Source organism: Fistularia commersonii, chromosome 9, assembly GCF_037954325.1.
Source record: "Fistularia commersonii isolate RoL2024-O1a breed Wild chromosome 9, RoL_Fcom_v1.0, whole genome shotgun sequence".
NCBI lineage: Eukaryota > Metazoa > Chordata > Actinopteri > Syngnathiformes > Fistulariidae > Fistularia > Fistularia commersonii.
Genome location: NC_141292.1, coordinates 2,459,138 through 2,593,292, shown reverse-complemented (window position 1 = coordinate 2,593,292; position 134,155 = coordinate 2,459,138). Strand labels below are relative to the sequence as shown.

The 134,155-nt window shown below is 41.2% G+C and overlaps 5 protein-coding genes across 8 annotated transcripts; 3 read left to right on the top strand and 2 right to left on the bottom strand.

The window, feature by feature from the left end:
- Nucleotides 1–16,913: 16,913 nt before the first annotated feature.
- On the top strand, nt 16,914–44,896 carry notch1a (notch receptor 1a). 2 transcript variants are annotated; one of them, XM_086151883.1, is made up of 34 exons: nt 16,914–17,080; nt 18,096–18,177; nt 25,768–26,030; nt 26,137–26,475; nt 28,287–28,409; nt 29,137–29,370; nt 29,450–29,605; nt 29,708–29,893; nt 30,545–30,658; nt 31,175–31,288; nt 31,977–32,210; nt 32,291–32,401; nt 33,644–33,836; nt 34,757–34,902; nt 34,995–35,108; nt 35,670–35,789; nt 35,875–36,027; nt 36,109–36,337; nt 36,421–36,622; nt 36,718–36,871; nt 36,960–37,144; nt 37,340–37,472; nt 37,575–37,832; nt 37,919–38,031; nt 38,120–38,691; nt 38,771–39,211; nt 39,426–39,571; nt 39,664–39,877; nt 39,963–40,047; nt 40,134–40,296; nt 41,452–41,750; nt 41,831–41,978; nt 42,070–42,167; nt 42,260–44,896. In XM_086151883.1, the coding sequence occupies exons 1-34, from the start codon at nt 17,023–17,025 to the stop codon at nt 43,511–43,513; spliced, it is 7,434 nt and encodes a 2,477-aa protein (XP_086008009.1). In that variant the 5' UTR covers nt 16,914–17,022; the 3' UTR covers nt 43,514–44,896. The 2 variants fall into 2 exon arrangements, with proteins under 2 accessions (XP_086008009.1, XP_086008010.1); XM_086151884.1 differs by lacking the exon at nt 34,995–35,108.
- A 2,925-nt stretch (nt 44,897–47,821) lies between these two features.
- On the top strand, nt 47,822–72,478 carry camsap1a (calmodulin regulated spectrin-associated protein 1a). 3 transcript variants are annotated; one of them, XM_086151892.1, is made up of 19 exons: nt 47,822–48,093; nt 48,494–48,666; nt 54,828–55,090; nt 56,754–56,915; nt 57,006–57,086; nt 58,985–59,044; nt 59,339–59,480; nt 60,338–60,477; nt 60,570–60,666; nt 60,787–60,913; nt 61,466–61,551; nt 61,690–61,774; nt 63,438–65,775; nt 65,852–65,988; nt 66,082–66,290; nt 67,875–67,962; nt 68,036–68,157; nt 70,496–70,614; nt 70,703–72,478. In XM_086151892.1, exons 2-19 carry the CDS (start codon nt 48,495–48,497, stop codon nt 70,991–70,993), a joined length of 4,719 nt encoding a protein of 1,572 aa, XP_086008018.1. In that variant the 5' UTR covers nt 47,822–48,093; nt 48,494; the 3' UTR covers nt 70,994–72,478. The 3 variants fall into 3 exon arrangements, with proteins under 3 accessions (XP_086008018.1, XP_086008019.1, XP_086008020.1); XM_086151893.1 differs by lacking the exon at nt 58,985–59,044 and adding an exon at nt 58,594–58,626; XM_086151894.1 differs by lacking the exon at nt 58,985–59,044.
- Nucleotides 72,479–73,534: 1,056 nt separating this feature from the next.
- On the bottom strand, nt 73,535–115,100 carry kcnt1a (potassium sodium-activated channel subfamily T member 1a). Its single transcript, XM_086151895.1, has 31 exons — nt 114,838–115,100; nt 112,539–112,703; nt 105,625–105,704; nt 103,621–103,768; nt 103,403–103,450; nt 102,589–102,637; nt 102,308–102,367; nt 101,956–102,030; nt 101,761–101,844; nt 101,446–101,540; nt 99,762–99,942; nt 99,511–99,675; nt 99,302–99,438; nt 94,296–94,359; nt 94,084–94,192; nt 90,870–90,978; nt 88,798–88,947; nt 86,463–86,692; nt 86,174–86,390; nt 84,218–84,323; nt 83,905–84,077; nt 80,925–80,996; nt 80,642–80,776; nt 79,791–79,902; nt 79,570–79,671; nt 78,163–78,246; nt 77,962–78,090; nt 75,470–75,764; nt 75,311–75,373; nt 74,762–74,846; nt 73,535–73,714 (listed from the first exon to the last, which is right to left on the bottom strand). Exons 1-31 carry the CDS (start codon nt 115,002–115,004, stop codon nt 73,597–73,599), a joined length of 3,807 nt encoding a protein of 1,268 aa, XP_086008021.1. The 5' UTR covers nt 115,005–115,100; the 3' UTR covers nt 73,535–73,596.
- A 2,034-nt stretch (nt 115,101–117,134) lies between these two features.
- Nucleotides 117,135–122,003, bottom strand: psmd5 (proteasome 26S subunit, non-ATPase 5). The gene is made up of 10 exons (XM_086153045.1): nt 121,804–122,003; nt 121,402–121,546; nt 120,501–120,614; nt 120,284–120,412; nt 119,485–119,594; nt 119,220–119,362; nt 118,930–119,121; nt 118,452–118,561; nt 118,207–118,347; nt 117,135–118,104 (listed from the first exon to the last, which is right to left on the bottom strand). The coding sequence occupies exons 1-10, from the start codon at nt 121,974–121,976 to the stop codon at nt 117,847–117,849; spliced, it is 1,515 nt and encodes a 504-aa protein (XP_086009171.1). The 5' UTR covers nt 121,977–122,003; the 3' UTR covers nt 117,135–117,846.
- A 1,521-nt stretch (nt 122,004–123,524) lies between these two features.
- b3galt9 (beta-1,3-galactosyltransferase 9) lies at nt 123,525–124,757 on the top strand. Its single transcript, XM_086152990.1, has 2 exons — nt 123,525–123,584; nt 123,663–124,757. Exons 1-2 carry the CDS (start codon nt 123,579–123,581, stop codon nt 124,755–124,757), a joined length of 1,101 nt encoding a protein of 366 aa, XP_086009116.1. The 5' UTR covers nt 123,525–123,578.
- The last annotated feature ends 9,398 nt before the right edge of the window (nt 124,758–134,155 follow it).

The following is a 134,155-nucleotide window of genomic DNA, read 5'->3' as shown; positions in this document are numbered from 1 at the left end:
GACCAAGTGGGGGCGTTGTTGACCAGGTCAGGAATCACATTGAGTCAACAACCGGAAGAAGATACCATAAGAATAAGAATAAGAATAAGAATAAGAATAAGAATAAGAATAAGAATAAGAATAAGAATAAGAATAAGAATAAGAATAAGAATAAGAATAAGAATAAGAATAAGAATAAGAACAACTTTATTTATCCCGAAGGAAATTGTTGACAAAAATAAATAATAGTAGAAAATTGTACAAACAGTAAAAAAAAAAAAAAAAAGGAGAATAAAAAATACAAATAAATTATTAAGTGTCTTAAGTGAAAGATAAGGAGTGCACAAGAGTATGAAAAAATATTGTACATGTAGCTGTTGCACAGTTATGAACATATATACAGATACATTATGACAATTTAAATTATAGAAATTTACAGTAAGTGAGTGAGATTTTTCTTTTTTTTTTTTTCTTTTTTTTTTTTTTGAAGTTTTAAGATTTTAAGACTCCCAGGGGCTGAAGGGAGAGGAATTAAAAAAGTCTGATAGCCTCAAGTAGGAAAGACCTCCTGTGGCGTTCAGTGGAGCTCCTCGGTGGTATCAGTCTACGACTGAAAGAGCTTTAAGAGAATTAAATGTGCTAAATCAGAATTTGTTTTGAAAGTTGAGTTAACCTTTGGACAAAAAAATGCATTTCGTCTTTTGGATTGAAGTGCTTTTGGACAGATGTGAGGGATGATGTTTGTGTGTGCTGACAGAAGTATTACGTGTTAATATAAGGTGACGGTGAGAAAGAAATGAAATGACAGACTAAGGGGCGCGGTAAATCATTAGATTACCCCAACGATTCTATATCACATTTAACCATCAATTCGGAGTAGATGTCATTATCGCAGTGCAAAATCGGGGTTGATGTTATTACCGCGCTGATTAAGGTGAGAGTCGTAGGAAGAGGCGATGGCAGTCGAAAGCAATGTTTTTACAGGAAGGAAGATGGATTGTTTTACAAGCCGCAAAAGGGGAGAGACTGATAGTCGGAGGTTGTAGGGGGAGCGCAGACGTCACATCTGTTCCTGCCGCTCCCCAGGGGGCCCGGGAGCATGGGAACCTTCGGCACATCCACCGGTTGCTCGCAGGCTTTCCCAGTTCATTAATCTATTTAAAAGGTAAATCGAGCGGAATACGGGTACGATTTTGTGTTCCTGGAGGCCCGGAAAGTCATCCGGTCCCGGGATATAATGAACCCATCACGGTTAATCATAGAATAATAATCTGTCGTCGGTATTTTGTGCACGCAGGGCGGTCTGTCTCCGCAAATACATCCAATAAAAGTATCCCCTGAATCCGGGGCTTCCTGTCTGTGGCTTGCGGCCGACAAGTGCTCCGTCCGCCGGAGAGGGTTTTGAATTTCTCTCACTGTCTTGCTGTAACCCCCCCCCCGTCCCCTTCCAGCCCCCCCGCAGTTGTGACCGCCGCACTTTAATAAGCCATTTTGCAGGGGTCAGTTCTCCTTTCTCCAAGGCGTCAGCTGGGTCGCCCCCGTTCACCCCTTCCTCAGCCAGGCTCCCCCCGTTGGCATGTGTTCAGCCCCGCGTTGTTTACTGGACGGAGCATTTAGAGGGGTTAGCGTTTCACCATGGCAGCTGTTGGCACCATGTGCCTCCCCCTCCGGCGGCTGGCCGACAGCACGCAGGCCTCTGCTTCACACACTCTCCAGCATCCCCCCGAGAATGTTTCACTCCCTCCGCTTGCCCGCTTCACATGGCCTTGATCGAAACCGCCGGTAGCCACGGCCGAGTATCGGATTTATCCTGAAGTCAGTGGTCTATCTTTAATGTATGAATCGCAATCTGGGCGAAATATAGCCGAGCTTTAAGATGAAAACACGTCTTGGAGATTTTATTCAATGCGGTGAAATAAACTCATGTCGGGTCTGTCGTTCGGCGGATTAAAGGATTCTGTAACCGTATTTCCCACGCCACCTCTTCTGGATTGGCCCGACAACTGTAAGCGACGTGGGGGGGCTCGGGGAAGAATCTCAACCCGAGTAAAGAGAAGTTTGAGATCGTGCGATGTTTCTGTTTTTAGCCTCCGCATTGTACCATTTGTCGTCAGGGTCGGTCAAATTAAAAATGTATATATAGGACAAAAAAAGTCTCTGCCGGATTCACACTGGAATGTGTGACACCCGGCGTCCTCGGAAGAAGAAAAAAGGACCCCTCTTTCCCGTTGGACAAACATGCAGATGCACCTATGCTACGAAATAATACGATTATTTATATTGTGCAGAATAGGCACTGTGGTGGAAAGGTTTATCCACTGAATTTTGCTGTCGCGTGCAGTGATTCGGCATCTCAAACGTGGATTGGCAAAGGAGATACTGATTCCCGCAGCTTGCCTTAAACTATCCTGAAGGGATATTAAGGATATCAGTGGATTTCAGAAGATCGGCCTGAAAAATGGACCACGATATTAGAAAACACACTCAAACGGTAACTTTTTAAATGACAAATTATCACCAATGATTTTAGCACCTCCTACATCGTTGTTTTTTTAGTTGTTTAGGATTAACAAACAACGATGAGATTACCACAGCTGTTGTAGTCGACCGTAATTGCAAATCCACTATGATTCTTGATGATACAATATCGCAAACAATTCAAATGAAAGATAGGTATCCTTTAGGTTAATAGAATGCAGAGAATCAGATATTTAAGATGCCACACAGAGCCAGGCAACAAATGCCATCCCTTTCAGATTCACTTTTCAGTATTCAGTTCCAATATGAAATTCAGTATCAGAAAAAAATGACACACTGTACTGTTGATAATGGAAAATGGGAAGAAAAAAAAAGGCACAAGGGAAGAAAACAAAAAGATACACAAATAAAAATTAAAATTAAAATAATAAATAAAATATATAAATAGATATATATATATTAAAAATAAGTATAAATATAAATATGAATATTAATACAAATATAAGAAAAACAAATGTGAAAATTCACCATAGAGTGAATTGAATGTGTGATTTTTTTTTTTAACCTGGCATTTGTCGCCACGAATCAAACACTTCATACCAATTTGCCAATAAATCACATTGTCTTGCGGAAGTGATCGTTTTCCCGTCGTGCATACTGGCAAAGATCAAAAAACCAAGAAAAAAAAAAAACATGTTTTAAAACACATGGATTTACTTGGAGAGATAAAATGAGCTTTCTCACTTTCATCAATGATTTAATGGCACTTTATGAGGTTTTATATGGAATAATTCTAGTAATAATAGTGAATGCGGGTGATCTTGTCCCACCCTGCTGCTGGGAGATCCTGGTGACTATCAGGAGAGCGCTTTAGGGAAGCAAGGTCAGGGTGACAGTTGTCAGGCCCCTATCCATACTATTTGGATGGAAAGTGATACCGCAGACAGCTGAGGCTGCTTCTGTCACTCTCGGGGTTAATTTGGAGCGTCTTAACATTCACTTTACTCGGTACGTATTTATAATGAACGTGGAACTGGCGGGTGAACGGAAATCTCATCATCCGTCTCCTTATACGAGTTGTTCTTGTGCCGGGCTCACGCCTAAAGTTTGAAGAATCAAGGCTGAAGGTTTTGAAAAGGCTCGTGGAAAACTATCAACTCTTGAGACTTGTTTTTAGAGTCTGAAGTCTTAGCATAGTCTTATGACATTGAAACCAAAGGATCTCGCGTCTTGGAACTTTGAAAAGACACTTGGAAAACTACAACTAGAGTCTTTCAGCATTTTTTTGCCAGCGTGCAATGATTTCGCCGATGCTATTTCAGTCCAATAATCACAATCAGATAAACTTTATTTTCTCCCTGAGGGGCACTTGGAGGGCACAAGGGGTAGCATAGCAACCTAGACCGAAATTTATAAGATGTAAAAATTATAAGAATAAAAACAAAATAAATAAAATTTAAAAAAAGCAAATAAATATAAATATATAAAATTAAAAAAAGCAAATAAAAATTGGATAAAAATAAAGTGATGTAACCCCAACATCAGTAAGGTGCCTGAAATAAAAGATAAGATAAGATAAGATAAGATAAGATAAGATAAGATAAGATAAGATAAGATAAGATAAGATAAGATAAGATAAGAACAACTTTTTTAATCCCGAAGGAAATTGTTGTGCCAGAGTTACAGAAAATATAACAGTAATAAATAATAAAAAGAAAAAGGCAGAATTAGAAATAAAAATAAACTATAAACTATAAAGTGTCTCAGTGAAACTATAAAGTGTCTTTTGTAAACAAGTGATAAAACTATAAGTGTCTTAGTAACAAGTGAGGTAAGGAGTGCACAATAGTATCACAAAAGGGAAAATTGTAGTGTAGCTGTTATGAAATGAAATATTGCACAGTTCTGAATATAAAATATACTACTATTATTATCATAGCTCCTCTTTCTGGACTTTCCTTCCCGTTCATCCATACCGCTGATTGTTTGTCCATCAGAGTTCCTGTTTGTTTCGTCAGAGCTCTTCATCGGTTATTGATTTGGTCTTTCCAGTGACGTAACGCTGAGATTCGCGATAATATCAAACATATTTGATGTTGTCGTAAGCCCTTAGACTCGGAAAAGCCTGAGCTACAACTATGCTAAGATTTAAGAAAACAAGATTGTGCATCGATGCTGCGACCGCTCAACATTGCACATGCACGTCCAAATATGCATTCAAAGTCACACACAACGAATTACAGTCCCCATGTAGACGCCACAGAGACGCTTGTTGTGGCGTTCCTGTAAACACGGTCATGTGCTGCCCTGAACTCTTCAAATTATGGTCGGCGTGCTGACAGCTGAAAGCTTCCTCACTGCATCACCTCTCTCACATAAACTCCTGAGTTGAACTGCATTTCAGGAGGATCCGTAAAAAAAATAAAGCCATTAACTGTACTTGTAAATACACGTGTAGATGCATATACTTTTGCAGACCTCTCACTTAATTTTTATTTATTTCTTTTTATCTTTACTATTCTTTTTTATTTTATTCTTATCAATTGCCGTTTTATTCTTTATTCTTATACAGAGTTCTATTTTGATGCTTCCCCGCTGCAGCAGGAGCTGCTTTTGACGTATTCTGATTCTGATTCTCATATTTTATCTTCAACAATTTATACTAATTTCCAAACACACCGATAACAGCTGTTTGGACTAAAGAGAAACAAATGGATTGGGATGGATGGAATAAGTAAAAATACCAGCACTGCAAAAATTTACATTTAAAGGGTCAATATGGGATGATAAAGGGAAAAGATTGAATGTAGATAACGTCACTAATGCTATATTTACCTTTGACTTCTTCACTTTTGAATAACATTACATTTTATGCCTCCTGGTCAAGAGATGTAAATATTTAAAGCGTTTTCTACACTCCCTCATCATCACCTTTGTTGTGAGAGACATTCATATGAATGATTCCCAGTTATTTACATTGCTAGCTCACTTATTTGACGTCGCTATTATTTATTTTTTATATCTTGTGTGTAAAAATCTACCACAATATATTTTTGACTAACAGCACTCGGATTAAAAGGCCAACACTGAAAATAGAATAAACTTAAAATCTAAAAACACTAAACTGCACAGATTTAGAATTAGGGACTTAAAGTACATTAAGTATTTATTCTTGCTGTTTTTTTTTTCATTCTGTTATCCAATTTTATCCTTGCTGTTGTTGTTACTTCTTCGTGTCCTCTATTTTTACTCTGCTTTATATTTATATCAATATTTTTATATGGTTATTGTTGCACTGCTGCGAGAACGAATCAATAAAATACTATCTTATCTTATCTTATCTTATCTTATCTTATCTTATCTTATCTTATCTTATCTTATCTTATCTTATCTTATCCCACAATTCAGATTTTAAGAAATGGGTTTTCAGGTTTGATTTTTTTTCTTCCACAAATTACCAACAGAATTTCCGAAGATGTAAGTTTATTTTCCCAGTATATTTCCTTTTTTTTAGTTCATAATTTCAGGCAATTCCCCTTCATTAATGCATGTATATACTGAGCATGAAATTATGTTCAAATGTATCATAAATTGTATCCAATAATATTCCAGAAATTATTTTACATTTTTACCAATTACAGACATAAACAAACAAAAAAAAAACTGAATTCATACAGACTCAGTATAATTTATTCAATTCTTACGTTAGTTATGTGTTTTTATACTCTGAAATGCTCTCATTTAATTTGGATTGGCAGATCATATATACAAATGTTAAAAAAAACAATAAAAAAATGAACTGTGTGTATGTATAAAAATAAAAATAAAAATAAAAATAAAAATAAAAATAAAAATAAAAATAAAAATAAAAATAAAAATAAGAATAAGAATAAAAATAAATATTTTTTTTTAAACATTATGCTGTATACTGTATAACTATTTTGCTGCCATATTAGTTGTTGTCTATGAAAGGGTAAAAGTACTTTACACGACAGGTATGAGACTTTATTGGACGGTTTCCTAATTTATTTATTAGATAAGACACGTTTTTACATACACCCGAGTATTTTTAAATGGTCACATGGAGGATATTTTTAGCCAGCGGCTCTCAAGAGGAAGGAATAAGCAAACTACCATCCATTAGCGTCCATTACAGCAACGAGTGCAGAAAGAGGGAGATCATTATTCACTGTGGGTTTTCTCCAAAGTGTGGGAACGGCACTAGAATCCAATTAGTTATGAAACGTTTTCGAGGCCGACACAACGTCCGGCCGCTTTGGACCGAAAGTCTCGGCGCCTCGCGAGAGAGAACATCGTAGTGGGGAGAATTTGTATCTTCTTTTCTATTAAACTCTTTTTCTCAGCTTCCTTCTTGTTTACATTCCACACCCCCAAAGCCCCTAACCAGCAGTCCGCCGCCTAATCTCATCAGTAAATTCCCCGGCTGAACAAATATCTCCACTCATCTCCAGTATTCCCGCTCATACATACACATCGTGCGAGTCTAAACCCCGGATTTGGACTTCCAGGTGCTTTTTTTTCCTTGCCGTACCTTGTCTTTTATTCCCTCGACAGGCTTAGCTTTTTCCACTCTGTCGCCGTGAAAAGCGGCACGTCGGCAGGAACTGAGAGTCGGGGTCACATACTTGCCTCACTCTCTCCGTTTGAAACGTCCGTCTCCCTTCTAGCTCCTAATTTATCTTAATTGAAGGACACAATAAGTTACATAGTGTTTGCACTGAGTGAGGGGTTCGGCGGTGCGGCGGCCGGAGGGGGAGGGCCGGGGATAACGGCCACCTTTGTTCCTGTGTGCAGAATTTGGCCGGCAGGAGAGACACACTGACACATCGCCCAGAAAGAGAGATCTTCGGGCAGGATGGGGGCTGCATATAAAAGGCCGCGAGGACAGGAAGACGCTCAGGGATGGCAGTCGGAGACGAAGCGGAGCACAGACTTCCAACTGTGCAACCCTGACCCACTCGTGCAGCTATTATCCGCCTGTAATAACCACCCGTCCGGCTTGCTGCGCCGCTCCACTCCTCAATTCTCAATTCTCCATCCACTCACACCGTTTATTTTATTTCTTTTATATCTTTTTAAAGTTGCAGATTCGACGTTTTTTTTTTTTTTTTCCGAGCTTAACATCCTTGCGTTAGATGGTGTTTTCGTTTCTCTCCAGTTGTCCTCGCCGTACTTTACACGCAGTTGTGAATTTGAGGCCATTTCCTGCACTTTTCTCACCCTGCCCTGTTAGCGGGGGAAGGAACCCCCGAAAATGGGCCACGTAGGTGTGTTTGCATGTGATAAAAAAGGTGTGCAAGGCTGTGTGTGTGTGTGTGTGTGAGGGAGCCCATTGTGGTGAACAGGTATGCATAGGCAGCTTGGAGCCAGGCTTTTCTTTGTTCCATTGTCATTCAGCACACAAGCAGACACCTAAACATGCTTTCTGGAGACGAGGTGACACTGGAGCTCCAAGTGTGCAAAAGTACGAAACGATCTTACGTCGATTCTTTCAAGACTTTGCCTCACAAAAGGGTTTCTAATTCTCAAACATTATTGAATAATTGGTTATATTTAATTTGAATCGAGATGATGCGATGCAACGATAGATATGGTTGCCAGTGGAAATGTGCTCACCAAAGGTGGGGTCGAGTCTTCTTTATACTTTTATCTTAATATTATTTATCATGTAAAACCAACCAAACCACAAATGCTCTTTAATAGATACATTTAGTTTGAAGTCTGATTGTTGCATTGCATGTTACCCATCTACCATTAATTACAGCATATTAAAAATGAGAAACAAAATGTATTAATTATATTAATAAAAATGTTATTATTATTATTATTGTTATCATTATTGTTGTTGCTGTAATTAATAATAATAACAATAATAAAAATAAATAATAATAATAATAATTTTGTTTGATTTTATATTTAGAATATTAATATTATATTAAATATATTAAAATATATTAATATATGTATTTATCTATAATACTGCTAACAATAATAATAATAATAATAATCATATTGCATATTATTGCATATTGTACATTATTATGAGTAGTAGTAGTAGTATTATTATTATCATAGCTCCTTTTTCTGGACGCTCCATACAGACGGAGCCCATGAATTCGTCCCATTCATCCATATCTTCAACCAAGACTGTCTCTACGACCAAAACTGCTCCGGTGATTTTGCAAGGAGAGCTCCCGGTTCGGATTTTATCCGGTTTCACATCGCCGAAACCATTCCGTATTTCGCTCATGCCGTCTCCTCGGGGGAAAACTCGTGCGCTGACCTGCCGGGGTTGTGACTTTCACACTGTTTTGTCATTACTAATGTCTGGACGTGACAGATGATTGTAAACTGGATATGAAGGTGATAATTGGGACACCTGAGGACCTCCGTTCTCTGGTGCAGAGTTATAAACCCCAAAAACAAACAAATAGTCATCCCTGGGGGAAGGGAGGGGGTCCATCTTCTTCTTGATGAAAGTGATTTGCTTGTGCAATCATTTATCTGCATACAACGGTGCAATGGTTTGTTTTCCTACAAACAGCACCCTATTCAGTCCAAGTCCCTCAGCAAATACAGGGTGATCAGATCGGCAGGGAGGAGGGTGTGAAGTACTTTTGGCAAACAAGGGATAAAAGGCACGGCAACTTTCTTTTCCCATGAATGCAAAAGTTTAAACGAATGTTTTTTTTTGTAAAATGCTCTATTCTAGTGTGATTTTTCTCTTTTGCATTTCATTTAGTTTTTTCCTGCCTGATTTTTCAAAATTATAATTCACATAATCAAACAAACGCCTTTTTTCCACCCCATGAATTTGGGGTGACTAAATACCGCTCAGTAAAAAAGAAAAGAAAAAAAAAAACATTGCCTATAGAGGGTGCAATAGAGCTCTCCACAAACACAAATCCTTTTTCCATATCTCAGAATTTCCCTGGAAACTTGCATGGAAAGAAGCTCCCGGATTTCGACGCCCAACCGGAGAACGCCAACTGAAGCGATTCCGTTGAATACTTCGATTCTTAACACCAATTTTTTTTTTTTTTTTGATTCTTGGACGTCTTTGAGAAACCGAACCCCGTGAATCCGAACGCCGGGACGCCAAACCCAGCGTGGGGATGCGACTGATTTGTTTTTCAACAAGACAGCAGACCGCCAAACCGGCCCGTCAGGTCAACGGGTAGCGGCGTCGCTTCGAAGAAACCGTCCGGCAGGCAGCGGACCGGCCGAGGACTGAACTCTTTTACAAGAATCTCACAATTCCCAACGGTTTTCTCTCTTCTTTTGTTATTTTCCACTTAAACCTAGCTAGGCGTTTGCTGCTTTCTTTTCCTGGTCTTGGCCCAGACAGGCATTACATCATTTTTACAAGAAATGATACACCGCTGATACACTATCAGACTCCCGGAGGCCCCCAAAAGCCCAACCAATCAAAAACGTGTATTCGTGGAAGTTAATCAAACTGCAAAATTTCCAGATGCCGGTGTTAAAAAGGACGCCGGTTGTGATTACAATATTTATTCATTAAGAAATACAGCGTCACCTCGTAGTGCAGCTCTATAATACGCCTTGCGTAAGAGGTTTTCGCGCCTGTTCGGTTGCTCGGACTTCAACGTCTGATTGTCGGATGACATCATCCGCCCTCGTCAAGGAGAGTGACTTTTTATGATAACCTCTGGCTTCGCTGTCTTCCTTCCCCCCCGAGGAAGGTCGCGGTTCGCGCTGCGCCGGCCGGTCACATGTTTAATCTCAAAGAAATTCAAGTGTTTTCTTGCACTTTTTGTTGACCTCACTGGGTTTTGCTTCTATATTAAGCTTTGATACAATTTGTTTTCCTAGCTTTGGGTCTTCCCCTCTCCAACCTTGTGAATCCATTACAGAGCCTTTTCTCATGGCCTTAAAATTTTCCCCCAAACAAATAAGTATCTCTGCTCGGGGAGAGCCTTGCAAGAAAAAAAAAAAAAAAGCACGAGCTCAGATTTCACGACAGATACGCCAAAACGTGCTTAGCCAGCGCTTGAAAATCAGCACTTTCTCACTCGAAGATCAAAACACACCTTGCTACGCTATGAAGATGCAAGAGAGCGCGTCGAGCGCAAAGACCTGAGGTAGGCCTTTCCATCCAACCGCTCAAATCTACATTTTCAGGAACTTCACTTCGCAACATTTGATAGAAACGTTAACAAACTGTCGTTTGATGCACAATCGTACAAAGGTGTCTAATACTTGTATCGCCGACCGTTTTTAACAGATGAGACAAACATGACCAAAGTAAAATAGAGTTTCTCAATCCCTCTCAATCCCAGCCCTCCCTCTCACGTCTGTGTGACAGCGTCCTAAGCGACTGGAAAAAATAACAAACAATGGCGCCTCAAGAGCAGCTGGACTTGTAGATACTTGAAGAGGTTTTCAATCAAAATATTACGTCCAATTACACACCATTCAGACACTTTACCAACATCCAGAGCTGGGAGTCCACCCTCCCTGCGGGTTTCAGTTTTACTTAATTTTTAAGAGTTACCTAAACAATAGAAATCAATTTTATATGAGGACATTGTGATTGAAATGCGCCCTTGAAAAATGAATATGTTCACAATGAGCACGTTTTAAGGGCTTGTTATTTATTGGACTTTTGATGCATTTACACCTGCAAACATGTTTCTCTATCCTACAGGATACACGGGGTGGAGAATGGCCTGTCTCTGAAACGACGCTAGCGCGCAAACTCAACTCAAAATTGAGACTTATTGTCATTTATTATATGTATAACATATGAGATGAGATGTACTTACATGATCCTGTGCTTTGGGAATTTTTTTGCAAGATATACAAGGACAAGACAGTGACAAACTGATGTGAAAAATGTGAAAATGTGCAATGTAAGGAATGTAAAATGTAAAAAATAATTTAAAAAATAAATTTTGGAGTGTAAAAGTTTGAAGTATAGTTTATAATATTTACTGCTCAAAAGGATTAAGGGAATACTGTCCACTTAGGAAGCAACACAGATTCATTTTGACTTGTTTTAAGGACATTACATCAATGTTGGTGTGTTTTTACACTTTCATTTTGCGTGTGACTCCACGGGTTCATACATTTGATTTCCATCAGTCATTATGGTGCGATTTTGTTGTCAGAATATTTAATTCATTCAGAATATTTAATTCATTCAGATCTAGGATGTTAGTTTGGTGTTCCCTTTATTTTTTGAGCATATAAAATTTTTTTTTTTTTTTTTAGTCTCCATATTTCCCCGATATACACAAATAAATCATAAGCAAATTGGCAATGTGAAGTAGTGTGGTAACTAATCAGAGTGACTTATTGTACAGGGTTATGGCATGAAGTAGGAAAGATATTTCCTGATATACACATTACTGTATGACGAATGACTATTTAAAAGGCTTTAACCTTTTGCACCAATAACATCCTATTTTGACCAAACCATTTATTATTTTAGTTTCATCGATGGATTGATTTCCAAGATGACCCCGAATCTTTTTTCGCCTCCAAGCTGAATTTACACTTCAAGTTAACCAAACCGATTGGACATATTTAACGAAAAACAGAGAAATCAGTTGGTTAAAACGAACCCGTTGGTTTAAGAGGCTGCTTAAAAACAACTCTGATTTTCCCAAGTCTAAACAACCTTAATAGAGCAGAACACACTCAAAGATGCGACAGCGTAGCGTTTACCAAAATGGAAATGCAAGCATGCAGTATTTCCCACAGTGGGTCGGACCTCTAATATCAAGGTGCATGTCAGCGCAGATCTGTAATCATGTCTCGACTACTTTCTGTCGCCCCTTTTTAAAGTTTTTTTTTCAGTTGTGCAATGAATGACTGAAATGATTGCTCATACATGCGTTGTGTGTGTGTGTGTGTGTGTGTGGTGGTGCAGTGTTTCCCACACTACGCTTACCTCGAGAGACCTCGCCTCTTTTGGCCCTGGTCCTGCTGGCAGCCACACCAACAGGCGCGTAGGCTTCATATTAAAATAATCTTTGCCCGGCGGTGATGAAACTCTGCAGCACGTTAAAAGAAGTTTCACCTACCCTGAGAGAAAGAAAAAAAAAACAATACAGATGGTGAAATACTGTACTTTAAGTTACAACCGAGTTACTACGGAATGTCAATCTTGGCGGGCCGTACTCTGGAACGACTACCCGAGAGGGTGAAAGCAAATATGGTCTGTTTTGATGAATTTGCAAAAAAAAAAAAAAAAAAAAAAAGAAAAAAAAAGAAATCCGTGCAGTCTGTTATGATGTGGGAATGAAACTGTAATTGAAACCGAAAAGGAATTGTATCTCAAAGGCCGTGAGTTTGTAGCCCATATCAAGTTCTAAATCAGATACACAAATATGAAATGTGTATATTGGAGACCACCGGGCCCGAGTCTTTGGTGGTACGGATTTCAAACTAAATACCCGACTCTGCCGCTCTTGACCTAAATGGCGGATAGTTTTGCCGCCTCAGATCTTTTAAAATTTCCTTCCTGGCAAAAAAAAAAAAAAAAAAAAAAAAAAAAAAGTTGCGACGGTTGAATTTCTGACGTCTGCATAAAGCAATCGACTGCACCATTATTCAGCGATAGAACTGTGTATTATTATTGTTATTTTAAAAACAAACAAACATAAATACAAATATAAAATTCTCTCATTTAATTTGAATTGGCAGAGCATATATACAAACATAAAAAAAAAACAATAAAAAAATGAACCATGTGCATGTATAAATATAAATGTAAATATAGATATAAATATAAATATAAATATAAATATAAATATAAATATAAATATAAATATAAATATAAACACACATGGTATGTATATATACAAAAGTAAAGGGAACACCAAAATAACACATCCTAGATCCGACTGAATTAAATATTCTTAATAAATTCTTCGTTCTTTACATAGTTGAATGTGCTGACAACTAAATCACACCAAAATTATCATTTGAAATCAAATGTATGAACCCATGGAGGTCTGGATTTGGAATTACTCTGAAAATTAAAATGTAAAAACAAACTACAGGTTGATCCAATGTTGATGGAATGTCCTTAAAACAAATGATTGACTTGGAGTTAGATTGTGTTGTTTAAGTGTTCCCTTTATTTTTTGGAGCAGTATATATATACATATATATACATACAACTAAACTTATTATAAGGGGAGGGGCTTAAAGTTGGACTTGTGACATCACAAGCTTTTGAATTCAATATTGAGTTGAAGCAAGTGTGTGAGGGACACTTCAAGCCTTTAAACACTTGATCATTTTCTAATCCTGTGGTTTGTTGGGGTTATATTGTTAAACTAAATGTTTGAAGTGAGTTCAGTTAAGATCCAGAGATAGGAGTGACCTGGGGCCACTTAGACTGGGCCGAAATAAAAGAAGCACTTCAAAATAGTCAGGATTTTCAGGGGAAAATAGAAGAGAATTGTCATTTTTTTGACATTGCATTTCAGAAACACGACGATCCCTGTGTTTTTACTCTTCCGGAGCCGCATTAAGATATTGGTTTTGTTTTATGTGTACTTTCGGCTTAGAGACGGGGAACGGGGATGGGGAAGTCCAATTTTCATCGATTTATCTCATTCTTGAGGGTTGTCGCTTTGACACCGACCCCTCACTTAAACCTCGCCTTGACGACCATCACTTTTTTATTCAAATCCTTGGAAACTAGCGGTGATGAGCAGTCAGGGGAGGCGGGAGAGGCCGTGCCTCACTTGCCAATCTTTAGAAAGAAAAAAAAATGTAAAATGAAAAAAAAGGATGAAAAGTATGACATTTCTCATTGAACTTCACCAGTTTTTTCTTCAAAATGGCTGGATTTTCACATTTACTGTTCAAATACTGAGAAGAGATGTGCGGTGAGGCAGGGGACTGTCGTGCCTCAACATAGATCGTGCGATGACAGCTGACTGCTGGCATGCTCTGCACTACCACTGTATTGCTGTCCTGCTGCATGTTGCTATTTAAATATGTAAACACTTTTGCTATATTTACTATACACTACATTTCAAATGTACAGTTGTTTTTCTTGTCAACAACGGTATATATATATATATATATATATATATATATATATATATATATATGTACGAGTAACGAAAATTTATGTCGCCCCCTGCTCTTGCTGAAGAAAAGACAAACCTTGTATTTTTACTATCATTTAATCTACATTCAAACACTAATATAGCAATATATAGTTTGGCTCATACATATAGGTTTTTGGTTGGTTTTAAACATGTAAAATAATGTTTTACATCCATGGTCCGTGCTCATTTTATACTTCTACTCACCATCAGTGATGTGCGGCCAGGGGAGGCACGAGAGGCCGTGCCTCACTTGCCAATCTTGGAAAGAAAAAAATATATATAAAATGAAAAAAAAAAGGAATTAAGTGGTCGCATTTATCAGGGATTTACACTATAAGGTCTTTTGCTTTCAACTTCACCAGTTTTGGATTATTTTATTCAAAATGATTTGGTGATAGTTTAGTTTACTTCTATCTACCATCAGTGATGTGCAACCAGGGAAGGCACGAGAGGCCGTGCCTCACTTGCCAATCTTGGAAAGAAAAAAAATGTAACATGAAAAAAAAAAATGTTGATGCACTATAGAGGTATTTTTAATTGAACGTCACCAGTATTTTATTCAAAATGGCTGGATTTTCACATTTACTGTTCAAATACCGAGAAGAGAAATACGGTGAGGCAGTGGACTTTTAAGCCTCAACATAGATCGCGCAATGACAGCTGACCGCCGGCACGCTCTGCACTAAGACTGTATTGCCGTCACTCTGTATGTCGCAGGGAAAATATTTAAACACTTTTGCTCTATGAACTACATTTCCAAAGCACGGTGTTTATATGTCAACGACTGTACGTCACTGTCACCAGTTTCATGTGCAGAACGATCATGAGGCACATCAGCCAGTGCCTCACCAGCCACGAACCTCATTGCACCTTAGGCACTGACGTCATCAGTCAGATTTACAAACATATGAACCCCTCGAAGTAGCTTATCCACTACTTTATTGACAGCAGTTAACGTGTTTTGTTTGAAATATCATATCAGCATTCTTTACATATACAAACTGTAGCGTATAAAAAAGCACATTAAAAAAAAGACGTTATTATGTCTTACCTTTACTTATAAATGAAGTCCATGCGGCCCTGAGCGGTTTTCCTTTAGCTTAGCATTGTGGATACTGATGTTGAGTCTTAGCTGTTCATTCGAAGACAAATCTATCCTGGACATCCCGAATGTTTTTAGCGCGATTTGGCTTTGAATGCGAGCGGCCGACCGCTCATGTCTGATTGTCAGAAGTTGAGAAAAGAATGCAGGAAAAGCAGAAAAGGCGCTCTCTTACTGGACAACCACACAGCCAACCTTTTCGAGTGTACTACTCTGTTTGGATAGACCGAGTCTTCCGTCTAGTAGTCAGAAGCAAATCCGTTAGCGCCGGCGTCGCCTTCTCTCACATATTATCTCCTGCTTCGACTGAAAGTCCAGTTTAGAAAATTCTTTCAGTTTCGCTATGTAATCCACCATTTTGGAAATAAAGCCAAGCAACAGGAAAAAATAACTGGATGGCTGCACTTGACTTGCTAACTGTTAACAGTGGCTTGCTATTGCAAATTCTATTATTCTTTAGCCGAGTAGTAAAAAGGATCCCTGGGATCACCGGCATCCCCTAGCATGAGGCACCGTCACTGCGTGCCTCACTTAGTGTGTCTTCGCTGCCGCTTTACGATCGCTTGGCACGGGAAACACGTTACAGTTGTTGACGAAAAAAAATATACACATCAGCTAAAGTATTGAAATTTAATTCATATATTAGTGCTTGGCAGCGCAGTTATTGCACAATCCATCCGCGTCAATCCGCGTCACCGCACAACTCTTCTTCATAGTTAAATGCTAAATGTGATTTTTTTCAACGATTTTGAAAAAAAACGAAAACTAAAAATGGTGAAGTTAGGTTGAAAATAACTTTACAGTACAAATCACTGAATAAACAGAACCCTTCAAATAATTTTTTCATTTTACTTTTTTTTTCTTTCCATGATGCCAGGTGAGGCACGGCCTCACCTGCCTCTACTGACTGCACCTCACTGGAAACCAGTGTCAATCTTCAACTGAAGGGAGCACAAAACCTGTTCCCAACGGAAAGCCGGTATTACACAGAGTCCTAAACCCTAATCCCAACCCCAACCCTCACCCCGAGAGAGTGTGTCCTCCTTCTATTCCGCCTATTGTTGACCAAGCGTGAGCGTGTGCGTGTGAGGGAGATAGAGAAAGGCTGCTTGCAGGAGGTGGAGGCTGGAGAAGGAGTGGGAGGAACTTGCAGAGCTGCGTGTAGATTTCATTGAGAACTCAGAAGGCAGAGGGTGAACATCTAGTCCACTTCCCCCCCCCCCCTCGATTCTGGATTTAAACCGCACTTCCAAGGATATCTATTTAATCTGGAGTAAAGCAACCGCTGGATCTATGCGCACCCTACGCGGGATTCAACGGCATTTGTGAAGTTGAAGAGGAGGAATGTATCGTTTCTTTGTGAGACTAACATTTCTGATTCCCGCAATCGTCATCTCACAAGGTAAAGCATCTCCAAAGGGATTTCACGTTGCAAACAATGCGCGTTTTGTATGATCGCAGTCAAACACTCCAAGGAGAAAACTTTCACCGTTATGAATATTTTTATGCATTTGAGAATCCATTTGCTTCTTTTATCACTCGAGACTAAATCGGGATAACTAATCCCCGTATATTTGATTTATTAGTTGCGGGAATAAACTCCCTTCAGGTGCGGTGGGACAAAAACGGCGCAAACTTTTTAAACTTTTCCAAGTTATTTTACTTCAGCCTGACGGTTACATCAGTCAGCATGTTCTCCAAAAATAATCCCCCTCCTATAATTTTAAGCGAAACTTCTTGCACGGCTCGTTTACTTACTCACATTTTGCCAAAGTGTATTTAATCCGAGTAACGCGTGTTTTTTTTTTTTTTTTTTTTTAATCCGCTTTAACTCAGAGCACACATTTTTGTGTGTGTGTGTGTGTGTTTTTTTTTTTTTTTTTTTTTTTTTTTTGCGGGGGGGGGGGGTAATGAGAAGTTTGCTGCTGCGTGTGTTGGGGGGGGAGGCGGCGGGACGCACACGGGTGGGAGTGGGAGGAGGGAAGGGGGGGGTCCTTTTGTTTGCGTGTGTGGGAGAGTGTCCACCCACCCACCCCACGCTCCACCCCCCCACCCGTCTGCCGGTAAACAATGCTCGAGGAGAGTGTTTTACGACTCGTGCTGGACCCTGATTTCTTTTGTTCCGCGTCGGAGGCGCACAGCAGCTGCTGCTGCTGCTGCTGACTGACTGCGTGCACCGCAAAGAAGCGTGCGTTCCCCCAAAAGCCACGCACCAGGCGCACTGCTGCGGGTCCCGCATAAGTCTGCAACCCCCCCACCCCCTTCCCACTACCCCCGTGGACACCTGTGTAACAAATCAATAATAATTATGAGAAAAAAATTGTGTTGCGTGATGATTAAATAATGGTAATTGTTGTTCGGATTTGAAATTCTCGAGATCGTGGCCGTGGATTTGACTCGTGTCGTGTGCTCAACAGGTCTGAAATGCTCACTACCCACTGAATCGTGCCTGAATGGAGGCAGATGTGAAGCCACCTCGAATGGGAATGGGGAGTGCAAGTAAGTAAGATGCAGATGCCAAAAAAAAAAAAAAAAAAAAAACAGAAAAAAAAATCTGTGCACCTACATTTTTCTTGTTTTTTTTTTTTTTTGGATTTACACAGCGGTGTAATGTCATTTTGAAAGGGCTTTTAGGTAGGAAAAAAAGAAAAGGAGGCCACATCTTTCCCGTTTCATTCCAGCCTTTGAGCCGGCCCTGCGCCCGGCAACCGGAGGCCCCGGGGTTTCCTCCGGGCCGGCGTGCAAGCGGCCTGTCGCTCCCCTCCAGGAGCCACAAGGCTTTAAGATGAGGCTACACGCATTCCCCACAAAGAAAAAAAAAAAAAGAAGAGAGTTTAAGAAGTGAAGAAATTAAAAGGGAGTGTAGTTCCACAGTCCTGGTGAGTTGGGACGGGGGAGTCGGACAAAAGCCCAACCCCCCCCCCAAAGGGTTTGGCCCATTAATGAATGCAAGACCCCTTCAATAGCGAAGTGAGAGGACGCGTCCAGTCCTAAATCTTGTTTTTCTGCTCTTTCACGGGCGACAGCTGGGGCTCGCCCGCCGCCCGTCACCCATTGTTCTGTAGTCAGAATAATGCTGTGTGACTAATCTGAGTGGGCCTTCCCATCATGCCACAGCCACACCAAACACCACAACACACACCGAACCTCTGGCGCCCCCCCCCCCCCCCCCCCACACACACCCTCAAAAGCTTGTCTCTTTTCTTTCTGAATGGATCCCCACCCTCCCCTCCTTCTTCTCTCCACCCCAAACCTCACCCTCTTGTGATCTCCATTAAAAGCCAGATGGCTAGGAATTATAATTGGATTGGATGTCAGGATAGTGAGATTAATCTGAATAAAGTGCAAAAAATTTAAGGGTAAACAAGTGGGAAGTAAATTGGGATTATTTATTTGGTGTTAGTGGGCAGGACATTTATTTTCCATGTTCCTGATGGCAAAAGTCAGACTTCATTCTTTCCTTTTTTTCTTGTCATATTTTTCCTTCTTTTTTTCAAAATTATTTTTCTGTATTTTTCCCATTTTTTTCCATCATTTTTGGCCCAAAAAATTGTTCAAATCTTTTCATATTTTTTTTATGTCGCGTAATTAAATAACAAAAACACCAGGGAAAATTTTTTTTTTTAAATTACTTTTCCGTATTTTTTTCCATCATTTTTGGACAAAAATAATTTTTCAAATCTTTTCATATTTTTCTATGTCGTGTAATTGAATAACCAAAACACCAGGGAATTTTTTTTTCTAAATTATTTTTCTGTAATTTTCCATTTTTCCATCATTTTTGGACAAAATAATTTTTCAAATCTTTTAATATTTTTTTAAGGTTGCGTAAATTAAATAACCAAAAGACAGGGGATTTTTTTTTTTTTTTAATTATTTTTCAAATTTTTTTCTCCATAATTTTTGGCCCAAAAAATTGTTCAAATCTTTTCATATTTTTTTTATGTCGCGTAATTAAATAATCAAAACACCGGGGAAAATATCTCTAACTTTTTCCGACCATTTTTTTAAGCTCCCGGTAGCGATCGGTGTCACGCCTCGCACTGAAACATTCAAAAGTACCCAGGAAGATGCAAAGATCCCCCGTGATTTTCCTCTCGGGACGCATCTGATACATGAGCGCTCATCTTAAAGCTGCCATTGTGACATACATAGCTCGGAGAAAGGAGGTTTCCCGAATACCGCGGTGCGTCTTTTCTTGCCATACGTCCCCGCCCTAAAGCGGAGTCGGTTTTTACCCATCTAAAGAAGCTCAGGGGTGGCTCGGTTTACCCCGAGGGCATGTGGTCATGGCAGGCGCTTCTCTGGTCTGCGGGGACAAGGGGGAGCTATTGAAGAGGCTACGCTACCGGCCCGAGGCCACGATTCATAGTATCTAATCTGCACACACTCCTCACACACACTGTCCGCACGTGCACATTCACTTACACACAGAACCTCCCTCCTCGTCTACAAAGCAGTTATTGTGGTCTCCGTCTCCGCTCAGTCCAATTAAAAACAGACAGAGTAGATTCATCACTCCACCCTCCCTCGCTCCCTCGCTCGCTCTCTCCATCCTTTTTCTCTTCCCCTCTCATTAATCATTCATCCTGCCAAGCCAAGCAGCCATCAGTCACGGGTGTTCTGGCGGATTCGGCATCAGTGTGCAGAATCTACAGCAGGGGGGCAATAATGGTCAGCCATGTGTTTATATCATCATTTTTTTGCATTTGATTTTGTGTTTTTTGGCACACTTGTTCAGGCAACATGTTTTTCGCTCTGGATGCGAAGTCCACCGGCGGAGAGAAACCCACGGCTCGTGAGGTTGAAATGTTCCTGTCACACTTTGTTAAGGTCAAACTTGTGAACTCCGTCGTTCCTAAAGCTCGCGAATGCGGCCCTTGAAGCTACCGGCGAGCCTCTCTTGCGGCGAAGGCTTCGGCCTGGAAGCGCACGGTGACACAGATTAGAGTGGAAAGGTAGATTTAAATCATCTCTCCTCGCAGTTCCCACGAGTGTGAGAAACCGGGGTGAAATCAGATGTTGGCATAGAGAACAAGGTTAGGCTTGGTGCGCTAGCTGTGGTAATCAGATGTCTTCGGAACGGGTTCGCCGGGATTCGGAAAAAACACGCCGAGACAAAAAACTGGCAGCGTTCGCTCGGGAATATTTCTGTCAAAAGCCTTTCTTCTGGAAACCGTTGTAAAAATGGATGGCATTTTTTTCCGATAGCCGACCCGCTCGGTCGCTTCGTCGCGCCGCTGCAAACGAATCTTCCCGAGGTGAATGAAGTTCGGACATTTGTTGGCTCTGGTAAAGTGCAAAACAGAGATGGTCGTATTATAATATTTAAAGTTGAGCGAATTTTAAAAGCGATAAGCTGCCAAACATGGTCTGCGCTCACGACTCTGACACTGATGGATAAAAATGGCTTCACGGCAAATGTTTACATTCTGCGTATCCAGATATGTTATGCAAAACTTATGTTTCATAAGACATCATAAGGCTAGAAAGTGTTTGTTTTTTTCATACTTTTATATTTGATTAAATTGTTGCAAAACTGCTTGAATGTTCTTCAGGACTTCTTCATCCACAAGCTCCATTCAAACTTGCAAATCAGCCAATTTAGACCTTTTTTTCCAAGGTAAAATCACCTGCAACTGGTATTTAATTATTTACAGTTATAAATCTAGTTACAGAAGATCAAGAAAAACGGTTAACTTATTTATCTCTGTACGTATTTTAATTATTCCAATGCATGGGAAATTCTTTGGCACGCAAAGACAAGACAAGCTGAAAATACATATAAAAATTCAATAAAATAAGTAAAGTCTGAAGTGTAAAAGTTAGATTTTTTTATTAACAGTTTTAAGAGCCTGTCAGAGCATCCGGAGTCAAATTTAGACTTTGAAATGTATTTGTGAGACAGCGGCGACGAAGACCCGGTTAGGTTTAAAGGTCGCCGCCCTCTGACTGCCTGATGACGACTGCATTGCTGAAACAGACACTGTTTTTGCTCTGAGGTGGCTGTTAATAATAAACCAAAAAACATCTCGACCGCTCGGCTGCGTGTCTGAAACGCGGCGGGACTTTTGACAGAAATAGACCGAAGGAAGAAATGCGAAAGTCTGGAGCGTCCGGCGCGATCGCACCTCGCCGACCTTGCACGGAGCTGTCTGGTATTGCGTATCGATGAGAAAATGTCTCAGCCGTCGCTCCGACAAACTCACTAAAAGGATGTTCCACTTTCCCTTTTTGGAACGGCGCTCTTCATTTGTCGTCCTATAGGATTACCGGCCAGGTCAGCGTCGACCCGCCCCTCGGGCGAAAGTGAACCGAGAACATTCAAGTGCACGACCGGGTCAAGCGTGCCTGCCGGTGTCGAGGTTTTAAAACGGTTTAAACTCCGAGGATCCCCCTTTCCCAAGACGCCAGGTTCCCGATAATACTCGCGTTTCCAGAAAACCTAATCTGCTGAAAATCAAGGACTACGCCGCAGTCGTGTAACGGCCTCGGGGTTCACGCGCACAAGCAGATGTGTGGGAGCGCTTTTGTTTAATTGTACGAAATAAAAGTCCGCAATCGTCGATTTGCACGGCGAGACGAAGTGGACGCGACGTTAAAGTCGGAGTTAAAGCGTCTTTCTGCTGGTCTGCTTGGTTGAAGATAACCTGTGCATATACTGTCCTTCCAGAAATGTTGTCACAGATAAGAGTCTCAAGAGGCGGGTTGATTTAGCCGTCGCTCGGTCCAGGCTTGTTTGACCGACCCTCGTAAATTTCTCCTCCTTAGTTCTTTGTGAGTGTGAAACAGGAAATGGCTTTATCACTACCAGCAGCTTTAAATGGACACGTCTCTTTGGCAGAAACCATTTGTCTCCACCGCGGTTCTTCATCCGTGGCGATTGGGAGCATTTTTTTTCGATATTCTCCACTGGACTATCTGGTGGTTTTATAAAGTCAGACTGGATTTTTTTTCCTCTTAAATCTGTATTTCTCTTATATTAATGAAAGCTCACATTTTGATATTGCTAAATGCATCACTGGATTTAGTATAGTTGATATTTAACATGTCTGGACGGGTATGAAAAACTCAATTTTCCAAACTGTTCGGTTGATTAGTGTTGATTGGATCAATAACTGATCATCCGATGAGTTGACAAGTTTCAAATGATCTCGCAAATTGGCAAGAACCGATCAATCCTTTAATGAAGTTAAAATGATCATCTCATTCAATGCAAATATTTGCAATGCAAGTTAAACATCTTTAGGAATTTTAGGGAAGCCATCGTTGCCCTGGAAACACTTTTTTCACTCACATTTTACACTTTGCTTTTTACCTTTTCCAACAAATTAACCGACAGGTTAATCTCAATCATCTCTAACAGATTTTGTGTTGGGAAAAGAAAAGGGAACAATGCAATATAATAGATTGCAATGAATAATAAAGGACCAAATATACAGATTCGAGTAGGTTTTTTTTTTTTATCTTTATGGACCATAACAGAACGTTACAAGAGATTCAAGTAGGTGTAATTTAACGGCGAGTTCAGCAAATTTCCATTTCTAAAAGCTGCTCTTTTGGTCGTCTCACTAACAGATGTGGACCCCAGGGGTCGGGTCTTGGCCAACGGTCAGGGATATCCAAGGGAAACAAACAAATAACCGCTTGAAAAGCGAAAGGGGAAAAGTGAACGTTAACGGGGTTCTCGGATGCCGAGGCGGACCGCGATTTGAAAACACCACGAGAAAAATATAAACCCGCTCAGACACACACACACACACACACTCACACACACACACGGGAACGACTGCACGCCACCGTCGGCCATTTACGTAACATTTTCCACAGCGGTGGCATTTCCACCGCACTGTGGGGCCGGTTTTGTGTCTGAGGATAAAGTCACCCCGAGAGTGGCAGATGGTAGATCGGACCCAGCGGGGAGAAGAGGGGAGAGAAGGCAGGAGGCGGTCCCACACAGTCACAAAAGTGTTTGGGGTCAGAGGTCACGGAAGCATCTGCTCCGGCCCGGGGGGACATTGCATTGCTAGGAGAGACCTGTTGCCGTGGTTGGAGCTGCTGAGCTTTTCAGCATGTGGGTGGACCTCAAACTGGACTCTGACCTCAGGATAAAGAGGATACAATACTGTAATCTAGTCCGGAGCTGACGACCACAAACACACACACACACACACACACATACACCTTCTGGGAGTTTGCGTTTCGTAGCAAAATAGTGCATTTTTCAATGTGTTTTCGTGGCAAATTGAAATTGGAGGCTAGGACACTTCAAAGTGTTTCCCAAATACCTTTACAATCTTCTGCCAATTGCAACTGTCTGGGTTCCCTGCTGGGAACACCAGACTGTTAAAAACTCCCTGATTGGTCTCACCTAACTAAGTCAACAAGGGGAGTTTTCAGCAGTCCTGTGTGACATAAGGAGAAAGTTGTAAAAAAAAAAAAAAGAAAAAGAAGAAACTGCTGGGAGTTGTAAAAAGTCCACACCGGGGTTGGAAAAACAGCTTCGAAACGCAGGCGAAGACAGGAGGGGATGGGATTAAAAAACAGGTAGATGGAAAGTAGGATTTTTTGAAATTTGGTGGTTTGGAAGTTGCAACAGCTGACTTCACATGGGTTCTTTTTTGTTCCTCCAGGAGAGGATGGCTTATCAGCACCCCATCTGACTGGGGGTGGGGGGATGGGGGGGGTATTGGGGGTCCTGTCCAACAGCTGCCTTCATTAACATGCGCACCTGCTCCCTGTGGAGGCTAACAGATGCCCTCCGCCGCGCATAGACACTCACATGTTCGTATACACGACTACACACAAACCCAAAATGAAAACACAAATAGAAATACAAATGGATTTTTTTTGGGGGGTGATATATATTGTGATGCAGCCCCGGGAGGGGGGAGGGGGATGCGGCGTCACGCGTCTTTTTGAGCCGTTCCCAAGCCTGGATAAATGCAGACGGTTGCGCCAAGAAGTGCATCCGGTGTAAAACTTGTGCCAAAACTAAATATGCGAAGCTACCGCGCGACGGTTAAGACTCAACTACGGTGCACAAAGAGAAAATCTCGACCCTTTTGAGTCTCAAAACATGGATTTCCAGAGTCTATCCTTAACTTATGCCGGTTTGCGGCGTGTGGAAATAGCGGACAGGGCTTACGGCCTGAATACAGAGCTTCATATGGGCCGTCCACAGCCGGCGCAGCCTCCTTGATCTCTATGGTCATCCAGAATGAGTGCAGACAGCATGGGGGCAAAAGGTAGATGGGAATGGGCTGTTAACGGCTAGACTGTTTTGTGGCGTCTGTTGTCTCAGCAGAATGTGTTTTCAAGGTTCTGAGGGAGTCTAATCCAGAGAGACACACTAGAACAACAAGCCTGCAGCAGTGGGACCCTCACTGGTTGGGAAACTATTTGGCCCCTTTTACTATTCCCTTCCCGCCCTTATTATATCCCTTCTGTCTCCTCTGCTAAGAGCGTTATGTCGCTCGTTTATTTATTTGCATCTGTTCCTTCATTTGTCAGTGTGATGGGGAAAAAAATTTTTTTTTTAGAGTATTTGATATGTACATGGGCAGCAGTAATTAGATGAGGAAAATCCCAGATACACTCTGCAAGTATGCTGCAAGTACACTGCTCAAAAAAATGAAGGGAACACTTAAAAAACACATCCTAGATCTAAATGAATGAAATATTCTTATGTGCTGACAACAAAATCACACAAAAATGATCAATGGAAATCAATTGTATCAACCCATGGAGGTCTGGATTAGGAATCACACTCCAAATTAAAGTGTAAAAACAAACTCCAGGCTGATCCAACTTTGATGTAATGTCCTTAAAACAAGTCAAAATGAATCTGTGTTGCTTCCTGAGTGGACACTATGATTTCACACAAGTGTGATTGACTTGGAGTTACATTGTGTTGTTCAAGTGTTCCCTTTATTTTTTTGAGCAGTATATTTCGATTTAAAAATCATAAGGTCGAGAGCAACTTCTGAAAATATGTTAGTTTTCGAAGTCTTTTCTAACACTTTTTTTTTTTGAAAAGCAAATGTATCCATCACTCCCTTTGCTTCCCAACCTCGTGTCGCTCTCCAGGTGTCCCGGCGACTACGTAGGCAATCGATGCCAGTTTCCGAGCCCGTGCAGCCCTTCCCCCTGCCGAAACGGCGGCGAATGTCGCGCCGTTTCCCACGGTAACACGTTCGACTTCAGCTGCACCTGCCGCCTGGGGTTCACCGATCGCCTCTGTCTGACACCCGCCAACCACGCTTGCATGAGCTCCCCTTGTCGCAACGGAGGAACTTGCGATCTGGTCACTCTCACCGTGTACCGCTGTCGCTGCCCGCCCGGATGGTCAGGTATGTCTGCAAAGTCTGCCAAAGTTCGATTTGATTTCACTCCATTTCATTTAAAACCGCGATAATAATAATAATAGCGTCGCTCTGTTTGTCACTTGTTTCCAAGGGAAAAATTGTCAGCACCCCAACCCGTGCGCTTCGAACCCTTGTGCAAACGGCGGCCAGTGTTCGGCCTTCGATTCCAACTACATTTGCAACTGCCCGCGTGAATTCCACGGACAGACTTGCAAGCACGACGTCAACGAGTGCGCGCAGACTCCCGGTCCCTGTCTCAATGGCGGCGTGTGTGTGAACGAGGTGGGCTCGTACCACTGCAGATGCCCTCAGGAATACATCGGCCAGCACTGCGAGACCACCTACATGCCCTGCAACCCGTCGCCGTGCCAGAACGGAGGAACTTGCGTCCAGAAAGGAGATACTACATATGACTGTAGCTGTCTGCCAGGTATTAAAATAACATCTTTCATTGCTTCACTAATAAGCAGACTTTGAAGATACACATTTAGGAGTAACTTTGAGTATCATGAAAAGCGCTATAGAAAACCTATGTATTATTATTATTATTATTATTGTTGTTGTTATTATTGTTATTATCATTATTATTATTATTATTATTAACAATAATAACGATAATTTCATTATTATTATTATTATGATTATTATTAGTGTTATTATTATTATTATCATTATTATTATTATTAATCTGTTTCAGAAGTATGCTGATTTTTTTTGTATTTTAAATTAATTTTCCCCTTTTAAAATAACAGAAAACAAATGACTTCATTCCACCACCACCCCCCTCAAAATAAAACCTCACAAAATAAGCCTATTAGTATAAAAAAAAACAACTAAAAACGCTATTATTTTGTGCTTCATTTCCATCTTGAAAGTGTCTTTTTTCTGGGTTCACCACTTGCTTTCTTAGGGACAGTGATGATTATTAAAAAAATACATAAAATAAGTAAAAAGATATAAAATGACGCCACAAAAAAGATAGGAACACGACATGAGAAATACTTAATGCACGATGAAGTTGAGAGCGGCCAATACCGAATTTTTGAATTTTGATTTGCTTGCTTTTGTATTCGTATTGTTAAATGTTTTCTGTATGTCAACAATAACATTTGCTCAAATCGTGTTTTGTATCTTATAAAATCAATATATAGAATATTTGGTATCTTAAGGGGGCCACTGTATGAACTAATTATGCAATTTTTTTTTTTTTTCCATCCGTTGACCAAAAAAGCAGCGTCCAGCAAAACGTGATTGGATGAAACCAGCAATCTCAGGTTTAAACCTCCCGACTCTTTTTGCCAACCTCACTTGGCAGGATGCAGTCGTGCAGACGTTTCCTTTTGATAATCACCAGCCGCCCGCCACAACATCAGCATTACGCGCATGTACAGATGTATATACAATCCCACACCCTATTCACAAGGTTACACACAGCGACCTTGTTTTTCTGCTAAAACTGGCTGCTCCTCATTGTGTGGGCACCCAGAATCGGTACTGTTTAGTAAAAGCGTTCGTATATTGCGGTCAAAGATGGTTATGGCTGATAGCTGACTCTCAAAACATCCCCCAACCTTTTTTGTACCAGAGACCAGTTTTATGCATGAAAATGGGCAGTGGGGGTTCAAATATTAAAAACTTTTGTCAAGTTTGCATCTTGCTAATTTTTTCAAGGGCTAGCTCGTGGTAGATGATGTGTGAAATGGCGCGACGGAGTTAAGTGCGGCAGTAAGACGGAAATGGTCGTTTTTCAAAATAAGATCGGGAAAGTCTAATGAAAAAACGATAATTTTTTGACTGAGACGGATTTTCTCCGCGAACCGAATGGGGCTGGAAACCGCTGCCCTAAAGGATCGAAACACGGTCATAATGTACATTTATGACCTCGTGTCATTTCTCCCGCCCGTCTTCCGGGCGCTAAAATACGCAGCCGAACGATACACGTTAATGTCGTGTTAAAGTCTAACCAAATTCTGTCGGAATATATCTAAACAGCAAAGCTTGATCAGACTCGTCACAGTCAAACACCAGCATAAACCTTTGACGGCACACGCCGCACTATAATCTGCAGAGCATTAAAACAATCTGCGACGAGGAAGGAGAGAGTTTATCTTCTCCACCAGTGCATTCCAGGATAAGAAGAAGGTGGCCGTGATTGTCGTCCGCAATCAAATATTGACCGCTTATATGTTTATTGGGTTACGCTTTTACACCTGTCTTTTTTCCCCTTATCTGCTTCGTCAGGCTTTACAGGTCCGCACTGTGAACACAACATCGACGACTGTCCGGGACACAACTGCCAAAATGGTGGCGTGTGCGTAGATGGCGTGAACACTTACAACTGCCAGTGCCCTCCTCATTACACAGGTGCATTTTTTACTTATCGCCGTCGGCGTAGATGAAAAGATTCAAAACAAAAGTGAAAACAAAACTGGTGTTGGACTTTATAATCCAAGGTTTAGCGGCAATTTCGAGTCAACGGGCTGCCGAGAAGCTACGAAAGGTGATAGTTGGAATGTAGATTTGGAGCTCTACAGGCTACGGCGTGTTGTTTTGCCCGTCTGGAACGGTACAAAGTGACAAATATCAGGAGATGACAATGCAGAGAGTCCTTTGTTATGAATTTGGTGATACTCGCACTAATGCAACTAGATATAGTTGGTGAGACGAGATCTATTTAACAATCCCATGCTTGGGAAATTGTTGGGTAGCAGTAGCGACACATACAAGGACAAGATAGTGACAAGCTAGCTAAAAATACAAGTAAAAGAATAAATAAACTCTGAAGTGTAATACGAAAAAATACATATATTTTTTTTTTACTTCCATATTTACCAATATACAGGAATAAATACTAAGCAAAGTGTCAGCATGAAGTCGCGTAGTAACCGATTAGCACGAGTTATTGTATAGGGATATAGCATGTGGTTGGTAAGATAATATTAATCTGAATTTAAAAGACATCTTGTTTTCCTGTGCATCGTGTATTTGCAAGTGTATTTGCAGTCCCTATGTCCTCTATTGTAAGTCGCTTTGGATAAAAGCGTCTGCCAAATGCAATGTAATGTAATGTAATGTAATTGTTTCTCCTCAGGCCAATATTGCACAGAAAACGTGGATGAGTGCGAGTTGATGCCCAACGCATGCCAGAACGGAGGGACTTGCCACGACACTCACGGGAGCTACCACTGCGTCTGCGTCAACGGCTGGACCGGTGACGACTGCAGCGAGAATATCGACGACTGCGCCAGCGCGGCTTGCTACCAGGGCGCCACTTGCCACGATCGCGTCGCCTCCTTCTTCTGCGAATGCCCACATGGACGCACAGGTTATTATTTGACTCCTTTAACGCGATCTACTCCGACGAGCGAATTTTCGATGAAACCGTTCCCTCGTGGTGTCGACAGGTTTGCTGTGCCACCTTGACGACGCTTGCATAAGCAACCCTTGTCAAAAAGGCTCCAATTGCGACACAAACCCTGTCAACGGTAAAGCCATCTGCACGTGTCCGCCGGGTTACACCGGCTCCGCCTGCAACCTCGACATCGACGAGTGCTCTCTCGGTAAGTTAGTCGCCCCTTGTTTTTTTAACCTCTCAAATCTCGATTTGACTTCTTTCCTAAGATTATGCAATGTGCGCTAAATGCATGGGGTCGCCGTTTCAGGTGCTAATCCTTGTGAACACGGAGGTCGATGCCTCAACACCAAAGGGTCCTTCCAGTGCATGTGCCTTCACGGGTACGAAGGCCCTCGATGTGAGATGGACATCAACGAGTGCATTTCGAATCCGTGCCATAACGATGCCACCTGCTTGGATCAAATCGGAGGGTTCCACTGCATCTGTATGCCGGGTAAGATCAAGATAAAAAAAAAGAAAAACTAGCGCATATCCGCTACCCAGTTAGGAATGCTAAAAGTAGGCTACCGTAATTTCCGGCTTATTGAGCTGAAATTGCTGCATCGCTATCTTGGGCTTCCTCTTGCGCACTAAAACCGTCAAAGTCGTCTTCTTATGTGTCGGAGTTGAACGGACTCAGAATTCCGCGGTCATTTCATCGGTCCAATGTGACGAGAGGCTAAATGTTTTAGCCGCGTGAAGCTTGTTAGCATCCCTCCAAAAAAAAAAATCCATATATTAGCCGCATCGTCGTTTAAGTGTAAAAAGTCGCGGCTTATCGTCCGGAAATTACGGTGAATTATTTGAAAAAAAAATCCGCACACCAAAAATGCTCCATATTTTACAAATTACCCGAAAAACAAATTCTCGCATGAAATTTCGAGCGCGCACACACATCTCCGGTAGGCATCCGAGGCAGAGCCTGTGTTTTGCTGGTAACATCGTGCGAGAATACGTACGTTTTTATTAGCGTTAGATGTAAAATATGGAGCATTTTTGGTGTGCGGATTTTTTCAAACTCTACTGAATTTTAGTTCGAGCCGGAATTTGGAAGAAAAACTGCTCGTAAACCATCTTATCCTGCTGTGTGTGTGCGGCATTTCAGGATACGAGGGTGTGTTCTGCCACATCAACACGGACGAGTGTGCCAGCCAGCCCTGTCTTAACAATGGCAAATGCGTTGACAAGATCAACTCTTTCCATTGCGAGTGCCCTAAAGGTAAGGAAATGTCATCAAGTTGGAAATGTGGGAAATAATTAAAAGTTTTAGGTCCCTCTTTGCCTCATTTGGCCAGACAATAGAATGGGAAGCCGTAAAATAGTGGATTATTAACTTTTTAAGTCAATGAGTGTAGCGATTCCAAATATGGCTCAAAAAAAATAAATGTAAATGATTGAACAAACAGGACGGCTGCAGAAACATTAACATATTTGGCGGGCATCGGAGTTTGTGTTAGAGCTTAGCGCCAAAACCGGGGGCAGGGATTGGTTTATGGCTGGCAAGCTGGAGGCCTTTGTGTTTGTTTGAAAGAAACTTTCTGTGCACAGTAAGAGTCGGGGGGAGGGGCCGTCGCCGAGGGCTTCATAATAGATCTTCAGTGTCTCACAGATTCTAGTTTAGATTAAAAAATAATTTTGTTTTTTTTACATTTTTTTTTTCTTCCCATGATTACTTTTTTTTTTTTTTTTTTTAATAAAATTTCTTAAATTTTATATCTCTTGTCTGTGTCTAAAGGGTTCTCAGGGAACTTGTGCCAGGTGGACATTGACGAGTGTGCCAGCACGCCTTGCAAGAATGGCGCGAAGTGCACCGACGGCCCCAACAAGTACATTTGCGAATGCGCCGAAGGTACATAAATCTTTTTGAAATCTCATTTCTTTGTCGACTTATCCCCAGCATTTCTCCAACGGTCCATATATTTGAAAAATCATCCAACAAAAAGTTCAGAGAGACAATAAGATCTCCCTTTATCGATAACATTTGACTAAATATTGAATATTAATTACCGTATAAGCCGTTACTTTTTTCACACGCTTTGAGAACTGCGTGTTTTACAACGACGCAACTTCTTTTTGGATTTTTATAGGCTAATTACGGTAGCTTCCTTACGCCGACACCGTCACATCGGACAAATGGAGGCGCTTCGGCAAACCCGCTCGCATTTACGATATGTCTTCAGATCAGCCATTTTGCGTTTTTTGCAAGAAAAAGACACACGGAAATACATTTGCTGCCGCAAAAACTGCATGTGCGTTATACACCTGTAGCTGTGGATGTTACCGTCTTTTATTTATTAAACATTTTGAAAAAAAAAACTTTCCTGTAGCCTCTTGCTGTTTCAACGGTGACACCTGCATCTTTATGTGCAATTTCGGTGGTGCCCATATATGGGCACGTTCTATAATCTGGAATTTACAGTAGATTCGTGAATTCTTTCCTGTCACAATCGCTGGCGTTTCATAAAATGACGAAATCAGATATTGCACTTCCGTTGTCGCGCCTTGTTTTTAACATTGAGTTTCTTTGCTTTTTTCAGGCTACACAGGGCAGCACTGTGAGACGGACATCAACGAGTGCTACTCCGACCCCTGCCACTACGGCACCTGCAAGGACGGCCTGGCCTCCTTCACCTGCTACTGCCGGCCCGGATACACCGGCCGCCTGTGCGAGACCAACATCAACGAGTGTCTGAGCCAACCCTGCAAGAACGGCGGGACGTGTCAGGATAGGGAGAACACGTATATCTGCTCCTGTCCGAAAGGCACGGCGGGTGAGGTTTTTAACGCGTCGGCTTTAAATCCCGTCCCCGATCCGAGGAAGGTCTCGTCTTGACTTTGTCCGAACCCGCAGGTTTCAACTGCGAGGTGAACCTGGACGACTGCAAGAGCAAACCCTGCGACTACGGAAGGTGTATAGACAAAATCAATGGCTACGAGTGCGCGTGTGAGCCGGGCTACACAGGTGAGCGGCGGCTGGGGTTTTCAGGTGCGAGGCGGGGGGTTGGAGGGACGGTCCCCGGAGCATAAGGAGGGGCAGGGAAGGAAGACAGGTGGCTGGCGAGGCCTCCAGTGTAGAACAATGGTGTCAGATTGCTTGTGTGAGATGAGGGGGAACATAGAGGGGGAACTGGCTCTTCCACCTGATACACGCATGAACACACACAAAGCGCTAACTTTGTTTGCCATTTGAAAAGGTCGTGACGTGAAGCCTGGAAAAGAGTCCGTAAGGCGATACTTTAAAAGGAAGAGAGCGAGGCTTTTTAATCACATGTGATTTCACCACAAATCCTCACGGTTTTCGGTGAAACTTCTGGCCTACCTTGCATAGCTTAGCGGAGCCGGTTCAGACTGGTAGCGGCTACGTGATTATGCTAAAGAGGGGGCAGAGGGGGACGAGTGTGTGTGCGCAGGCTGCTGTGCATCCCAACCTCCTCCTCCTCTTCCTCCCCTCCATTTTTTTTTTTTTTGCGCCGACATGGTGAGTGTGGAGGCCACGGCACGGCGGAGACACAGAGGGACAGAGGACTATTGTAAACGATGATCAGGCAGTTGAGCCCTCCCTTCCTGATTGATGAAGAGTAAAGGAGGAGGGAGCGAGGAGGGGGGTTTAATTGTAAGTCGGCCGTGTGTGAAATGGGTCTGGCCTTCTGTCCCTGTAAACAACCCATGTGAGGTTAGGTCTCCCTGGATGGGGGGTTGTGTGTGTGTGTGTGTGTGTGAATAGGGAGACCAGCCACCCCCGTCTTCCTGGCAACACCTCCCTCTCAGACCCCCCCTCTATTCAACAGGCTGCCATTCAATCAATGCAGGAGAGGCAAAAGGGCCCCCGGGGGCCACCAGGCTAGGCACACATTGGAGCTTCTACAGCTTCTGCTGATGAATGTTGAGGGAGTTTTTAGTGTTTGAGCTGTCTATTGTGTGCGTGTAACGCAGCGCACCTCGGTCAGTGACTCAAAGAACGGCGTATTACAGACGTGTTATATTAAGATGTTCGTGTGTGCGTGTGTGTTCGCTTAGGTAGATAGTGACAAAAAAAATGAAATTTCATGATGATGTGTGTTGAAATACTGAACGCGGGGCATGACGTAATGAATCCGCATGCGATCTATTTCCATTTGAAACGCAGAAAAATAGCCACGGTGTAACAAGCCAGTTAATTATAAGATAAGATTCACGTTATCTTTATCTTCTGTTTCATTGTCAGGAGCCATGTGTAACATCAATATCGACGACTGCGCCATCAATCCCTGTCACAACGGCGGTACGTGTGTGGACGGCATCAACAGCTACACCTGCCTCTGCCCAGAGGGATACAACGACGCCACCTGTTTGTCTCAGGTGGACGAGTGTGGCAGCAACCCCTGCATCCATGGAAGATGCCAGGACCTCATCAATGGGTATGGATGCTTTTTTTAATGCCTGGGGCATAACATTATTATTATTATTAAAATTATTATTATTATTATTATTATTATTATTATTATTATGTTTTAGCCAATATTATTATTTTGTTTTTCTATTATTATTATTATTATTATTATTATTATTATTACATTATTTTACCTATTATTACTATTAGTATTAGTATTTTTCTAATTTTTTAATTTAAATCATTAACATTTTTTAACAATTTCCTCTTCCTCTTCTTCTTCTTCTTCTTCTTCTTCTTCTTCTTCATATTCTTCTTCTTCTTATTATTATTGTTATTATTTTGCTTTTCTATTATTATCATTATTATTATTATTAGTAGTAGTATTATTATTATTTTGCTTTTATTTTATTATTATTATTATTATTATTATTATTATTATTATTATTATTATTATTATTTTATTACATTATTTTACCTATTATTACTACTAGTATTAGTATTTTTTTTATTTATATTATTTACATTTTTTTAACAATTTCTTCTTCTTCTTCTTCTTCTTCTTCTTCTTCTTCTTCTGCTTCTTATTCTTCTTATTATTATTATTGTTATTATTATTATTAACAACAACAACAATAACAACAATAATATCCCCCTCACCATCCTTTTTCAAGGCCATTCCTTAAGGCCTAAGGAATGTGCAAAAAATTCTCAACCTATATGTGTAACAAAACCAGAGTGTTGACAATTTTGATTTTTCAAGTTCCAGAATTGCATGTAAACTACTGGCGATGTCACACAGTTTGTGGTCTTTGGGCTACGCAAAAAAAAATAAAAGCTTGTCAATCGTCAATTCACCATTTACTTATGAATATATACGTATATACAAGTAAGAGACATGTTAAAATTTAAGGTGGAATTGAACCTGTCGTATGATTATCATTGCAGCTACAAATGCACCTGTGACTCGGGCTGGAGCGGCCCAAACTGCGACATCAACAACAACGAGTGTGAGTCCAATCCATGCATGAACGGGGGAACGTGCAAGGACATGACCAGCGGATACCACTGCACGTGCAGAGCCGGCTTCACCGGTCCGTCACAACTCTTCTCGCCTCTCCTCAGAGTTTGCTTTTTAATGTCGGGTCTCCGGCTCACGTGTGTTTTCTAATGTGCGTCCTTGTAGGACCTAACTGCCAAACTAACATCAACGAGTGCGCGTCCAATCCCTGCCTCAACCAGGGCACCTGCATTGACGATGTGGCCGGATACAAGTGTAACTGTTTGCTGCCTTATACGGGTATGACGTGCAGACGCTTATTTTCCTTTTAAATGACCGGGTTAATTTAGTTTAGCTGCAACCTACTTGTTTGGACAGGTCTGAAAATGTAGAACTTCCAAGCGGGAGACGTTGTGTTGTTTCAGAAAACATCGCTCAATGACCACTAACAGAGATGTGTGTTTTTGGCAACTCTCTGTGGAAAGAGCTGCCTATCTGCTTTGCAGGGATAACGGAGTGTGTGTTTTTGGAATAACATGCCACTGTTGCTAATATAAGCTAGAGAACCCAAGCTTTTTTTTTTTTTTTTTTTTTTCCCCAAGACCTATTCCCACTTCCTCTGTGTCCTGTTTCCTGTCTGTAATCACACAATGGCAGGAAATAGGAATGTCCTTCCTGTTTGGCCAAGTTGTCATGGAAATAGATAAGGAAAAGAGATAGAAACTGGGATCTATAATCTTGATTTTACAGAACTGTAAAAATAAAGGAAACGGAGTATTAATTAGGTGCAGGTGTAAAATAGCTCAAATACGGCTATTGTTCCGCATGCCGACGCTGAGAGTTTCTTTCTTTCTTTTCCAGGCGAAAACTGTGAAACCCTGCTGGCCCCTTGTAACACCAGACCCTGCAAAAACGGGGGCGTTTGTAAGGAATCAGAAGACTACCAGAGCTTCTCCTGCATCTGTCCAGAAGGCTGGCAAGGTGCGCCCTCTTTTTAGTTTTGCTTTATCCAGATTTTCAACAAGCACTGGAATTAATAGACGTCGTTTTTTTTTTTCATTTGAAGGTCAAACATGTGAGGTCGATATCAACGAATGCGTGAAAAGCCCGTGCCGCAACGGAGCTGTCTGCCACAACGTTATGGGAAGCTACCAATGCCGCTGTCAGCCCGGTTACACCGGACAGAAATGTGAGACGGACATCGATGACTGCAAACCGAGTAAGGAGCCGTAGCCGCTATTCTCCCATCGCTGATTTTAAAAACTCGGGTAAACTTAAACCTTGCATTTTTCCCTTTCAGATCCCTGCAGCAACGGCGGCCTGTGCCACGACGGCGTCAACACTTTCACTTGTACCTGCCCGCCCGGTTTCCGCGGCGGCAGGTGCGAGCAGGACATAAACGAATGCGAGAGCAACCCCTGCAAGAACAACGCCAACTGCACCGATTGCGTCAACAGCTACACGTGCACCTGTCCACCGGGTTTCAGCGGTATCAACTGTGAGATCAACACAAACGACTGCACGGACAGGTAGCGCCTTAACAAAAATGACCCGCGTGTCATTCCTCGTTCCCCGCAAACTCCGAATTCTCACATTTTTTTTTTTTTTAAAGCTCCTGCTTCAATGGAGGCACCTGCGTGGACGGAATCAACGCTTTCACCTGCCAGTGTCTGCCTGGATTTACCGGCAGCTACTGTCAGTACGACATCAACGAGTGCGACTCCAGACCGTGCCTTAACGGCGGCACTTGTCTGGACAGCTACGGGACATACAAGTGCACCTGCCCTCTTGGCTACACGGGAGTCAACTGTCAGGTGGGGGAGAATAACGCTTTTAGCGATGCTAAGTTTACAAATGGCGTCATTTTATACAACTTATTAAGACAACTCCCTTTTTATTACCTCATTAGAGTCTTGTGCGCTGGTGTGATTCATCTCCCTGCAAGAATGGAGGTACTTGTTGGCAACAGGGAGCCTCCTATACGTGTCAGTGCCAGAGTGGATGGACTGGCCTTTACTGTGACATCCCTAGTGTATCCTGTGAGGTGGCGGCCAAGCAGCAAGGTACGTGAAATAAAAAAACGATGATCGCGGCGCGGTCTGTGCGCGTTGGACGCCCCGTCTGGAATTCCTATCCTTTCTTTGGTCTCAGGTGTCGAAGTGGTTCACCTGTGCAGAAACTCCGGCCAGTGTCTGGATGCTGGAAATACCCATTACTGCCGCTGCCAGGCAGGATACACGGGGAGTTATTGCCAGGAGCAGGTTGACGAGTGCTCGCCGAACCCTTGCCAGAACGGAGCGACGTGCACCGATTATCTCGGGGGCTACAGTTGTGAGGTAATGGATATGTGACTATTTAAATCAGACTACTCCAGCAATGCTCCTTGTACTTATGGGTTTATGCTAACTTTAATATTAGCTTGTGTCGATGGTGGTCGGGCAACACCGGAGTATCTGTTTAAGATCTATTGATTAAAGAATGCAAACACATTCCCGATGAGATGACTGTTCAACTTTGTCTCTCTTTTTCAGTGCCTTCCTGGCTACCACGGAGTAAACTGCTCTAAAGAGATCAACGAGTGTCAGTCTCAGCCTTGTCAAAATGGAGGGACTTGCATTGACCTCATCAACACATACAAGTGCTCCTGTCCCAGAGGGACTCAAGGTATAACCCCACACATGGGCCCAGAAAGACAAAAATCAAGGCTGAATTACAAACCAAACAAACAATTTGGATTTTCTAACTGGATGATTCGATCCCCTTTAGGCGTCCACTGTGAGATAAACTTGGATGACTGCAACCCCTTCAGCGATCCGCTGACCAAAGAGCCCAAATGCTTCAACAACGGCAAATGCGTGGACCGCATCGGAGGCTATCGGTGCATGTGTCCGCCGGGCTACGTAGGCGAGCGCTGCGAAGGCGACGTCAACGAATGTTTGTCGGACCCTTGTGACCCCAGGGGGTCGTACAACTGCATTCAGCTCACCAACAGTTACCGCTGCGAATGCCGCACGGGATACACGGGTACTGACGTTCACCCGATGATCGATTCGACGCGACCGTGTTTCAAAATTTTGAGGCGCTTCAACTTTTTCTTTTCTTCTTACCAGGCCAGCGCTGTGACAAGGTATTCGACGGCTGCAAAGGGAGACCTTGCAGAAACGGAGGAACGTGCGCCGTCGCCAGTAACACACCTCACGGTTTCATCTGCAAATGCCCGCCCGTAAGTGCGAATGAGTCGACGATTAAAAAAAAAAAAAAAAAACTCTTTCAAAATCAAATCAAAATCACGATGGTTTCCGTCCCTCCAGGGATTCACCGGGTCCTCCTGCGAGTACGATTCTCGCTCCTGCGGGAATCTGAATTGCAAAAACGGCGGCACGTGCGTTTCCGGGCATCTCGGCCCGCGTTGCCTGTGCTCGCCGGCCTTCACCGGACCCGAGTGTCTGACTCCCACCGACAGCCTCTGCATCTCCAACCCCTGCTACAACGGAGGCACGTGCCAAATCACGCCGGACGCGCCATTTTTCCAGTGCAGCTGCCCGAGTAATTTTAACGGCCTGCTGTGCCACATCTTGGATTACTCCTTTATCGGAGGCTTCGGCCGGGACATCACCCCGCCTCCGGAAGTGGAGGTGAGCTGCGAGAATCCGCAGTGTGACGAGTGGGCGGGCAACCACATCTGCGACTCACTGTGCAACAACCACGCCTGCGGCTGGGACGGAGGAGACTGTTCGCTTAATTTCGACGATCCCTGGCAAAACTGCTCGGCCGCCTTGCAGTGCTGGCGCTATTTCAATGACGGAAAGTGCGACGGCCAGTGTAACAGTCCCGGGTGTCTCTACGATGGCTTCGACTGTCAGGGACAGGAAGGACAATGCAAGTAAGTTGAAGGAGAAAAAAACAAAACAAAAGTTGTTTGGGGCGGCTCGGTCTAATGGTATCTCCGTCGTTTCTTCCAGCCCCCTGTACGACCAGTACTGCAAAGACCACTACGCCGACGGTCACTGTGACCAGGGCTGCAACAACGCCGAATGTGAATGGGACGGCCTGGACTGCGCCAACAACATGCCGGAAAAGCTTGCGGACGGACATTTAGTTCTGGTGGTGCACATCCCCCCGGAACAACTCAAAAATCATTCTTCGGCCTTCCTCAGAGATCTCAGCAGCGTTCTTCACACCAACGTGGTGTTCCGTCGCGACGCCAAAGGAGAGCCGATGATCTTCCCGTACTACGGCAATGAGCAGGACCTGGTTAAACATAACATGCTGAAGCGTTCCGCGGATGGATGGCCCGAGTGGGCTGCCGTGCCGGCCAGCGTTCTCGGTCAAATGAAGGAAACCGTGTCCGCAATGGTCACTCCGAGGAAACGTAGAGAGCTGGATCCCATCCAGGTCAAAGGGTACGTGCCTCAAAAAAAACACCCAAACTCTCGAGTTCTTGTCAAAAACCCGTCGTGGCAGCCGGACGTGAATTTGAAAGGGCGATCGTCTTCCAAGTGAAGAAATTCAAGCCCGGCTCGACACGAACTCACCGCGATGAGCGAGAACCTCCAAAGACGGTCGTTTCAAACCGTTCAATAACGGTGAGATGTTTCCTCTCATTGTTATGTTTAGGTCTGTTGTCTACCTGGAGATTGACAACCGCCAGTGTTACCAGCAGTCCACCGAGTGCTTTCAAAGCGCGACGGACGTCGCCGCATTCCTGGGTGCGCTCGCCTCCAGTGGAAATCTCAACGTGCCTTACATCGAAGCGGTCACCAGTACGTAATTTACGTCGCGCAAATTGGTGAATCGGAGATAATCTCAACGTTAGGACCAACCGAATAACCCACGACGTTGTCCGTCTCCGTAGGCGTGAGACCCACTCCCTCCGGTTCCGAGCTCTATCCCATGTACGTGGTGTTCCTGGGCCTGGCGGCGTTGGGTTTTGTCTGCCTTGGAGTTCTGGTGTCCCGTAAGAGACGACGAGAGCACGGCCAGCTCTGGTTCCCCGAGGGATTCAAAGTATCGGAGCCCAGCAAAAAGAAACGCAGGGAGCCGGTCGGAGAAGACTCCGTCGGACTGAAGTGAGTCGAAACGAATGCGTGGACTCGGCCATCGGCCGGAGGTTTACGAACGAGCGTTAATCCCAAACTCCTCGTCTTCTTTCAGGCCGATGAAAAACTCCGATATAAATCTGATGGACGATAATCAAAACGAATGGGGTGATGAGGATCCAGACTGCAGACGCTTTAGGGTACCGGGCTTTGGATACCAATCTCTCTCGTCTAAATTCTCCCACCGTTCTGCGCGGATAGTATAATGTCCGATGTGTTTTTTCAGTTCGAGGAGCAGGCCATGCTCGACTTGAGCGACCACACCGATCACAGGAAATGGACGCAGCAGCATTTGGATGCAGCCGACTTGCGTATCGCCTCCATCGCTCCCACTCCTCCTCAAGGAGAGATAGAGAACGATTGCATGGACGTCAACGTCAGAGGACCAGGTCGGTACACGATTCTTCTTCTTCTACTTCTTCTTCTTCTTCTTCTTCTTCTTTCGGCTTTTCCCTTCAGGGGTCGCCACAGCGAGTCAACTTTCTCCATCTAACCCTATTCTCTGATTCTTCCTCTCTCACACCAACTACCTTCATATCCTCTCTCACTACGTCCATAAATCTTCTCTTTGGTCTTCCTCCAGACCTCCTGCCTGGCAGCTCCAATTCCAGCATCCGTCTACCAATATATTCTCTATCCCTCCTCTGTACGTGACCGAACCATCTCAGTCTGGCTTCTCTGACCTTCTCTCCAAAACATCTAACATGTGCCGTTCCTCTGATAGACTCATTCCTGATCCTCTCCATCCTGGTCACTCCCAAAGAGAACCTCAACATCTTCATCTCTGCAACCTCTAGTTCTGCCTGCTGTCTTTTGGTCATTGTAACAGTTTCTAGTCCACACATCATCGCTGGTCTCACCACTGTCTTGTACACCTTTCCTTTTATTCTGGCTGAAAGTCTTCTATCCCTTCATACCCCTGACACTTTTCTCCACCCATTCCAACCTGCTTGGACCCGTCTCTTCACCTCTTTTCCGCACTCTCCTACGCTCTGGACTGTTGACCCTAAGTACCTGAAATCCTCCAGCTTCTTGATCTCCACTCCCTGTAGCCTCACCGCTCCACCCGAGTTCCTCTCATTCACACACAAATATTCTGTCTTGCTGCGACTAACTTTCATTCCTCTCCTTTCCAGAGCATACCTCCACCTCTCTAGATGTTCCTCTACCTGTTGTCTGCTCTCACTACAGATCACAATGTCATCCGCAAACATCATAGTCCATGGGGATTCCTGTCTAACCTCATCTGTCAGCCTGTCCATCACCATTGCGAATAAGAAGGGGCTCAGAGCTGATCCCTGATGGAGTCTCACCTCCACCTTGAACTTCTCTGTTACCCCTACAGCACACCGTACCAGTGTCTCACAGCTAGCATACATGTCCTGCACCAGTCTAACATACTTCTCTGTCACTCTGTCACTCGGTACACGAATAGATCGTATTATCCGAGACGACACGCCCGAGGATTGCGTGATTTGTATAGTTATGTTCAAATGCAATTAAACGACCGGAAACTCAGGAGAACCCTTGCCTTCCCCTTTCAGACGGCTTCACTCCCCTGATGATCGCCTCCTGTAGTGGCGGAGGACTTGAAACCGGTAACAGCGAAGAGGAAGAGGATCCCTCCGCGGAAATCATCTCCGACTTCATTTACCAAGGCGCCAACCTCCACAACCAGACCGACCGTACGGGCGAGACAGCTCTCCACTTGGCCGCGCGCTACGCCCGCTCCGACGCCACCAAACGACTTCTGGAGTCCAGCGCCGATGCCAATGTCCAGGACAATATGGGACGCACGCCTCTTCACGCCGCTGTCGCCGCAGATGCCCAAGGAGTGTTCCAGGTAAATATCTGCTCCCCCTCCACCACCAAGCCTCTTGGATTCCTTCTCCCAGATGACTAAATGAGGCCTTGCGGTTGCAGATTTTGATCCGAAACCGCGCCACGGATCTCGACGCGCGGATGCACGACGGGACGACGCCGCTGATCCTGGCGGCTCGACTGGCGGTCGAAGGCATGGTGGAGGAGCTCATCAACTGCCACGCCGACGCTAACGCCACGGATGATTCTGGTAGCTTGAGTTTTATCTTATCATCACCGTCCGGTAGGTGTGCGGAGTCGGTACGAAAGTAAAGATTTTGTTTTCCATTTTCTGCGTGCAGGTAAATCTGCGCTTCACTGGGCTGCAGCTGTGAACAATGTGGAGGCTGCCGTGGTGCTGCTGAAAAACGGGGCTAACAAAGACATGCAAGACAACAAGGTTTGCAGAATTTGCGTTTCGCAAAAGGGGGGCGGCTCAGTAGCGTTTGAATTCTTACGTTTTTTTGTTTTTTTTTATGTGCCTTTCCGTAGGAAGAGACGCCGTTGTTTCTCGCCGCCCGCGAAGGCAGCTTCGAGACAGCCAAGGTCTTGCTGGAGAATTTCGCCAACCGTGAAATCACCGACCACCTCGATCAGCTGCCGAGAGACATCGCCCAGGAACGCATGCATCACGACATCGTCCGCCTGCTGGACGAGTACAACATCGTGAGAAGCCCCGGCCTTCACGCGGCGCCTCTGAACACCTCCAGCCTCTCCCCGCCTCTCTGCTCCCCCAACGACTACCTTAGCAACCTGAAGCCGACGCTCTCGGTCAAGAAGGTCCGCAAACTTAGCTCTGGAGGAAAGGGGGGTAAAGAAGCGGGCAAGGATAACAGAGTGAAGAAGAAAAAGTCCCTAGATGGGAAAAGTAATCTGTTGGACACTTCCGCTGTCCTTTCCCCGGTCGATTCCCTCGAGTCGCCGCACGGCTACCTGTCCGACGTGGCCTCGCCTCCGATGACGTCGCCGTTCCAGCAGTCGCCGCCGATGTCCCTCAACCACCTGCAAGGGAACGGAGACTCCCACATGGGCCAGATGAGCCTGGGGAAAGACATGGGCTGCATGTCTTTCGACCCCCCTCGTCTGTCTCATTTACCCGTGTCGGGATCCAACAGTCAGGGTACGACATCCGGCAGAGTTGGCCAGTGCGACTGGGTCTCCCGGGTTCAGCCCGGCGTCGGCCAGCAGGGCGGCTTCACCCAAGCCTCACCCATATCCCACAACATGATGGGCGCTCTGCACGGCGTAAGCACCGCCACCCTGTCTCAGATCATGGGCTACCAGAACATGCAGACCGGCCACCTCGGCTCTTCTGCGCATATGATGCAGCAAGCACGTCCGCGGCACCTCCAGCACCAAAACTCCAACTCCCCCGCCGCGGCGGCCGGCCAGTCCATCGGTCAGAGTTTCCCCAACATCGAACTGAACGGTTCGGACATGCAGCCGAACAACGGTTCCGGTCGTACCATGCCCATCCACACGGTCATGCCGCAGGAGACGCAAATTCTGGGTACCCAGTTTCTCACCCCGCCTTCACAGCACAGCTATTCGGGGCCGATGGACAACACGCCGAACCATCAGCTGCAGGTCCCCGACCACCCCTTTCTAACCCCTTCCCCCGGCTCCCCCGATCAATGGTCCAGCTCGTCTCCACATTCCAATATGTCCGATTGGTCGGAAGGAATATCCAGCCCGCCTACGAGCATCCATTCGCAGATGAATCTGATCCAAGACCAGTTTAAGTAGACGCTTATGAAACGACCCGGACTCTTAAAAGTGGGAAAATACAGCCAGAAAGAAAGTAACAACCCTGTCCCGAGACTGAAGATTCTCCTTTATAAGTTTCAGTTTTTATACTAACGATGAGAACAATTTTAGTATTTTGTATTTATTTATGTGCTTTTTTTTTTTTTTTTGACCTAAAAAAAAACAAAAAACAAAGATGTTTTTTATATTTATGCGTTTTTATTTTTATTTGCTGTTTTGTATGTATGGGAAAATTAGACAGAGTTTAAAAGGAGTGTATATCACAAAAAAAAAAAAAAAAAAAAAAAAAGACTCCTTTATGTGTACACTGGCTATTTATTTGTTTCTTGTGTTGGTTTATTCACTGGATTTAATTTTATCCCTTGGCACATCCCTTTTCACATGTTTTATCTGTGGGACTTTCTTTGCGTTCATTATGTTTGTACATATTTTTCATCTTTTATAGATTATTTGAAAATTTTCAGTATTAATTAATTATATTTTGACTGTTTTCTCTTAAGCGACAGAGGTTTTTACGTCTGGACTACATTTCATCGAGTCTTATTACTAATTCTGTTTCAGATCATCAGCAAATATATCGATCAGCGTCACTCCGAACATTGTTCGCCACTTTCTTGACAAAGTAAGGAGTGAAAAACAACATGATCTGAGAGATCCTGTGATTTATTTTTCAAGATTTTGGACCTGAAAGCACAGAACAGATATCTGATGGTGTGAGAGATGCATTACTAAATGAGCGGAAAATGCATTTAGACAAACCTGAGCCTAATGCCTGCAAAGACTGTTAGTCATCCAAGTCATGTCTAACCGAGCGGGGTTTAGTCAAGGACAACTTGTCTCTGCTGGGAGATACTCGGACGCTCATTTAACTTGATTCAGCTATGCTTGGGACAACCGTAGCCTTACTGAAAAAATGATCCGGGCTATTATGACTATTTATGATGCCAGTAATTATGGTTATTGTGTTTAACCTGCAAAGTGTTAAATTGCATCTCTGTTGTAGAAGAAAAAAAGGAACGTTACAGTCGTCACAATCTAAAATAGTGCCAGTGTGACTTGTGTTTTTCCCCCAAGAAGAACAACGTATTGTGAGATTTCTTGTATAAATGTCTTCGAGGTGGAGAAACTTGTTTGTTGAAAGAAATAGGGACCTTAACAACATCACCCCTGCGCGGCAAAGGAGCGTTGTAGATGGTGTTGAAATGTCATGTTTTATAAACTAATCCAGTGACAAAGATGTTTTTAAGAAAATATGTAATTCAGAATCAATGTTCATGCAAAGTTGTAGTTTGCAAAGTATATCCTGATTAAAATGTTTTGTAAAGATGTTCTTGATTAAATAAAAGTTGTTATTAAGCGATAGGCCACCTCGTCCTCTGGTTTGTTTTCCCAAGAAGATGGTGAACAGCGCCATCTAGTGGCCACATGTCGAACTATACGAGCGAGTCCAGAAAAACGACCTACTTGCACAAATCTCTGTTGTGTTTACACAATTTTAACAGTTTTGCCAAGAGCCCACATGCACGACGGCTTTTTGAAAAATGATCCCCACATTTATCTCGCATTTTGGTCATTGGATGAATTATCATATTATTTGCATGTTAATTCTGGGCCAATTTTCTGCACGGCTGAGGTTGAGTAAAAAAAGGTGTTCTCAATAAGTAAAGTGCAGAACAACTTCATATTTTATGCTATTATCCAATTAAACAAAACAACAATCATCTCCAGTATCCTGATTATAAATGTTTTGATGCACGAGGAGTTAAGGATGCATTTAAACATCTTATTGGGTTCTGCAGCAAAATATACATTCTAAAAACAGTCTCAGCTGAGTGTGAAAATGTATCCTTACAAAGCTAAATGCAATTTTTCTGATCTCCTGAAACGTACATAGAACTAACCCTGCATACAATAACTATATCCATTAACATCTACGGCAAAAACAGCAGTTAGACGATTAATAGGGACTGTTTTGGGCAAAATGAGCAGTAACAGATTGATATTTTAGTTGGGCTTGAAAAACTTTTCACTCGAAAAATCTCAAGATACTCCGTGTTGGTCGATCTCGGAGAGATCATATGACTTTTTTCAATAAATGGTTTTATTGTCAAGTACACCTTTGACTGTGACCAAACTTTTGCCAACCTGAAGCAAGTAATTGTAAAAATCATACATAGTAACACCGAATTTGAACACAAATGACAGTGAAAGAAAAGGCCCGTATTGGCCTTGAGTTTTTGTTCCAAGGTACACCTCGGAATGGGTGCTTTTTGCAAAAAAAAAAAAAAAGTTTATTTTACCATCAAAAATTCACTCTTCGAGGCCACCGGTGCTTCTATTGTCTATGCAGACTGAATGACAGCTGTGTTTTGCTTCTGTCGGCTGCACGTCAACGGATCGCTGTCCGTAGTGCTCACCAGAAACCACCGTTTCCGCTATAAAACGACGATGATGCTGGTTGATGATTCCATTGGAACACCACTAAAATATTTATAACGCACTTAAATAAAAACCCCAATGATTGTGTAACCGATATCAAGCATGAAAGCGAGGTTTGACACGGCTCAAGATGACTCAGCCGGTTCGAACAACATCTCATCTGTAGGAAAGGAAGATGAGTGAGCGTGATGTTACATTTGGGATGCATTTAGTTGCTTTTAGTTTAGTTGTTCGGATGTTGCTTTACACAAGTATCAGCTCGACCATCGACTAAAAGAAGAAGGAAAAAAAAAACTTGCCCTAAGCGGGACTTTGAATATAAAAAGTTGTTGGAAAGACGAATCTAGAGCAGTTCTTTCAAGCGAGAGGTCTTCAAGTGAAGAAATTCAAATCCAGTTCAAGATTTCGACAAGAATTCACCATGACCTGGAGGGCTGAGAACTTCCAAAAACAATCTCGAGGGATGTTTCCCAACCCGTGTGCCGTGGACAAATGCCCTCTTTCACCCGATTGGTCCAGAAATTAGGTATTCAACACAAATAATGTGTTTTCATATGTCTATTTATGTGCATGTGGTGACAATGAAATGCTTTTCCACTAGATGGCAACAGGTAGTGAATGAACCTGTGTGTCTGCCTGCATTAGTGATGCTTCCAGTGAGACTGCGGCAGAGAATAAATATTTTAAAAGAAAAAGGACCCTTTGGCCCTGAAGAACATTCTGACCCAGATGAAGGTCCACGTATTGAGTAGTGGTCAGAAGAAAGTAAAAAACAATATAATAATCAAGACAATACAGTCAAAGTTAGATTGCATTTCCTCAGTTCCTGCAAGGATATCAGCTTTGTGTTCAACCAAAAACAGGGCCAGATTTCACACGTAAAATTGAGTGTTCATGGGCAAACCATTTCAGCCATTGTTTTGTCTCAGTCATACATGTCCTGCACCTTTATGACAAATTCTTCTTTTTCTTTGGGCTTTTCCCTTCAGGGTTCAGCGAATCAACCTTCTCCATCTAACGCTATTCTCTGGATCCTCCTCTCTCACTCCAACTAACTTCATATCCTCACTCATTATGTCCATAAACCTTGTCTTTGGTTTTCCTCTGGACCTCCTGCCTGGCAGTTCCACCTTCAGCAACCTTCTACCCAGATCTGAGTGTTCACGGCCAAACCATTTCAGCCATTGTTTTGTCTCAGTCATACATGTCCTGCACCTTTATGACAAATTCTTCTTTTTCTTTGGGCTTTTCCCTTCAGGGTTCAGCAAATCAACCTTCTCCATCTTGCCATAGTCTCTGTATCTTCCTCCCTCCACCTGTTTTTTTTTTTTTTTACAGTACATGCACAATATTCCCCCTTTCTCCCATTTACGCAATCGCACACTGCTCCACGCAAACACAAAATTCGACATGAACGTAAGAGTCGCGGGTCGGCCTGGTTTGCTCTAGACCTCCTGTCTGACAGCTCCGATTCCAGCATCCGTCTACCGATATATTCACTATCCCTCCTCTGCACATGACCTGACTATCTGACCTTCTCTCGAAAACATCTAACACGTGCTGGAACACAATGCATGGCACTTCTTGTCGCGGCAACCGGACTTGAATTTCCTCGCCCGCTGTTCTGAAGAAGCCTCTCAGATGAGGAGACAAGAAGATTTCGATAAGAATCCCCCATGACCTGGATGAGCGAGAACCTCCACAGACACGCAACCCCTTATTTTTGGTCAATGTGTTGCCTTCTATCTGCAGGGGGGAAAACAGCGCCCCCTTGTGGCAAACAGCGGCATTACAGGCGAGCCGTGGACCCTCGTCCCCATAGAGACAGGCTCCGGTAACAGGGCTGGACCTGCCTTGCACCGCTCCGGGGCGATGACAGCAAATGCGGCGCTCGGATACTAACATTTCCCTCGAAATCACTTTTTTTAAAACCACTGGATTAAGGGGCATCAGTCGCAAGCCGCGGGTTTATCCTCGAAGGCCGGAGATTTGCGTCGCTGGGCGGGGAGGAGTCGGTGTCATTCCCCCGTTAGCAGCCGAAGCCCCGCCAGCATGTCGGCGGCTTAACAACACACCTCAGACGGGAAGCAACCGGAGGAGACCCGATGCGCTCTTAAGAGGTGGGTTTCTTCCGTACAAGGAGCAGGAACAATGCCCACTTTGGTGCATTTAGTTTAGCAAGCTAGCAGAGCGTTGAAGGGTCATTTATCGGCCAGACTGTCCCGGAGATATCTGTTTTTAAACGCGTCAGGTGCAGACATTGAACGCATCACCAGCTGACAAGCAAGTGTGTTGTTGTGTTGCTTGCAGCAGAATTTCAGCTTGCTGTCAATCGAAGCACACAGGGTAACAGGGCTTTCACTGCATATGTGTGTGTGTGTGTGTGTGTGTTTGGATGTGAGCTCCTCAGGAGGAGCTTCCTTGCCAGAAAGGGCCCTGCTTGTTGTTTCCCCCTCGGATGATGTCACACAGCGGGCCCTGGGTGGCAATCACTGCTGTGTCTGGGTTTGTCTCCTGCAGGATGGACGTGGATGTGGGTGCAGGCAGGGACAGCACCAGGAGGAGGGCAGCAGCTGCAGATGATGCATTGGGAGGCCTGGAGGCTCAGGTGGTGCCGCTGGAGCTTTATGACTCCGCAAGGGCCAAAATAGACGCAAATCTCCGCTGGCTGTTCGCCATCGCCTATGGAATAGGTAAGATTCTCTTTTACAATTTGCACATTTGCGCACCGGTGTCTCCAGTTTAACATCACGCGTGATGCGTGCAGGACATTCAACTCAACCATTAAGCAGGGAAATGGTACTTGTCATTAATTCTATGTCAACCGCATCGACGCACATTTGTCTATTAGCCAACAGTATTAAGTCTCCCATCTCAGTTTGGGATTAATAATATTTATTTTAACTTATGACCCCTGCATGACCTGAAGTTTCAATGTGTTTTAATTGTTTGGCATTCTGTTCGCACCAAACCACGCAGGAAATAATGTATCAAATATTCTAGACTTTTTATTTATAAATTGAAAAGGACACGGATTTGACACAACACAGGTGTCACTCAGTCTGCATATGTTATGATATCCATAACAAGGTCTGCCTCTTGAATTTTTACGATTATTTGTTTCAGTTTTGCAAATGTTTGGTCACTATCCAATGTGTGCTTGATAACAAAATGATTTATTGAAAAAAGTCACACGATCTCTTTCAGATCAACCAACACAGAGTGTTTTTTTTCCAAGCGAAATATTTTTCAAGCCCAGTTTTGTGCCATTTTGGCTGTAGATGTTAATAGATATAGTAAATGTATGCAGGGTTAGTTAGACCTACTTTTCAGGTGATCTGATAAATTGCAATTAGCTTTGTGACAATCAATTTTCACTCTTAGCTGAAGGCTCATCGTCGAATGAAAATCCTATTTTCGCTCGTTAACAGCTCTTTGCTATGATGGTTTTGTTAATTTGCGACTACTTTTTTTCTTAGCTAATATCGCAGGGCTGTTCCTAAAAATAGTTGAAAATGTGTCGCGTGCACAACATTAGCATCCATTTAAGCGTGACTTAAAAATCAAACAAAGCAAAGAAATCAGCTCAAAATCTGGGAATCGTAATCCACCGATTGAATGAGAATTTATTGAATAAAGCCGTCGCGCAGCAGAGCCGAGACACGCAGCAACTTCACGATGAGCCAAAGTCTTTTATGCACAGGTCACCGGCCCTGTCGGCTCCGATAAGGGCGAGCAAAACACTAAAACTCGCCCGACGCGGCGAGGCTGTAACTAAATGTCAGGAAACTCCTCATTCAATGTGGGTTTTTGTGTCACTCGCCGATTGCACTCTGGGGAGAGTAAGCTGCAGGTCAGCTGTGCAGCCCGTGCAGCCCCGCTAGTCTCCGGGATTTTATTAAGGCAGTCAGGATGCGCGAAACAAACTCTTGGTCATTGTTTTCGCTCTAAGAGTCATTCAAGATTGAAGAGATTCCTTCCTTGCAGTGCTTTGCACCGGGTTGCGGCGGATGACTCAGTAAATTGAGCCTAATGCAGGAAGTGAACCATTCTTGTCGTGTCGGCCGAAGCTCATAGGAAGTAGGAATATTGCGCGATACAAGTCGATTATTTTGATATTTGCTTTGGTATGAAAAATCAAATGCCAGACGAGGATGTCCCGGACAGTCCGGGAATTGAAAGTACTCGTAAAAAGCCTCTGAGAGGAAAATATATGAACACATGGAATTGTCAAATATATTATGTTAATATTTTAATTTTTTTATTGTGCTATATTTAGCCATTTTCCTGATACTTTACTGGTCATTTTTCCTACAGCTGTTCACGTATTTAAAGCTGATGTTCTGGTAACTTCTGGCTGGTAATTTAGAAGAAAGTATTTTGATATTTCTAATTTCTTTTTTTTACTAATTTGCTAATTTCTTGCCCATTTCAAGAATATGACTACGGTATTTTTACTATTATCACGGTAATTTTTGTGTCATTTACGACTGATCGTTGCCACTCTGATTGTAAAAGCACCCAATACTAGTTTAATACGTATATTTACCCAGTTTCGACATTAAGGATTTCAACCCCACAATGTAGGCTTTATAATATTTCACAATTGTAAAGTTTAAAAATGATTCTGTGCAGGAGGTCGCGGTTAGACCTGTTTTGATTTATCAGGATCTGGAGCGTTCCCGCTCATAGATGTATTTGGAAGAGTTTAAAATTAACAGTAAGGTTAGAAACAGCTGAGCAGGTCAGTGTTTATGTCCCGTTCATGTATTATACCCTTAATATTTATATTTATATTTTCCCCTATATGTTTGCTATCGCATTCATAACTCACAAACTAAAAGGATGTTCTCTGTTTGTCCAATCAAAGAATTACTTCTGTTATCCAACTCGGCAATATTCCAGAGCAGAGATCTGTCCAATTTAAACCCCAAACCGACACCCTTTCCCCTCCCAGGCTTCCTGCTGTTCCTAATCTGATTGTCTCGTCCTGACATCGGTGTGTCAGGAACACGAGGGATCTTTTTTCCTTCATTTATTTATCCTGCGTCCCTGACATGTGATTTCCTAATTAGATATCTGGATATACCGTGCGTTGTAATTGAAAAAGAGAGCTTCTTAGTACATGCTATTATTTTCCAGCATCAAACCCTCCTTTAATTAATTTACTGATTTTAACCGCACACACACATGCAAGAAATTTCAACTATGATACGATGTGACGGTTTTCATTGCATAAAGATATGTATGGCAAATTTCAATTATCATTGTATATAAATAAAAAACTGGTTTTTGATATAATGAACGAATGCAAATTTCGATTTCCTTCCGTTGCCCTCGCTCATTATTTTGACGTAATGCTAAGCTATTTAATCCTCTCTCTTTTATAATTGACCCATTTGCTCACCGCCTTCAATTCAGTTTTGTTTTAGATCATGATGGCAAGTAGATCTTTTGGCTTCTGCGTTCTGAAAGTCAACAAAAAAAAAAATCTAATTTTGACAGCACAATGTTCAAGATAGCAGTTTTATATCAACCGACTGATAAAAACCATTAATTCTGTGTCTTGAAAAAATTGGAAACGTTCATTTTTTTTTGAATTAATGCATCTGTTTACCAGTTTCTAGTCACAGGCCCTGGTCGGCGGCACTCGTGGAAAGCAAAAAGCCGAATCTGTCTTATTAGATTAGGATGCAGAGTCATGCTGGGAGGACGCTCATGTCTGTTTGTGCTGGTGTGAAAGTCAGCTGTCACATGCTGAAGTCTGTAATGACTGTCCACCTGCAGGCTGCCATCACCAACACAAACAGTTTTAAGGCTTAGTGAAGAGTTTCATCACCGGTATTTGACTTCTTATTTGTTCCAATCAGCGGCGAAAGAATCGGTCAACTCGGTCCGATCTGACCTTTTTCGAGGTTCGTCCGATTTACAGTCACCGTGATCTTGGCGCTTGGCATCATGTCGACCGTGGCACACAGAGGACAAACACGTGGAAGCTCCTCCCTTGTTATTGATAGATTTCTCGTGTCCAGGCATGTGAAACGTTCGGAACAATAACAATCAGACTTTCATCAACACCTTGCTTCTATTTCAAAGTGGTTGAAGACGAAGCTGTGTCAGGGCCAGACCTTCCGAAAAGCACAATTCAAATTTTTGATGTATGAGAAAGACGACGCTGTATTTTTTTTTTTTCTATCATTATAGCCCTTTGTTTTTAGGAAAACACACCATTTATAACATGTCTGTTTCATTCATCCTGTTTTTTTTGTTGTTCAGTAACTTCAGGCTGTTATGGGAGCGAAGACATTCACGAACCGTTAACTCTGTTCACAACCGCTTTGCTAATGTTCTTTAAAACGCGCTCACATCCTACACCCGCACATGATCATGAAAAGGTAGCGTTAAAAAATAAGCAGCGGTGTTTCCAAACATACAAGCTTGTGGAGGACACTGCATTAAGCCTACTTGTTGTAGGGATTAGTTGCGCCTCATCAGAGGCTAGACCGGTGTGACCTTGCGTCTGATCGAATCCCAACGCAGGCTATCCCTTCACCCCTCTACGATCCCCACCCGTCCCCGTCCACACGTGCACCCTTTCGTGGTGCCGTGTCGGCATTTCCGTTCACCAAACTCACTGGCACACCGGAGGACGGCTCGGGCCGAGGAAGAGGCGGGAGAAAAGACGGACGTGACTATTGAGGCCGTATGGTAACATAATACATGGGCAGAGGGGAAGCGCTACACGATGCTATTCAAGCAGTTGTAAAAGACCCAGCAAAGATGTGATGAAACTGTTTTATTCATTGTTTTTAAAATCTACAGGTTTATCAAAAATTGCAGTAATGCTATGGTAGTTGCAACCCAAATGGCTCTAAGTGTAAGGGACTGTTTGATTTGATGATTGGCACTATTTTAGGGTGCTTTTAATTGAGAATAAAGCAGGAAAGAGTTTCATTCTTTTAGATTTCAGAGTGTTTATAAAAAAATCATGACCGATAAATATGGAAGACGGACCTGCTGCTTTTATTGTTTGCGTGTTTTGCACGAGAAAAAGAAATCTGAACTTTCTAACAATTTTGTGCGTGTGATACTGAGTAGCGGACGTGACCTGCTATTGTAGGAAGTAACCCAGTCACAGCTCCGTCCTTAGAAAACAAGATATGATGCGTGACTTAGTGAGCTTTAAACGTTCTGCTAGTTCAGGTGTGATAGTATGAATCAATTACTTATTATTTCAAACTCAATTTTCATGATTACATCGGTATTACACCGATACTAGTTGCTCCCTTAAATTGTATCAGCCCTGTTTACCGTGTTTGTTAGCTCTAAATCTACCTAGAAAGTGCTGGGTGAATTTCGTGTGGGTTTCAGGCCTTAACTCTGGATTAACATCATTAAGGCATACAAAAATAGCGCCCCGTGTTTGCGTCCACAAGCTGGAACAACCCCCAGGCTCGCTGCAGCAACATCAGCTTATGTATCACTACTAAGTCCTGTTATCTCATTGGCTTAAGGCCTCCTGGTCCACCTATCGGCCCGCAGGTTTGCCAGCCGCCCTGCTGTTTCACCATTGACTTTGTCGTCTTTTCTCTTTCACCCGTCTCTTCTTAGCCTGTCTAATACCTTGAGAGTGTGAGCGAGGTTCATTGTTACGTAACATCGTGAGGTACTAATACACACGTGCAGACGACGGTAGTCTGGCTGCGTGGACGAATCCAGAAAGATCTGATATCAGCAGAATGAAACTAATAAATATATGGATATGGAAAGTAAAATGATCTTCTATTGTTATTGTAATTTACAGACAATAAGCCTCTACATTTTTCACACGCTTTGAACAATGATGAGGCTAATATATGCATTTTTTTGGGGGGTGAGGAGCCTCACGCCGCCAAAACATTTAGCCTCGTCTCATCGGACCAACAAAATTCTGGCACGGAAGAAGTTGACGTTAATGGTTTTAGTGCGCAGGAGGAAGACGAAGATAGCGATCGGCTGGAGGAGGGGATAGAAAACAGATGGATGCATAGACTTTTTTTTGTGTTATGTATTATTAATCTTCTTCATCAGCCGCGTTACAGGCACTGTTCGGAAAAAAAGTATTTGTGGATGCTACCAGTATGTATTTAATTACAGTAAAAAGTTTCTGTGTAAATATCTCACGTCATACAGACAAGTGCGGCCTCTATATATATATATATATATATGCATATATATATATATATATATATCTTCCTTCTTCAAATCTTTGCACTTAACACCTTAATACACTTTATATCCTTGACTTTGACACTTTATAGTTTTATTTGTATTTCTTTCTCTCCCCCCTTTTTTACTTTTTTTTACAATTTCCTACTATTATTTATCATTGTTATGTTTTACTTGAACTCTGGCATGACAATTTCCCTCGGGATGAATAAAGTTATTCTTATTCATATTCTTATATACAGGTCTGTCTCAGAAAATTAGAATATTGTGATAAAGTTCTTTATCTTCTGTAATGTAATTAAAAAACAAAAATTACTTTTTCATGATATTCTAATATTTTGAGATAGGATTTTTGAGTTTTCTTAAGATATAAGCCATAATGAGCAATATTAAAATGATAAAAGGCTTGCAATATTTCAGTTGATTTGTAATGAATCCAGAATGTATGAAATTTTTGTTTTTGTAATTGCATCACAGAAGATAAAGAACTTTATCACATAATTCTAATTTTCTGAGACAGTCCTGAGACATATTTTTTTGAGATAGCCGGCACGGCTTATATTCAGGTGCGCTCAATAGTCTGGAAATTACTGTACTAATTTTATACTCGGACTTATTGACCAGCCGTAACGCTTTTCGTCTCCAGATCGCATCCCCGTGGACCTTCGGGACCCTTTCTACACCGACCAGTATGAGCAGGAACACATCAAACCTGCCATCCTCCGCCTGCTGCTGTCTGCAGAGCTGTACTGTCGTGTGTGTGGCCTCCTCCTGCCTGCCGAGCAGGCCTGCTCCCTCCAGAGCCATCAGTCCGTCATCCACGCCCTGTCCAGGAAAGGCATCCACGTGTTGGAGACGGGAAACACACCTGTCTCACATCTGGATCTCACCGCCGTTCCTATCAAGATGGTGAGAAAATGGCCGATCATGCTGAAGTATCAACAATTTGCGGTTTGTGAAATGTCATGGGAACACAATTTTAAAACCACAATTTTAGTTCCTTATATTGCTAACAATTCAAAACTTGTATGTACATGGATTTTTCTGCTCTTGCAGACAAATGCAATCTAAACTTAAAATTTCCGCTCCATGATGAACGCCCCAGAAATCCTGGACAACACGTTGAGAAAGCAAAATGCTGAATAACCTTTCAACCTTCTTATTTTTTCCAGTCTGATATCCATTTCGAATCCCTCCAATCAGACAGCAGAAAAGACGGATATTTGTTACAGATATGAACATTCAAAAATTAGATTATTATAAGAAAAGGATTATCAAATTAAAACACTTTATAGCCTTGACTTTGACACTTTATAGTTTTATTTGTATTTCTTATTCTCCCCCCGTTTTTTTTTTCTGTTTATACAATTTCTTACTATCATTTATTATTGTTATGTCTTACTTGAAACTGGCACAACAATTTCCTTCAGGATAAATAAAGTTGTTCTTATTCTTATTCTTATGAAATACCAGATAATCAGGGGGTTATCAGGGATGATCAAATACGTTTTTATATGAAAATGAATAACACTTACCAGAAAAGGGATGACATTATTTTCGAATTTTCACGACATTTCCCCTGAAAATCAAAACATATTTGTAGACGAAAGAGAAAAAGATAGTTTGTTATATACGCTCATTGTCTATCATACCGGCTGAAGTGCTAGAAATATCCCGGATGAGTCCTTGTGATCCCAATGGCGAAACCGAATAACGATGACACCTAAAGAGTTAAAAAATACACATGGATAATCATCAGAAGCCATGAATATTATGAAAATTAGTTTAAATCAAAGAAATGAATATGGTATCATAAATGATTTGTGCTTTTATCAAAAGCACAAATATTAGCAGGAGTAAAAAAAATAATAACAAAATAACCAAAAATAAACACCAAATAAACCAAAATAACCATCCCAGACACAATGAGGGTTGAATTTCTGTCTCTTTCTCTTAAAAATATCCTTACCTCTTGTTTGGGCTCATTTTGCATCATTAGCTTGGTAGCATTAGCTTCACCTCCGGAAGCCAAAATGTCGCTAAGTGACAGCTAAGGCGGTACCGTTAGCCCTCTCGGCTACTTCACTCCGAGCTAGTTTTGGAACGACATTGTTCGCTGCGGTGACAAGCGGTGGATAATACCTCTGACTGGGGCGGTTTGGCCAAACTCCAAGGTGCTTGTCAACAGTTTTCTTTCTTTCTTCCTCCAGGCAAGAGGCCAGCTACGGCAGCAATTAGTGCTAGTCTGATGCTAATTGTTTTGATGAGGGAACACAAGATGGATCCCCTCTTTGGGGCTTTCAGTCATGACAATCAAAGCTACATTCACTACCATGATTTTTCTTTTCTAATCTTGATTTTTCCTTGTAATATATGAAAGGAGAAAGCCTTTTATTGTTGTTTTTTTGTTTTTTTTTGTTTTTTTTAGATTATACTTTATACTGGTTTTGTTTGCATGTAATTTTAGCTAGCTTGTCACTGTCTTGTCCTTGCTGCTGCTGCTAAGCTATTTCCCAAGCGTGGGATCATTAAAATTCATCTCATCATTGTATTATATGCTTCGCTGTTTCAGAGCTCCCACATTCATCTGATCGACGCCCTGATGTTGGCCTACACGATGGAGATGATTAACATCGAGAAGGTGGTGTCAAGTGTGAAACGCTTTTCCAACTTCAGTGCCTCCAAGGAGCGACCTTTTGACCTGGAAGATGCGATGGTCTTCTGGATCAATAAAGTAAAATCTAAAGCTTCTTCTTTCATCTGTTTTTATTTTGGTGCACCGTTTAATTTTTTTCCGGCCCTTCTTCTGATTCTGTCGCTGAAGGTGAACATGAAGATGAGAGAGATTTCAGAAAAGGAGCTGAAAATGAAGCAGCATCTCCTCGAGTCACCGAGCCATCAGAAGGTGCAGTGTGTGGCTTTTCCTTTTCTTTTATTCCCCCTCTTCGTTTTTTCCACTTTGTTTCTTCGTCCGTTTGGTTTTGGGTTCAACTCTTTTTTTTTTCCAAACTGGCTGGATCCGGCTAATGGTTCGATGACTTACAGTACAGTCCAAAATCAATCTTGAGTGGCTCCTGTATAAATTCAAGTCATCTAATACGCACAGAGTGTTTCTTCATTGAATTAAATGAATCCCCACAAACATTTTGCATTATAGCTGCAAAGCAGAAAGCCGTCTCACACAAAGTTTTCATCGGGGTTTTAGTGATATTCGATATGTACCACTTGCAAACCCTGGAGAAGAGCTTCAACTCCACCAGTGGTCGGCAAGCGTTACCACTCAAAGAGACATTTGGACACGTTTCCGGATCGTAAAGAAAACACCGGGAGCCACACAACCCTTTTGAAATTTAAAATGAATTAACACCGCATATAACATTTTGTTTTTTTTTTTTGCCTTTATGCTATGTATCAACAAAATATGTGTTGCATTACAAATATTAAATTTCTGCATGCAACAAAACATTTGGAATTCTGGAAAAAAAAAAGACATTGGGTTGAAAGTTACTTTTAAGCAAAATACTCAATTCTTGTATTTATGAAAAAAAAAAATACAATACTGTGCGCTGTCATCCTTTTACTGGCGCCTGCAGTCGCTTATTAAGAGCGAAAAAAAAATTTCAACACATTTTATTTTGATGTAACAAGATCGCCATAATCTTCAAATTTAAAATGACATTTAAAAATGAACAAACTAAAATAAAATACATGTTAATTGAAGCCGCCGTTTGCCGCCCCTTGAACTATATATATAATAAATGCTCAATTGTGCTTTTAAAATAGGATTGAGGCAGGATAGCTGCGTAAAGAAAACGACGCTTTGCTCACTTTCAGCAATGTGTCCGAGTCAAAAATGAATAATGTACAATTTAGCAAGAAAGAAGATGCATTAAGGAAGCAAAACAGCACAAAACCCCCCAAATTGATTGATATTGTCCTCTGCTTTAGTAGCCGGACATTTCACTCTCTCTTCGCAATAAGGATAGCTTTCTTGTGGAGCTTGCATGAATGAACAGTGTCTGTGTTGCAACTGTCTTGTCTTTGTTTACTGTCCTCGCCGTGGTTTCATTTGATGCATCAACTGTCATCACCTCTTGCACGAATTTCAATTTATTCGGCAACAGCCGTTGTAAACGTCACCGCGTCGCCTCAGCGGATGTCATCGGTGACTTGCCGAAGCTAAACAGGGTCTGATCTGTTCATTGTTTTTATGACAATATCTGCCCGAACAGTCGAATTTCTTTGCTTATTGGCTAGTAAAAATTCAACTGACGAGCAGATGTCCATAAAATCAGATCGTTCCCGACAGATAATCCGATTCCTTGTCATCATATCTGACCCTTGACTTGTCTGCTGCTGTTACTGTTTGTATCTCCTTTAAATCCCTTTCCTTCCTGCCTCATGGAAACTAGTCTCCCTCCAAATGGTACTGGAAGCTGGTACCTGTAAGTGCAACCAATGCGGTGCCCTCCTTTACATGTATTTGTGTGTGTGTGTGTGTGTGTGTGTGTTGATGTTGATGGGTGGGTATTTAAAATGTGTAGGAAAGTGAAACCACTTGCCAAAAAGAAGCCCCGACAGCTCCCTCTTTGCTCCTCTGTTCCGAGCTGGTCTTCATTCATTGCTTTTTCCAGTTTACTTTCACATCTCTCATCCAGCTTAACCCCAAAATATTCACCGGTTCCCCTTGGATGCACTCTCTTTCGTTTACCGATAACTTGGAGTTAACTTTGCGGGTAAAGTCGCCGATCCAGTCATATCTGGTTTAATTTCATCCCAATCATGTTTTTCTCCCTTCACCAGCCTGATATATTGCATGCTCTGGCCCATTGTTTGTTGGAGCCGGTGGAGTTCTCTCGTGTGGTAATGTACCTCACCTTTTTCGTTTTTAATTTTATGCCCACTTTTGTTTCCTTTTTTTTTTAAATTTTTTGTCATGTACCCTTTACAGTAAATGCTTTGGGGGAGTAAATTGAGATGTAAAGAACAGTTCTAGATAACCGCTCACCATTAATGCAGACAGTGAACAATATATAAAGTAACTTCTCCATTGTTTTACATACAACTTACAGTGTGTGTTTGTGCGAGCGAGCATGTGACTCGGTCTTGCGATTTAACGCATTTGCGTCATTAAGCTTGGCTTCCCTCCGTCTGCAGGTGCGCTACCGCAGAGATCACCTGACAGGTCGGACACTTCAGCACTTCCCGCTGCTGGAGGACCTGCTGAAAGATGTTTGCGACGGCGCGGCTCTGTTAGCCTTGATCCACTTCTACTGTCCGGAGCTCATCAGGCTAGAAGGTAACACGAGAGATCCGAATGCATCGAAGTCACTTTTTCAACCCCCCGACCCCCAAAGACATGCAACATATGGATTCAAATCCGTGACAATGTTGTATCAGTTGTGAGAAATCACATGCTAGATAGACATTGCAAGTAAATTTAAATTCGTGGAGTAGTTTGACTTATTCATGAAAAGTAAATGCAGCATTCAAGTGCCGTCATTTCTGGACTATTAGCCGCAACTTTTTTTTTTACATGCTTTGAACGCTGCGGCTTAAACAATGATGCAGCATTTTTATGGATTTAGCCTCGTCACATCCAACCAATGAAATAAACGGGAAATTCTGTGGCCGTTCAACACCGAAGAAGACGACGTTAATGGTTTTAGTGAGCAGGAGGTAGACAAAGATAGCGATCAGCCAGAGTAGGATAAAAGCAGAGATAGAAAATGGATGGATGGATGGGCTTTTCCTTGTGTTATTTATTATTCATCTGCAGTTACTGTTTAGAAAAACAAATTTCAGCATGTATTTATGGATGTTACCGGTATGTATTTAATCAAAAGTAAAAAAAAATGTTTGCGTGTAAATATCTCACGTCACAACATGGTCACCTGCGTCTTCTAGACAAGTGCGGCCTAAATATGCACACATATATTTATTTCGTTATATTTAGCCAGTGCCAGCTTATATTCAGGTGCGCTCAATAGTCCAGAAATTACGATATTTATAAAAGTGTTACATAACCTTATTAATAATTTGTTTTTAATATGAATATTACAATCACTGTAGCTTTTATTTATGCTAGAATTTTTTTTTTCACACAAAATATGATATTTACTAGAGTGATGACCATTTCGCAATGTGCATTTACAGATATTTGCCTGAAAGAAGTCCCTTCCATAGCAGACAGCATGTACAACATCCAGCTTCTGAAAGAGTTCTCTAATGAGTACCTTAACAAGTGCTTCCACATGAAGCCTGAGGACCTACTGTATTCTCCACCAGTTCTGAAAGTAAGATTATTAAAAAAAACAATCAGACATACACCTCACTATATATAATACTTCATTTCGTATTGCCTCTGAACATAAACATATGTTTGCAGAATAATTTGATGGCCTTCATTGCTGAGCTCTTCTGGTGGTTTGAGATTGTGAAGCCAGACTTTGTGCAGCCTAGAGACCTCCAGGAAATCAGAGATGGTGAATTACTCATTCTTTTGTGCTATATTTATTTCATCGATTAAATCTCTAATGGTTCTTGTGGGAAATGATGGCACTATGACAAGCTCTTCTAATGGTTCACATAAACATTGTGTGCAGTGAGATTATTGCTTCAGCCCAAGACCTCCCGATCCCACGCACCCATCTCTGGTGTCACCAAACGTAGTTTCCTGACAACGTCCAACTCCGCTGACGTCCTGACCGCACCTCAGAGCCCAGACCTCAGGTACAAGAGCATTCTCAACAATAGTTATTTTAAAATCACTGAAATCACCTTTTTCACCCTTTTTTTTTGTACATCGCTTTTTTCCAACCCTGGACATTCATCAAAAAAATGAACTATCCTCGAAATGATGACCAGTTTTATGAAGCCAGGAACCTGCTTGCCTCGCAGTGGAAGTTCAACATAGCCGGGAACTTTTTTAACTCTGCGGATGTTACTAAACAAACAACAATCAAAAAGAACAATCCCTAATACTGAACTAAAATACACACATTTACGTATATATATAAAATAAATGTCTATTTAATTCACAAACCAATATCAAAAGACTCTTCCAAGAATTCTGCTCTCTTATTCCAAATAAATGTTCAGTGGGCGCTGCTTTTATACATTGTGTTCTTTCGCAGAATTAACTCAAGCACGTGATTTATACTTTGCACAGACATTCTTCTAATAAGTGAAATATACGTCAAAATGAAAGCCACCTCGCTAACTCTTGACGCTTCTTTGTGACACAGGTCTCTGATTGTAAATAATCTTTTTTTTTAATCGCAGCACCACAGCAGCAAGCACAAGATCATCCCACTCATTACTGCCTCTAAGACAGCGACAACAGCGCGCAATTGAGGATGACCCCTCAGGTGATGATTTGAAATACTTCTATGATCTATGAGGTGCAGATTAAAACTAGTTGGAGAAAAAAAAATTGCATGAAATGATCAGATTTTATATTTCATTTTCCGATGTCTCATTTTTTTTTTTTTTTTAAATTTTTACAGATATTAGAAATCAGTTCAACCCTCTCCAACGCGCGGCAGGGCATCAGAGCTCAGCAGGTCTGGCTCGTCCAGAGAGGAGACAGAGGTGAGCAGCTGTTTATTATTATTATTTTTATGATTGTGCTTTACTGATCCCTTGTGGGAAATTACGCTCTGCATTTAACCCATCATGGATGAACCATGAGCATTCGGCAGCCATCTAGCGGCACCAGGGGAGTAGTTAGGGTTTCAGTGTCTTGCTCACCAACACTTCAACACGATAGGAGGAGACGGGAATCGAACCAGGAATGCTCAGCTCCAAGGACGATCACTCAGCCTGTTACCTACGTCTTCTTCTCCTTTGGGATTTTGAGAATCAATCTTCTCCATCTAACCCTTTTCTCTGTATCCTCCTCTCTCACACCAGCTAACTTCATATTCTTTCTCACTACGTCCATAAATCTTCTCTTCCTCTAGACCAGGGATCCCCAAACTGCGGCCGGCGGGCCATTTCCGGCCCGCCGGCCGCAGTTTGCTCGGCCCCTTAACAATACCAGAGATGCATTATGATTATTTTTTTTCATTCTGGCCACATAATCGTAACTTGTACATACGTAGAACGTAACACTGTATTCCACCCTTCTGCAGTCTGTGCCCTATCTGAAACCCCTCCCTCAAAAAAAAAAAAAGAAAAAAATCCTGGACACGCCCCTGTCAAATAACACGGAATAATGGCGAAAAGCTTAGGTAAGAGAAAAATAGATTTAGAGGGTATTGCAGGGTATTTAACCTGCTGTGGAAAAACGATTATTTTTTTGTTCAATTCAAAGAAAAGTCTGTTTGTCTCGTCTGTCAAGAGATGAGACAAAGATATTATTCACTAATAATGTTACTATTTATTTTCTGATTTTTTTTTTTTCCTGTCACTTTCCTGTCCACTCTGGAGTGTTGACCCTAACTACTTCAAATCCTCCACCTTTTTGATCTCCACTCATTCCAACCTGCTTGAATCTCTTTTCCACACACCCCTACGCTCTGGACTGTTGATCCCAAGTACCAGAACTCCTCCACCTTCTTGATCTCCACTCCCTGTATCCTCACCGTTCCACCCGGGTTCCTCTCATTCACACACATATACTCAGTCTTGTTGTGACTAACCTTCATTCCTCTCCTGTCCAGAGCATACCTCCTACTCAAGTAAATACAAATTAGTTATGGAAAGAAATCAAACTTTATAGAAGTGCAGTTTTGTCTTTTCAGCAACAGTCTACATATTCCTGTTGCGCTTGCGGTCTGTACCAGACTATTGGGTAGATGCTGGGCGTTTAGGAGGCATCATAGAGTGTAGGGTGTCGCAAAAAAAAAAATGAACGACAGTTTCACAAACTACATAGCACAAAGTGGACAGTATTCACACTTATCAGCAGCGAAGTGGACCAGGACATTGTATGCTGAGCAGAACCTACAAGGAAATCAGCTGCTTTTTGCTTGAACCCGTCTCTTCACTCTTTTTCCACACTCTCCTCCTCGACCCTAACTTCTTCAAACCCTCCACCTTTTTGATCTCCACCCTGTTCTACCCGGGTTCCTCTCATTCACACACATTTACTCTGTCTTGCTGCGACTAACCTTCTTTCCTCTCCTTTCCAGAGCATACCTCCACCTCTCTCGATGTTCTCACTACAGATCACAATGTCATCTGCAAACATCATTGTACCGTTTCATACCTGGCTTGCCTAAATTATAATTATCCCGCTCTACCCGTCCAGGCCTTTATCGCAACCGGCGCCCTATGCTTTGCATTTCCCCCTGGAGGAGGATTCGGACAACATCAGCCTGGCTCGTTCCATCAGCAAGGACAGCTTGGCCTCCAATGTTCTCAGCATCACACCCAAACACATACTGTCATCGGGTCCACAGCTGCATCACCACCGACTCAGCGGGCAGAGCCTCCTGAATCACATACGAATAGAGGACGAGGAAGAGGAAATCGAGGAGGAGGAGTTGGTCGCTGTAATCCACCCTTCAGTGTTCAACCGACAACGTCTTCAGAGCGACATGGAGCAGGACGAACTGGAAGTCCAGAATTCGACTGCTACCGCGAGGGCTTCGACAAATACTCGCCGTTCCCCTCGCCTGGACGTGGTTCCGTTCACCCAAGACCTTCTGGCGGAGAGCTACTACTTGGAGCCCTTGATGCCCGCCGTTCCTAAAACAGCCAAAGAGAAGAGCATCAGCCTGAATAAAGAGGAGGAGAGTGGCGAGAGTCACTCGAGAGCATCTGCCAGGAAAAAAAACAACAGTGTCCCGAACGTCCCCCAGAGAAGAGAGTCTTTGGCTGAATCCGGCAAAAGCGCCTTTGCGCCCGGAGCCGCGGTGGACTCGGCGTCTCTAAGGCCTCCCGCAGAAAGGCTGATGGACACGTCGCAGTCTGACAACAAGCAGTCCCGAGGCTTTTTCCTTCACTTGTCCGGAGAACCGGACCACCACGGTCATTTCTCCTCCGCCTCAGAGGCGGGGCACGACTCGGACTCAGACATCGCAGATTTTGAGGACGATGAAGAAGATGAGGAACTGATTGAGCTGACCAAAGAAGAGGTGAAGAGAGGGAAGGGAAAAGGAGCGGAGGAAGGCGCCCTGCAGGAGTTCGCAGAGGGCGAATCGCTGAAGCTCAGAGAAGATTTGAAGGTGAGCGAGCGGGACGACAAAGAAGACGGCAGTGGACGCTCCAGTCCTTGCCCGAGTACCATATCCTGGGCGAGCAGCTGCAGCGCTTCTGGGAGCGCCAGCGTAAGAATGACCAGCTTTGCCGAGAGGAAGCTCCTCAAACTCGGCCTCAAAGATGAAGTCCCAAGCACCAGCAGCTCCCAAAAAAGCACACCAGATGGCTCAGAGATGACCCCCTTCCCCTCCTGGCACAGTAGAAGCGAGGGTGGTCCCGGGTGGCTCGGGAAGGAGCCGGGCTCCGGGTTGGAGAAAGATAAGATTGTGAGTTCCACGATAGTGCCTGCGGAGCTGCTGCAGCTTCACATGCAGCTAGAAGAGCAAAGACGTGCAATAGAGTATCAGAAGAAGAAGATGGAGACGCTGTCAGCACGGCAGCGGTTGAAGTTGGGAAAAGCTGCATTCTTAAACATCGTGAAGAAGGGTGGAGGGAGGAGCGACACGCTCCCCCTGCCGCTGAAGCACAGCCCGTCCTCAGAGTTAGCATCCGCCGAAAGAAGCAAATCGAAGCCCCCCCCCTGCAAAGACGACTCCTGCCTCGAGGCGATGAAGGTCCAGGCGTGGGCGGGGCAGGCGGAGAAACGATACTTGAATCGAGACAACAGGCTGAACTCCCTTCCTCAAGACGCTGGAGGCGAATCCGATGTGAACGAGTGTTCCCGATCCATAGATCTTCTCAACGAAGCTATCAGTTCGATTCAGCAGCAGATGATGCAGCTCTCTTTGCAACAAGACCTGCTGATGAAGCAGAGCGCCGGCTCCCCTCCACAACGTGGAGAATCAGAATCTGGTCCGAATGAACCGAGCACGGTGCAAGACTCCCCTACCTCAGGTTCCAAAGCGTTCGCGGTTCACTTCGTCGACATCAGCGACAGCAATCCCGTTCCTGCTCGGCGTCCTCCCAAACTCAGCTCCAGCCAACGCAAGAAAGCTCCGGAGCGAAAAACGATCAACGAGAACAACAAGGCGGCTTCCGACAAGTCCAAGGACGGAAGCAGGACGGAGGGAGGACGGGAGGAAGAAGGTACTAACGAGCGCTCCAGGTCGGAGAGAAACATTTCCAGAAAAGCAACATTTCGAGTCCACGACGACTGCGGCCTGAAGAGCGCCGGAGAGGGAGGCGAAGCTCAATCGCAGGGCACCCTGGTCCCGAACACCCCCGCGACGCCGTCACCGACTGCGGAAAATACAGACACTTCGGACACTTCGGTCACCAACTCAGGGACGGAGACTCTGACTGGAGATGAAAGTACGAAGGTCAAGGGTCAACTGATCGAGGTTGACCTATCAGGGCTCAAGGATCCCGAGGAAGATGGCGGTTCAGATACAGCGGACTGCAGGGCGGACAGCGAGCAGAAGAACATACTGGGCTTCTTTTTCAAGGTGAATATTTGCATTTATGTTTTTTTTTTTTTTTTTTAAGAGTCAAAGTATTAACGCGATCGCCGTCTTCTTCAAGGACGACGAGAAGGCGGAGGACGAAATGGCGAAACGACGCGCGGCCTTCCTCCTTAAACAGCAGCGCAAAGCCGAAGAAGCGAGGCTACGCAAACAACAGCAAGAGGCGGAGAGTGAGCTGAAGCGTGACGAAGCCAGGTACATCTTCTCACACTATTCGGACAAGGTCTACTGGAAATACGAAGAAAACGTCATCTATCTTATCGCCTCGACCTCTGCTCTGTTTTCAAGACGTAAAGCTGAAGAGGACCGCGTCCGCAAAGAAGAGGAGAAGGCACGGCGAGAGCTGATAAAGCAGGAGTACCTGCGAAGAAAGCAACAAGCGCTGATGGAGGAGCAGGGTTTGATAAAGCCTCGGCCTCGGGCCAAATCCCGCAGGAACAGGCCCAAGTCCCTGCATCGGGACGAGAACAACGGCCTTTCTAAAGGTTTCACCACATGTAAGGGCCGTCCATATTTACCATACCGCCCTGTTCCCGAAAAAGGCTAATTACTACATTTGTGCATTTTCTTTGCAGTTTTCTTTTTCATGCCTTTCAGAGTCTACTTGTGTGTTACGCAGGTTGTTTTCTGAAGGTATCCGTTTTGATCAAAGGCCAGGGTTCAAATACAGACGGCAGGGAAGGTGAACCTTCTATCCTACTCTGCATGTGGTGCAACCCAGTTTACATTAATCTTGAAATAATCCCTTCGGCCAGCCACATACCTTTTGGCTAGTTCGCCTCTCCTGGCAAGCAGAGATGAAATCCGCTCTGAGGACCTTGCAAGGCACAGATCTAAGCCTAGATTACCTGGTATTGTGGGCTTACTTAATTCATCTTAAACTTCCCGTGTGGCTCAGACTCATCTCGACTAAATGATTAGGGCCAAACTTTTTGGATACGACAGCAATATTGAGAGGGAGACATGAAATCATCAGCTGAAGAAAGTAAATTCCTTCCAGGTTTTGCAGTGTAATATCTATGGGGAATGAAAATGAATCTCACCTCCAGCTCTTGCTAAAGAAAAGACAAACCTTGTGTTTTCACTGGGATTTTATCTGCATTCAAATAGCATTATATAGTTTAGTTTATACACACATATATAAGTAAATATATATATAGCTATGTTTGTTCTTTTTAACCCTGTAAAATAAGGTTTTACATCTACGGCTGGCACTCACTTTATACATCTACCTACCATCAGTGATGTGCAGTCAAGGGAGGCAGGAGAGGTCGTGCCTCACTTGCCAATCCAAGAAAAAAAATGTAAAATGAAAAAAATTAATTCAACGGTAATATATCAGTGATTCGCACTATAGAGGTATTTTTCATTTAACTTCACCAGTTTTAGATTCAAAAATCCCTGGATTTTCACATTTACTGTCCAAATACTGTGCGACGTACGGTGAGGCCTCAGACTGTTGAGCCTCAACGTAGATCCCACACTGACTGCAGTCATGCTCTGCACAAAGACTGTATTGCTGTCTCTCTGTATGCAAAAAATGTTTAAACACTTTTGCTATATGAACTACATTTCCAATGTATAGTGTTTTTTTTGGTCAACAACTGTATGCGTGTTACTAGTTTCTTGTGCTGAGTGATCGTAAAACGGCTGCGAAGAGCCACTAAGTGAGGCACGCAGTTCCCCTGCCTCATGGTAGGGGGCGCAGTGAAGTCAGCGCCTCACGAGCCATGAATCTCATCGCACGTCACTTCCTACCATAAATATGTCACATTTTGTTGAGTGTGTAAGACTGTAAGTATGCAGATTGGAGAACTTAGACGACCCCATTTCAAACAGGAAGGATTTTCAAAAATGCTGCCTTTTTAGCCCAAATACAATGAGTCCACTCCAAAGATAAATACACTCTTTGTTCACCTCACAGTGTTTGATTGATCTAGGGACTAAAAGGGTTCACATTTAAAAGTGTTACAGGATCAATGAGGCTCACTTAACAGGGTCAGGATGAGACAGCAACGTCCCTGAGGCGTTTTTTTTTAAAAGCGTTGCCTTTCCCATACTCCTACATTTGTGGTTTTCAGCTGACCTGAGCTGCAGTCATCGAGGATCCACATTGTCGTTGGCTACCGAGGCAGACAGCGTGATGTCTGGAGAAGCAGAGTCGCACAGGTGAGACAAGCCATCTAGTGCATCACTACATTTTTCCATATTTACATCGTAAACCAAGACCCGTGTCCTCCAGGGCTGGATCTGTGTGCTCCATGGAGTCGTTCCCGATGCTGAGCCGAGCATCCAGCAGGAACATGGAGAGGGACTGGGAGAGTGGCTCCATTGCTTCTTCCATGACTTCGACTGAGTACAACGGTGAGCCTCAAATACGGATTGCAATTTTTCTTAAATTTTGCCAGCCTTTCAAACTAGATCAATCATCTGTTTGTTTGTTTGTTTAGAAGTTTATTAGGACAGCGTACAAATACATTAAGCACAGAGGCAGAGATGTTTGTACCAGATTATAGCTCATAGCTAATTTCCATCTGTAGTCCTATCTCCGCCCTGCTGTAAAATATCCGAGCAACCGCTCAATTCATATCAAATGCTACAATAACTTTCTTGTCGAAATCTCCGTGTCGTCGCAAATGGACTTGATTCTCTTCACTTGAAGACTTGGCAAAATCTTCTTGTCGTGGGAAGTGGACCGGAGTCTTCAAGTGAAGAAACTCCATGTCCAGTTACCACGACAAGAAGATTTTGACAAGAACTCACCACGACTGGCGTGACTGAGAACCTCCACAGGCTTGTTCTCTTGAAGACATCTCACACCCTCTTCTCTTCTAATGGCCCGTTGGGAGTTTCGAAATATACCTGCCAGGGTTGTGGGCGGGTCTAGGTGACTTTGGCTTGTTATGCAAATGAAGGAGTTGACCAGCAGAAACTGGAATGGGTGGAATGGGGTTGTTACGCTGATGTTGGTGTCGTTGGGTGGGAACGAAGGTAGAACTTTGCAAACGTGGACGGAGGCTCAGGTAGACGTTACCGGGGACTGGTTCTGGTGTTTGGAAGGTGCAGATGGGCCTTGAACGGTGGGTGTTTATCCATGTACAGCCTTGTATGTCGGGGAAAAGCCTCCTCTGTTCAAAGATGGTTTCTTCTCTGAAAACATCCGTCCTCTCTGGCCAGAATGCAGAAAAGGAACTGCCCTTGTCCTTCTTTCCTGAAGCGGTGGCGTTTCCATTTGCATTACAAGCAATGGTAACCTAGACTCGCCCCCCCAACCCTGGCAGGCATCTTCAGAAACTCCCCACAGACCATTAGCGCTGGAAAAGCCTCTCAGATGAGGGGTGAAACGTTATCAAGAACAACAAGAGAATTTGGAGAAGAATTCACCAGGACCTGGATGACCGAGAACCTCCACAGACATGTCAAATAACTTTCAATAAGATGGATATCTTCTCCTTTTCCTTTGGGCTTTTCCCTTCAAGGGTTGCCACAGTGAATCAACCTTCTCCATCTCACCCTATTCTCTGGATCCTCCTCTTTCACACCATCTAATACATATCTTCTCTCACTTTAAGTCCATAAATCTTCTCTTTGGTCTTCCTCTAGACCTCTAATTCCAGCATCCGTCTACCAATATATTCACATACATGACCCAACCATCTCTTCTCTCCAAAACATCTAACATGTACTGTCCCTCCGATGGACTCATTCCTGATCTTCTCCATCCTGGTCGCTCCCAAAGAGAACCTCAACATCTTCATCCCTGTGACCTCCAGCTCTGCCTCCTGTCTTTTTGTCATTGTCACAGTTTAAGTCCCTACATCATTTCTGTTCTCACCACTGTCTTGTCCACCTTTGCTTTCGTTCTGGACCCTGGTCTTCTATCTCCTAGTCCTCCTGACACTTTTCTCCACCCATTCCAACCTGCTTGAACCCTCTTTTCCACCTTCTCTATTCAGATGACTAAACATAGATACAGATATCTAAAAGTCCTCATGAAAACAGACATTATTTACTGCTGTATTTTCCAGACGTACCATTTTGAGCTCTTTTTACATTTGGTAATACCAACTGTCATGGTGCAGCCTCATCCATCCAAAATGTATATGATTACACCAGTAGACGCAGGGGAGGTGCAGAGAAAAAAAATGCAAAATGAATAAATAAATTAAATGGTTACAGTACTGTCTCAGAAAATTAGAATATTGTGATAAAGTTCTTAATCTTCTGTAATGCAATTAAAAAAAAAAATTACTTTCTCATGCTATTCTAATATTTTGAGATAGGATTTTTGAGTTTTCTTAAGATGTAAGCCATAATCAGCGACATTAAAATAATAAAAAGCTTGCAATATTACAGTTGATTTGCAATGAATCCAGAATGTAGGACATGTTAGTTTTTGTAATTGCATTACAGAAGATAAAGAACTTTATCACGATATTCTAATTTTCTGAGACAGTCCCGTATATTCATTCAGTGATTTGTACTAGAAAGTTAATTTCCACGTAGCGTCACCATTTTTAGTTTTTTTTTTTTTTCAAAATCGCTTAAAAAAATTCACATTATACCGTTCAAATATGAGGAAGAGACGTACGGTCAGCCACGAACCTAACCGCACGTCACCGGTTTACACAACATGCTTTTTAATACCTATTTTCCTTGTAACACTCACGTCAAGCCCTTTGTGACAATTTGTTTACCGAAGGTCCCAAACTTTTCAAGGAGCCGAGCTCAAAGTCCAACAAGCCAATCATCATCAATGCCATTGCTCACTGTTGTCTAGCAGGAAAGGTCAACGAGGCACAGAAGAACGCTATTCTCGAGGTCAGTGAAATCCCTTTCGTGAGTTTCCGGTGTTTCCGATGACGTTTCCGATCACATTTCATGTTTTGTCATCGACGACTCGCCGCAGGAGTTGGAAAAGTGCGAGTCAAATCACCTGATCATCCTCTTCCGCGACGGAGGTTGCCAATTCCGCGCCATTTATTCCTATTCGCCGGAAACCGAGGAGATCTTGAAATTCACGGGAACCGGACCACGCGCCGTCACCAGGAAGATGATCGACAAGCTCTACAAATACAGCTCCGATCGGAAGCAGTTCACCGCCATCCCGGCCAAGAGCGTGTCGGTCAGCGTGGACGCCCTGACCATCCACAACCACCTCTGGCAGATCAAGAGGCCGGGCAGCGCACGCAGGAAGTGACGAGGAACGTGACACTTTATACGCAGTCTTTTTGTTCGGTACTGCCGCCGGGCAATATTTAATGATCTTGGAGATGATTGACATGTGACAGAGGAGGAGGGTCGGGAAGGACGGAGAGAGAACAGAGTTTGTCAGTAAAAGAATAGGAAGTACAAAGAAATTGAACCTTTCTAAATTCTTTTGGTATATTTCCATGGCTGTAATATTTTGCCAAATTCCAGGTCACGTCGAATGATTTTCAGAGGATTTATGCAAAAATTTCAAGGGAAGACGTCGATTTTCATGTAATTCCCGGCAAATATTTAGTATTTCTTTGTTATTTGAATGCAGAGCCCTACAGTGGAGACCGATGACGAGTTTCCAATAATGGAGTTGGACCCGATTGACGACAAAAACTGAGTGCACTCGTTTTTTTTTTTTCTCTAGATATATTTATGCTTGTCACTCCTGTGTTTCCATTTGTTAATAATTCATCTGGCGGTATTGATGATGGCCCGATGTGGCAACCATCCTCCTGTTAGGGTCTCTCCGGAAATGCAATCGTACACATCCACTCACATTTTGACCAAAAAGATTTGATTTCAGCTCGGCAAAAAAAAAACAAACAAACAAAAAAAAAAAAACGACTGCTGTTAATTCATCGGTACTTTTTTCGGGTGCTTCCGTGAAGAGAAAGCCTCGACCACACGTTTTTGAACGAATGTTTGGTACACGAGAGTGTGTCCAGTCTTATTTTCTACTTTGTTTGTACGGGGAAGTGTGTGTGTGTGTGTGTGTGTGTGTGTGTGTGAGGGGGGAGTTGTATGCTCCACCACTGCATTCAGCTCTGAATGTTTACTAACTTGAAAACTCTCTAAAAATGTCTTTCATGCAAGAGAAAAAAAAACAAAACAATGTGAGGAAGGTAACGTAACACATCCTGTTTTTTGAGAATGAGGACTTTGCGCTGCTGTTTCGGCGGAAAACGTTTTACTTATTTATGATTATTTTGAAATAGAGAGGAATTGTTTGTTTTTGTTTTGTTTTTTTCGCAAGTGGGAAGCACTCAGTAGTGAATTTTAATGTATTATTTTGATTTTATTTCACCGCCCAGATACAGTGAGCCATCTAAGACTCCTCCTTTTGCCGCTGAGCTTTTTGCCGCTCATTAACGGCTCACTGGATCCTGGTGAGACGTACATTATTTTTCTTTTTAAAGTAGCTTCTGGCGCTCAACAAACTCCCCGGCAGAACCGGTAATGTCCATGTAACAATTGTCTCAGCTATTGGTTTAAATATGGTGGAGAAACTGCACAATACTTGACATTTCGTTTGCTGCATTTTGTACGTTTTTTCCGAGTAGTATGTTCTGTACATGATGTACAAATTATGTTTACTAAAAAGCAGGCACTATTTTGAGGTCTATTCTATTACAGGCTTTCATTTCATTTTGTTCTATTGAATGTTTATTTATTTTCAAGTGTTACAATAAAGTTTGATTAGTTGTTTTTTTTTTTTTTTTTTCATGAAACATGTATTTCTTCTGGCATTTCAGCCTCTTGCAGGATTTTGAGTGGCATCTTAGCTACCGAACAACGTCAGTAAGTAAACAGCTTATCATAAAATCATATGAAAAATCCCCCATTCAACAGATATCAACTCTATTGTTTAATTTTTTTTTTAACCATTTCATTCAATATGCAAATCAAAATAAAATTTTGCTCAGTACAAATATTTTCAACATTTAAATATGTGAAGTCATAAATAGTGAATATTCTGTACGAGATGAAGCATCTTTGAACTCAAACAGTCACAACAGGGAAAATAAGAAGCATTTTTTTTTTTTTTTTTTTTTTTTTTTTTTTACTAAACAGTGAAAGACAATTATTGTATTTCTATTCGTAACACAGAGCTAGTCAAATAAAACTTTTCACTGGATGGACAAGATGGCATCACCTGTGCAAAAGGTTGAACGTCATGGAGTCTAAATGTATTGCGGCAAATATATCAGCTTCATTGTTTTGAACCTACTAGCTTGGAATTCCACACTGATAAACAGCTATTTCTAGTCTCCGACAAAAAATACGCTTTAAACCACATGTGAACGTTATTAACGGGAGAGACGCGTTTGTTGCGTCGGAAATTTCTTTGAAATTCACTTTATACATCTGGTTTCCGGATGGATACGTCATAATCTGAACCCAGAAAAAAACAAAAAAAAACAATGATCTCGATGTGTTAAATTGTTTGACCTGAGGGATCTACAACCCAAAAGAGCTGCAACAAAATACGATTAAACCTTATTTGATTCGGCAGAACCCGGCCACGAAGTCCCTATACTGTTAACGCGTATGTTAATCGAGCAAGAGTAAGCTAAAACCCAGACGGCTGTTCGTCTGAGAGCCGAAACGGTGATGACTGGACTACTCACGGGAAGAAGATGAGAATGTCACGGATGACGTCCGATGTCTTCTGCCAAACAGTAGGCACTCGAAAACACACAGCAATAGACTGTAGTGCTGGAACATAACGGCACAAATGATCCTCTTTCAGACCGAACCCGCACAGATGCAACCAGGCCTGCAGGGAAGGTCGAAGCAGGTGGTTCGGGGTCGATCGGACCATCAGAGTGAGGTGTCTTCTCTGGTGTCCAGGCTGGACTCGTGTCTCTCTTTCAGGCTGCTGCTGTGGACGGGAGGTTCTTCCGGGACGTGAGCGAGAGGGTCCGAGCGGATCAAGTACCTGACAAAGAGAAGAGATGACTGAGCTCCATCATGGAAACAAAGGACCCACCTGGATCCGGTCACCGTCGGGGGTACAGAAGTGGACATTGTGGACACCTACAAATACCTAGGTGTCCACTTGGACAATAAACTGGACTGGACCTCGAACACCAATGCCATCTTCAAGAAGGGTCAGAGCCGCCTGTTCTTTCTCAGGAGGCTCAGATCTTTCAACGTCTGCAGGACCATGCTGCAGATGTTCTACCATTCGGTGGTGTTCGGCGTCATCTTCTACGCTGTTGTGTGCCGGGGCAGCAGGATCAAGACAGCGGACACAAACAGACTCAACAAGCTCATCAGGAGAGCTGGATCTGTCCTGGGAGTGGAGCTGGAGTCTGTTGTGCAGGTGTCAGAGAAGCTCCTCAGCATCATGGACAACGTCCATCACCCCCTGCATGCAAACTGACGTCCTGTCAGAGCTCTTTCAGTCGTAGGCTGAAACCACCAAGGAGCTCCACTGAACGCCACAGGAGGTCTTTCCTACCTGAGGCTATCAGACTTTTTAATTCCTCTTCCCTCAGCCGCAGGGAATCTTCAAATCTTTGTACTTAAGACCTTAGAACACTTCCTTAACCTTGACAATTTATATTTTATTGTATTTCTTATTCTCCCTCCTTCCTACTATTATCTATTATTGTTATGTTTTTGCTTGAAACTCTGGCACAACAATTTCCTTCACAACCAAATAAAGTTGTTCTCATCTCTCATGTCGCCTTAAAGGATTCAAGGAGCTGTGCAAAAAAAAAAAAACAACAAAAAAACAAAGACTTTTAGGCAAAGAAGGTCATCATGTTTCTTTCTTTTAAAAACAAGCTACATTTTTACGGATTAAATGTGATCACTTTCAGCATCATTCCACAGATGCATCGTTTCCGTATTCAGAAAAACGGGAACAAATGAGGGCGTCGCTTCACTTCCCATTCCATGTCCATTAAACGGGACATGATGGAGATGAGCTGAACATCTGTTTGGGTGCGAAACGAGAATGTGAGGTCTAACGTCTTACACAATGTCGTTGAGCTCCAGCCGTGTGTCGGGAGACGGGTTGATCAGGACGTAGGAGAGGGTGTTTTGGTGATCGTTCTGCTCATCTGGAACACAAACAGGAAGTGTCACGTGGTGAAATGCCGTTCCTGATCCGCGCCAAGCTTTTTCTTATCGGCCACAAAGGGTCGTACTTTCATTCGAAGCCACTGCAAGCTCCTGCTAGTCTACATATTTCACCAAGGGGATGTTAATCCTTATTTTCGGTTTGATTTGGGGATCAAAAGTGGAACGTCGTTGCTTTGTCGGCTTCAACATCCCCTTCTTTACTTCCAACTGAATTTGTTTTCTAAAAAAAAAAAACATACTCTTGCAAGGCTCATTGTCTTCCAGTGCATGGCTGATTTTTTTTTACTAGCTGTAATTGAACCGAGGTAAGTGGAAGATTCTAGATTCAAGGACAAACACGGAAAAAGGAAATGGAGAAAATTGGTCGTAGTTTATTGAAGTGAACCGGACAAATCATGGGATTGGAATTAACCAGCTAAACAGCTATGAATTGTATGCTTACCTTGCAGGTATCCTAGATTGACCCTGTTCATGACATCGCTGGCTGTCAGATTCGTTAAATCTTCTAATGAATGAAAAAAACAAACAAGGAAAAAGCAGCTTTATCGGGACAAACACCGACGATAATGGCCAAAGACGAGTTCAAGATGTGTTTGCTCACCGTATCCGGAGGTGGGAAGGCCCAGATGCCTCATGCGGTTGCGAACCAGCTCGGACAGCTCCTCTCTCTCGGAGCGGCGGTAGAGGTTCAGGCGCTGCTGGGCGATGCGTTGGGCGTGGTCCTTGCCGGACTCTCGGGTCATTCCCTGCCACCTCCCGCTTTTCTTACTCAGACGGCGCGCCCACTGCATGCTCTTCTTCCTCAGCAGCGGGTGATTGGACAGGTCGTTGCCGCGGGACTCCTCGCCCCTGTCCTTGGCGTCCTCACACTCGTCAACACTGACCGACACTTGAGACTGAGGTGAGGAGACGGGAGCTTCTTAGGTTTCTACTCGGATCAGAGTACAGTGGACCCTCTCTCTTCCCTTCCAAGAGCCCAAGTGGAGACGTGATCATTTGGATGGCATTTAGAGATATATTAACCCTCAAGGAACCTTGCTCAACCCTTTACGAACCCCCCACAAACCCACTATTGACTATACACACTCTTATACAGTACACTAAACACTTTTGGATAATTGTAACGTAGTATAAACACCTACATATAATCTATAAGTCTTCTTTTCTGTTGGCCTTTTTCCCTAAGGTGTCGCCACAGCAAATCAAACCTCTCCATCTAACCCTAGTCTCTGTATCCTCTTCTCTCACACCAACTAACTTCATATCTTCTTTCACTATATTCATAAATCTTCTCTTTGGCCTTCCTCTAGACCTCCTGCCTGGCAGCTACACCTTCAGCAACCTTCTACCCAGATCTTCACCATGGTTTGGACAGGATAAGAGGAGTGTTCATGTCCAAACCATCCCAGCCAACCCTTTTACTCGGTCATACATGTCCTGCACCCCTATGACTAATTCTTCTTTTCCTTTGGGCTTTTCCCTTCACGGGTCTCCACAGCAAATCAAGCTTCTCCATCAAACTCCATTCTCTGCATCCTCCTCTCTCACACCAACTACCTTCACTACGTTCATAAATCTTCTCTAAGGTCTTCCTCTAGACCTCCAATTCCACCATCCGTCACTATCCCTCCTGTGTACATGACCCAACCATCTCTTCTCTCCAAAACATCTAACCTGTGCTGTCCCTCCAATGGACTCATTCCTGATCCTCTCCATCCTGGTCACTCCCAAAGAGAACCTCAACATCTTCATCTCTGCAACTTCCAGCTCTGCCTCCTGTCTTATGGTCATTGTCACTGTTTCTAGTCCACACAGCATCTCTGGTCTCACCACTGTCTTTCCACATTTCCTTTCATTCTGGCCGATAGTCTTGTATCTCATAGAACCCCTGACACTTTTCTCCACCCATTCCACCCTGCTTGAATCTCTTTTCCACACTCTCCGTTGCTCTGGACTGTTGACCCCAAGTACCAGAAATCCTCCAGCTTCTTGATCTCCACTCCCTGTATCCTCACCGTTCCACCCAGGCTCTTCTCATTCACACACATATACTCTGTCTTGTTGTGACTAACCTTCATTCCTCTCCTGTCCAGAGCATACCTCCTACTCAAGTAAATACAAATTAGTTATGGAAAGAAATCAAACTTTATAAAAGTGCAGTTTTATCTTTTCAGCAACAGTCTACATATTCCTGCTACGCTTGTGGTCCGTACCAGACTATTGGGTAGATGTTGGGCGTTTAGGAGGCATCATAGAGTGTAGGGTGTCGCAAAAAAATGAAAGACAGTTTCACAAACTACATAGCACAAAGTGGACAGTATTCACACTTATCATCAGCGAAGTGGACCAGGACATTGTACGCTGAGCACAACCTACAAGGAGATCAGCTGCTTCTGTCCATGAACCAATCAACATGAGGAACGGAACAACATGCCCAATCAGCCAATAGTACGTCAAGTACGCATCTCAATAGCCAATGATATTTCCTGAGATCTCATGTGGGTACAATGGTAGGAACGAGCTGGGTATCGCTGTGTAGGAAAGGAGATCTTTAATAAATGAATTTTTAATTCAATTCAATTTTTTTCTATTGTTACTGGCTAGAATATGGCTATTTCATCATGAAAAAAAAATCAAATACTGTGAAAAACCGCTAAAGAACGATAAATCGCCAGAATTGAATTACGAAAAAAGGGCGCGAAAGTCGAACCGCGGAGTAGCGAGGGTCCACTGTGGTCAACAAAGTGGGGAGACGCTCCAGTCGCAACTCAAAGGACGGCGAACTCCAGCTGCCTGACGCCTGAAACCCGGGGGTTCAACTGTTTCCTGTTTATCTTGAGTACAGAAGAAGCGAAAGGTCGTCGAACGGCTGTTCATCGCCGTGGAAACCAGACGGAACAGCCGTCTGCTACCATGACGAGGGGAGGGGATGGCATTTGTGAAAGGAGGGGGTGGGGGATTGACGTGGACTCAGGGAGTATCTTCCTTATCATAAGTGTGAGTCACACATATCATTGGGGTGATGAAAACTTCATTCCCGAATGCACAACTTGTATGGACTTGTATGTCCGAGGACGTTCTCCCAAACCTCACCTCCACACTCGGGAAAATGTGGGACTCGGTTCGGTAGATCCCGATGGGAATTTCAGCGCTGGAAGAGCAGAGCTTCTGGAACAGTCTGCCGTACGTTCCGATCCAAAGATCTCCCTCGGTCACTTTCATCTGCAGGATAGGATAAATCGGGTGACCAAAAGATCTCCTTCAAGATTGTCTTCTGGTCGTGATGTGACTCACAGCGCAGAGGTACCCTGATCCTGGCGTGGTGTCCAGCCCCAGGAGCAGCCTCGCAATCAGGATCATGTAGTCCTTCACAAAAGACTGAAACAAAAAAAAAGAAAAAAAAAACAAACAGAAATAAAGGATTTTAATGAAGTGGATGAAGATACACCAACATTTGTTGGTCTCAGCCCATTTGCATCCAGCTTATTTTTGTTTATTTTGTTTATATTCCTATCCTTGTTGTTGTTTTGGTTTTCTATTTTCACCCTTGCTGTTTTTCTTTCCCCTCCATTCTTTTGTCCATTCTTATCCTCGATGTGAAACGTAAAAAAAGCAGAATGATACGATTCAAGAAGTCGTTCTACACGACGCATTTTTCTTGCACGTGTAAATTCTACTGCCACTCGTCCTTGCACCCGCACTCTCGTAGTTGCATACCATGTTGCACTCAACCTTCAAGAAACAGGTAAAAACTGTTCTCTTTCAGGACTTTTTACTGCGCTGATGCCCCAGATCAGGTTAGGCAGCAAGTTAGGCTATGCAGTGTGTGTGTGTATGTTTGTGTATGTCTTTGTCAAAAAAACAAACAAAAAAAAAAAAACTCACAAACCCAAGCTTACTGTTCTGTATATTTCCTGTGCATCATGTATTTGCAAGCGTATTTGCAGTCCCTATGTCCCCTATTGTAAGTCGCTTTGGATAAAAGCATCTGCAAAATGCAATGTAATGTAATGTAATGTAATGTAAAATGTTTTATTTCCCTGCAACTGCTCTATTGCACTGTTCATATTCATATTATAATAATATTTACACTTTTCCTATCAGACACCAAAGTAGGAATTGAATTGTTCAGGGAAGCATGTTTCTACACCAGAGCTGGACATTTTATGGCTCGTTTTGCTTTTTTTGTCCGGCCCGCAAAACTATCTTCGATCAATACTGAATTTAGAAACTCCTTATTTTTTCTTTTTTTTGATTTTGCATGGATGATTGCATACAAAATAATGTCGGTACATTTATGAGTTTTTTAAGTTGAAATAAAATACTAAAAAAATGTAAATTGCAATTTTCATTTTGTTGAATTCACATGAGACAAGTTGTCCCGCGCATAAAAATTAAAAAAGAAATGTGGCCTGCCAGCCAAAATAATTGCCTACCCCTGTTCTACACTGTGCAAGTGACGATAACGCTTTGCGGATAGCTTTAATTGTCTCCCTATTTATATCTATATTCATATTTATTGACATTAAAACTGTTACACAGCTGTGACAAAAGAATTTCTCCTATGGGGATCAATAAAGTTGATCTTATCTGAAGTTTCTGCCTCTATCTGAACACTAGATGGCCCATTTGCTTTACTTCCTCTGACCTGGACTTCAGGAGGGATTTGAGCCTGTAGATGCTTCACATTTTGGTGCCAACCTGATACAGCAGGGTGTCCAACATGCTGATGCTGAACACTCGGCCGGCAGCGAAGGGGAGGCGAAACATGAACGCCAAGTTGGAGCCCTTGTCGCGCTCTTTCTGTCGGGGGGAAAAACACAAAGCACTGCATCTGAAGATGCAGATCTGAAACGTGCCACGAGTGAATAAATTAACAATTCTGTAGGGACAGCGCTGTCTTTTGGACCTGGATGTCTTACCTTCTCCAGCTTGGAGAGAGCCAGGGAATAGCAATCCTTCGCTCTGAACTGCATGAACCTCATGTTGGATGGATGAGTAAGCTCTGTGATGATACTGAGGCTGGGAAACAACCTGGGAAAGGATCCAGAAAGTGATGAATAAACAAGAAAACGGGATCTTGAGGGTGAGATGAACTGCACAGTTTATGTGAAAAAATGATTTCGCAACACTTCTGTCATAGATGGAAAAATAAGAGCTCAAAATAAAGCTTCTGCAGCTTCTGTTCCAACATAATATTGAAGTTTTCCCTCATACTAATTGTCATCTTCACATCTGTGATGTGTTAGAATCCAAAAGATCTTAAAAAGAGCTTAAAATATTGGAATTTTTAAATGCAAAATACTAAAAAAAACATTTAGTCTCACCATTAAACTGTATTTAAAAGCCCAAGCTTTAATGATTTGAACTTACTGCATTCATTTTTCTTATTTTAATAACAAGCCACTGTTGTATTTGTTTTGTTTCTTTATTCAATATTTCATTTTGATGCAATTTAATTTTTTGTTTCTACATTTTACAATTAATTTTATCGATAACATTAGGCAGCACAGTCCACCTCTTGCATCCAGGTCCATCATCTCCGGTAAAAAACTGATTTACATTATACTCATTTTTATTTTTATTTTTTTCAATACTTAACGCGGTTTCATTTTCATGCAAAGTGTATCCAACACGGTGAAATTCTGGGAAACTTTTTTTTTTTAATTTTTTTTAATTTTGAGTGACTTGTAACTTTTCCTACCTGCCATTCACATCTCACAAATAACACAAATGACTTTTGGAAAACGTATCAATGAATCAATGCATCAACCTGAACATCGTCTGAACGTTGACGATGGTTTTGGCATCGGCCATGTAGTCCTCTTCTGCACTCATCGTGCTTTCTTTATCCACGACAACCAGATTATCAGCATATATTATGCCACACTGCAGCAGGCTGTCAAGACTGAGCAACACACACGCGACAAATCATTGGAAAAGCAGACGGCAATTTCTAGACGAAAATACCGCATTAGCGATTCGGTTTACAAGAATTGATGAGAAAACTGCAAAATACGGAAGTTAAAATGACAAGCATCTGTTTTGAGTCTTACTTGTCGATGGTTCCGGCCATGTAGTAGACCATCGGGAAACAGCATATGGCCTCCAAAAAGTGATTATCCGGCCTAAATGAAATAAAATACAGAAAAGTTGATTTTTTTCATCCCTTTTTAGTTTCAGACCAGACAATGTGAGATGAAATAATATCTGAAAGCTGGAGTTAGCTTGACATTAATGCTGCAGTTCTGGTACATTTCCCGTATATTTCCCGTTGCTAAGAACTGGAAACACGGACATATTTGGTTTTATCGTATTTTCAACGGCACGAAAATACGGAATATGAGTGAACTGTCTCGCTTCTCACATTTTTTAAGTCCATAGCCGACACGGAGAATTTGTAAATATATAATAAAATAGAAATGTGCCAACATCAATTCACCGAAAAAAAAAAGTACTAAAGTAAAACCTCCACCGCATTACATTTTTTAAACTGCTTAAGCCACAAGTTGCAGGGAAAATGGGATTTTCCAGATCTTTCAAAATGCTACGTTGGGACTTTTTGTGCTGCAGTCAAAATAAATGAAAGTCTTGCATCCGTAGAGTGTTTTAGGCTGTTTTTTGTAACTCTGAAAATGCAAGCAAACAGCACTTTCACTGGTCTTTGCAGATTGAGTTGTCACAAGTTAGTCATTTTATTAATAATAAACCCAGATTTGCACCGAAAGAGAAAATACAAACTGACACTAAACATGAATATGGCTTACATGACATGACTCACGCAGTCACGCTAAGGCAAGCACAAATGTTTCGAAGCGATTGATAAAACAGGAGGCGAGAAGTTTATGGAGAAACGGATTTGAAAGTATTAACGTTAATGTGTGCGATGAAAGATAATACAAGCGATATAGAGAAATATTTTCGATTGATATGTAAAATAAAGTGATTGCATAGCATAGGGGTGTCAAACGTACGGCCCGCGGGCCAGTACCGGTCCGCCGGGGGGGTCCAATCCGACCCGAAGAATAAATCAACATTTTGAAACGATAAATAAAATAATGAACTACTTTTTTAAAATAAAATGCAGTTCCTATATTGTCTGCTAGGGGTGCATTGTTTTAGTCAGTGTTAGCAACAAGCACAAAACTATGTGACTAGTAGATGTTGGAGCTTTTGGATTTGTTCACAGCATTTTTACTTATTGGTAGAAATTGACCTGCTTTTCCGTTTGGACCCGACACCCTCAACAGCAAGATGTCGTTGCCAAAAAAAAGAGAAAAGTGGACATGGAGTGTTGGGTTTCCCAAGAAAAATGGACCACTTGTTATTTGTTCATTGAGGTTAATAAGAACCTGTATGCTTGGTGTGGATGCAGCACGTTTGGGTGCCACTACGAGACTCGCCGTGGCGAAAAATACAACAAAATGCACGGAGAACTGAGAGGACAGAAGCGAGGGACAGTGTCGTCATAGTTGCACTTGTTTTTCTTAAAGAATCTCAGGTTGTTCATCATGTATTTTTTAAAGGAACAGTTCAAATTTACATGTTCTCCTTTACATTAAAAAAAAGGAAAAATTTGGACTTAGTGTTACTTCTAGCTAATTACGCTAATATATATATATATATATATATATATATATATATATATATATATATATATACTTATAATATACTTATTTTGTTGCCTGTTTATGTATTGAGATGAGATGAGAACAACAATTTCCTTCGGGATAAATAAAGTTGTTCTCATCTCATCTCATCTCATCTCAATATATAAACAGGCAACAAAATAAGTAAAACCCAAGTTGAAAGTGATATTGTTGTGATGTTATTAGTTTGGTCATCTGATGGCGAAATACCCGTCCGGTATTGTTAGCGTGAGCATGTTTGGTGCTCCAGAATCCAATTTTTAACGGCTCGTGCAAAGGTGTCAAAATCAGTCATGTTCTTTAGATTGTCTGGAAGCCCATTCCATTCTTTGATGGTTTTATAGGAAAAGGCAGATTGAGAAAAGGCAGACTTTCTTTTAGGAACATTGCAGTCTCCTCTAGACACCGATCTTAAGACTCGACTTGTGAGTTGGGAGCGAGGCTTGATGTAGGTCTTAGGAAGAGGTGGGGCGGCGTTATGTAAAATTTTGTGGACCAGATGGATATCAGAGTACCTGATCAAGTTGTTGAAACTTAGGACTGTAATGTCCGGACAATAAGCCGCGTTTTTTTTTCATGTAAACAACGATGCGGCTAATATATGGACTTTTTTGGGTGGGGGACGCTAACGAGCTTCACGCCGCTAAAACATTAATCCTCGTCACATCGGACCGATGAAATGACCGGGAAATTCTGAGTCCGTTCAACTCCGACACCGAAGAAGACGACTTTGACGGTTTTCACGCGCAGGAGGAAGCCCGGGATAGCGATCGGCTAGCCGGTGCGGCTTATATAGAGGTGCGCCCAATAGCCCGGAAATGACGGTAGTGCATTTGAGACCTCCGGACAAAAATGAGTTTGACGCTTAAAGGTATGAATTCAGCTTGAGTGTGAAAAAGAAGCTCTAATGCTTCTTCTCCTCACTGTTTACTCCTGCCCAGTCCTGCTGACTACAGACCCAAGGCTGTCACGCTTGAATTACGTATCCAAGCGCGTGGGTGTTTTTATTCAGTCGAAGGAAGGGCGGTAGGGCGAGCGCTTCATGAGGGGAGACTTTATTGTTATGTTCATGTTTCTATGAGAGCTTCGCCGGCTCACATGTGGGGGCTGCAAAGGGACACATCAGGGCTGCGGATGAAAGCCCTCGTGGTGATCTTCAAAAGAAATCGTTTTCTCCATCTTTTTCTCCCCTCGTAGCGAAATTCATCATCCTGTCTCACAGAAAGAAAACAAGTTGCTATGGTGACTGCCTGGTGTCGGAGCGTCTTTATTTTCTTTGTCCCTTAAAATGCTCCGTCGATGCGAGCGGCGGCGGTCGCGGAGTTCCTTGTCCAAGGAACTCCGCTAACAGCCGAATTCGCGAAACGACGCGTTGAGGTGAACTCACGGATTATCAAGCAGTAACACGATGGGGTTGAGTTCCTTTCGGGGTCTGTAGTAAGCTCTGAGAGGCACTATGAAGTTGTAGAGACCGTTCCCCGCCGTCTCGGCGGACACGATGATGAGCTTGTTTTTAAAGCCGTAAGCTTTGGCGTCTTCGGAACTGTTGTGCCTGCAACCCTGCAAGGAAAGCGCAGGTATTTTAGGTCTGATTTTGTGAAGTGAAGGACAGGAGGAGGGAGCGGGAGGGAGGGCATGACAGGAGTAATGACGGAGGTAAGTAGAAGGGTGACTAAGCTGAAAGAAAAGCGACGGCCCACCTGGTCCAGTCGTAGGCAGCAAAATGGGGCTTTCTCAGCTAACAGATGACACAAGGTGGGCGAGCTTCCAATGTATGGCGAGTTAGGGGGATAACCTTTCACATACCTGCCAGCAAATCCCAACACCGCTAATTACACATCTTAGAGAAACACACAAGTACGGCTATTTAAGAAAAGAAAAAAAAAAAAAAAAAGGTAAGGTTATCTTTGGAACATGTAGTTTCCACGGTTAAACCGTTTGGAATAATTGTCGGAATCCTCTCGTCGTGGCAACCGGATTTGAATTTCTTTACGTGGAGACGTTTCGAATATGATATATATCAGGGGGTGTCAAACTCATTTTCAGCGGCATAACTGTTGCTCATAATTGAAAATCAATGTAGCAACTCCTTAATGTTAAAGAACTCTGAATTTATGACTCATTCAAATCCAAAATGTTACATTTGCATTTGGATCTTTCTTGAAATAGCCTTCTATCTGCATCAACTTTTCTCTTCCTGCACATTTAAGGATCATTTGTATTTCTCCTTCCTGCCTATTTTTGTTTATTTATTTTATTCTTATCATTGCAATTGTCACTTTTTTTATGTTGTCGTTTAGTTTTGGTTGTCTACTTTCACCCTTATGGTCTTCCTTGATGTTGTTGCTGTTGTTGTTCTCTCTGCCCTCTATTTATTCGTGGATGTCTTTTGGTTTTTCTAATTGTCTACTAATTGTCTCTCTATTTATATTTATAATCCTTATTTATTCGACTCTTATAATCTCTTACACTGCCGGTAAAAAAACAATTTCCCCTATGGAAATCAATAAATCATATCTTATCTTATCTTATGCTCAATTTTATTTTGTGAAAATGGCATTGATCGGCATGAATTGTGGGAAATAATCAATAACTCTCTTGTCAATTTTATCCTTGTTGGTCTCATTCGCATTCTGCTTATTTTTGTTAATTTATATTATTTTGTCAGTGCCACTGCTACTCACTTTTTTGTCGTTTTGGTTGTTTATTTACATCCTTTTTTTATCCATTCTTATCCTTGATGTTGTTGTCGTGTTGTTGTGTTGCTCTGCTGTCTATTTATTTGTGGATGTCTTTTACTATTTTCCAATTTTCTTCTAATTGTCTCTCCATTAATATTTATATACGTATTCACTGGACTGGTGGCCTGTCAATCGCAGGGCCACATATATAGACAGACAACCAACGGGGCAATTTTCCCAATATTTCCAATGAACCTGCTACATATTTCTGAAAACACATCAAAACGTTGCCTATTTCTTTTCTTTTTTGCACTACTGCTACTTTGCATTGAGAAACCCATCATGCTGCTATTGCACCAAATACCATTATGGTACAAACTACTAACCTTTGCACTAAACTACACAAAAAAACAACCTCTGCGGGTACTCTTTCACACCATTCAAATATCAGCCTGTATCTGCATGCACTTTATGCCTGTAACGGCGCCCTTAATTTGCACTTTTAATTACTACTTTATACAGACATAATAAAATTGTTACGAATCATAGTTTGTTGACTGTTTCATGTAACAGTGCACTTTTACTGCTAATTATTACTATTATTCTATGTCACCGTGGGATTGCGAGAATTCTCGATTTCTCCGGACGTCCAGTAGATCTGGAGAAATCGACCTTGAATTTTTAAGAACATGCAAACTCCTCACAAAAAGGTCCCCTTGTCGGAATCGAACCAGGTTCCTTCGTGCTGCGAGGCCGAAGCGCTAACCACCGCCTCGCCCATATTTTATAACTATATCAGAAAAAAAAGTCACCCGAACTGAAGAAGCATCTGAGGTCGGGGTGAAACGTCTTCAAGAGAAGAAATTCAAATGCAGTTGCCGCGCCAAAAATTTCCTGTCAGTATTTACTTTAAAGCACAATGGGGTGTCAACATCGTATTTACCTTTTAAACAAGATGAAAAAAAGATATCTTACTCGGTAGGAGAGTGTCCTTTCTCATCTATGAAGACTGAGTCGTCCTCTGATTGGTCACCGAGAAGGTCGCACGGCAAGATGGAGGACGAGTCGGCGATTTCCTGAACCGGAGCGATGCTCGGGCGCCGGCCGCCCGCCCCGTTTACCGGAGACGGAACCAGGTTACCTCCTGAGACATCTGGCGGACTCGTGTTCTGCAGGTCCATCGCGACGGTGCCTGGAAGACGGTGGAGATGTAGCTCCCTGCGCGCCTTGCGACCGGTCGATCGCGTCGGGGGTCGACTCTCACCCATGCTGGCGATGATGCTGTGCACGGGAAGCTGAGACGGTCCTTCGTAGATTCCCCCCGAGCCGCGGCCTTTCCCTTCCTCCTGGTTGAAGATGAATGCGGAGTTTTCCTCCTTTGTGATGTTGATGTAATAGCAGGTATCCGCGGCGGCCATGATGTGGCGCGGCCCGGGGTTCAGCAGAATGCTCTTGTTGTCCTCCCTCTTTATGCCGATCAAACACACGCCGTACCTGCAAATAAGGCGCATTTTAGTTTAGTTTTAGTTTAAAAAGTTACTAGGACAGTGTACAATTCAGCACAGAGAATGAGATGTTTGTACCAGATTGCAACTCATAGCTAATTTCCATCTGTAGTTCTGGGAAGACAATACAAATATAAAACTGTACAAATAGACAATATATATAATATATATACTTGTTTCGAGTTTTATCTACTGCTTCCGTACTGTCTTTAATTTAATCACATTTGCACCTGTTTTTAGTTTATCTACTGTTTTTTTTTTAATTTCTACTGCCAATTGTACTTGTCTTTAGTTCTATCCACCCCCTTGTACTTTTTAATTTGATCTCATTTTCTACTTGTTTCGAGTTTTATCTACTGCTTCCGTACTGTCTTTAATTTAATCTCATTTTCACCTGTTTTTAGATTATCTCCTGTTCTTTAATTTGATCTCATTTTATTGTGGTGCTGTGCTCTGCTTTGCTTGTAAACTTGTCGACCCTGAAAATGAGGGAGACCTCAGTGGTCTTACAAGTATAAATAAAGGTTTGAATGAATGAATGAATATATTTATATATATATATATATATATATATATATATATATATACTTATAATATACTTATTTTGTTGCCTGTTTATGTATTGAGATGAGATGAGAACAACAATTTCCTTCGGGATAAATAAAGTTGTTCTCATCTCATCTCATCTCATCTCAATATATAAACAGGCAACAAAATAAGTAAAACCCAAGTTGAAAGTGATATTGTTGTGATGTTATTAGTTTGGTCATCGGATGGCGAAATACCCGTCCGGTATTGTTAGCGTGAGCATGTTTGGTGCTCCAGAATCCAATTTTTAACGGCTCGTGCAACGGTGTAAAAATCAGTCATGTTCTTTAGATTGTCTGGAAGCCCATTCCATTCTTTGATGGTTTTATAGGAAAAGGCAGATTGAGAAAAGGCAGACTTTCTTTTAGGAACATTGCAGTCTCCTCTAGACACCAATCTTAACACTCGACTTGTGAGTTGGGAGCGAGGCTTGATGTAGGTCTTAAGAAGAGGCGGGGCGGCGTTATGTAAAATTTTGTGGACCAGATGGATATCAGAGTACCTGATCAAGTTGTTGAAACTTAGGACTGTAATTTCCGGACAATAAGCCGCGTTTTTTTTTTCACGTAAACAACGATGCGGCTAATATATGGACTTTTTTGGGTGGGGGACGCTAACGAGCTTCACGCCGCTAAAACATTAATCCTCGTCACATCGGACCGATGAAATGACCGGGAAATTCTGAGTCCGTTCAACTCCGACACTGAAGAAGACGACTTTGACGGTTTTAGCGCGCAGGAGGAAGCCCGAGATAGCGATCGGCTAGCCGGTGCGGCTTATATTGAGGTGCGCTCAATAGTCCGGAAATTACTGTATCTTATATTTTCCCAAGATATGGCAATGATGGTAGATCTCAGGGTTTTAGAGTTCTTACTGCAAGCAAATATCCAACTACAAAATCCAGGCTTTACTTCTTGGTTCTTGGTTTTAAATATCGCGTATCTTTGCTTGCGTTGGCTCTGGATTGTAGGATTTGATTTTTGTTAGCAGATGCCGATCAAATGATTAAGATCATGGAGCGCAGCTGATGCTGGTAAAGGGTTTGTCTCAAATGTTGTTGTTTTAACAATGAAATCCAATAGCTTTTTAAATGTAACCTTTTTTTTAAATACTGTTCTTTGACTTATATCCATATATTTATGTATTTGTTTTCCTGATTTTCATTAGTCTCTGTTATGCAAGGACCATATGTTGAAATCAACCCAACTTGGACGATAAGAATTTAGCTGCTGTTCAAATTTCAGTGAAGGGAAACACACACACACACACACACACACACACACATGCACACATCTGGATTTCCAATTCACGTCAATTTTCCCAAGGTTATTCCTGATAGTATTCTAAATTCCCAGCAGGGAGACGCTGCGGTTTCTCCGTCTTGATCGTACGTCTACCTTGACAGGTCAAGACTGATGCTAGAAATGTTGGCCAATTCTTTTAGATTATACCTTTAAATGCACAAAACAGTATTTCAGTGCATCTCTAGAGGGTGTATTAACTCACTTCTTGTGTGCATGAAAAGATGCATAAGTGAAGCTTTTGCCGCTGTACTCTCCAAAGAACTTGCTGTCACACAGTCGAATGTGGTAAACCTCGTTCCCCGAGCAGCAGCCATACATCTTCTGCCACTGTTCCGGAGACTGTTGTCCTTCTCTAGAATGTAAGCATATTACTGAAAATTAAAATGCATTTTGTGAGTTAAAAACATCGGGTATATCAGAAACCCGGTGTTGTGATGAATAATATGTTACGTCTGCGCTCCCGCTAGACAAATGACGTCTTACCTGGGTGGGTTCATTGTTAAAAGTGTACGCCTTCATACCTTCTGTCAATCAACTTGACTATAATATGCCTTATAATGACATCCACTTATGACAATAATTGGCCCAGGTGTTTGAGATTCAGGGCTAGGAAATGAATTCATTAACTCTGTATAGAAACGCCCAAAGGAATTCAAAAGGGATATTTGAGTCCAAAAAAACACAGCGGTTCTGGAGGAGACATGTCCTCCCAAACACGTGGGGAGGACTTTGTTTGAATCCAAAAGGGTTTTGAAAACGTCCATAAAGAATGTAAATCGAACCAGTCAAACGGCAGCTGGACACCACAGATGTGTGGCGTTCTGATGCTGTGGCAAGAAAAATTATGCTACTACTCCGCCCTGTACTACCAGATAGGGCGCCTCGGTATCTTTTTCTTCATCAATGTGTGACATTGCAATCCTCTTTGCGAATATAATCAAAATATATATTTATACATCTATGAGTAGAATTGCTAGGAAATAGGACCAGACTAGTGATGTGCAGTCAGGTGAGGCAGAAGATGCTGTGCCTCACTTGCAAATCGTGGGGAAAAAAAAAAAGAATCAACAGTTATATTTATCAGTTATTTGCACTATAAATACATTTTTCATTTTAAATTCATCAGTTTTAGGTTGTTTTTGATTGAAAATGGCTGGATATAGTGAGTAGAGATGTGCAGTGAGGCAGAGGACTGTTGAGCCTCAATGTAGATTGCACAATGACAGCAAAGACGGAATTGCAGTCTCTCTGTATGACGCTACTAAAATGTTTAAACACTTTTGCTATATGAACTACATTTCCAGTGTACGTTGTTTTTTTTGTTGTCAAAAACTGTATGTGTGTTACTAGTTTCTTGTGCTGAGCGATCATATAACAGCTATGAAGAGCCACTAGGTGAGGCACCCAGTTTTCCTGCCTCACCAGCTATGAACCTCACTGGCGCAGACAGATTCAAAGAAAGTACTGCGTTGTTGGCAAGAGGTTGATTTGTCCTAAGAATCAATCAGTTGGATTGAGTCTCCATGACCTTGCTGTTGAAATGGTCAGAATTAGCTCATCTGCTGATGGGAGTTTTAAACATTTCCATTTTGGCAAAACTACTTTTCATGCCTTGAGCTCTCTCTGTTCATCTCCATAATACAAAATATAACTGGTTTGATTTTGAAATGTTTTAAACATGTCAAATTACAATGACACCACAGAAATAAGGATGAAAAATATATAATAGAATGAGGTCAATGTGCAGATTTTCCTTTTTTAAACCTAAACTATCAATCGTGCTCAAACAGGACTCTAAAAAAACAAAAGTCCTTGGTGTCTTTTAAGCCATGCCAGGAACCCACACACAAACAAAACGCATTGCAAAGTGGCCTTGTGCAATCTCAAAGTCTGCACACCTGGGACAAACAAAACACACCGCACTTCTCCTTCTACACGGCCGGCACGATCACGCCGAGAGCCTCGACTACCGATTCCCCATTAATGCGCTTTCCCCTAGACATTGACATCAGCTTTCAGAAGTGATCTCTTTGCATGCTGTGAAAAATAATTTTCCGAGAGAGTGCTTTTCATAGTGTTTCACAGAGAGTGCATCCACTAAACAAAATGCCATTTGTTCTTCGTCTGTTTAATCCACTTTGTTAACTGCTGCGCGGCACAATGAACTCTTTTTTTAGCGACGGTTCCTAAGAAGCTGCGCGGAAAACGGTCGAACAGGTGAAGAATATCGGGTGAAGATATGGAAGAAGCTTAGGTCGATACGAGATGACTGACCGTCCGCGGGAGGTGTGCACGAGGAGCGTGACCAAGGTGGAGGTGGCTGGACACACACAGTTTAGAGCCAGCATGGCATACTTGAACTCCTCCTCACAAACAACATGATCTGAAAAGGAAAAAAGTAATCGGGGAAAAATGTTAGCAATGAAATATTCAAAGTTAAAGCAGGTTTATTGTCAATTTCTCTGCATGTTCTGGACACACAGAGGAAGGGAGAAGACGCTGACATGAAATTAATAGAATAATAATAATAAGCGTGAAAATTTACAGTAAAGTGTGCTGCTACGATAAACTACGATTCATATAAATTTTTTGATATGAATCATACATAAAAAAATGAAATAAAAATAAATAAAAATAATGATTTTATATATAATCATGTATATTATTCTCCCACATCTGATCCAGTCTCATGAACATAATGTGGCAGGAATACCTTGAGAAAATGCTTGGTACAAACATCCACCTGGAACCAAGGAGGAAACTATTTTTTCAGTCCCATGGTGACATGAAATTAACGAATAATAATAATCATAATATAATAATAATAATAATAATAATAATAATAATAATAATAATAATAATAATAATAGACTGCAAATTTACAATAAAATTCACTGATATATTAAACAGTAAACAAGCTATGATTCATATCGATTTTATAATTTCAGTATAAAAATAATAATAATGATAATAATAATAATAATGAAATATTTAAAAAAATATTGAGTGCAATAAATCCAAAGAGCCAAAAATCTAATTCATCCTAACATCATAACCTTCCTTTTCAGTTCCTCCCTTCTCCAGACTGTTTGTTAGATGTATTCTGGACTCCAGCAACATCTGGCTCTTTGCTGTATTTCAAGCATTTCTTATTAGTTGAAAGTGATTTATTTTGTTATTTTGCTCTCCTTGAGTTGTAGCTCATTACAATCATCCATCTTGTGAGCCGCTCAGTTTTGCTTCTCGTCTTCCAATCAGCTCCCCTCATGCTGCTACCGGTGGTTCAACCAAGTTTGTACTTCAGCTCCTGCAGTCCTTGAATAACTTTATATTCACTTTAATACGTTATGATCTGGCGTCAATCGGCCTCAAAAATTTTATCTTTACGGCAAATCTCTAGCGTCCCGAAAGGGGGTAATTAACAGCAGTGGGTTTTCTATGCTGTTAACATGCTAACTTTACCCAGCTTTTCTTACCAGGTGACCCTATAGCCTGCTCATGGATCATCTCATGCCAAATTCTACGAAATAATACATGAATTCTAACTTTAGCCGTCTCTATCTACAAAATATAGCGAAAGTTGAAGTCGGAAGATCCTGTATCATCTGTTAAACATGGAAAGAATCTTGCAATATCAAGAGTCGGCTCACACAGGAGCTCATATCCCTTCACTCCATTTTCCAAAGTTTTAGCACTCGCTTGCAAAAAAGTTGACTAGCAAAAAAAAAAGAAAACTCGCCCACAAAATCAGGTCCATAATTCCCTCCCACTCATTACACAATGCCAGAACAGAAGTTACCAAGCAGTTATACCACAACAGGGCCCAAAGTCACAACCCAGTGCTTTTACTTTCTAGTTCTAGACTACTTACTCTTCAGATCCACTCTTCACACTAAACAGATTTAATTTAAAGATAATATATATATATATATTTATATACATTTGTCTTCTTCTTTTCTGCCACAACGAATCAACCTTCTCAATCTATCCCTATTCTCTGTATTCTCCTCTGTCACACTAACTAACTTCATATCCTTCCTCACTACGTCCATAAATTTCCTCTTTGGTCTTTCTCTGGACCTCCTGCCTGGCAGTTCCACCTTCAGCAACCTTCTACCCAGATCTGAGAGTTCATGGCCAAACCATCTCAGCAATCATTTTGTCTCAGTCATACATGTCCTGCACCTTTATGACAAATTGCTTCTTTTTCTTTGGGCTTTTCCCTTCAGGGTTCTCCACAGCGAATCAACCTCCTCAATCTTGCCATAGTCTCTGTATCCTCCTCTATCACACCAACTAACTTCATATTCTCTTTCACTACATCCAAAAATATTCTCTTTGGTCTTCCTCTAGACCTCCAATTAAAGCATACGTCTACCAGTATATTCACTATCCATCCTCTGTACATGATCCAACCATCTCAGTCTGGCTTCTCCAACCATCTCTCCAAAACATCTAACATGTACTGTCCCTCTGATGGACTCATTGCTGATCCTCTCCATCCTGGTCACTCCCAAAGAGAACCTCAACATCTTCATCTCTGCAACCTCTAGCTCTGCCTCCCGTCTCCCGATCATTGTCACCATTTCTAAAGCATACAGCTTCGCTGGTTAGGCTAACAGTCTTCTATCACATAGGCAAAAAAAATAAAATAAAATAAAATAATTATATATGTATATATACATATACGCATATATACATAAAACATATGTATATTTCTATTGCCTAGTAAAAAAAAATATATAATATATATATTATATAATATATATACAAATATACAGATATACATACATATACAAGCAGACACGCACACACACACACACATATATATATATATATACACACACACATATATACATACATATATGCATATATATATACATACATATGTATAAATGTATATATATAAATTTATATGACTATATTGTGTCTGATGATTTCTCCAAACTATCTGCTTAATAGTTTTATTTCTTTTAGCTTCCCATCATGACAGGTAGTTCATTGGTTTTGGGATGAATGTCACGCTGAAGGAAAAACAAAAAAACAACTGTTAAATGAAACCAACTTTACAACACCGAATGACCAATACTTAAATAACCTGTTGGTTTTGTCAGATTTTGTTGGGTTGGCGCCTGGAGTTGAGCGATAGAACACGGAGATTTTAAGGTCCTATTTTCTCTTAAACAGCCGCTTCGGCAGCCGAAAAAAAAAAAACAACGAATCGAACCCAAGAAGATTCGGGAGCTGAACAAAGAGCTGCAATTGTTGTTATGCCGAGTAGAAGTCCAAAATAAGGTTTTCACAGACTTCAGGTGGTTGAAAGCAGCACAAACACACACACACACACACACAAATATCTGGATTGTTCTTTTAATTTCCTTTCTTGTCTATCCTGGTTTATTTCTTGTCAACCCTCATTGAAGAGAAGAGGATGCTTTTGGGTCTCTTGGTGAAATGCAAGCGAGAACCTCAGAAAGGAAACACTCACCTGCAAATTTCACATGGAACTTGTTTTCGGGTTTGAGTATCTGGACGTACAGAGGGCAGTTCGGAGCGAAGTCTTTCACCGCCCAGGCTCTGAGGATGGTCTGGTGATCCTGGAGAATAACAAGGAAGGGGGGAATTGCACTTTTTTGTAATCTTTTTTTTTCAAATGAGTAATCAGCGTTTGTTTGTTTGTTTTTTTTTTTCCTCTCTCACCGCAGCCATGCGATCCACCTCGTTGCGACTGCTCAGAATGAAACAAGCCTCTGCATCGTCCATCCTGCAGCAGTTTCAGAAAAATTAGGATGTAAACCAAAAAAAAAAAAAAAAAAAAAACAAAAAAAGCAGATTTCATGACAAGAATAAAACATTCAAATCCCGACTGTGATATCTTCAAAATCGTCGGCATGCGTTTTTATTAAATGTTCTGTTTAACGTTGTCGTTCAGACAGACATTACTCAGATCAACCTGTAATTTTCCATACCATTCTGTCAACGTGGTGCTGATTTGCATATGATTGACACAGCCAGACGCTGTGCAGAATCCAGGAGTGTGGGTGGATTTGAAATGTTGTCAGATGCAGGATGTAGGCTCAACACACATACCCCTGAATATCTAAAAGCTCTGTATCTATATCTGCCAAATACACATAATGGATTCCTGTCATACATTAAAATCGCGGTAATGCAGGATTTTATCCCCCTTTTGTTCATCTTTAGAAGGATTCACAGACAAAAAAAAACAAACAAGTAATGGTCAGGCAAGAGATAACATTCCTCACGCTTTTAAACCGAATAATTCAGTTTTTGCACCTCCATACATTTGCCGAATCGACTGTGACGTATTTTCTTAGTACATCCTTATTATTAACTGCACAGAAAATGTTCGGTGATTTTCGGCACAGTTTTTTTTAATTTTTTTTTTTTAAATCCAGTCGACACCGTATAAAAAGCAATATCTCTATGAAATAAAAAGGGCGTATTTATTGTTTTTATGAAACGTCACATCATGACTCACCAACACTATAATTGAGTATACTGGTCTCATCCCCCTTATGAACGTAAGTGCAAATGATCAAAAATCAGTCAAAAATCATTGAACATGAAACAATACCCTAAAATTACAACGTGAGCAGTTGGAAGCCACTCATCCCAGTCGACTGGAAGGCCTCGGCTGCCGTCGGAAGTTGTCATGGTGATTACAAAGGATCAGTTTCAAACTAAATGAGATAAAGAATCAGCTTGGAGAAACCGACGAAATTACGGCTTAATAAAAAGCAGCGGTGACGGCTCTCTTTAATTTTGATTTTTTTTTTCATGTCTACGTGAAAAGACGCATTTGTCTACGCTTCGGGACAAGTAATTGTGAAGATTGAAGGTTGAGTCGCAGTCCGGGGAAAAAAAGGCATTGGATATAAAGCAGAAAAATCATTACAGATCAAGGAAAACAGAATATAGATGGGCAGGCTTCTCTTGTTTTGCTGTGACTTTTATAAAGCAATGTCAGCAGGGAAAAACGAAAACAGTGATGTAACCCAGCATTCCCAAACCTTTTTTTTGCTGCAGGGAGCAGTTTTATGCATGAAAATGCATGGGGGCTCAAATAATAAAAACTTAATTTGACGCAATTAGGATAATTTTGCACTGTAATATCAATTCACCATATTGTGGAGTCAGTGGGAGCCCTGGGCTTGTTTCCTCGCTGCAGGACTGTTCCATCTGAGGCTGACGGGAGAAAATGACGCTCGAATTGGGTTTAAGTGTCGCGAGGATGTTTTTAGGTTATCATTGCTCCATTATCAGAATCAGAATCAGAAAATGTTATTTCTCCCTGAGGGGCAATTCCCACAACTGCCCCTCACATGGGATCTCTATTTCACATGGGATAACACCTTTCAATTTGTGAACATCAAGAATAAAATTAAAAAGAAATAAAAAAAAGAATAAGAATAACTTTATTTATCCCAAAGGAAATTGTTGAAGTAAAATAAAATAAGATAATTCTCTAATAAAATTCTCCTTTTTATATATAAAAAAGAATAATATATATATGTTTCTCTTTTATTATTCTCTTTAAAAGAGGATAATATATATATTTATACTGTTCAAATTAATAAAAAGGAACACTTGCAGAGAAATTGAGAATAAACCTGACTTTGTCTTTACTTGACTGGAACTTGCATGGCGTTTGAAAAAAAATCGACTAGTCCGCTAAAAAAATGTCATATGTGTATATATGTGTATATATGTGTATATATATATATATATATATATATATATATATATATATATATATATATATATATATGACTAACAGTTTAAGTGCAACAGTCAGAGGCTTGTCGTGCATATATTGTAATATGCGATGTTAGAAAAATAAACCAAACATATATATAAATGTATATATATATATATATATATATATGTACACTGATCGAAAAAATAAACGGAACACTTAAACAGCACAATGTAACTCCAAATCAATCACACTGAAATCAATTTGTCCACTTAGGAAGCAACAGGGATTTATTTTGACTTGTTTTAAGAACATCACACCAACGTTGGATCAGCCCGTAGAGTGTTTTTATACTTTCATTTTGAGTTTATACATTTGATTTCCATTGATCGTTTTTGTGTGATTTTATCATCAGCACATTCAACTATGTAAAGAACAAAGTATTTCATAAGAATATTTCATTCATTCAGATCTAGGATGGGCTACTTTAGTGTTCCCTTTGAGCTGTGTACATATATATATTCAATTCTGTGTCACATAAACATACCGTTATTGGTAGCACTCTTGCTTATGCATATATATATATATGTACACACACACACACACACACACACACACACACACACACACACACACACATATATTCATATATATATGTATATATATGTATGTGTATATATATATATGTATATACATATATTAAATGTATTCATTATTTTTTACATATAAATATACTATAAAAGCAGGTGTTCATTATTTAGACCAGGGGTGTCAAACTCTTTTTCACCGAGGGCCACATCAGCATGGTGGTTGCCCTCAAAGGGCCACATGTAACAGTAACAGTATAAATGTAACCAAATGTAATGAAAAATAAATTTAAGTACTCCTTAATGTGAAATAACTCTGAATCTATGACTTATTCAAGTCCGAAATGTTACATATGCATTAGCATAGACTCTATGCAAATACTTTTAATTCTAGGACAATTTGTTGTTTTTCTGAAAGGCTAACTTTAGCATACTTAGCTCCGTGTTTGGTGTCAAAATGCCGACGTAGATTGTTCTCTTTGACAACCGACCTCTGCCTCATAACACAAAAGTAATACTGCTTTTTCTCCTCGAAGCACAAACATGAAGTCGTCCTCCCATCTTTCTTAAACATCCTTCCATCTGTATCAACTTTTCTCTTCCTGGACATTTAGGGATCATTTATATATCTCAATTCCACATGTTGAAAATGGCGTTGGTGTGGATACACTGCGATCTAATGGCGGGACGCCGTCACTTCGTGGGTAACGTGATCGACACGAATTTGCGGAAACCACATTTTCTACAATTCATTCATTTTAAGACAATCGTGGGCCGCAGGAAATAACATGGCGGACCACATTTGGCCCGCGAGCCTCGAGTTTGACACGTGAAATAGACCTTGTTGACATTATTCAATAGTCAGCCACAATCCCGGCTAAATATTCCATGTAAATGTCTCACAGCGTTGAAGAAAGAGGATGATTCTGTGTGAATCTGACTCGGTTTGGGTTCAAACCAAAAATGTCATTTTTTTTCCTTCATTCCATCTGCTATTGCATTTCATGAATTTGTGCGAGATATATTTTGAGTAATCCTACTGATGGGCAGGCACAGTAGCACCAAAATCAGAACCAGAGGGATTAAGGAATACATCGGCAAATGACACTAACAACCAGTGGTTCAAGGAAACTGACTCGGCGTGAGTGACAGCAGCAGTGAAAAACAGCGAAAGGATTATTGTGTCATAAATTCATTTGCAGGTGGTGAACCCTCAATCCCTCATGAAATAAACATGATTCAAAGAATAACGTGAATGTAATGGTCTTCAAATTTGTTTAAGACAATCAATGCAAAAACAAAAGATTGAAAAACAGTTACCCCAGAGGAGCCATCGGTCTGAATTTGGCAAAACCCTGAACACTTCACCCTCACATACAGCGCAACAAATTAATTTCTTTACTTAAAGATGTTTCACGTCTCATCCCAGAGGCTTCTTCAGTTTTAATGACCTGTGAGGAATTTCCCAATATAATATTATTATATCGTCAACCTCTTAAAATAATCGCCTAAGTAGTTTTTTTTACAGAAATGTTTTTTTTTTTTGCCTAAATCATCTCCTCATGATGCTGACCACCTCTGGCAAAATTGCCAACATCCTCAGTTCAACAGTTTGTGCAATTCTACCCCTTTAGTAGAAATTGCCTATGACAAGAGTGTGTCAAATGGTTCAGTTTTTTGTGTTTCCTGAAAAATCTGAAAAAATGACTTAGGCCACTATTTCAAGAGGGTGTAGATATAATTATATTTTGTCATATTTTATCATTTTATATAATAATGATATAATATAATATAATATAATATAATATAATATAATATAATATAATATAATATAATATCATATTATATGATATTATATTATTGTTAATAATATAATCTCATATAATCTAATATAATATAATACAATACAATACAATACAATACAATCTAATATAATATAATATAATATAATACAGGGTATATATGGCTTTTATCACGTTAAGTTATATATAACATAACGTATGACAATATAAAATAATATAATATAAGACAAGATCATATTTAATGTTTACTGTTTACTGTAATAGTGCTCTTTACTGTTTAATTTGCACTCTATTATTATTTTTTTTAATTTCATGAATATTATATATTCGGACTGAAGACGGATGAGGGGTGAAACGTTTTCAAAATCGATTTTGGAAATCGATTTTGGAGATTTTGGTCACTCTTTATCTGAGCGGTCACAATAAAATTAGTACGCCATAAATTCCAGTTATCCAGTGGAATGGCACCGATGCCCTCAGACCCAGCAAACAATATCTTCCCAATAGTTTACATCCATTTTAGACTCATAATCTGAGCTGGAGTATAACTTGTACAGAATCTAGACAGTCAAAGCTGTTAGATGACTTATCTCTTACTTGGCTCTCAGCAGGTCTTGATCTTTCAGAACAGATCCTTGCAGATAGATGACCCGTTGCGACCAGAGCGGGATCTGCAACACCCTGCGTACCTGGAGGTCCATTTCACTCGGGCACAGGATCACTACGTAGTAATCCTTCAAAAAATACACATCAACCGTGGAGTTAGCGCCGCTGGTGAGCGGATAAAGACGGTCGGTCCTTCGTACCTGCAGTCTGGGATGAGCGTAGAACTCGTTGAGGAAATCCATGAGCAAATCAATTTTGAGCGCGCTGACGCAAAGCACCACGTGCTTCTCCGTCTGAGCTCGATGGCGACTGTAGTTCCCGCCGGACTTTTGCCTCTCCATCCACAGGTAGATGAGTTCCTCGAACTAACACATAGCAAGCAAAGGGGAACCCGAATCACCGAATAAAGCCTTTCGTCGTGAAGCGAAACGATATCGGGATGTTTTCGGACCTGCAGGGGAAGAACCACCAGTGCCACACAGATCATGATGACGACCAGGAGCTGGGAAGGCCATATTCGGGGGGTAACGTCTCCGAAGCCCACGGTGGAGAAGGTAACGATGCAGAAGTAGAAAGAATTGAACAGGGAGAGGTTTCTTCCTGCTCGCTCCAGGTGCTGGATTCCACATGTTCTGTGGTGACACAACGCAACACTTTTTTTTTTGTTTCACTTTTGTACAATAGACAGAGAGGAATGGACGTACAGAGGAATGGAGAAGATGTTTCTCACAATCCCACAGTGACATGAAATTAACAAAATAATAGTAATAATAATAATAAAGAGAAAATGAAACAGATAAAAGAAATAGAATAAAATAGAAAGCAAATTAAACAGTTATGTGCATCATTACATTAAACAGTAAACATTAAATATTAAATATAAAATATCATTACTATTATTATTATTATTATTATTATTGACATTATAACTGTTACACTGCTGTGGCAAAGGAATTCCCCCTATGGGATTAATAAAGCTTATCTTCTCTGATCTAATTATATTATATTATATTATATTATATTATATTATATTATATTATATTATATTATATCATATTATATTATATTATATTATATTATATTATATTTTTACTCATCAGCTGATGTGTTATGCAGAAATGTTTTTTTTTTGTGTTAGCTTTAATTTAATTTAATTTGATGCAATAAACCCTTTTTTGCTTCACATTTGCACAGTAGAAAGAGAGGAATGCTAACTTTTGTTAGCATTTGGAGTTAACCGTAATACTAAGGGAGACTGTGTTTATTATTGTCTATTTTATCCTTGTTGGTCTCTGATCATTCTCATCCTGCTTATTTTGTTTATTTTTGTTATTGCAATTGTCACTCTGTTTTTATCCCTTTTTATCCATCGTTTCGGTTGTCCATTTTCACCCTTACAGACATTTTTTTTTAAATTTTCATTGTTTTTATTCTGTTGTCCATTCTTATCCGGATGTTGCTGTTGTTGTTGTTCTCTCTGCTGTCTATTTATTTGTCTTTTGCTATTTTCTAATTCTATTCTAATTCAAAGTCAAAGTCAGGTTTATTGTCAATTTAACTGCATGTACTGGACATGAAGAGATGATCTTTCCCACTGTAAGTATAAAGTGCACGCAGATTTAGACTGATATTTGAGTGGCAGCAAAATTCCTTTTTTTTTACCATTTTAGTAAAATGATTGTACACGGACAATAGCAGCATAAAGGTTGTCAGTGCAAAGTAGCAGTAGTGCAAAAAAGATAAGGAAGTGACGATGTTTTTGTAATAATTGTCTGTAATTTATATTCATAATCATATTTATTGGCACTAAAACTGTTACGCTGCTGTGACAAAAGATTTCCCCAATGGGGGATGGATAAAGTTTATCTCATCTTAAACAAATGAACCACAAGTCAGCAAATTCAGCAAATTTCTATCGTAGACCGCAATAGAATTTCTGTTTGCTGCAGACCCCAACTCCAATTATTTTGTTTTCAATTTTTTCAAAATGACCTAGATTCAACATTTCCCATTTATTTCCCAAAACAAAAGATCTGACCTGCGCCTCCTCCCCGCTTTATATGATTGCATTCTCACACTGGCTGTTTGAATGCATACCTGAATGAAAGGAATAAACAGACCGCAGAGAAGCTCACCCTGTAAACACCAAGCAGAGCAGAGTGCAGATGAGAATGAGGACCTGGTTGAACATGGCTGAATTGGTTCTTTGGATTGCTCTGTGGACGTCATTCTACGCAACAAGAATAATAGGGGACAAAAAAAAAGAGAAAAAGCAGAGAAATAAACGCCAACTTATATCAATATGTCGAATCTCACGGTTAGTTATTGTTTGCTGGAAAAACTAGCAAACGGCAGTGACACTCGCGTCACCGACTGACCTTATCGAGGAATGACAACGTTGCAAACATAGTTTTATGACAGGAGGCACTTATGTTTGTTTTTTTACTTACGATCATGTTCTCTAAAGCGCATTTGGCAAGCCAGCAGTTGAGAAACACGGGAATAAAGATGTTCCTTATCGAGGGCCAGAAGATCTGAGGAGAAAATGATACGTCTCAGGTCAATAAGCACTTTGACGGTGTGACTTTTGTACAATTGACAAAAGAGGAACGTTAACATTTGTCTGTAGAAAGATGGGGGTTTACCGTAATAATGAAGGGGACCGTGTTTATTATTTCTAGAAGAAAAGACACCTGGAATATCTGCTCCCAAATGTTGCCCTGAAAATGAAACAAGACAGAAAAAAGAAACACCAAAAAAAACGTATTGACAACAAAAATCTCACAATAGTCAATAATTGGACTACTTCTTTCACAACCACTTAATCTTTCACCTGAACCAACTCCTATAATTACCGTCCAATGACGCCATGTGGAAATTTGGCTTATAACACCACTTATACTTTGTCTCCTTGACTGTATAATTATTGAGAATACACAAAAAACACACCGGTGAGTGAAGGCATAGTGTGTGTGTGTATTAGTGTGTGTATTTTACCTTGTAACTCAGATACATCAGCAGCATCGTCTCCAGGAAACTAATGATAGCCACAATAACCTGCACAGAAGGGAAAACCCAAAAATATCACAGGTCAGAAGGTTTGCATCACAATCTGAATACATTCTATGTCAATGCACTGGAAATTTGCACTCAAAATTTGGGCTCAGTTAATTAAAGTAATTATAAATATATATATAACATAAGTAATATATTATTTAATTTCCTTCAGTAAACATCCCAGCTTAAGTACATTGCATTATAACCGTGCTGCAACTTACCTGGATGGCCCAGACAGGAACCTTCCTGTCCACCCAAAAGATCAACCCCCTGTAGGAAAGAACAACAATAAGGGACGGAAAGATAAGATATGATATGATATGATATGATATGATATGATATGATATGATATGATATGATATGATATGATATGATGAGAGATAAGATAAGATAAGATAAGATAAGATAAGATAAGATAAGATAAGATAAGATAAGATAAGATAAGATAAGGTAAGGTAAGGTAAGGTACAATGAGATAAGATAAGGTAAGGTAAGGTAAGGTAAGGTAAGATAAGATAACGTAAATAAGGTAAGATAAGATAAGGTATGATAAGATAGAGTATGGTAAGATAAGATGAGATGAGATGAGATGAGATGAGATGAGATGAGATGAGATGAGATGAGATGAGATAAGATAAGATAAGATAAGATAAGATAAGATAAGGTTAGGTGCGATGAGATGAGATAAGATAAGATAAGATAAGGTACCATAAGGTAAGATAAGATAAAGTGAGATAAGGTAAGGTATGATAAGATACGGTAAGGTATGATAAGATACGGTAAGGTATGATAAGATAAGGTCAGATAAATGTAAGGTAAGGTAGGGTACAGTATGGTATGAATATAAATATAAATAGAAGAGACGATGAAAAGGACAAAGACAATAACAAGGATAGGAACAGCTAACAGAATAACAAAGATAAAAAAAAAACAGCAAGAGAATGGCAACACGCTGCAGACCAGAAGGATAAAAACAGATAACAGAATGACAAGAGTTGGAACACAATGAAGATACATCGCTTTTCCGCATCTTACCAGTTAATTTCTCTGTCCTGAACCGATCCGTTCCAGTGGCAGTCCACACTGCGGGAGAGAGATGAGGATGCCCACGATGAAGAAGAAGAAGAAGAAGAAGAAGAAGAAGAAGAAGAAGAAGAAGAAGAAGAAGAAGAAAAGGAAAGAAGAGCACAAAGAGTTTGCGGCGTGTGGAAAAGTTGCATTCACTTTCTACCAGACGTCCACATTGAACAAACCATTTGTTGCTGCCGCTGGGAGCGTTCTGCTGGGCGGCGCCGTGGCTAGCGCTGGCGCTCTGGCCAGGGTTGTCAGTGACCACTCTGATGATGTACAGCAAACAGGTCAGCAGCTTCAGGCAGAAGTTGAACACCCGGATTCTGAGGCCTGGAGGCGGAAGAGGGACCAAAATCACATTTGGGTGAAGAAAAGCTGGAGCGAAAAAAAAGGGACTTGTATGCTTCAATGCAGTATGAGTGTATGCGCTTACATTTGTGTGTAAAAGAGGGAGAGGGACCGAAGTCACATTCAGGTGAAGAAAAGCAGGAGCGAAAAAAAGGGACTTGTATGCTTCAACGCAGTATGAGTGTATGCGCTTACATTTGTGTGTAAATTATGATTCTAGTGAAGAAAATATTCTTGAGAGGAAAGTATAATCTCGTGTGTGGAGGTTCTCTGTTGTCCGGGTCGTGGTGAACTCTTCTCGAAATCTTGCAAGGTAGCTTGCAAGAAATATAAACTATAACTTCCACATCAGCACAGGTAGAAATCACAACCTTGGTTAATCAGGAAACTGGACTAAACATTGAGATGATACTTTTTGTGGAAATCTTCTTTGTGGCAACTGGACTTGAATTTCTTCAAGTTTCACCTCTGATCCCAGAGGCTTCTTCACTTCTAATGACCTGTGGGCAGTTTCCAAATAATAATAATAATAATGATAATAATAATTATTATTATTATTATAATAATCCAGGAATATTATATATTATATAATAATATTATCATATATATCTTTTTATTTTTATTTTTTATATGCTATATTTTATACATATGTATGTATATATATATATACACACACACATACATAGATATATACATGTATATATATATATATTCATACATGTATATATGTATACATATAAATATGTATTTACATACATATATACATATATATACATGCATATGTGTGTATATATATATATATATATATATATATATACATACATTTTACACAAATATAAATACATATACTGCTACATACATATATGTGCATAGTATAATAATAATAATAATAATAATAATAAAACATTATTATATATACCATTCTATTTTATATACACTATAATATATATATATATACATATATATATGTGTGTGTGTGTTGGTACATACATACATATATAAATACATATATACATATATGTATACATGTACACATACTTATACATATATATATACATAACATTATAACATTATATAAAATATAATACTTTAAAAACTCCTCACAGGTCATTAGAAATGAATGTAATAGTAATATAATATAGATTATTATATATTGGATTATATTTGTATAAATTCAAATGTAATCTGTATAATATTTGAGTATATTCAAATATAATATATATTATACTGGGAAACTTCCCAGAGGTCATTTGAAGTGAAGGCGATGAAGGAAACTACTTTTAGTGAAGAAAATCAAGTCCAGTTGTCACAACAAGAAGATTCGGACAAAAACAATAATATTTGGGACAATTTATTAACCAAGGTTGAGATTTCTACTTGTGCTGACACAGGTGTGAAAGTTATAAGTTGTATTTCTTGCAAGCTCCCTTTTATGACCAGTAATACGGCTGAATCGGTTTTCTGACAGACAGAGTTAAAGTCGCCATATAAAAGAGCGCCCTATGAAAATATACGAGTGCTCGCTCTGCAGAGCGCACATTTAGCGCACACTGGATGGAGTGAGACTGAAGGTGAGCATCAGATGTCCTTCCAGAACAATTACTGGATATTGAAAAAAAAAAAAGGTATTTTTATATATTTTTTAAAATGACTCAAATCAGGGAATTTTAATTCAGATACACCTGGTTGGTACTTCGAATGGAAATCAGGCAAGGGAACGTTTAATATTCAATATCATTTATCCAATATGTATGTTTTAAGGATAGATTTAAGAATAAAGTTGAATTTTTTGCTCTGCTGTAAACGCCTTGGAGCAAACCAAGAAACCAGTCACCTACTTGATCTTTGGTTTTTGATGAAGAAAAGCTTCAGGCGCTCTTTGAAGGTGTTTTCATTGACGTAGAACTCAATATGCACCCTAAGAGATGGATAACAAGACAAAAAAAAAACACAAAACAAGCTTTTAGCCTTTGAAAAAATAAGCTCATGTACTACAAGTATGAGAGTTACTTATATATATAATTCCCTTATTCCCACATAAAGAAATATTTCTTGCAATCAGTACTTTTTAAGCTAAAAATCGAAACATAAATGAGCATGCTTATCCTACAAACATCACATACATTTATAAATGTGTTTCTGTGTAAATAAACATGGCTTATAGACCAATGCGGCCTACATATTTACACAAATATTCATTTAGTCACTTTTATCCGGTGCGGCTTATATTCAGGTGTGCTCAATAGTCTGGAAATGACTGTATTTTTTTTGGTGTTTTCAAACAGCTATTTCACGTCTGCCTCATTGCAGATCCAGTCAGTCTCTTTTCAAACTGCTCAAAAACAACTTTTATGCAGTTTGCGCTCTTATGCCATGCATTAAATGTTAAATAAGCCAAAGAGGGAACAAATCAGCTGTGCGTTTTTGCTCTGAAGAATGAGTGGGAAATGGACGGCTTCAGAAACGGCTCCTTGATTCTTTGATCCCACCCACAGTTGTCACTTTTATGAACATGAGTCACCTATAAATATGAATTTGAGGGGACAAACAAAGTACACGCTTGTGGCCAACATGAACACGACAATAACACGTACAGATATTCTCCTGAGAAAGGCTACTGGCACGCAGAGTTGGAAATTGACAGATGCATGATGCCTGGATCCCCTGAAAAACCCTGAAATTTAATCAAGTAACAATCAAGTAAAAAATGAAATAAAATCAAGCAATTTTTGGTTTTCGAATGTATGTAAATTTTTTTAATAGAAAAAAAAAATCAATCAAAAATTCTCGCTACATGCTTGCATTGACTGATTTTTTATTTTGTAAAGAAAATGTTTTAAAAATGTATTTTTTTAAAATAATAATGCTTTAAATATGAATGTATTATAATTATTATAAAAATAAAAAAAACAATCAACAATTCTTGTTACGTGCTAGCATTTATTGATTTTTATTTTGCAAAGAAACTGTTTTAAAAATTTGAAAAAAAAATTTTTTTTAATAATAATGTTTTAAATATAAATTTAACATTACAAAAATAAATAAATGAATAAAAAATCCGTGTAACATGCTAGCATTGATTGAGTATTTAATTTGTTAAGAAAATACAAAAAAATATATATTGTTCTCTTTTAATAATAATGTTTTAAATATTAATGTATTATTGTTATTGAAAAAAATCAATCAAAAATCTGCGCTACATGCTCACATTGATTGATTTTTTTTTTTTTTTTAAATATTAAAAATGTAAATTTTTTTTTTTCATGGATTTCATAGAGAGAATAGAAGAGGGGAAATTCTCTGCCAGTTGATAAAAAAAAAAAAACACAGCTGCAGAATCTGGTCTGCAGCGGGGAAGAGATTAGCTCTGAAGGAACGAACACTTCAGTTGAGTGCTGATGTCACATCTGAGGATCCTGTGTTTGCATCTCACCCACCCCCATAGAAACACACACACACACGAACACACACACACACACCGGCATGGACCGATCCTTCAGCGGCTCCTGTTGAGCACACAATTACCAGCTGAACGTATCTGACAGGAGCCATGCTGCAGAATATCACTTTGGTAGCTATTAGACGTTTCAAGATGCAAAATTTGCCCTGGATTACGTTCTATAGCCCCTTTTTATCAGATCAAATTAAGGGGAAGCTGACTTTTTCCTGAGTGGAAGGACTCTTGAGCAGAATAAATAAAGGAAAAATGGAAATCCGCGTCTGAGAGCTGTGCTCAGTTTGTTCAGATTTGTATATTTAATCAATGCCATGAGTGTACAGACACTTGAAAATAACAGCTGGGCTTCCATATAGCTGTTTTTTAAGTCCAAGTAGAATCCAGAATTTGTCAGCATGGACACACCAGCTGGCAGATTAAAATAGAAAAAAAAAAGAAATGAAGTGATGGCTGGGTCTGGCTAAGCAGCGCCACGATCAGTTTGGGATGAATTACAAAGTAATTCATTACAAAGTAAGAATGAAAGTCTCGGAACAGAGAAAAGCAGAAAGTGACCCTGCGAATCACCAAAATCGAAAACACTCATCCTTCTTATTTTGTTTGTTTTTTACTGAATTAATGCAAAATGCAATCAATCACTTTATTTGCAGGTCTCGTTTTTCTTAAACTTTCAGCTGTTCACATTGAATCATCTGCCTCCATCTAACCTTTGACCCCAACAGTGACAGAATGATCTCGTGCAAAAAACGAAAAAAGATTTATGACTGGAATTACTTGTGTTTTTACAACTTCGTGTATTTGAGAAATACGCAACAAGAGGATATTTTGTAATGAGAGATTTAAAAAAAAAAAAGGGGATGGGTAAAAATAAAAAAATAAAAAAAATAAAATAAAAATTAAAATAAATAATAAAAAATGAAAAAATAAAATATTTACACACTCTGCTCAATCTGTGGTATTTTCATTCTGCGTGGTCTTAAAGTTAATATTTGGTACATCAATATCAGGACTCTTGGCATCACAACACACACAAGGTTGGCTTGAATATAATTTTTGCTAAAACAACAGAGGAAACTCAACTAATGCCTGACTTACATGTATTGCTTATTGGACATTTTTCACACAAGTATACTTGTTTCAAAAATGCATTGCTGGTTGGCTCCAAAGCAAATCACTGCCATTTTTCTAATTCTTATTAACAAATGCAAAAGTTCACGTTTCCGCCAAGCAGAAAACCACAACAGGTCTCCACTTTTTTTTTTTTTTCCGCTCCAATTTTCAGCTCCAAAAAGCTGGAAATTGCCAAGAAAATCATTTTACCTGCCTGTGCCGAACCCAAACCTCCCATTCAGTCCAGTGTCATCAGGAAACCATGCGCTTTTTCACTTCCCGCGCTCGGCCCTACCTCTGCCCCGTGTCACTACCAAAAGAGCCCACGGTGGAGTTGACCCAGGTTGGAACGCTGATCTTCGGATCCATCGTGCAAAACACCTGTGGCAGCGTCGCGCAGAGAGTCTTAATCTACGGTGGAAGCCTCTACGACTGGCGCGCCTCCCCGCAGCTCGTAAATAACACACCGCCGTTTCTGCAGATGAAATATTATCAAATCTTTGAAAAAAAATTATTTATCTGAACTGGTTGTGGGGGTAAAAAAAAAAAAAAAGAAATTAAAGGCAAAGCGCAGGATGATTAATCATTTATTTAGACGAATAAAATTGGATTATTTTTAGATATGTATACATCCCTCTCTCTCTTTCTCCCTCAAGAGCGGGCCTGTTGCCACAGCAACATTGCAATGACAGGAATAACCCTAACTGAACAGCACAGTCCTCTACAGTAGCACTGCAGCTTCTCATGAAGCTGGAAAATGGGATTGTGACAAACGGAAGGATTTCGTGGCTTTTGCAGGTGTCGTCAATATATTTTTTTTTTATTGTTGTTGTCTTCCGTGAAACTTGGAAGAGTTCGGAGCGGGTATTTATAGATGACCTTCAGAAATGAGTCAGTGCTTGTGAAAAATTCTCAGAATTGCTTGAAACCCCCCCCCCCCCCCCCCAAACCCCTCGCCCACACCGGTGAAGCGACTCACCGCGGGTTTCCGAGTTACATGAAAAGACCTTGACGCCGTCATTCCTGCCTGTTGAGGCACATTTACTTTTAAATACGTGGAGGATTTGTGGAGGAAATTTATAATAAATCAAGGAGATGACACACAGAACACTTCGGAGGTACGGAATTACTCAAGTTTCGCTCGGTTGAATTTATGTAATAAATATCACGAGGTAAAATGAAATTGTATTCTATGTAAATAAAAAAGATTGTCAATGCAAATATTAATTAAGAAAAAACACTGTCTGTTCTGTATTAGTAAGCCAGTTATCTTTTTAATTCTGATAAAATGAAAAAAAATCAAACCTTTTTTTTTTCCCCTATAGACAGCTAGAATTATGTATTTCCATTAAACAGCACTCTTAAAAATAAATGATGCTGCTACAGGGTATGCAATAATTAACTTAAACAGCACAACTGAATAAAACATCCAGGAGGCACCCTGGCTCAAAAATAATTAGCATATTAAATGATGTTTGTAAAAATTATTCTAATACTGTGTTTAAAAATAATCATTCATCAAAGAGACAGAGAAATTTGAAAAAAAAAAAAAAAATCCTTTTTCGCCCATTATTCTTCCAACTAATTTTCCTTTTCTCTGAGATATTGGAGTGATTGACGATCCTACAGGAGCAGTGACATTTGCCGAGCTGCGACAAACACTTGGAAAACCCTGGCCTGCAGCCTCTAATAATACTATCTGCCACCAGCAGACGACGGGCTCCCAAACACAGAGATCCAACAGAAAAATGATCCCGAATTAAAATGTCTATTGCTTTCTTTTGAAAGAAAAGGTTTTGTTGTTCATTTAGGGAAAAAGCTTTGTGCAGTGGGAGCTTCCCCTTCTTATTAAAGTTTTACTAACAACATCGCTCTTGGTCTCTGCTGAAACCAAATGTAGCTCTCTCTCTCCCCGGCAGCACCCAAACATTTCGTTATTTGTAATTCTTTTAATTAGTCCGGGCTGAGAAATAACATTAAAAATGCTAAATGAAGTGCAAAACAGTTGGACTCCTCACATATCAATATTGGTGATCACGATGAATCCTGGTATGAAAACAAAGTAAAAAAAAAAAAAAAAAGTATAAATGTTAGAAAAAAGCAGATGTCAGAACAGAGTTGCTGAAAAACTTGTTTTCAGAGAATTTTTTGAATGCAGCCAAACACACACACACACACACACTAGAGTATTAGAGCCAAGTGTATGGGGGGACGAAAAAACATGATTGGATTTTTTTTTTTTTTTTCTATTTTCACATATTTATTTTTTTATCTTTTTTTTTATCTTTTTGAAAAATGTTTTATCACCAATACTTTGAGAATAAGGTTACAATATCATTTTGAGGATAAAGCGAAAATGTCGAGAAGAAACTTGGCATTTAAAGGTTGAACTTTAGAGAAGAGTTGTACCAAGTCTGTCATTAACAAAGGCTTTCTTTTCTCTTACTGTGTAAATACAGTTTGGCCGTACGTACGGGGGAAACCTGCAAAAATTACACTGAAAACTGAAAGCGGTCGTGTTCAGACAAACCGTGAGAATAAGAGTCAAACACAAGAATGCGATTATTCAAGTGTGCATTATCGCTGCAAAGGTTAAATCACCTTTTTGGCTTCGAGAGGCGTGAAAGCCACATATTTTTAAATATATTTCCCTGAGATCCATCCAAGTGTGTGAGTTTTCTGTAAGATAATTAAAGTGCAATAAGTCTCTGAATGTATTCTTTTTAATTACGTTGTTATACCGGAGTTGACGAATAATAAACGAAATAATCCGTTCCTCAATGAAGAACCAGCAAAGCTGAGCACGGCGTGTCTCCGAGTTTAGATTTGAAATGCACGGTTCTCGACATCTTTTTCTTTTCTCCATCCTCATATTCAGTAGGGTTTGCTCTGCGTGAATTTTTTAGGTGACTATTTCATTAGAAGGTGGGACGTTTGCTTCTTGACCTCACAACAACCGAATTATCCAATAAAAAGAAGAGTTTTGAAGTCAGTACTTCCCGTACCCCGAATTACATCTGGGATCGTCTCCAGCCACAAGCTGAGACTTCTCTGCCAGCCACGGGTTCCCGACCTCCGTCTCAAATGGTTGAATTCCAAGTCTTAGCAGGTTTTCTGAGCGGTTGCATTGAAAAACAGAAGTTGTTTTTTTTTTAACCGAAGGATCGGCACGCCCACAAACGTCATCTGAAAGTCTCTTTCTAATGCTGACAAGCTTCTCCTTCTCCATCGGGCTTCTTCCTTCAGGGGTCGACACAGCGAATCGACCTTCTCCATCCAACCCTGCGTCCTTCTGTCTCACACCAACGACCTTCATATCTATTGAATAATCTCCAAATTTGAACACGAACACGGTAAAACGCGCACGTATTAAGCAAACCTGTTCAGCACCCTGGACAGCAGCCTGGACTGAGACCAGAACTTCTATTTAACCTTCATTTCCAACGAGTCCGTGAAGGTTCCCGGTCGTCCGGATGATGGTTCATTGATCCACAAATCTTGTCAGGGTGACTGGACTTGTTTTTTTTTCTCTTAAAACAGCACAGCGATGGAGCCGAAGTCTCACACTTCGAAAATCTACTCTCAAGCGGGTCGGACGGTTAAAATAATGACAAACAAGCACTGCTAATGCACTTATCGTTCAATACGTCCCTGAAACCTGTTATCTTTTAGCTTTGCAAGCCGGATGCAACGTTTGTTGGACTTGAATTTGACGCCACTGGGTTAAACTATCAATTCATTTGCAGTTTATTTCTAAAACCAGTTCCAGAGCCCTGAATGCAGGAGTGTCAAACTCATTTTAGTTGAGGGGTCACATGGAGAAAAATCTACTTTCCTGTGGGGCGGCGCGTAAAATCATGGCACAACAACAAGCAGATCATTTTTTTTTTTTTATATAAATAACCTTAGAGGGCACCCCTACCAATTTTTTTTTTTTTTTTTTCCTCCCGGCAACTATTTTCGTTTAAAATAATCCAAATGAAAAATAAAATATATTGTACGACAAAAAAAAAAAAAAAAAAAAAAAATCCAGACACATCATTTCATGTTCTGTGCTTTATCAATGAGTTGGACTCTCTAAAAGTCCCGAAAAAAAAATTTATTAAAAAAAAAAAAAAAAAATTTATTAAAATTTAAAAATTAAAAAAAAAAAAAAAAAAGTCTCTATGTGCCATTGCTTCCTACCTGTCATCATTCTGGAAGCTCTGGTCCCCGAGCAGCAGGTCTCTGAAGCGGAAGCGGAGCGGCAGCGGAGGAACCTCGCTCTCCGGCTGCTCCATCTTCAGCTTGGAGATATCTAGAAGAACCCCGCTGGCGTTGGCGGTGGGTTCGGGGGTCGCCGGAGACGAGCTGGAGAAGGGAGAGCGGGCGATTGAGGAAACAGAAAAGGGAGGAAAAAAAAAAAGAGAATAAGAAGAAAAAGTGACGGGAGTTTGGAGATCAGACAGAGATGAAGTGGAAGGAACTGCAAAAAGGGAGAAGAAGAAAAGGAAGGGAACAGAATAAAGAGTGACAGTGATGGTGAGATAACAGACTGCAGAAAGAGACCAGACACTTCGGTTCTGCATGTTGGATGGAATTGAAACCATTTTTAAACCTGGACCCTTTTTTTTTTCTTCTCTTTTTCTGAATGACAAAGAGGGACAATAATTAACAGAACGAGTTCTATCTTCGGTGAAAGCGTTGGCTCCGAAAGCTCTACGGCCGGGAAGACGGGGAATTGAAAACATGTCCCTCGGCAACGTCGTGGGAAGAAAAGATCTAAATTTGTCATGAAGCCACATAAAAAAAATAAATAAATTAAAAAACGTGAAGAAATTATGCAATATCATCGCCGGGACGGCCAGATGAGTCTGCACAGACATTTTGGAGTAGCAGATCCGTCTGCGGCCCCCCCCCCCCCCGCCGCATCTCCGCCAATTACGTTTTCCCGGTGGTTTCCCTCCTGCCGAGCCAATCACCACCAGTGATCTTGAAAACGCAGCCGTTCCAATTACTAGTAAAAACGACCGATTCGCAGTTGGACCTTTTTCCCTGATAAATGAATGTGTTTTTGTTTGGGTTTTTGGAGTCAATGGAGTATTTTGCAAACAAAGAAACATTATGGATTCTGGACTCCTTGTGCAAAAGCTGTGAATATCTCAAACTAGATGACCGAACGTCTGATAAACACTACTTTTCAGAAGAAAAGTGCAGTTCCGAGATTGGACAATCTTGTTGCCGACGGCGCCAAAACGACAAATTTGTGCAAAGAACTAATCAGGAAGAAGCAAAACGTAAACAGAGATTAACAAACAAATGCTGTTTTCGGCGGTTCCTTTGAAACAGATCGTGTTTACGATCAATATTGGACAAACATCATTTTCACTTCTTCGTTTTTAATCATTTAGACCAGACATATTGGGAATAAAGAGCCCAGGCTTAAAACTCAAAAGGGAATACTTCCTTAATACCCTCTTTGTCTGTTTGCCTGCAGATCATTCAGTCAACAGCTGTTCAAACAAGATCCAGAAACGACACGGACAGTAAAGAGCAGACCCGCAGCCGTCGTACGGACGGAAAGTCATTTACGAACGGCTGCGTGATCCCTCTAATCCACAAGGAGGCATGTCGGATTTCTGGAAATAATCTATTTAATATGCCAGGAATAAAGCGTTTAACGTCCCTGCCCACCTCTTTGACAGTTTGTTTAGGAGCTCCCTCACCGCTGTGCATCAATTTAGATTGAGGTGAATATTAAGTTTAATGTTTTCTTTTAGATAAATGGATATATAATAGATTTAGTCAATTGAAATTTCAACGTACTAAATTTCTTCTTTTTTTTCTGGAGGATGAAAGAATTGAAATGAAAATAAAATGAAGATGAAAATCAGTTAGCATTCTTGAGCACATTTTATAACAATTTCAAAAAACTCTTTGCAACTTCTTCCATCTGTCATCAGTGTCTGTTGCTGCTGCAGCTGCAGAGGTGATCCGCTCATTTGTCACAGTGACTACATAATAGATGAGGAGCATATTTCCCGTGTGATTTGAAATGAAAACATCCATCAGGCTGCACCTAACGGGCTCATGGAGAAGAGAAAGATCTCCGAGATCCGCACGACTCCAGGGAAAACTTGTCCCTTAAAGAGTCTGACGCTTCAGGGATTATTAATTTAATACAGTACTTCCAAAAGAATCGGAATAATTCATTGATCCCCGAGGGGTGGAATTACTTTTCATTGAAAGCAAGAGTCAAATAATCAAAATAGAGCTTGATATGAAAATACAGAATAAACAAGCAAATAATAAAAAAACAGTAAAGATCGAAAGAAAGAATGAAAATAAAGTTAAAGGGATGTAAAAATATATGCAACGTCTATACGTGTGTATTTACAACTACATGATTACAAGTAGTCATTTTGTGTATAAGTAAGGATTGTTGTACGGTAAAACACAAAACAAGTGGATTACAGTGCATGCACTTTCTCCAGCTGTTGCTTACCCTGGCTTGTGGTCGTTGGCGGTGCCATCGTCGTGCACGTACGACTGATTCACGTAACACTCGCTGCACATCTCGGCCGGAGATCCGGCGCTGCCGTCGGACTGGAGAGCTGCGGTGGTCGGCGTGGAGTCCCCCTTGACGAAGTCGTCTTCCTGGGTCAGTTGCATCGGGGGGAGGCGTGCAACCGGCAGGGGAGGGAAAAACCCCCGTGGGGGGAGGAAATAAAAACAAAAAAAAAAAGGAAAGAGAGAAGACGCGCTCTTGGAAAAGCCCGAGTGACGCCTCACCTCTGCAGGTGCATTCCGGGGGGGGGCGTGGAGGAGTTCGGGGGGGGGGGCGGATACGGGGAGCCGTCAAAAGCCGAAGTACCAGGGGGCCAAACGGATCATTTCAAGCCGCAGGTGGAGATGGAAGGCGGGCGGGCGGACGGACGGACGACGGCGCTCCTGCCTGAGGAAGCTGCCGAGGACAACTGTTGGAAGTCCAACACCAACTCTGTGAGAGAAAACACCCGGCTGGCACCACCTGCAGGAGGAGCTGAGATGTTTAGGCACTTGGGGAGAAATTTTCTAAAAAGTTGGATCGATAGTTATGGGACTTTTTTTTTTTTTTCTTAAAAAAAAAAAAAAAAAAATCTGGGAAAAAAAAAATAAAACATAAAATAAAAAAAAATAAGATGAAATAACATTAAAAAAACAGTAAGAATAAGAATAAGAATAACTTTATCAATCCCGAAGGAAATTGCTGTGCCAGAGTTACAGAAAATATAACAGTAATAAATAATAAAAGAAAGGCAGAATTAGAAATAAAAATAAACTATAAACTATAAAGAGTCTCAGTGAAACTATAAAGTGACTTAGTAAGCAGTGATAAAACTATAAGTGTCTTAGTAACAAGTGAGGTAAGGAGTGCACAATAGTATGATAGAAGGGAAAATTGTAGTGTAGCTGTTATGAGATGAGATTAAATATTGCACAGTGTAGCTGTCATGAGATGAAATATTGCACAGTTTCTGAATATTGCACAGTGTGATCAGAGTTTATAATTTAAATAAAAAAAGGGTTGCTTAACTTCCTGGACCGGTCGCAGGGCTACATATAGTGGCGAAAACTACATTTCACTTTGTCATTCATACGTTTGGGACATTTTCCCGATGGACCTCCTGCATGTTGGAGGAAACCAGACACACAGAATTGAAACCACTGCCCAACTGTGCCGCCTTTTCCACACTCATTAATCCATTAACTGAAGAAACTAGAAATAATATTCTCGTCTGCTCTTTGGTTAGCATTTAAAACTAAAAGCAAGAATTGAATGTTAAGTATGTATAGAGAGCAGAAGGGATAAGATGAGGATGTTTAGGTTTTACATGTGGACACAAACGACGTTCGACGCTCAGAAACACGCTTTCTGATAAAACATATTGATTCATTTTAACATGGTGATTTAAGTCGATAAAAAAAACATGGAAAAATCCCAAAAAGAAAGTAATGAAGCATGACGGATCATAATATCACATCTCAAAATCAAACACATCCCAGTTTGGTTGGTTTAATTAGGTTTGTATTCAAAATGACACTTGTCTCTATCACGGTCTGTCATAACCTTGGAGTTTGTGTATTGTTCTATCCCAATTTTAGCCTTTTCAAACACCAAAAGTCATAATGGGACTATGAAGAATAAAAAGTAAAACGGCCTTTTTTTTTTTTTTCAGCTCAAAAGATGGCAGCTTGCTTGAAATATCTCCACTACCTGTTGGGTGGCAATGAAACAAAGAGCAGAATTTCAATACGAACGTCACAGACCCTCCCACGATCTGCGTCACTTCAAAACAAAGTGAATGTCAGTCTGCTTGAGTTTAGAATATTAAAAGATAACTGGATAAAATAACAGCCTTAAAGGTGGCGATGACTAAGGTTATTAATTGTTTGGATTATTACAGAAGAAACTGTTCAATCCAGATACATGCTGGAAGTGTTTTATGCCAGTTTGTGTCCCCACAGGAAGAACCGCTCGGGTTTTGTTAGTCACTGTACAAGAAAAATCTATCCCAGGCATGATGGGAAAACAAAATGAACACTGCTGGAACACTTTACCTCTGGAAATGTAACCTTCAATTCTGTTTCTGACAATTGACACTCCTACGGAGAACCAACGGTGCCAAGCACTGTCACCCTTCATGTGTAAGATATAAAGAAATTACCCACAACCAAGCAGTTGTCAGATTGCACACTTTTTAATAAAAGCACAATTCTTTTAAATAAACAAAAATATCTTTGACTCAAAATTGTTAACCGCCGTCCAAAGGAAAGCTTCGTTTGGTGAGAAAGGTGCGCGCTGGTGTGACTCCGGATTTTAAGACGGGATTCGGATGATAACTAAATGTGTGTTAACATACCGCGTGAGCAACTGTTCATCAGATTTGACTCGAAAACACCCATTTTTATTCATCGCCTCCCTGTTTGATGGCACCAAACTTTGTTTATGCACCCTTGATAAAACTGTCATTTGGCACGTGCATTGAACTGATTTTGGTTTATTAGAAAATATTCCCGTAGTTCAACAGGAGGGTTCCTTAAGTACTGAAAAATTTACATTTCTCATAAGGAACGCGTCCTACTTGAGTGAATTTACAACAGAATTGTTTTTAGAATCACATATTTTCCCGTCTGTGTTTGAAAATACATAATTTATTGGAATTCCTTGAGAAAATGGAATGTAGAAAAGAGGTCGAAGGTGTTGAATATTGTGATATTACAAAGTCCTGATAAACTGATGAATATGTGTCTAAAAGATTGGTGTTAAACATTTAAAACACCGCTTCGTACTGAGAAAAAATATGCAGAAAATGGTAAAAAAAAAAAAAAAAAATCGAGCGAGCAAGTGAACGCCTCGGTATAACACGCTAGAGGTATGATTTTCTCTGAATCAGTTATTTTGGCGGAGTATGTCAACACACATTTATGAGTTAAGCATTTAGTATGAAACATGGGGAAAGCTGAATTTGACCTATTCCGCTCCTTCGGTGCTGACTGAGGCCACCGCCGAGACGTAGTAAGGCCCTTCCCTCATGTAGGTCTTTAGACTGATGTAGTGCTGGCTGCCCAGTATTTGCGCTGCTGTCGAGGAACTCAAAAATGACCCGACCAGTTCAAACTTGGCGTCTTTTGCCTCCTTGGTCTGACCTGTCGAACGATCCAAAACAAACTCCATGAACCCGGGAGTGCCGATCATCAACTTCTGGGCCCATGGCTGGGGGGCAATGGCCTGGAGCACAAACACAAACCGGCTTGATTTCTCTCAGGATACACACTTCACACCGCTCCCGGTGAGGTTAACAAGCTTATTCGAGGCGACGCCGGCACTCACGGTGAATATCCGCAGAGCCCCGCAGTGTAGCTCTGGGAAGGGCTGAGTGCTGATGTTGCGGATCATGTCTAATGGCTGGTTGGAGAGAAGGTGGAACCAGGACTCCGACAGCGCCAACAGGTCTTCGGTCTGCTGCTCCGGCTGACTCGGCACATCGCGAATGAATAAACTCATCACAAATATTGACAAAAATGGCAGATTTTGTTGCAAAGAGTGTCAGGAATGCAAAGAAAAAAAAACCATACCTGTAGTGTGAGGAGCTGTGATATCGCCTCCAGGCTGCGCACCCTGAGCGCTGTAGCCCCGGCGCTGGCAAGCTGGCTCATTGTTACCAACACGGCCTTGAATTTTTCACCTGATGACAAATGCAGTTTGCAAACCATTCAGTTGTATCATAGCTTGGAGATGAGCCTTCTTTATTGACTACCTCGCCAAGGAGAAGAAAAACGTAAGCACAAACAACATCAAAACGGGCCCTGCTTGATTTGGCAAATCCACAATTTAAAAAGAGAACGGCCAATCACTATAGCTTAACTTGATTTTTTGGATTTTCCAGACAATCAGTAGATGTAAGAGACTGGTTACACGAATTCTGCTCATGATCTTGACCCAAATCGCAGCGTCTAATACCTGCGGGGGAACCCTGCAAGTACGCTGATCTGAGGAGAAGAAACAGGAGGACTTGTGTAAGAGCAGGATAAGTCACGAGAACAATGATCTGACCTGTTTTCTGCAGGACCTGCTTCCCTTCCACCGTAGATCCCAGTAAACCCAAGGTGTCGAGAGCCACGCCGATCATGGCAGGATCCGCATCCAGGGCCATCTCAAATACCTTGTTCTGGAAGACCGGGTAGGTTTCGCAAACCTGCTGGGGACTATCCATTATGGCCAGGTTCCCGAAGAACTTCACCAGACCTGCAGTGACACACGGTAACTAAGAAGTAATCACAATTTATTAGGCGTGAGCGTGAGAGATGAAATGGCTCGTTATTTGATTTTCTAAAATGACGGACCTGGAAGATACAGGGAGGAAAAGGGATCCGTTTCTGCTCCTCTAATCATGTTGGCGATTTTATCTATTATGCCCTGCTGGGCTAAGTACTGGCGTCCATGCTGACTGTGGGCGAGAGTTGTCACCATTTCAATGGCTGTGGCCCTGAAGAGAAAGTTGAAACAGACAAGGTGTTTGTGCATGGCATTCTTGCAAAGACTCTTGGGAGTGAGACCGTGAAGGACAAGTAGTCATCTTGGATCCCAGTCTAGTTATGATCCTGTTACCTGATTAACACATCATCTCCCGCAAGTTCTCCGAGTAGCTGAGAAATCAAACTGCTGTTGGCACAGTAACCAAGTGATATGGCAGACACCGATGAGATTTCCACCACCAGCTGAAAAAAATGAAACGAAAATAAGTCGGTCCTTGTGTGTTTGAAATACATGTGACGCGCAGAGATTTAAGAAAAGTCAGAGAACAAAAAGCAAGAGCAAGATGCCCCACAAAGGATCTGTCATCGAACCAGACAGCTCAGTTTCACCCTGTTATTGCCGAATAACGAACACTGAAAATGTGACGATTTGACATTCGAATAATTTAGCTGCACATTGAAGTGGCACTCAGATACTTGTGCAATTATGTTGGTCTCAATTGCAAATAATGCAATCACAACCAAACAAACAAACATGAATACAGCCAGGCAAATAGGAAATGGAAATACAACCTCCAGGAAATATCCCTCCTAAATGTTAATGTATTGAATTGACTCAAACACAAATAAGTGACAGGTTTTTTTTTTTTACTTTGCTGCTGTCATTTACTCAGATAAAACCTTATTAATATAACATAAAATAAACTTTATTGATCCCCATAGAGGAAATTCATTTGTCACAGCAGCCTACCCGTTATGTCAAAAAAAAGAAATAAACATGAATATGAATATAAATAGAAAGGCAGAGGGCAGAAGTTAGAAAGACAAAAAAAACACAAATAAATAGACATCAGACAAAAACAACAACAACATCAGGAATCTGATACTTTTCAAAAAAATAATGCGGGTAACAACTATAAGTTTGAACGTACCTCATATATTCTGTATCTAATAATATCACTTCTAGCCATCACATCCTTCATGGTTTTCAGCAGGTCAGTCTGGAACAGTTTGTCCAAGCCCGGTTTGGAGTGGCTCAGTTTAGACAAGGACTGAATGGCCTACAGAAAAACAAAAGAAAGAAAACAACGACAAGTTGAAAGCGATTCCATCGATTTATGATGTTAATTTTAGCGCGGTTAAAAAAACCTGTTTTGCCACCGCCATCTTCTCTTCTCCGATGCAATTAATCACCGCACGGAGAATGTCGTGGTTGTTGAGGACATGGGTGACGGCATCCTGGTGCTCAACCATTCTGCTGATCTGGATAGAAAACAACAATGCATGACATGAGAGGTGTGTTTTGGGCAATTTTCTTAGGGGTTAATGCATATATGTATTATAAGAATGCAGATGACTAGGTTCAAGAGACTATGCAAGGAGTAGACACAAAAAATATCTTATACATTTAAACTGCTCAGGAGGTGTTTGTTTATCATAGTACTCTTTGATATTCTACAACCTAAATGCCAGTGCATGTATGTTTGGTTTGATTTCAGGGCCTGCGGGTAATGAAATAATAGATTTGTCGATACACTTTACAACATACTGATGTATATTTTCATACATGGATGCGTATCAAATATCTCCTGACCATATCATGCTTATCATCACCAGTTAAAACACAAGTAAGAGTTGTACTAATATGATATACTCAAACATCAACATCAATTCAGTTAACTGGCGTTATCCGAATATGACAAAAAGTATTGTGTTATTTGATGGAAAACTGATTTGTATTAGTGGTGCCTACACCTACATCTTAGTTAACCATCTTTACATTAATATGAAAACAATGGGATGGCATAGCTAACAAACAAATATCAGTAAATACTGAGGTGGTAACAAATCCTACTCATACATAACAGCAAGAAACAAAAAAGTCATTCCAAGAATCAACAACAAACAAGGGAGTTGGAGGGGAAAAGCAATTATAACAGTGAAATCAGTAGTCATTTCCCTGAAATCAGTAGTCATTTCTATGGAACTCTATGGGAGACTGATTTTATTTCATCGCTCGTGGCAGTGTTTATCTACTTGAGTAGGTTACCTGTGTCAAGGCAAGTATTTTAACAGTTTCATTGGGGTGGATGAGACCCCTCTGCAGCTCCACCCTGTAGTTCTGGGCCAGGTGCACCGGGCTGAGGGCCGTCAAGATGCGTTCAAGGATCTCCACGCACAGCTCCACCTGCTCCCTGGGAGCAAACCATAACACACACCGGTTACCCACCTCAACGCTGTGGATTGTATACATTTCAGGACTTTTAGCTTTATACGGTCGTGTTGTAGGAAATGTCAACTTCTCAAACATCCTGACACATGATATTTGCTTGATTTCAACAGTAATAATCTCCAGAATTAGTGAAAAGGTGTCTTGCTAACGTATTTCCTGTTAGCTAAACTCACTGACTCAGCGTTTAAATGACAACGTTAGCCAGGTGACAAAACCAACCTTTCATTAGAGTTTAAAAGAGAAAAGATGACATCGAGGCGCTGTCCGCTAACTGACTCCCTCAGAGCGTTGACGGGTATGGAGAACAGCGCCGTTTTTAAACACTGCAACTCTTCAACCGGACGCTCAACCGCGGAGATATCCTGTAGTAAACTCTCTATGGAGGCAGCCATGGCTGGAGATGTTTTGGAAGGGAGACCGCCTAGCGACGGGCGGCTTCTTCTTCTTCGTTATTATTAAATGACGGATTCTAGCATACAATTATGACAGCGCCCCCTGCTGGACAAACACGGGAACTGCACCCGCACCTCAGTACCCTCTGCAGAAATAATACATATTTACATTACTGTTGGGTGTAGGTTAGTAATTTTAATAATAATAAGAATAAAAAACAAAGCGTTAGGTGATCAAAGGAAGAATATGTGCTCTGGATATATGTCTCTCTATTTTTATTTTTATTTTTATTTTTATTTTTATTTTTATTTTTATTTTACTTTTGTTCGTATTTAAGAATAAGAATAAGAATAAGAATAAGAATAAGAATAAGAATAAGAATAAGAATAAGAATAAGAATAAGAATAAGAATAAGAATAAGAATAAGAATAAGAATAAGAACAACTTTATTTATCCCAAAGGAAATTGTTGTGCCAGAGTTTCAAGTAAAACAAAACAATAATAAATAATAGTAGGAAATTGTATAAACAGTAAAAAAAAAAAAAGGGGGGGGGGGGGAGAAATATAAATAAAACTATAAAGTGTCAAAGTCAAGGCTATAAAGTGTCTTAAGGTCTTAAGTGCAAAGATTTGAAGATTATTGACACTATAACAGGGGTGGGCAATTATTTTGGCTGGCCGGCCACTTTCTTATTTAATTTTATACACTGGCAAACTAGGTATCAAGTAAATTGAACCCAATGAATATTGCAAATTAAGCATTTAAATAATTTGGCATTTTATTTCAATTTTAAATTCATTCGTGATCATATCAATGTGCCAACATTATTTTGTATGTAATCAGCCATACAAAATTAATCAAAAGGAAAAAACAAGGAGTTTCTGAATTCAATATTGATTGAAAATACTTAGTTTGGTGGGCCGGATAAAAAAGAGAAACGGGCCGGATATGGCCCACGGGCCGCGAAATGCCCAGGTCTGCACAATGAGAAGATTTATGGACGGTGTAACAGAGGATATGAAGTTAGTTGGTGTGAGAGAGACGGAGAATAGGGTCAAGAAGGAGAAGGATAATTTGCTGAAAGGAGAAGAAGACGATGATTGTTATGTTTCTGTGACAAAAGAATTTCCTCTATGGAGTTCAATAAAGTTTATCTTATCTTATGTTTCATTATTTTTATCCTTATTGTTGTCATTGTGTCATCTCTTTTCACTGTTGTTGTTGTTGTCACTTGTCTCTTCTATTTATATTTACATTCACGTTTATTGACATCGATATCGTTATTGTTGCGCTGCTGCGACAAACGAATTTCCCCTATGGGGGTCAATAAGGTGTTATCTTATCTTGTCTGATATGAAGACTAGTTTGGTTTTTATGTATTTTTGAAGCCGTTCTCATTTCTCTTTGTGCTTGTATGCCCAGCTTCGCCTTCATTAAAGTTGTATGCACACGGTGAGATGTGACTCCGGGTTGCGGTGCAATGTTACATACTGCCAGAGTTTCATGAAAGTGGAAACCCTGTCTGTCAGAACGGCGGGAAGTTCTCTGCCCTCAAGAGAAGCAAAACACTGAGACGCGGCGAGGATTTCGAGAAGAAGCCATGCAGGTAAAATGACGCTTCTCCATGTTATTCGGTTCGATTTGATGTGTTTAATGGGAACGTATACGCTCTTTGTTTCTCCAGTGCTCTTTCTGCAAGCTACGTACTCACCAGTGGTGTTTCCTCCTTTTCAACGTGCTGCTCTTCCATGCCCTCTTGTTTGGGGCCGACTTTGTTGAGGAGTACCTCCTGCAGCCTACTCCCGCCGTCTACACTGATGGCATAGTTGTTGATATAAGAGAGAAAGCGAGGAAACTTGATCTGAGCAAAGCAAGAGAAAACGTCTCCCAGGCTTACCCCATCTCCAACCCCGATGCCTGCAGGAATTCAGACCTCTTCCTGTTGACTCTGGTCTTCAGCTCTCCAGAAAATGTCACGCAGAGAGACACTATAAGGAGAACATGGGCGAACAGAACACGGATCCAAGGTCTTCCGGTGCGAACGCTTTTCTTCTTGGGATCAGTTAAGACTTCGGCTGCACGAGAAGCCCTCGGGAGAGAGTTCACCTCCCACGGCGACCTGGTCCAGGGTCAGGCCGTGACCGATTCGGCCCTCCGAGGCCCGACAGAGAGGACGATACTGGCCCTCCGCTGGGTGATCACCTTTTGTTCCGTCGCGCGATTCGTTCTCCTGACCCAAGACACCGTTTTCGTTAATCTTCCCACGATCGGAGGCTACCTGCTCGGGTTACACCGGCACCCCGAGGACCTTTATCTAGGCCGAGTGATCCAGGGCGACGCCCCGGAAAGAAACCCCTCCAGCCCTGCTTACGTGCCCCCGGCCCTCTACCCCGACAAGTACCTGCCGGAGTACTGCGAGGGAACCGCCTACGTCCTGTCCCAGGACGTGGTCCGAAAAGTGTTCGTAGCATCGGCGGCGGTGAGCGCACCTGTCCCGGCTGACGTTTACGTGGGCCTTTGCGCTCGAAGGGCCGGCGTGACGTCGACTCACAGTGCCAGGTTCTCAGGGGAGAAACACATTCGCTACAACGCTTGCTGCTACCGCTATCTCTTCTGCTCGGCGGGGATGCGGAGCCAGGAGCTCCAGCAAATTTGGGTGGACGTGGGGAAAACGGACGGCGGATGCTCCATGATTCAGACCTATTACGGCCTGGTGACCTGCAAGGCGCTCACGTACCTGGACAAACTGTCCTTCTTTAACTCGCAAGGCCAAGTTTGATTGTTCAACACTGTATCTCTGGAAATAACACAAAAATCAGGAAAGTGTAAATAAGTTTGCTATTCATGGGGTTTGCTGGTCATTTATCCCATTCATTAACCATAAATGTCTGGAAATGATACATTATATATTTAAGAAGCATCATAAAAGTATCATTTTTTTCATATATGCAGTTAGATTCTGACATTATGTTGCAAACTGGATTGAAAAGACTTTTAAGATTTTTTTTTTTTTTTTTTTTTTTGATTCAACATCCTTCCCTGACTGGGCAGCAGACGTGCGTGTGTTTTTCTTTTCTGACTCTTTATAAAGACTGATGAGCATCCTCTCAATGAATTTTGCACCTAAATGATGCAATTTGGAAATATATAATAGTGTTTTCCTATAAAAAGTTGATGTGGGGAGGTTTTTCCGCTTGAATTTAAAACTTTCTTTGTCCTAGTCAATGTCACGTCAAGATTTTAGCCATTTCATATGTTTCATTGAGTTCCGTGGTTGAATGTGTTGCTTTCCTTGATTCGCATGCAGCTTTCTCACATCACTAATAAACTTTGAACCACACCTTTCTCTTCTTTGAAAAAGGATTCCTGCAAATCCTCGAGTTCTCCTTTTCAGGCGAAGACCTGAACTCAGTGTTGAAAGGAGGACATCTAGTGCTGAATAATGCATATTGCATCACAATGCATTTGCAACAGGATCACACACACGGTAAGCTTCACACTAACTTTTATTCAAGATCTTGGGGAAAAACGTTTCTAATTCTCCACTGTCTGAAATACATTAGGTCAAATCACTTGCAGCTCATATTACAATAAAACAAGTGCTCTCATTTTTAAAACTTTTTTTTTTTTTTATCTTTACCCGAAGGTGTGACCTCACATATTTTGGTTCAGGAATGCATTCTGTCTCACGTCCGTTTTTAATTTACAGTAACTGCTTGAGTCTTGAATCCCGCTAAAAACTGCTTTTTTGCTCTTTCGAAGCCACTAAAGGAAATTTTACTGTCTGTCCCGGAGCCATAAGCTGACCAAACAAAATGTAAGAGTGTTATACAACCCTGTTCTAGTCTCTTTCCCTGCGAGCGGTTCGCACCGTAACACTCTTGTCAGCCTTTGGCCGGGTTCCATTGTGTCTGCAAAGCTTTCCCTGCCTGCTTGTCTCCCCACATCAGGCCAAGGTATTTAAAGAATAACATCTCAGCTTGTCTGTAAACATTCTGACTGGACGAATCATAGCAACAATTTGACTGGCATCCCCGCGGAGCAAACCCAGATCACGATCCCGGATTAATCGGGATAAAAAAGGTTTCAACACTTTAAGATCCTGGGTTTCGGCCGCGTTCGACTCCCGAAGCCTCAATTCGATTCCGCTTTTGACACGATGTCTTTTTGATTCAGTGCTCATGCAAACCGAAAGGTTTTCGTGCAAAGCGCACGTTCACTTTCTGACCAGAAGTCCAGGTCAATTTTACCGTCAATGCTCCCATATATTCACTGCGGTGAAATAGCATACAAAAAATTATAAATAATTTGTCACACTGAACAACAAATAACGACGAATGGATGATTTTTAAAGTGACAGGAGTGCTGAGGTGCAGTTGCGAGAAAAAAAAAGAAAGAAAAATATGAAAAGTGCAGTTGTGTCCGTAGTTTTACAGTGCATTTTGTGCATGAAAGAGTTCTTACCACAGCGACTTGAGCTAAAAGGAGATGCGTGTGTTCTGATCTTCCAAAATCACAAAAAAATTAAATCTCTATTCATTAAGAATCAAGATTTTTAATTGTCATTGAGCAGGCACAGTGAAAACCTCCAATGAGAACTCCCAGCTCGGAGCGGGTACGTTTTTTTTTAATCAAAAATAAAATAAATGGACCGTGACCCGGACGGTATGAAGGGCGATATGATATTTATACACATTTGCCTATTTGCACTTTAAATGAACACATTTGTGTTGGTTTTCTTGCCGCCGTTGACACCAAAACGCTGTCAAAGCGTTCGAACGCGGAGGTATTCTCTCTACGAACGCGACGACAACCTTTTTACTTAAAAAAAAAAAAAGTCCGAGGGATACTGGAAACAAGGGTTAGCCGGGCCAGAAAGTAATCATCCCCTCCTACACATGTCCGCCCACTCGGCGGCCCCCTCCGCCCGCACTCACACAGCGCACGCCGCTGAGATTGTTCATGTGAGGTCGGAGGGTAAGGAAACTCGGTGTGGGTGGTGCAACGCGCTAATGAATGCCTCTCCTCAGAAAGACACATTTCAGAAGGGAGAGACTCATCAAAGAAGAGAAACGCTGCTCTATTTAGATCGAGGACGGGCAAACTTTTTGCCTCCAGGGCCGAATTGACTTTTAAAATTTGACAGACAGGCCGGGTCAGCACGAGATAAGTTACAAATTAAAGAAAAAATGCATTTTATTACAGTACATATCAGGAATGCTCTGACATTTGCTTTAAAAATAAAACCAGCTTGGTTTTTAACTCTGACGTTTGCTTGCATTTCGTGCACAAACTGTTTTTTCCCATGTAGCTTCACATCAAGCTCAGAAAAAGGCTAAATCACAAAGCCAATCTGTGTCATAAGAATAAGAATAAGAATAAGAATAAGAATAAGAATAAGAATAAGAATAAGAATAAGAATAAGAATAAGAATAAGAAAAAGAATAAGAATAAGAATAAGAATAAGAATAAGAATAAGAATAAGAATAAGAATAAGAATAAGAATAAGAACAACTTTATTTATAGCGATAGAAATTGTTGTGCCAGAGTTACAAGAAAAACAGAACAATAATGAATAATAGAAGAAAACTGTAAAAAAAATAAAAAATACAAATAAACTATAAAGTGTCTAAGTAACAAGTCAAGACTATAAAGTATTTTAAGGTCTTAAGTACCAAGTGAAAGAGAAGGAGAGCACAAGAGTATGAAAAAATATTGCACATGCAGCTATTGTGAAATTAAATATTGCACAGTTCTGAGTATAAATACAGATGAATTATTACAATTTATAGTAAGTGGGTGAGATTTTTTTTTTTCTTTTTTTTTCTTTTTTTTTTTTTTTGGGTTTAAGATTTTGAGATTTCCCGCGGCTGAAGGGAGAGGAATTAAAAAGTCTGATAGCCTCAAGTGTTCTCAAGTAGCTCCAAAAGTGAAATAATCTCCTGTTTGAGCTCCCACATTCATTGATCCGATCATTAAATCAATCACGTTCAGTATGAATTCTGTACCAATCTTTCGCGGGCCGGATTAAAAAGACCAACGGGCCGGTTGTGGCCCGCGGGCCGTAGGTTGCCCGACCCTGATATAGACTGTTTACACTGATGCAAGATGTCTGGCCTGCCGGTTTGCAGGAGGAGTCGGCGGAAGTTGGAATGGAGAAAAGACGATCTGTCATTTTCCTTTGTGCGTCCGTTCGCTTCTTTATCTTTACGGTTCCCGTGGTTCTTGTATTCAGAGCGGAGGCTCGGTGTTCATGCGGACGTCCTGCCCACGCCCATTTACGTAGAACCAGCCTCAGGGATAAACCCCATTTTTTTTGACGACATCTGCGGTTTCTTCTCCTTTCCCTTTTTAAACACCATAATCTTTACTTTGCGGTTTTCGCCGCCGAGCCAGAAGTTTGTAAATCCTGCACAGGACAGTTGGTTGTGTTTTAATTATTCGTCGTATGGCTTTTGGCTTTTAGTACAGATGAATTTTTTTTTTTTTTTTTTTCAAGAAAAAAAGCAAAACTGCTCTGTCGGGATAAAATTACGTGACCTTAACATTTTACCATTCTGCAGCGAGAGAACCCGGAGACGAAAATGTCCCATGTTCACCGAAATATCTCTGGTATAGACTGGAAAACAACTCCAGTTATTATTGTCCGTTCGTGTATTTCGACGCAGCCTTGGAAGGTATTCCAGGCGAATATATTATACAAAATTTCCTTTTTTAGCGCTCTAAAATTAAGAAAAAGTTGAAATAGTCCTCACTTTTCATATGCGCTAGTACCTGTGAATGCAGATTGAACGTGTTTCATCAAGACCAAAGTTTGTTGGGGTTTATATCAAATAGTGACTTACATTTGTCTTGCCATCTTCTGTCTTCTGCCTTTCTATTTCTATTTCTATTCATATTATTGACCTTTTTTTTGGTCCTTATAACTGTTACACTGCTGTGACAAAGGAATTTCCCCTATGGAGATCAATAACATTTATCTTGTCTTGCTTTAAACATTTTCAACACAATTTAAAAAAATAGTCTATGCGCAGCAAATGAAAAACCCAATAAAAATGATCATTTTCTAGAATACTGTATACATAAAAAACTAAATATGAGTAAAATCATAGTGCCCTTAGATGTCAAGAGAGGCGCCTAAAATAAAATGCATTATTATCATTATCATTATCATTATCATTATCATTATCATTATCATTATCATTATCATTATTATTATTATTATTATTATTATCATTGTTGTTGTTATTAAATCAACATGTTTTAGGACTTGCAAGGCATTATGATTTTCTGCAAAAAAATACATTTCTGGACATTTTAAGATGTCCTCCAGCTGTCAGTCCAAGGGTCTGGACGGTCACTTTGTTAGTTAGTGAATTGTGAAGTGACATTTCTTGTAGGTGCATGTACACTATATTAATTTTGGGGCAAAAAGGACTTTTATCCCAGCATGACATATTTCCAGCGTTTATCAATGGTGCAGTCTTCAGTTAAAAAAATATTACAACCAGTATTCCTGGAATACATAAAGCTGATGGATGACATGATAAATATTACAGTCCACCATAATCCTATGTTCTGTAACATCTCCTCTTTCTCATTGCGGCGACCAAACGTCGAATAACTTCTATTAGACCTAGTCACAAAATCCAGGCTGTGTTTTTACCAAAGCCCGGCTGGGTCGGATACGGGGATCATGAATGAGAGAGAGTTTGTGTGCGTCCTTGTTCTAAGGGTATGTTTGACTTTTAATAATAGTAATTATAAATCTAGGGTTCCCATAAAACCATCTCCACATACAGCACATCTCATTAAAGCGGCTGATGGGTTAGTCAGGTCTCCCGAAAGTATCACTTGCGGTTATGGTTGACGTTTGGATATTCATTAGAATACGGGGGCCGGTTTTATGGCGGCTGCATAACTAGCAACAACAACCATCCTACAAGTTGATCTTACTTTTCTGTCGTTTTTTTTTTTTTCTTTTTCTCGGGGTTATCTTTGGACGCAACCGCTCGAGCGAATCACGGGAGATAATCAATCAAAAGCCGGTTAACCGTATCGCCGCGTTTAAATACGGCGTGCCATCTGATCCTCTGAATTACCCATGGATGTGGATCTATATTCGGATGCAGATCCCAGATAAAGCCAGCATAAATTAAAAAGGGTAGGTTAAATAATTAAAGCGTGGAGCCTGTTAGCTGTGGTCAACTGCTGTTTTTTTTTTCCCCCCTCTCGGGAAAATGAAATATCGATTAATGTGGCGAATTTAGAGTCCAGCTTTATAAATATTACACCGCAAGTTCAATTTTTTTTTTCCCCCAAGCTTTCGTGGATAAAAGACTCACTCTAAATATCCGCTCCGGTACGAGAAAAGCGCATGCTATGCTAACAAGAGGGCGACAATCGTCTCCATTTCCGCCGTCCCTCGGATCAGCAGTCCCATTGTCCGTCCTCAGAATGCCATCTTAAGCTGCCGTGAATGGAGCTTTGTTTCAAACCGGCTCGACATTTGACACATTGCGGTCAGCTGCTTTTGCAAGGTGAGGACAGCAGGCAGAAGTTTGAAGCCCCGGCGTGTAGAATTTAGGGCAGATTACGAGAAGCGTATGTTTTTGTTGGTGACGCGGGAAAAAAAAAAAACCTCTTTTATCCGAGTCATTAAAAGGACCTTAAAACAAGGGATGTTTCTCGATGTTTTCGTCCGAACCGTCTTCAAATAAGCGAGAAATGGCAAAAGGAGGGGGGTTTTATTATTTTACCCGCAGTTGGACGTGCGTCTGGCCTGCAGAAGTGCAACATTTTTTTGCAAACAAGTTAAAAAGATAGGTTGAAGGGGAAAAAAAAATAGCTTTGGCGGATACGAGTCCGTTTTGTGATTCTAAATGAGCGGTTGGCGACACCGGGAACGGCAATTTTTGGAGGTTTGAGGCGACGGGTGGCTTTTTTGCAACATCAGTAGATCTTCCAGTCTGGTCTTTTGATAGCAGTGAGATTTAAAGCTGGTTGGTATTTTTTTACGCGGGTGTTTTATTTGCACGTAATATCCTGTTGCGTTTTTATTAGTCTTCCCGCCAGTGTTGAATCTTTCGGTTTAAAACCTTTTAAATAAGACGGCTTTTAATCTTTACTTTTATTTGACAGAACTTGTAAAAACAAAAAAAAAAAATGTATAAACCATCCCCCTGTTAAAATCGCTGCAGCCTATTGTCTCCAAACGTGGACGTAATGATAGCCCTGACTCGGTTTGCGTTGTGATCCCTATTCGGGAACCGAATTATCCCGTGTGTTGGATCAGGTGCCAGTGAGCTGTTTTTGCACTTATTGTAACATTCAAACTCTTGTTTTGTCTCCGTATTCATCTTGTTTCTGGAAAAGAAGAAAAAAAACAACCTTTTGAATGGCCGTTTTCAGAAACACGTAACGATGAGAGTGAAACGGGACGGTTTAATTTCGGACGTTCAACTCTCGGCTTGATCGGCGGCTGCAGGAGGATGCAAAAAATTTGCGTATTATTTTCCGCTCTCCCGAGATTTCTTTCCTCCTGATGAATATTTCCATGCTTGTGATTAATGTCCGCTGCGGCTCTTCCAAACTTCAGATTTATAAGACCCATCCAGTGATACAAACAGCCAGAAGGAGTCTAAACTCCATGTTATCATATTGGACTGTGGGAAATGTAGGACCCGCTGTTTTTGGATCACATTTTCTTCCCATATCTGGAGAATTCTCATTGTTTTTGTGAGCTTTTCACAAGATATTGGCTAAATGGAGAACATCAATGAGGGGGCAGAAAAGCTGTGTCGTATCCTACGCTCCGTGATAAATCGGGCCCATTTTTCCAAACGATTAGAGTTGTTCCCGTCCCGTGGTGTCAGTGTAATATCCTGGTATCATTCATCTGCAGCGTCTGCTTTTAAGTGCGCTTAATGCGTCTTTTATTCTGTTTATAAAAGCAGACATGAGAAGAGTTCTGCAAAGAGGCCAGAGGTAAGAGGTTTGTATAAACTCGCGATGGAGCGAATAAATCCGTGACCTTCTTTGGTAGAAATAATAATGTCAATCTTTGTAACCACGGGAACATTGTATTAAGAAAAATGAATGGAATATGGTGCTGATTAATGAAATCTAAAAATGCTATTTACTGGAGTGAATACATCAGATAAACACCCTGCACGTTTTTCTCTGCTGGTAAAAGAAGAATTAACGAATAGAAAAGTGGAAAAATAAAGATTCTGAGTTTTGATATTTGTTGCATTTAGTTCAGTTGGTCACTCGGTGTAACAACCAAGACGGTTCGCTTTTACAGGATCCATTTTGTTAACAAATAAACAAACTAATTCAGCTTTCGCACAGCGATAGATTCACAATAACAAAACACAGAGGGGTGAAAAGAATCGTCTCATACTTGATATTTCCTGTCAGCCCTTGTTTTTTTGCGCTTACGACAAGGTGGCGAGAGGTTTAGAGGAAAAAGAGGTCCGAATGAAGAAGGTGTTGAGAGAAAAAGAGTCTGACAGTTATAAATTCTTGATCCATGTAGCACTTTAGTGGCATATGGAGAGAAGCCACGGCCGGATCATGGATCATGTCAAAAAAGTGACATGATAACTTTGTTTATGTTTGCCATGATGTCATATTTTCACTTTTTAGTCATTTCTTTTGTGATACGCACCCTGGTGATAATTCCACTGGACCCAGTGGAAACAAATGTCTGGTTCCCACGCCCAGTTTTTTTCATTTTATGCCGCGTGTACGAATGATTAACGTTCAGGTGAGGACGGGAGTTCAAGCTAAACTGACCGCGTACAGTGCAGACTTTGACTCACCGACGTTGTCGGGACACGCTCCAGTTCTGGTGGGCAAACATCTGGTGTGTCTGGGATGCTCCAGGGCACGGCTGGCAAACTCAAGGCCGGCGGGCCAAATGTGGCCCGACACCTTATTTCATGCGGCCCGCCAGGACGCCTGATTGTCTCAAAATACATAAGTTAAATGCGTGCATCGACCATAAACTACATTTCCCTCAACATTTGTGACATTTTGGATTGAATGAGTAATAAATTCAGAGTTATTTAACATAAAGGAGTAGTTACATTGATTTTCCATTACATTTTGTCACCAATACATGTGGCCCTTTGAAGGTAACCATTATATTGATGTGGCCCTTTTGTGATAATGAGTTTGACACCCCTGATCTAATCCTATTCTGTGTCCTCTGTTACAATAACAATAACAATAACAATAACAATAACAATAACAATAACAATAACAATAACAATAACAATAACAATAACAATAACAATAACAATAACAATAACAATAACAATCACAATAACAATCACAATCACAATCACAATAACAGTAACAATCCTTTTCTTTTGGTTGCTCAACCTCCATCATCAGACCCTATTTTTTCACAAACCTACTTCAGGTACTCTTTCATGGCTTCAATATAACAACAACAACAATAATAATAATAATAATAATAATAATAATAATAATAATAATAATAATAATCTTTTTCTGTCATGGCTTCAATATAAAAAAAAGATATATATTTAATAACAATAATAAAAACAATAGCAATAGCAATAGCAATAGCAATAGCAAAGGCAATAATATCCATACATTTATACTGTTACCGTTACATGTGAAAAAGAGTTTGACAGCTGTGCTCTTGGGTGAAGACGTCTGTGTGGGTTTAATCCAACCGTCGGGTTAAACTAAGGTCAGGGCAAGGGGTCAGTTGGGTTAAGTGTTAGCGACGGCCTCCAGGGGATCACTTATCTTAACAACAGACTCTTTCTAACTCAACTATCTTGATCAATTTGGAGATTAGTCAAGTATAGTTGCTGTTTGGTTTTGTTTTCAGACTGTGACCGTGTTACAAATGACCCATATGTGATATTTATGGGTCGTACTTATATGATATTCTCAGAATGATAACACGAAGCGTCACGATATGCTGCTTTATTTCCGAGGAAACTTCCAGAACTCCGCGCCCAAGACATGACGTCCAGTACACGCTTACATGACGAACGTGCAAACATTAACATCGATTCAGTTTATTGGCATTAGCAGAAAAATACATCACTTCTTTTTTTTTTTTCATTTAAAGGTGGTTACATCAGTACTGAAACACTGAACATGAATGTATCTAATGAATTATTAGATTTT

What these genes read in the sequence shown, in the direction of transcription:
- camsap1a (XM_086151892.1), top strand. Translation starts at nt 48,495, where the DNA reads ATGGACGTGGATGTGGGTGCAGGCAGGGACAGCACCAGGAGGAGGGCA. An exon ending in AGTCACCGAGCCATCAGAAG is followed by an intron (nt 57,087 to 58,984) that starts GTGCAGTGTGTG and finishes TCCCTTCACCAG; the next exon opens with CCTGATATATTGCATGCTCT. An exon ending in AATTGAGGATGACCCCTCAG is followed by an intron (nt 61,552 to 61,689) that starts GTGATGATTTGA and finishes AAATTTTTACAG; the next exon opens with ATATTAGAAATCAGTTCAAC.
- kcnt1a (XM_086151895.1), bottom strand. Translation starts at nt 115,004, where the DNA reads ATGCAACTGACCCAGGAAGACGACTTCGTCAAGGGGGACTCCACGCCG. An exon ending in AGCTTCCAGAATGATGACAG is followed by an intron (nt 105,705 to 112,538) that starts GTAGGAAGCAAT and finishes TCCATCTCTTAG; the next exon opens with GGTGCATATTGAGTTCTACG. An exon ending in GATCAGGGTACCTCTGCGCT is followed by an intron (nt 78,091 to 78,162) that starts GTGAGTCACATC and finishes CCTATCCTGCAG; the next exon opens with ATGAAAGTGACCGAGGGAGA.
- psmd5 (XM_086153045.1), bottom strand. Translation starts at nt 121,976, where the DNA reads ATGGCTGCCTCCATAGAGAGTTTACTACAGGATATCTCCGCGGTTGAG. An exon ending in CTTTTAAACTCTAATGAAAG is followed by an intron (nt 121,547 to 121,803) that starts GTTGGTTTTGTC and finishes GTTTGCTCCCAG; the next exon opens with GGAGCAGGTGGAGCTGTGCG. An exon ending in AAATACTTGCCTTGACACAG is followed by an intron (nt 120,615 to 121,401) that starts GTAACCTACTCA and finishes TTTTCTATCCAG; the next exon opens with ATCAGCAGAATGGTTGAGCA.
- notch1a (XM_086151883.1), top strand. Translation starts at nt 17,023, where the DNA reads ATGTATCGTTTCTTTGTGAGACTAACATTTCTGATTCCCGCAATCGTC. An exon ending in GAAGACTCCGTCGGACTGAA is followed by an intron (nt 39,878 to 39,962) that starts GTGAGTCGAAAC and finishes GTCTTCTTTCAG; the next exon opens with GCCGATGAAAAACTCCGATA. An exon ending in ATGCCCAAGGAGTGTTCCAG is followed by an intron (nt 41,751 to 41,830) that starts GTAAATATCTGC and finishes TTGCGGTTGCAG; the next exon opens with ATTTTGATCCGAAACCGCGC.